The 123,122-nt window shown below is 43.6% G+C and overlaps 7 protein-coding genes across 9 annotated transcripts; 3 read left to right on the plus strand and 4 right to left on the minus strand.

The window, feature by feature from the left end:
- Positions 1-5,586: 5,586 nt before the first annotated feature.
- Positions 5,587-16,506, minus strand: mtnr1bb (melatonin receptor 1Bb). 2 transcript variants are annotated; one of them, XM_077018329.1, is made up of 3 exons: positions 16,271-16,506; positions 15,757-16,018; positions 5,587-6,478 (listed from the first exon to the last, which is right to left on the minus strand). In XM_077018329.1, exons 2-3 carry the CDS (start codon positions 16,007-16,009, stop codon positions 5,631-5,633), a joined length of 1,101 nt encoding a protein of 366 aa, XP_076874444.1. In that variant the 5' UTR covers positions 16,010-16,018; positions 16,271-16,506; the 3' UTR covers positions 5,587-5,630. The 2 variants fall into 2 exon arrangements, with proteins under 2 accessions (XP_076874444.1, XP_076874445.1); XM_077018330.1 differs by having other exon boundaries at positions 16,198-16,506.
- Positions 16,507-25,500: 8,994 nt separating this feature from the next.
- Positions 25,501-71,770, minus strand: fat3b (FAT atypical cadherin 3b). The gene is made up of 30 exons (XM_077020826.1): positions 71,335-71,770; positions 67,219-70,514; positions 61,868-62,185; positions 58,297-58,358; positions 55,091-55,405; positions 54,261-54,471; positions 53,911-53,994; positions 53,212-53,345; positions 52,400-52,675; positions 51,676-51,886; positions 47,169-51,254; positions 46,304-46,500; positions 45,902-46,055; positions 45,434-45,667; positions 43,571-43,963; positions 42,529-42,743; positions 42,180-42,317; positions 41,729-41,872; positions 41,335-41,532; positions 40,632-40,909; positions 39,931-40,445; positions 39,613-39,744; positions 39,219-39,376; positions 37,237-37,723; positions 36,978-37,131; positions 35,286-36,046; positions 33,968-34,060; positions 29,827-29,886; positions 29,243-29,257; positions 25,501-28,537 (listed from the first exon to the last, which is right to left on the minus strand). Exons 2-30 carry the CDS (start codon positions 70,466-70,468, stop codon positions 27,972-27,974), a joined length of 13,839 nt encoding a protein of 4,612 aa, XP_076876941.1. The 5' UTR covers positions 70,469-70,514; positions 71,335-71,770; the 3' UTR covers positions 25,501-27,971.
- Positions 71,771-71,863: 93 nt separating this feature from the next.
- chordc1b (cysteine and histidine-rich domain (CHORD) containing 1b) lies at positions 71,864-75,109 on the plus strand. Its single transcript, XM_077020100.1, has 11 exons — positions 71,864-72,073; positions 72,496-72,545; positions 72,653-72,709; positions 72,811-72,968; positions 73,183-73,283; positions 73,430-73,488; positions 73,606-73,676; positions 73,791-73,896; positions 74,429-74,548; positions 74,659-74,721; positions 74,798-75,109. Exons 1-11 carry the CDS (start codon positions 72,010-72,012, stop codon positions 74,954-74,956), a joined length of 1,008 nt encoding a protein of 335 aa, XP_076876215.1. The 5' UTR covers positions 71,864-72,009; the 3' UTR covers positions 74,957-75,109.
- Positions 75,110-75,551: 442 nt separating this feature from the next.
- kpna7 (karyopherin alpha 7 (importin alpha 8)) lies at positions 75,552-78,271 on the minus strand. Its single transcript, XM_077020099.1, has 10 exons — positions 78,116-78,271; positions 77,893-78,033; positions 77,712-77,797; positions 77,362-77,630; positions 77,163-77,245; positions 76,805-77,068; positions 76,435-76,668; positions 76,134-76,316; positions 75,781-75,927; positions 75,552-75,696 (listed from the first exon to the last, which is right to left on the minus strand). The coding sequence occupies exons 1-10, from the start codon at positions 78,179-78,181 to the stop codon at positions 75,607-75,609; spliced, it is 1,563 nt and encodes a 520-aa protein (XP_076876214.1). The 5' UTR covers positions 78,182-78,271; the 3' UTR covers positions 75,552-75,606.
- Positions 78,272-78,743: 472 nt separating this feature from the next.
- LOC143525785 (tyrosinase-like) lies at positions 78,744-81,748 on the minus strand. Its single transcript, XM_077020098.1, has 5 exons — positions 80,833-81,748; positions 80,356-80,572; positions 79,776-79,923; positions 79,427-79,608; positions 78,744-79,182 (listed from the first exon to the last, which is right to left on the minus strand). Exons 1-5 carry the CDS (start codon positions 81,652-81,654, stop codon positions 78,941-78,943), a joined length of 1,611 nt encoding a protein of 536 aa, XP_076876213.1. The 5' UTR covers positions 81,655-81,748; the 3' UTR covers positions 78,744-78,940.
- Positions 81,749-82,112: 364 nt separating this feature from the next.
- grm5a (glutamate receptor, metabotropic 5a) lies at positions 82,113-109,770 on the plus strand. 2 transcript variants are annotated; one of them, XM_077020096.1, is made up of 9 exons: positions 82,113-82,758; positions 83,357-84,088; positions 87,207-87,456; positions 96,555-96,790; positions 97,061-97,307; positions 97,453-97,621; positions 97,832-97,958; positions 101,094-102,033; positions 104,289-109,770. In XM_077020096.1, the coding sequence occupies exons 2-9, from the start codon at positions 83,404-83,406 to the stop codon at positions 105,151-105,153; spliced, it is 3,519 nt and encodes a 1,172-aa protein (XP_076876211.1). In that variant the 5' UTR covers positions 82,113-82,758; positions 83,357-83,403; the 3' UTR covers positions 105,154-109,770. The 2 variants fall into 2 exon arrangements, with proteins under 2 accessions (XP_076876211.1, XP_076876212.1); XM_077020097.1 differs by having other exon boundaries at positions 82,113-82,749.
- Positions 109,771-110,079: 309 nt separating this feature from the next.
- On the plus strand, positions 110,080-116,443 carry rab38b (RAB38b, member of RAS oncogene family). Its single transcript, XM_077020101.1, has 3 exons — positions 110,080-110,358; positions 111,916-112,196; positions 114,046-116,443. Exons 1-3 carry the CDS (start codon positions 110,160-110,162, stop codon positions 114,196-114,198), a joined length of 633 nt encoding a protein of 210 aa, XP_076876216.1. The 5' UTR covers positions 110,080-110,159; the 3' UTR covers positions 114,199-116,443.
- Positions 116,444-123,122: the final 6,679 nt, after the last annotated feature.

Genomic DNA, 123,122 nt, shown 5'->3' on the forward strand with positions numbered 1-123,122 from the left:
ACTATGTAAAGGACCCCAGTGAATATGGGGACCACATGAAGGACCCCAATGAATATGAGGACCGTGTGGAGGACTCCAGTGAATATGGAGACCATGTAGAGGACCCCAGTGAATATGGGAATCTGTGGAGGACCCCAGTGAATATGGGGACCATGTGGAGAACCCCAGTGAATATGGGGCCGTGTGGAGGACCCCAGTGAATATGGGGACCATGTAGAGGACCCCAGTGAATATGGGACCATGTAGAGGACCCCAGTGAATATGGGGACCATGTGGAGAACCCCAGTGAATCTGGGGATCTGTGGAGGACCCCAGTGAATATGGGGACCATGTGGAGAACCCCAGTGAATATGGGGCCGTGTGGAGGTCCCCAGTGAATATGGGGTCATTTCTTGTAACCAAGATGACATTCTCAAAACAACATGGACAAGTCTGGAAACCCCTTGGCAATTGTTCACAACAGAATAGCATTTTTCATTGGTTTAGTCAAACTGCAAATGTCTTTGTACATGTCTCAAATATCCCAGTGAATATTTGCAAATGATTTAGTACAAGTAGCCTACAGTTAGCACAGTTAGCCTACATTTAGCACAATTTCCTAGTAATTTGATCACGGTGATCTAAACTGATTAGCTGATTTTCAGTCAAATGGCTGTTCTCTCCAAAATATGTCATACATATTTCATTGTATAAGCCATTGCATGCACAACAATCTGTTCAATTGTCAAAATTAGTCAACATTATACCATATATATTACATAGCATTATACCATGAATACCACATACCAACCTCTTGATACATTTGGTAATTTCATGACTATAATTGAATATCTGAAACTAGAACCTTACTAACGAAGGAGGAGGTTCACACATCTCAGATAACCAATCAAATAAATACTTTATTACATATTTTTCCTTTTCTTTCTCTTCTTTCTGTCTAAATTGTTGTTGTTGTTGTCATGGTGACCGGTGTCGGCCAGAGGAGGATGGGTTCCCCCCCTGAGTCTTGGTTCCTCTCAAGGTTTCTTCCTCATGCAAAAAAACTAGGGAGTTTTTCCTTGCCACTGTCGCCCTTGGCTTGCTCACTGGGGGCTAGGACTCGGCACTTGTAAAGCTGCTTTGTGACAACAACTGTTGTAAAATGCGCTATATAAATAAAATTTGATTGATTGATTGATTGATACTTGACAGGTGCTGTCCATGCTTGTGAATGCTATCAATCATGTACATAGAGAGCTTGACTAGGACCAATACAATTTCTGAACATGGAGGCAACTAGCCCAACACAAGCAAGAAGGCAACTTCCTGCTTGAGGAAGAGGTGGAAGAAGAAGATGATGAAGAGGAGGAGTGAGGGTACGTGGTGGTGGGACAGGGGGAAGAAGAAGATGATGAAGAGGAGGAGTGAGGGTACGTGGTGGTGGGACAGGGGGAAGAAGATGATGAAGAGGAGGAGTGAGGGTACGTGGTGGTGGGACAGGGGGAAGAAGAAGATGAGGAAGAGGGGGAGTGAGGGTACGTGGTGGTGGGACAGGGGGAAGAAGAAGATGAGGAAGAGGAGGAGTGAGGGTACGTGGTGGTGGGACAGGGGGAAGAAGAAGATGAGGAAGAGGAGGAGTGAGGGTACGTGGTGGTGGGACAGGGGGAAGAAGAAGATGAGGAAGAGGGGGAGTGAGGGTACGTGGTGGTGGGACAGGGGGAAGAGATCGAGGAGCACGATCACACATGAAATGTGGGCGACGCTCATTGACCATGTTATACTGTAAACCAGGGCTATTCAACTATATTTTTCCTCCATCATCATTGGCCAATGGGCCACACTGGATGTCCCAGGACAGCGAGGGGGCAATCTGACTATGTGTGCTGCCATTTCTGAGAATGGTGTGGCCACCCATATCCCCAGTCTTGGCCTGGGGATTACTAGGAAATTGTGCTAAATGTAGGCTAACTGTGCTAACTGTAGGCTACTTGTACTAAAGCATTTGCAAAGATGCATTGATATATTTGAGACATGTACTAAGACATTTGCAATTTGACTAAACCAATGAGAAATGCTATTCTGTTGTGAACAATTGCCAAGGGGTTTCCAGACTTGTCCATGTTGTTTTGAGAATGTCATCTCGGTTTCAAGAAATGAGCCAAACTGGGGTAAAGATAGGGTGTTGATCATAAAAGTGCCCTTAGGTGTGAGAAAGATGCTATAAAAGTGTAAATAATAATACTTAATTACTTGCCTGCTAGAAAGTATATTTATGTGTGTGTGTTTCACTGGTGTTCCTGTTAAAGAGTTGAAAGAGAGGAAATTCCGTCTCAGTCTTGTCTCGCTTGGCCTATGAACGGGAAGGCGGAAGTAGCACAGCGACAGGCCCAGGTTGCTCAAGCAATGCACAGTGGGCAATGGTGGGACCTGTGGGTTTATAAAGGGTGCAGCAGTGATATGGAACAGGTGTAGTTAAGTGGAGCTGGTTAAGTGGAGTGATCAGTAGGCGGGTGATTGTGAGTGTGGGAGTGTGTGATCAATCAATCAATCAATCAAAGTTTATTTGTATAGCGCTTTTCACAACACGTTGTCACAAAGCGCTTTACAGGATTTAAAAGGTTAACAATACTATGGGTCCAGAACCCTAATGAGCAAGCCAAAGGCGACAGTGGCGAGGAAAAACTCCCTATGATGGTGGGGAATAGGAAGAAACCTCGGGAGAACCAAGACTCAAAAGGGAACCCATCCTCCATTGGGCGGCCCGTTAACACACAAATTACACAAAATACAGACAAATACACAAGTCACACACAAATCACACAATCAAACTAAGTAAAGGTAAAAATGAAAGTTCTGGGTTATGATATTGTCTGTTGATGAACGCCAGGCTTTCATTCCGTGTCGGAGCAGCGATGCTGGTATTGTAGGCTCCGACTGCAATGTTACTCTCCAGGTGAATCTCGGAGAAAAGATATGAGATGTAGTAAATATGTAACAGATTATTCAAAGGCCAAACTAAACAGATGAGTCTTTAATCGAGTTTTAAACATTGAGACTGTGTCTGAGTCCCGAATAGAGGCAGGAAGATTATTCCACAATTGTGGAGCTTTAAAAGAAAAGGCTCTTCCACCTGCTGTGTTCTTTTTGATCCTAGGAACAGTTAATAACCCTGCGTCCTGCGAGCGAAGTGAACGCGCTGGGTTATATTGTTCAATAAGTTCACTAAGATAGTCTGGAGCTAAGCCATGCAGCGTTTAATATGTTAATAAAAGTATTTTATAGTCAATACGGAATCTAATTGGCAGCCAGTGTAATGACGATAGTACAGGACTAATGTGTGATTGGTGTTGCATGATGAAGTGGGTGTCTCCCCTGCAGAGCCGGTCCGGCCTACCGTGACACTGTGCGGTACAGTCCTGCTAAAGTCAAAAGTAAAAGTAGATGATGTAGTATGATATAGTATGGGTCTTAATCAGTGTTGCGAATAACGCCGTTAAAAGTAACGTCGTCATTTTGTCAGTAACGGGATAATATAATTAGTTACTTTTCCGGTCGTTACAACGCCGTTTGCGTTACTGGTCATTAAAAGTGGTGCGTTACTATATATTGATATACTAATGCGAGCGGACCGCTGCCCAGGCTAGTGAGGAGTAACAGATCCCGATAGGTCACAGTTCTCGGTGTAACACGTGTTTAACTTAACAAGTCAGTAAGCGATTGGCTATGATAGCCAATCAGAGCCAGTGTTTTTACATGCGCGCCGAAGCACGCGAGTGACACGACACAAACGGAGAAGAGGCCGAAATGGCGTCAGGTGCAAGCCGAAGAAAACTAGAACTTTCAAGGCGAAATAAACATTATTTAAGAAAATACTTGAAGTTCCTGAATGTCTACCAGACTGGGTATTAGATTTATTTAATTAAGAATAGAGGTTTTATTCTGCTGTAAACAAACCAGTTGTAGATGTAAATGCACTTTATATAGTGTAACTGTTTACTTTTGCTTTTTTTTTTTTTCCAAAGATTTAGGAAAGGATAAAGGATTTTATCCTGCACTGGTCTGTGGATGTGCAATAAATATAAAAAGTTAAACAATTTTCTGATCTACTCATTTCAACTGACTGTGAAAACTGCTTAAAAAAAACTTAATTAATTGGCATATAACCTTTTTTTAACTGTAACGCAAATAGTTACTTTCCCTGGTAATTAGTTACTTTTATTATAGAGTAATTCAGTTACTAACTCAGTTACTTTTTTGAACAAGTAGTGAGTAACTATAACTAATTACTTTTTTAAAGTACCGTTCCCAACACTGGTCTTAATGAGCTTTATGGGGTGAATGAAACTTCTGGCAAGGTGTGTATGTGTGTAAGAAAGACAACACTCATGGTGGAATAAAATGGTAGGAGTCTGACCCTACTGATGGACTGGATGTTCAGACCTGAATTTGTGTTTGTGTGTTCCCTTTAATAAAAGAGAAAGATTTGACCAGACAGAGAAAAGGCAGTTCCATCTCTGACATCATGATTATTACATTACCATAGAAATGGCCCAGAGTTTGGGTTATCAGTTCCACGGATGCTGTCCAGATCCCTCCAAATCTGCTGCCGTAAGGCCCGGTGCTCTTCTCTGGCTCTGATGAGTGACCTGATGCCTTCATCATCATGCTGCATAGACAGCACAAGGATCCTCCCAGTACTGAGGTCAGCAGTGATGTATGATTTTTACATCACAGATTCTTGGTCTTCCATTGTGCAGTGATGCCAGATCTTACCACTTTTTTCAGTAACGAGTAATATAATGAGTTACTATTTCCAGTCCAGTAATCAGATTAAAGTTACTTATCCAAGTAACTGTGCCTTACTTTTTTTATTTTTAATATTTAACGTAACTAAGTTACTTTTTAAAGGAGTAATCAGTAATCAATAATCGTATTACTTTTTCAAGGTAACTAAGCCATCACTGCCATTGTGTCACGGTGGATTTAATCTTACACTGCCATACCAAGTCTCATTGAAGTGCATAAACATATTCCAACGATTTCCTGACACAACTGAAGGAACGCAGCCCCATGACCTCATACTGCTTCAAACACTTAAAGAATGAAAGACATGACCACAGAGTGCAGGAGGTGAAACTCTTCACCTTCACCCTGTGTGTTTATAATGGTTACACAAATCCTCAAGAGAAAGAGATGGGAATGTATATTTCATCACTGCCTTTTTGTGACCTGAAAGCTTCATTGTCAAAATGCACTTCAGTATAAATATGTTAGTTTAAATTTTTAACATTTATTTTAAATAAACCTTTCATGTATGTAGTATAATTGATCATGTTTTGACAGTTTATACAGATCAAACAACAGTTCAAATATCTTTTTCAAATGAAACACTTGCACAAAAGTCACAAAATTATCTGTCACCAGTAAAATTAAAGGATACACTTTGGAATATACATGGTTTCATTACAAATTATAAAATACAATCCAGTCCTTTGAAATGGATTTCTCCACGACAGCAGAAATGACAGGTACCCTGAGCTGAGCATAAAGACTATGATCAAAGTTTTCATTAAAAAGCCAGACATGGGAAACTACCTTTCTCACGAATCTCTTTTGAGGGGAGCAAAAATGACCACTGGCAAGGATGTCATTTACTCATTGTTGATGACGACTGGCGAGGGCTTGCTCCGCACACCATCGGTCGCCGCCCGAGACGTCTCTGTCACAAAGAGCCGTGGCATCCAGACAGACGTCACGATGCGTTTGTACTCCTTGCGGAAGTTCCGGTTGAGCAGGCCGTAGATGACGGCGTTGAGGCAGCTGTTGAAGTAGGCCATGAAGTAGCTCATAACAAAGAGCCACTCTGGGATGCGTGGTGCCATGACCTCGGGGTCAGAGGCCACCACCAGGCCAATGAGGTTGAGCGGCGCCCAGCACAAGGCGAACAGCACGAACACCACAAACATGGTGAGGAAGTTGCGCAGGTCGCTGGGACGCACCCGCTGCTGCTCTCCGCTCTTGGCCTTGTGTCGCACACGGATGACCAGCGCCCAGATGCGCAGGTAGCAGAAGGTCACCACGGTGATGGGAACCAGGAAGTGCACAACCACCACGGCCACAGTGTAGGTGCTGCTGACCGTCTGCGTGAAGGTGCAGGAGTAGACGCGTGGATCGTAGCTCAGAGAGCCCACGAACAGGTTGGGCAAGATGGCCAGCACGGTCAGCGTCCAGATGAGGGCCACCAGCAGCAGCGTGTTGCGGGAGCTGTACAGGCGCCCGTAGGAGAAGCTGTGGCAGATGTAGCAGTAACGGTTCACGGCGATTCCCGTGATGTTGAACACGGAGCCGATCACACTCAGGCCCATGAGGAAGCCGCTCACCTTGCACTGCGTGTCACCCAGCGACCAGCCATCATGGAAGAGGGCGTACAGCACCAGTGGGTATGGGTAAAAGGCCACCACCAAGTCAGCGAAGGCCAGGCTGACCACAAACACGTTACCTGGGAGAGTGGGATAGAGTGGGGGGGGGGAGAGAGTGATTGAGAGAGTGGGGGAGCCACAGAGAAGAAAATAGAGAGAGAAAAAGAAGGAACTGTAGGATGTCAGAATTAATTTGTTCAAGATGTCCAAGTCTTTTGATTACCATAACTGCATCATAATAGTGGTTAACACTTGACACTGCAAGACATGCTTCCATTTACTGCTCAAAAGCAAGTAAGTCCTTGCATACATTACCTACATTTATCAGTCATATTATTTCAGCCTGTCCATCTAGATGGTTAGTCATCTTGCTGGCACTTTAAATCGTCCCAATGGCAAGGAAACACTTTTAGATGATTAATGCAATTAGGCTCCAGCTGAAGGACCTTGGTGGTAAGTGAGCCATACTTTGTCACTCAGTGTTGGGCCCCATTCCATGAATTTACACAGGCAAATAAATCAGTGAATTTAGGTCCTTTGTTCTGTGCCATATGAAATCTTGGAGCCAGAGAGCTTAACTAAAAGGAACACACATACTTGGATCAGCACTGTCAGTGGGTGACCCAAACACTCATCTCCCTCATTACTAGTCTCATTACTCACTACGTACCTAATGTGACATCATTCCTTCTGATAGCTACAATGGTCATCTATCGAGAGAGAGAGAGAGAGAGAGAGAGAGAGAGAAGGCTTGAACAAAAGAGAACAGCAGAACCAACATGGCAGAGCTGTGAGGAACACGCCCTTATTCACCCCTACACAGACAAACTAGCCATTCAGCTGCAGACTCTGGCCACATATACAAGAAGGTGAATGACAAGGCAAGACTGACTCTCCCTCCATTACCTTCATGGAGTTTAATAACCTTTAAAAGGGAATAGAATCCACAATGCCCTGCTGTGCTTGGGTAACAGGCAACTTCTGTCATGCACGTCTAATGGAATTTCTAATAGATTGGAACTGTGCCATGTGGTTATTCAGTCTGGGAAGAGTAAATCTAGCTGGTAGAGAGGGTTAAAATGAATGGTTTCATAGCTTAACATCATGGACAGGATAACCGTCAAGCATAGTCAGTCATAACAGTGGATGAATGCGGTACAGTATTTGCCTTGTCATAACATCCTGACACTTTAAATACATACATTATATATATATATATATTATGACAGTGAGGATTTAGTCGTTTTCTCCACTGAAGAACATAACATATGGTGAAGTCTCACATGGACACCCGCAGTGCTAAACCATGGCGGTGAAGTTTGTGTGTACATAACTGTTTAAAGCACAATATTTGGAAGCTATTTTTTCCAGACTGGTGTCTCTGAGCTCGAGCACATCATGTGCTGCACACTTTAGGGTTTGAGGGTGTTGCTGTCCGTGGTGCTGAAATTATTTTTACCATGAGAGTAATTTAATCTCTTGTTTAGTTACTCTTATTCTATAACCACTAAGTTTGGTTAATACTATTTCATGCACCACAGGGCTGTTTTAGAAATATACTGAAAAGTATAGCAATTACACAAGATGATAGTAGTTATGGATTTATAGGATAATAAGATTTTCCACATATTGCACTTCCACCCTTCGTTCGTGCCGCCTACGCTGTATGTCTAGTCATGTAGTAAATGACGTCTGCCTTATTGGCTGTGGTAGATTTCTGTCCAGGAACACGTAGACCACTTCAGGCTCCGCACGCAAGTGTGCACTGACCATTGCCACAGTTGCTAGGACACATGCTAAAGCAGTAAATCTTACTTTAAAGGCTTGTTTAAACATTCTCAGACTCCATTATGACATGATACTCCTTTTTAAGACATTAAAAATAACTACAGGCTGGTCCTTCAGGGATATTCTGATGGCACATCTTTCAGTGAGGCCAGTCAAGCACTGCATGCCGTCTGCTCTGAACTAAACTTCACATTGCTCCTGTTGCGGGAGTAACGTACGACTTCTAAGGGAGTGAAGTGACATTATGCTGAACGACATGTCCGATGTCAACACCAGTTAAGTGCAGCTTCTCTCTTCATCAGAAATGCAGGAAAGAGACCATCTTCCCTTTCCCATCTCATAAATTGTGACCTTGAAAAGTTAGTTTGTTCTCTGTTGAACATATGCAGCCAAGCTGGACTGAATATGGTGCCCATCTTCATATGGCTGTTCCCATAGCATTATTTGTCACCTAGCAGTCATAATATTTTCTAATCAAATAGCTCACAGATTTAACTGAAATCATCAAACATCAATTACACAAGCACATTATGCTAATAATTTCATGGATATAAATCCTGGGTTACAGCACATCCAAATAGGCATATAATGTACCTACAAATTCTCTACAAATGTAACTTCTGATTCATCATCTGCAATGATAAAATACACAGCAGTTTATCCATGGGTTGACACTAAAGTGTGAGAACACTTGTAAAGGCCTTCATAACACCTTCAGTCTCACTACTGCTTGCTCACAGCTCGATATGAAAACACAATTATGGAAAATTTGCTGGTTTTTGGACTCATTAGAACTTGGGAGTAGCACATCACACCTGCCATGAGCAAGAATGAAGAGCCACCCGATGGAATACCCGTCAAGACGATTCATTTAACTAGCATTAGGGCTGCTGGTTCTGTACCATCAAGCAAATGTGCAGCAATGGTTTGGGTGACCCACCCTCTCAAAAACCTCCTCCTCCCCCTAAAAGGTAAGGAAGCTTCTATTTTTGAGCAGAACTTAGAATATAACTAAATGTAATGTCTTTTTTATGTATTCACATGCTACAAGTCGTCCAACTGTATATTTATTCCTATTAGGTCTCTGCCCTTGTCAGTGTTCCCATTTCTGCATGTACTGATTTTCAGACCTCGACTTCAATAAGAAATCTCCACATGCCTGTGTAGCCACCCCAAAACGCTCCCATCTTTCTCAGGTTACATTCATCCAACTAGCTGGCTCATTTGGTCTTCGTTAAAATGGGTCAAATGTCTCAGGACAGTGCGATGATGATGGCTCATTATGTAATCTCTGTCTCCTGTACTGATCCTTGAAGATTATGCTGCAAATGTGAACACTAGCATGACTGAAATGTCTGCAGTGTTGACAAGCCACACTCTTCCTTTGATGTTGCATATAGGTGTCAGCATACACCTTTATGTATGTTCAGTTATATAACTGAAGTAAATCCTGAGTTTGGGTTTATTTTTTTTTGCTCACAGAATGCTATTGGATTCAGTGTTTAAATCAGCCCAAGGTCTGGCTTCATTAAATTCATATTCTGAGCATTAGCCCATAATTCACAACAGTTTAATGATCTGGTACGGAACACTACATCCTCATCACTTTATGTGGGATTTCATTAAACCACTTTGATGCACTTTGAATCCTGCCTGATGCTCTTTAGTACATTGGTATGCATCCATTTGCATGATTCAGATTTGTAAGATAAGTTTTGCTGGACACTCCAGATTGTAGAAAAAGCAATCACTATGAAAGGTCCGACTGTGGCAGTCTTCATTCAGTCTACTCAGACTTGATGATCCTGATGTCATGATTTCCACAACAAACCCGGATTTAGTGATTGATTAAATGGCTCAGTTTCTAGAATGAGTATTACAATGTCCATTTACAGGTGTGGTGGGTTCAAGTCACATGACTATAGTCAAGTCATTCATTTGTTCACCTGTACTTGTGACACGCTACATTGATTTGAAAATGCAGTCACAACTTTGACTAGTGTCAGGATGGTGACTCTGTTTGACTTGCCTGGTGCCTTGCACGAGTTAACTGGGAGACGTGTTTATATATATTTACACATATATTCACCTCCTCACACATCTGGTCATTTCTATCTAACTGGAATTATACAAACACTGCGAGTGTTGAATCAAGCCAGCTGACATGACAGGTGTTAATCAAGTGACTTTTGCAAGTGCTAGATATGTTTATATGAAAAACAAAAGAACGTTCAGTATTCTTACGAGTGAAATTTATATGCTAATATACTATTCATGAATATGCCAATAGACTATATGGTTCGATGAAGCAGGGACAAAAATATGAAAGATCTCTAAAGAGTGGAAATATAAGATTAGCAGTAAAAACCTGACTTTTCAAATTCAAATATTAAGCAACAGCACTTCTTGCAGGAGTGTCTCAAGGGTGCACGCGTGCTTCAGTGCAGTTCTGAGGGCATTACCCTCTGATGCTCATGAAAACATCGAATGGTGTTATCAGTGTCAGAATAACAGCAGGTGGGCAGGCTGCTCTCTCACCGTCTCTCTCAAACGTCGCATCCAGTACGATGCACATCAAAAGCTCTACCTCTGCTCCTGCCCCCCTCCCCTCACAAACCACCACCTGGGGTGCTGGAAAGCACCTACATAAGCCTCTGCTGCATATTATCACAAAAAGCATTTATAAGAGATATGGAAGGTGCTTTGAATAATTATATTTGATGAAAAGTAATCCATAGATAGAAGTGGGTCAGATGCTTTGAAGTTTAAGACGCCTCTTTTCTTTGTTTGAGAATGTGTGTGTATGCACATAAAGACAGCAGCAGACAGGAGTGCTGAACATTTTTACATTCGATCAGCACCCTGCTGACACTCAGGGACACAAGGACAAGGGTTCAGACCTGTGTGTGTTGGGAGAAGCACAGACACGGCGTGGCCAATGATGGTATGATGATGGTGGTGGTATGATGGTGATGTAATTCTATCAGTAGAGTCAGCTTAATGCAGTAGACACACAGTCACCAAAGATAATAGTTATGGATAAAGAGTTATGGATCACTTCACATAAGACCTTCTCCCTGTACCACCAGACTTATAAGGAATGCAGGAACTCGGCTAGTTTTCAACCTCTGCTCTTCTCTGTGCTGGCACCCTGCAGCTGGAATAAACTGCCCCTGTCTCTCTGTAAAGCAGACGCACTGGCTGATTTTGAATGATGTCAGAAGATTCATGTTGGTCTTATGCACAGAGTCATTAAGTACATCAATATTCTCTCCAGCTAGGGTTTGGACCTTAAAATATTCTCCACACCGACCTCTCACAGGAGGATAATATTTGACAGAGACTGCTACAAAGGACTTCTGCAAGACCTACAACTAGACAAATACATATACATCCTACAACCATCATTACCTGACCATTCACTGCAGTCAGTTACTGAAGAGCATGTCTGATGTCTGCAACATATGTCTCCTGCATGTGGCTATGTGGATGTTATATATCAATCATCTCTATTATGTATATTATCTCTATAATAAGATATTTTTTTATGTTGCGACTCAAAGAAGTAATGCATGAAGTATAAGAAAGCCAGAGGAACTGAATGTCCAGACCGCAGAAGTTTCCATGTTAACACTGCTGCCCGTCTCCTCCATCTGAATCATATGTGCAAATAGTGAGATCTCACTACTTGAAGGCACAACACAGTTCAGTAACAATCGTACCCTTTCAACCAAACCACGCAACGGTGAAAGGGTTCACCAGCAATCGGCACAGTGGGTGTGTTATTGTGGGGAATCCGAGTCTCTATTCCGCCTTGATTTTGATTGGTTTTGCTCACTGCCTACCTGCAAGAGCAGTACTGACTGCTGGTCATATCTGACACATCAGTAATGTTGGGACGCATGTCAGTAATGTCGGGACGGTGAAAGGTGAATGAATAAATATCCCTCCATTCACCACAGAGCGGAGCTGTATGCTGACAGTGTTCCTGCCTTCGCCTAATGAGCTCATGAATGCCGACTCTGGGAGACAGAGCTGTGTCTATCAGAGGAAGGAGACGCAGACGCCTTTGAAACCCGACTGACAGGCAAGGGTCCTGCTTAACGCACACACGGCCTCCAGTTTGAAGTCCTGAACACCTGCTTGGCAGATGCAAAGACTACCAAGGGAGCAGACATCTCCCACAAACACACTGTTGTGCATAAATGTGCTCAGTGTGTGCCATACACTTGAAGCAATGCTAGTGTCAGCTCTAAATGATGCCAGTCTCAGAGATCTCACATTCTGTAAATGAGCCTAATTCACAGATTACTGAACACTGCGAATGTAAAGGGTAATTTCTCCTTCAACACCATAAAACAAATTAAGTACTTCATTAATATCAGTACTACATGCCAACATATTCCTGCCATAATACTACTTACATTTGTGACTTTCTTATCATTAAAATGTAATGTTAGTGTCTAAACTTGAGAACAGTCACTCAAAAACCAGTAATTCACATGAAATACTGCCAACACTTATTCAAAGAGTCCAGAAAGAGGAATGTCATATCAACATTAGCTTCACACTGCTGATATTTACAATATGGGTTAATTGGTTAATTGGTGACAACCTGTAACCAAGGCTTTCAAAAACACCTAACCTGCTGAAATTAGTATCTCCATCTTGCACCATTGGGAGGAAGACCCAGAACTGGTTCAGCCATCTTAATCTTTTGATCTGGTCAAAAGTGAAGAAATCTGGTCACATCTGAAGAAAACCAAACTTATATTCTGCTGTGAAGAACTGTTGAATAGGACAGTGGGTTTGGTTTACTTCCACACAGTACTCATTCTTCTCTAAAGAGAGATGTCAGCTCACCTTCTTAGTATTCATTTATTCATGTATTCATTCTTTACTGTGTCCACCCCCTCCACTTATGGTCCTTTATAGACATTTGAAGCATTCATCTTTGGATGGCAATAACAGCTCTTAGCAGACTGAATTGTTCATTGCAGGATAGATTTTCCAATCTTTCTTACGTTCAGGCACATATAAGGCTATGAAACAGAGTCTCGGCATGATTAGACACACGTCTGGAATTCTTATGTGGCTGTTGACGTTATCACAAACAGTATATGTATGTGCAGCTGGAACACTGCAGACATGACTGACACTGAACATGGTGAGATGTTTGAAGGAGGAGAAGTTTTGGTGGGTTCATGTTCAGCCTAATAACAGTGTGTGCAACAGCAGGAAATCAGTAGACTCCGAGCAGAGCTTGATGACATAAATACAGATTAGTAGACAAAACACGCAAACATAGCAATGCAGGGATTTCCAGTAGTGATTTGTCTCTCAAGATCCTGCACTGGTCATGTGGCTGAAACAACATAGGCTATATAAATAAGGGCTTGCTCAATGATTCAGGTCCTAAAAGTAGCTTAATAACCATTGGATGACAATGACCCTCTCTTAGACCGCTTTTGTGTTCGAAGTCATTGTACACAGATGGGCTCTAATGGCCCTTTAAGCACTCTTGCCAGGACCATGTGATAATATTAGCCAGTATTAAACAAGTTAGACTCTATTCATTTATTTCACAGCAGAGATTTGACATTTTACTGCTCAATATTGGCCCAGCTCTAAGCATGCTGCCAAGCACCACCTAGACAGTGGGTGTTAAGTGCTTTTGCCCAAGGGCACAGCTGAAGACATCATAATTAGGACCCTAGTACTGGCTGCCCTCTGGATCAAACCCCAGTACTGCCCTCTGGATCAAACCCCAGTACTGCCCTCTGGATCAAACCCCAGACACCAACCACTCCGGTCAGGTCAGGCATTCAGAGTGTTGGCCTTTCGGTTGTTGCCTGCTTCTTCCAAGACTAAGATAGTAATTTCCTCTTTATATTATTTGTTAAACAATATATTACAATGCATTGATGTAATAAAAGCACCTAAATAGTAAGTTTAATCCATACATCCATAAAAACAAAGTTACCATCAGAGCGCACACACTGATCAGTACTGCGTTTCTACGGTACCTACTTTTATGAGCTTCCTTTGTTCTGGAACTCCGATTTGTTTATTTTTAAAACTTTGACACCTGCTTTCTTTACCCACCTGTATTTTGAGACCTGCTGTGTGCTCTGATGTAGAGTCCTGTTCTGATCTTAATTAAAGTTCTCCTATATGTAGACATGCTCCCAGCCCAATGCCTGGGGTTCCACAAACTGCAGTAAAGTCTAAAGTCAATTTCCTGTATGTTGCATAATGAGATACCAGGAGAAATAAGAAATTAGAGAATTCTTTAATGTCACACAACTGTATCTTGATATTACTTTACAAACATTCAGTGAAGTGATTTAAACTCACACATTATTCCTCACAGCCCTTTGGATCATTTGTACCCTATAGTTTTCTTGTTTTTAAGAATGTGACATTTGTGAAACTTAATTGGTTTCAGGTTTTCTACAGTTCCACTGCCTGGAATAGAATCCACTTCTCAAAACAATTACGAGCTTTCAAAAGTGTAAACACCTTCAGGCAAAAATAAATAATAAATAAAATATTCACCACCACTCTCCAGACATGATCCATTTCAAACAAAACACTTCTAATTATATTTGCTGGAAACATCCTCAGTGCAAATATCATCATTTGCAAGTCACTCTGTAAAGCTTTAAAACTATAACTTATTATGATTATGCAGTTTAAATTATTTTATTTTAATATAAAAAGAAAACTTAAAATATATAATTATTTGCTCATTGGAGTGTTTAATATTTCAGCCAGCCTTTTCAGCCATAGTGAGCATCTGGACATCACTCCCCCCCCCCCCCCCCCCCCCCCCCCCAATTTGTCCCACACTCCTTTGTGTCAAGGCTTAATTAGGCTACTATTCACGAAAACTGTCTGTAAAAACACATTACATCACTCTCACACACAAACAAAAATAAATAATTGATGACTTAATTGTGTTTCCCCACACAGAACCAGAGTAGGATACCTTTGGCTGCTGGAACACACATTCTCATCTTCCCTGTGCGTCGTCTCTTATTGTCATCCATTTGTAGGCAGGGTCTTTCCGTTTATGTTCAGTTGACTAACTTATGCTTATGTGTCTGCTTAAATTAATTCAGCAGGACAGGTACAGACACAATAACGGCATTTAAATTACCTAGCAAATTCAGTTTTAATTATAAGGTGTTTGCAAGCCAGAAGCGGCGCTCAGCCACATTTCAAATGCAAACACGTCTATGTAATGAGACTATTAATCATCATTGGATAGTTAATTCACAATATTGATATTTAAAATGTGTAGGTAATTGGCACGTGAACAGCACAGCACGACGTCAATGACAAGCACGTGCGATATCAACCTCCACCATTGCATTCAGAACTACAGCGCACGGTATGTGCATGAACTTCAAACCATTCCACAAGTTCTGGAAGTAATTGTTGCTTATCGTCTGGGTTTCCAGATAGAGATCACATATGACTTTCGCACCTGAAGTTTTCAACCAAAATACAGAAGTGTGTCTTTGAAGAAAATGTATCAGAAAAAAATAGAAGAAATTATACACACCTGCATTTCTCAGTTTACGATTCCGGAAAACCGAAATGATCACCAACAAGTTCCCTAAAACATCGACCACGGTGGTGAAGATCAGTATGCTGGCTAGAATCGCTACCGCCCAGGTAGGGCGCGCACTCGAACCCAAAGCGCGTCCGACCGGTCCCAGGTCCGTCAGGTTCTTCAGAACAGGAATGTTTTCTGACATCCCGGAATAACCTAACGCGTCAACTCCTTTTCCAAGATCCGGAGTACAGCATCTCATTCGGGGGATCTGTAACAACAAAAACGGCAATAAATTATTTGAAATAACTGAGAAAAAGACTACACTATTAATATCCAAATTTAAGAAATAATAGACTTTCCCGCTTTCTCTAAATGACACGTGGATTAGATGGATTATGAAATAAAGCTATAAGAAGTGCTATAATTTTGTCCAGATTTGCAATGTACCAATCTGTTCGGTGTTAGAGGGGGAAACACGAATAGTTACATCCTCCTGACACCTATTCATTTCTGTGTGTACCTCGGCACCGGGTCGAGCACAGCTGGGTTTCCCGCTTTGCTCTTTACACTTGGAACTACCGAGGACGTACGAAAAACAGACCACGCGCCGTCATTCCCTATGGCGACGTTCTACTTGCTTTGAATTATTTTTAAGTAGCAGCAGCTATTCAGAATTGCAAATCCATCGTGCTGCCAGAGGAGGCTAGCCAGAGGGACTGGCGTTCGTTGAGAGAGTGGACAAACCACAAGCGGACTGTCGTTTGCCCTGTAAACAGCGCGTGTACATTTGGTCCTCGCGCGTGCTTTTATAACTTGCGGCGCGCGGTCGATTAGTCATTGCGCTCAACGTGGGTCGGAGTGGCGGGAAATGTTTCCGTCGACGAGAAACAAGTCGAACTTACTTGTTTCATTTAACCTGTTGAATTCTAATAGTTGATCGGTTTTTGAATTTCGACATCCATCGTCCCTTAATGCGAAAATGTAATATTTGACCAAAAAGCAGGACGATTTGCAGTGTTCACATCAGTAAAATGAGTTTATTTTCAGTATGTGAGCAGGAATTACCCTCTGCCGTGAGTTTGTACCTATTTTTTTCTGTCCATGTAAAGGCATTGGAGCTCAGTAATGATGCAGTTAACCCTTGTATGACCGTCACATAGCCACCCTGTCCCGAAACCCAACAGGTACAGCATTCATTGTTAACCTCCCAGAATCTCCAGGGACGTCAGGTGGATCTCTTCACCTTGCAATAAGCCCATCAGAGAGCGTTCTCAAGATCAGCTTCCCTGGAGAACTGTGCTGCACCTGTCTTTATGGAGTAGTGCTCTTGAGTATACTGAGTGGTTCATTTCTTTGACTTGTCATGATGTTTTGATTAGTTTCGTGTCAATTGACTCTGTTCTTAACATTGTCTCCTATTTGGATTTGTTTGCTATTTGCAATTTTGAATAGTGATTTTTAAAATTTGAATATTCTGGCCCTCACCTGGATGGGCTTTGACCCAGCTCCTGATGCTCCGATGCCTTGGTAATCCCTGTTTTTCCTCTGTTTTTGACTTTAGCCTGTTGTCTGACTACGCTTTTTGTTTTGGATTTACACTGGTCCTGCCTCATTACAGTGTAGAACTTCAACCAAGCAATGCAGTACTGGAAAGCATAACACACGGCAGTTATTAACTCATGAAATACGCACTTAGTGCTTATTGACTGTAAGTGAATGACAGGTGTCCTTGATGGCAGGTGTGCAGTGTTGCTTTTCATTTACACACTTGAACTTTTGAAATACATTTAGCATTTGGCCAATTGATTTGATGTGTGTGTTATAGTAATGAAAGCAGGGTGAGTGAATTGCACATCATTTTGCCTGCTTTTCATATGCATTTATTTGTTTTTGTCAATTGCACTGAGACGATACAAGCAATAAAACAAATTTCTTAAGCATTCAGGGCAAACTATAAGTTTCGTCTTTGTGTTGATACGGACTCTGAGTTTAAATAGTGAGTAGCCATAACATGAAGTGAATTAAATCCACCACCTTAAGTTTCTTGAAAATTGCTTATATTATGCAGTTCCTCAATAGGGTTGAGGCCAGGAAATTAGCTGAATACTTTTAAAATAACAATGATTTGACCATGTATATTTGTCTACATCGCTTTGCTGCATATAGAAGTAAATGTATAGTTTAATTGCATACCAGCTTATTGCTGTAGTGCAACAATTGTTACTTGCTAGTGCCCTTATGACTTTGCAAACCTGCAGCTGAGATCTTGAACAGTCAGCTCTTCCCAGGATGTTTCTTGTGTCTTCCATGCATCCTTCTGGCTTGTTGAAGGCAACTCACTGTGAGCACTGTGCTTGGATAAACACGAAATATCTGTGGGTTAATTGTCCTTTCTTAAATCTGAAAAAGAAAACCGTCCAAAACCTTAAAACTCTCATTATTTTGCTGTCAATCATGTATGTTCACAGCGCACCGGTACTTCACAGAGGTGATATTTTAATAGGCAGCGGTTCTTCTTTTGCCTTGTGGATGTGATGGACAGATAAACTTCACCGTGCTGAAGGATGTCTTTAGGTATGTATATTAGGTTGCAACAGGACTGACTGACAGAGGCGAAGGAGAGAGCCTCCTCCCACTCTGTTAGATAAGTCATATAGGATAGAAACTGTCTTAATTACTTTCCACTGATCTGAACCCACTTGAGTCCCTGGCGTAAGATGTTACCTTCAGGGTGTTTTTGTACCTTGCCTACTCCAACAAATCAATAAATGTAAATATATAAATAATAACAAGTAGATATATAAATAAATACAAATACAAGTGGTTGTAAATGTTCCCAACAGTACCAGTTTGAAAGCAGAAGCATGAAAAACCTGCTTTCAAATGTGAATGTGGGTCACGTCCTCTGTGTTGAATTTCAGTCAGAAAACCTTATGAAATGGAGTGCATATCAAAACTAAAATGCCTGCCAAACTTTGGTACTGCAGCTGTGCAGTTGATGGCAAAGCCTTGAGGGTTGAGACACCGTCTCAAGCGATGCAGGAACAAAGGACGTATTCTGCTGCAGAAGTCTCAACCAGGTCGGTTTCAGTAAAAGAACTGGATAAGGGAATGGGACAGGGCAGAGGGACTGGCTTGCAAAGGTCTCCAGTTAGCTGTACATGGCTCTATCTGTCTGTGGTGCAGTTAGCTGAGCGTGGCTCTATCAGTCTGGTGCAGTTAGCTGAGCGTGGCTCTATCAGTCTGGTGCAGTTAGCTGAGCGTGGCTCTATCACTCTGTGGTGCAGTTAGCTGAACGTGGCTCTATCAGTCTGTGGTGCAGTTAGCTGAGCGTGGCTCTATCACTCTGTGGTGCAGTTAGCTGAGCGTGGCTCTATCAGTCTGTGGTGCAGTTAGCTGAGCGTGGCTCTATCAGTCTGTGGTGCAGTTAGCTGAATATGGCTCTATCACTCTGTGGTGCAGTTAGCTGAGCGTGGCTCTATCACTCTGGTGCAGTTAGCTGAGCGTGGCTCTATTAGTCTGTGATGCAGTTAGCTGAGTGTGGCTCTATCAGTCTGTGGTGCAGTTAGCTGAGCGTGGCTCTATTAGTCTGTGATGCAGTTAGCTGAGCGTGGCTCTATCAGTCTGTGGTGCAGTTAGCTGAGTGTGGCTCTATCTGTCTGTGATGCAGTTAGCTGAGCGTGGCTCTATCAGTCTGTGGTGCAGTTAGCTGAGTGTGGCTCTATCAGTCTGTGGTGCAGTTAGCTGAGCGTGGCTCTATCAGTCTGTGGTGCAGTTAGCTGAGCGTGGCTCTTTAAGTCTGTGGTGCAGTTAGCTGAGCAAGGCTCTATCAGTCTGTGGTTCAGTTAGCTGAGCGTGGCTCTATTAGTCTGTGGTGCAGTTAGCTGAGCGTGGCTCTATCAGTCTGGTGCAGTTAGCTGAGCGTGGCTCTGTCAGTCTGTGGTGCAGTTAGTTGAGTGTATCTATATCAGTCTGGTGCAGTTAGCTGAGCGTGGCTCTATCAGTCTGTGGTGCAGTTAGTTGAGCATGGCTCTATCAGTCTGGTGCAGTTAGCTGAGCGTGGCTCTATTAGTCTGTGATGCAGTTAGCTGAGCGTGGCTCTATCAGTCTGTGGTGCAGTTAGCTGAGCGTGGCTCTATTAGTCTGTGATGCAGTTAGCTGAGCGTGGCTCTATCAGTCTGTGGTGCAGTTAGCTGAGCGTGGCTCTATTAGTCTGTGATGCAGTTAGCTGAGCGTGGCTCTTTAAGTCTGTGGTGCAGTTAGCTGAGCGTGGCTCTATCAGTCTGTGGTGCAGTTAGCTGAGCGTGGCTCTATTAGTCTGTGATGCAGTTAGCTGAGCGTGGCTCTATCAGTCTGTGGTGCAGTTAGCTGAGTGTGGCTCTATCAGTCTGTGATGCAGTTAGCTGAGAGTGGCTCTATCAGTCTGTGGTGCAGTTAGCTGAGCGTGGCTCTATCAGTCTGTGGTGCAGTTAGCTGAGCGTGGCTCTATAAGTCTGTGGTGCAGTTAGCTGAGCAAGGCTCTATCAGTCTGTGGTTCAGTTAGCTGAGCGTGGCTCTATTAGTCTGTGGTGCAGTTAGCTGAGCGTGGCTCTATCAGTCTGTGGTGCAGTTAGCTGAGCGTGGCTCTGTCAGTCTGTGGTGCAGTTAGTTGAGTGTATCTATATCAGTCTGGTGCAGTTAGCTGAGCGTGGCTCTATCAGTCTGTGGTGCAGTTAGTTGAGCATGGCTCTATCAGTCTGGTGCAGTTAGCTGAGCGTGGCTCTATCAGTCTCTGGTGCAGTTAGCTGAGCATGGCTTTATTAGTCTGTGATGCAGTTAGCTGAGCGTGGCTCTATCAGTCTGTGGTGCAGTTAGCTGAGCGTGGCTCTATTACTCTGTGATGCAGTTAGCTGAGTGTGGCTCTATCTGTCTGTGATGCAGTTAGCTGAGCGTGGCTCTATCAGTCTGTGGTGCAGTTAGCTGAGCATGGCTTTATTAGTCTGTGATGCAGTTAGCTGCGCGTGGCTCTATCACTCTGGTGCAGTTAGCTGAGCGTGGCTCTATTAGTCTGTGATGCAGTTAGCTGAGCGTGGCTCTATTAGTCTGTGATGCAGTTAGCTGAGCGTGGCTCTATCAGTCTGTGATGCAGTTAGCTGAGTGTGGCTCTATCACTCTGGTGCAGTTAGCTGAGCGTGGCTCTATCAGTCTGGTGCAGTTAGCTGAGCGTGGCTCTATTAGTCTGTGATGCAGTTAGCTGAGCGTGGCTCTATCAGTCTGTGGTGCAGTTAGCTGAGCGTGGCTCTATCAGTCTGTGGTGCAGTTAGCTGAGTGTGGCTCTATCTGTCTGTGATGCAGTTAGCTGAGCGTGGCTCTATCACTCTGGTGCAGTTAGCTGAGCGTGGCTCTATCAGTCTGGTGCAGTTAGTTGAGCGTAGCTCTATTAGTCTGTGATGCAGTTAGCTGAGCGTGGCTCTATCAGTCTGTGGTGCAGTTAGCTGAGCGTGGCTCTATTAGTCTGTGATGCAGTTAGCTGAGCGTGGTGTTGTGATTTGGGGTTTTTTGCTTAGCAATTAACACATGCTTTGTTTATTCTTTTAACATAATACAGTATTCTTATAACATAATACAGTATTCTTTTAACATAATACAGAAGTAAAATGTAACCACTGTTTAATATAGAAGTGAAATGTAACCACTGTCTAAGATGTGTCCGAGCTGTGAACCCTAGGGGGAGGATGTTGAGCAAACCACACTGTAGAGTGAGACCTAAAAAGCAGAAGGCGTAGGCCTGATTGTGCCGACGTTGAGGAAATATGAATTTACAGCATCTTCATGGATGGTGGCCTCTTTCCGGCCTATCAGTCCATCGGCAGGGACCATAAGTCTAATTAGGGAAAAGTGTTGGGGGTGCAGAAAGAAGAAGTGTGGTACGTGTGGATGACATTACCATGTAAGGTATAGAAGAGTGAACGGAGGGGTGGAGAAAACAGTATATAACGACTGCGTCTAATCATACTCTTTGAGAATTCTCTGATGCACAGGTAGTGTTGGTGTCTCTGAGATTCTCCCGAGATATATCTCTGTTTCAATTAAGGCCTTTTTGTTATTGCTATAATTTTGGTATGGTGGTTCCTGCTATCTCCTTCCCATCAAACGAACACGCTGGGCTAAGGTGGTAGGTAGAAGTTTAAAGCCCTCAACAGTGGCTCTATCAGTCTGTGGTGCAGTTAGCTGAGCGTGGCTCTATCAGTCTGTGGTGCAGTTAGCTGAGCGTGGCTCTATAAGTCTTTGGTGCAGTTAGCTGAGCAAGGCTCTATCAGTCTGTAGTTCAGTTAGCTGAGCGTGGCTCTATTAGTCTGTGGTGCAGTTAGCTGAGCGTGGCTCTATCAGTCTGTGGTGCAGTTAGCTGAGCGTGGCTCTGTCAGTCTGTGGTGCAGTTAGTTGAGTGTATCTATATCAGTCTGGTGCAGTTAGCTGAGCGTGGCTCTATCAGTCTGTGGTGCAGTTAGTTGAGCATGGCTCTATCAGTCTGGTGCAGTTAGCTGAGCGTGGCTCTATCAGTCTGTGGTGCAGTTAGCTGAGCATGGCTTTATTAGTCTGTGATGCAGTTAGCTAAGCGTGGTTCTATCAGTCTGTGGTGCAGTTAGCTGAGCGTGGCTCTATTAGTCTGTGATGCAGTTAGCTGAGCGTGGCTCTATCAGTCTGTGGTGCAGTTAGCTGAGTGTGGCTCTATCTGTCTGTGATGCAGTTAGCTGAGTGTGGCTCTATCAGTCTGTGGTGCAATTAGCTGAGCATGGCTTTATTAGTCTGTGATGCAGTTAGCTGAGCGTGGCTCTATCACTCTGGTGCAGTTAGCTGAGCATGGCTCTATTAGTCTGTGATGCAGTTAGCTAGGCGTGGCTCTATCAGTCTGTGGTGCAGTTAGCTGAGCGTGGCTCTATTAGTCTGTGATGCAGTTAGCTGAGCGTGGCTCTATTAGTCTGTGATGCAGTTAGCTAGGCATGGCTCTATCAGTCTGTGGTGCAGTTAGCTGAGCGTGGCTCTATTAATCTGTGATGCAGTTAGCTGAGCGTGGCTCTATCAGTCTGTGGTGCAGTTAGCTGAGTGTGGCTCTATCTGTCTGTGATGCAGTTAGCTGAGCGTGGCTCTATCAGTCTGTGGTGCAATTAGCTGAGCATGGCTTTATTAGTCTGTGATGCAGTTAGCTGAGCGTGGCTCTATCACTCTGGTGCAGTTAGCTGAGCGTGGCTCTATTAGTCTGTGATGCAGTTAGCTGAGCGTGGCTCTATCAGTCTGTGATGCAGTTAGCTGAGCGTGGCTCTATCACTCTGGTGCAGTTAGCTGAGCGTGGCTCTATCAGTCTGTGGTGCAGTTAGCTGAGTGTGGCTCTATCACTCTGGTGCAGTTAGCTGAGCGTGGCTCTATCAGTCTGTGGTGCAGATCTGCTGCTCAACACTTTCTGGTCTAGTCACTTCCTTTCTGCAGCGTCCGAAGTGGGTTTTTCCTGCATGTCACCTATCTGTAGTATAAGTATCTGGTTATGATCATAACTCTGCATTAGAATAAGAATAGATGGTGTAGGTAAAACAAATAATGTGCATGTTGTTGTGTGGGTATATATGCATACAAATACAGTTAAACTGAATAAATACCAAAAGGATATAGTCAAAAATACATCAGTATAGTCAAAGACATGTGGAGTGTGTGAGCTGAGAGTTGCAGTGAGCACTAGGACAGTCTAAGGAGAGTTTGAATGAGTTTGAATAGTCTGAATGAGCCCTATAGGGAGAGATCTACAGTCTTAGTGAGCCCTAGGAGAGATTGCCAGTCTTAGTGAGCCCTATGAGAGATCGCCAGTCTTAGTGCGCTTTGAGGGGGCATCCAAGTGAGACTTAGTCAACACTGGTATTCACTGCATATATTTATGAAAAAGTAAAGAAAAATATAAAGGTAATGCTGCAGATTTTTTTGTGTTTAAGCTAGATGTCTGATTATTGAGTAAACACATTTCAAACTAGTGTCTTGACTCTAGATAAAGCATTTGGATAGGTTATTTTGTATTACATATTTAAAAGCAGGTTCATTTGTAGTTTATGAAGGAAGTGCAACCTATTGACGGGGTAAAGATGACATACATACGCACTGGCATTATTTAACACAAAATTCTTTAAGCAAGGCAAGTTTATATAGCACCTTTCATACAAGCTGGCAATTCAAAGTGCTTTACACAAGAAAGACATTTAGGTATTTATTCAGTTCAAGTGTGCATTGTGTTTGTCTTCACATGACTACACTCACATTACTTGTTTTATCAACAGTTATCATCATAACTAGATCCTTATGAAGTACCACAGCATGGTAGACCTTCAGTACCACAGCATGGTAGACATTCAGTGCCACAGCGTGGTAGACCTTCAGACTCATCAATCATTCAATAATGAATGTACACTTCACTGATATGTTTTTCAGTGTAGTTATTCAGTCATTTGTATTACATCCTTGCTGCTCTGTAAAAATTGAATACTTTAATACACTTGGAAATACCAAATACAGCATTTCAATCACTGTTGCTGTATGACCATTGTCCATGAATATGTATCCAAAGGCAGACTTCAGTGAAGTAAACATTCTGAGAAAAAACTTTTTTTTTTTTAAACAATAATTCAGAAACATTTTTTGCCATTTTCTTCAACACTTTTTCAGAGCTTTTTGTTTACTGGTGACAACACAACATAACAATATTTTGCATTCACACCTTAACATCAAATAAATATAAAAATATTACAAAAAAGGTTTGATGCTCTGGGCAAACATATATGGGCATAAAAAACCAGGCATTCAATTGCCAACATGTTTGGGGCTTCAGATTGGAATGTGAGGAATAGCAAAGCATCGAACCGTAGCTGAGAACTGAAGGTTCTTACTACATATCTCTGCTTTATTGCATAAAGCTGCGTTTAGTATGTGCTTAGTATACATATGGATCTGAAAGAGGCATGCACAACCTGTCATATGTGTGTGTCTCTGTATTTCTGTGTGTGTGAGACATGGCAGAGGCAGATGTTTTTGTGTGAAGAGGAGAACAGGTCGGTGCATCTAATCGGGGCTTTATTATGTAAATCACGTGGGCGTCGTCACTCCCGTAGCTGTTGTCCTTAAGTGCAGATGGGAGCGCTGATCCTCTCCTCTGCCTTGTGCCTCTGATTCCCTCATTCAGAGAACTGCTCATCCCACTTCTCCACTGATCTCTCCTACTGGTTGCAAAGCAGAGAGACAAGTTACTAGCATGAATCAGGTTCTTCAGTGGGGCTCAGGCCTCCCAGCTGTCCTGTGATGGCCTGCACACCTATCTGGTTTCATTTAGCTTCCTAGTGTAGGGAGTTTGCTGGGTTCAGGCTTGGTGTCTTACTGTAGTTCTTGCTTTGCAGGTAATGTGGGACGACCTCACAATTCCGCTCAGTGTGTGTGTGTGTGTGTGTGTGTGTGTGTGTGTGTGTGTGTGTGTGTGTGTGTGTGTGTTTGTGTTTAAAGGGTCTATCAGCTATTACTTACCATTGAAATGACATCATTAGTAATACAGCAATGATGTTTAGCAGAGTAAGCAGAGCTCTCAACCAGAGGGTCTTTTTTAGTATGTTAAACATGAAAATGACAAATCTTTTACAAAGTACAAAATAATACAAAAATGTTAATTTGACTGGCAAATTCAAATAATATGATTACTTCTAAAGAAATGCAGGAGACATCTAGTAGGAAGTAATTTTTTAGATGAAAATACATTTCAAAATATGTATATGTGGATATTTCAAAAGTGATGACAAACAAGACCTTTGTTGGGGTTATACAATTCTGTAGAGAATGTTATTTATTTACAAATTTATTTGTAAGTGTCTTGTGGAATGCATTTTGAAAGCAGGTAAAGTCAAATGAACATCAACATCAATATCAATATATATAAAATTAATGTTATATGTATGTAATAATAACAATATACTCTTGACTCTGCCTGTCATTATTGTATTCACCTGTGTCTGATTTAGCTTGCTTGGGTTTCTGGTTTTCAGTTCTTGTTTTGCTGGTCATTATGTTTCCACGGCCCTGTCATTTTTTGTCTTTTTCTGAGCCCTTGTCTTTGCTTTTTGTGTAGCCCTGTGTTTCCCAGCCTAGAGTGTTTTCATTAGCCTATCGTTTGTACTTTTCTTTGATTAAATATGCAGTATTTCTTGTATTTTGTGTTTATTTATCATGACTCTATGTGTTGGCTATACGACCTTGGACCGTGCTGATTTTGGATTTGCAGCTAATAAATCTCACTCTTCAGTGTTTGCGTCTCACTATCACTCCACAATTCTTTTGGCATTACACAGATGATAATACCACTTAACTACCATTTACCTGAGCTGCTCCAGTCCACAGTGAGGCATCTCTACACCATACAACACAACATCCAGGAAATACACCCAACAAATAAAATAAAAGGAATCACATTTCAGTCGTAGACATTACTGGGAAGGGAAACCGTGTGGGTTCTTCTGCCATACCTCTCAAATGGTGCATCTACTTGAAGATGTTATTAAACCTCAAATAAATCTCTCTGGCTCGTGATCACTTTGCATTACACAAAAAACATCCTAGATGTTTATTAATTTATTAATTAAATTAACAATGCCTTATTAATAATACATTAATAATGCATATCAATATCAACTATATTTTTATCAATATTCTAATACATTTTTCTTTTGCAGACATGAACCTTACTATAGACATAATAGATCACACCAAAAGTGATTACATTTATCATGAAATGATCTCGAGAAATTATACCACTTTTACAAAGAGTGAGACAAACTTTAAAATGTTCTTACCAAAAATGTTCATTTTCTTGTATTTCATAATAATAAAAAAGCTCTGACATAGGCCTTTACACCAAGATGTTACATAAACCAGTACCACATACCTGAGAGTCCATGACGGATAACACAATCTAAGATGGGGCACATTTGTCATCGTGATGACATTCCTATGATTTATAGTAAACAACCAATAAAGACAATAAATAAAAATGCTAAAACATGCCTCAAGAAAGGCTATTTACAGAAAAGCCATTTACAGAAGCAGTTACAGTTGTGCAGTGCCTGTAAACATTCCCATTACTGACACATTCTACAGGTTCAGTGATGACCACATGGTCAGGTATGTGACTTATAATGACATTGGAATGAAAGTACATCTTATTAACAACTCAAACAGGAGGGCAGTTCTTTCAACATTTCTAACAAATTACTTCTAACTAACTTATTTACAACAGTAAGTATGTTTTCCTAGCCAGTGAAAGATGTTTAAAACTTCACTTATTTACAGGTCATACTTACTGATAATGAACCATGTAAATTATTATACTGGTGACTTCCATTTTCTTTTTTGGCAAGCAGAGTGGCGTTTTGGCGTTGTGCTGAGAAGAAACCGCACGGTGCAACAAGGGCCACCGCGCAGCTCCACAGCACAGCGGGTGGAGCCCATGCTGCTGGCACCACCCGCTCACCACCGTGCCTGCCTCTGTCTGTCTGTCTCTCTGACTGCCTGTCTCTCTGACTGGCTGTCTCTCTGACACTCATGTTATTTTTCATTTCTTTCTTGGAACTTACAGATTACAGATTACTGAACTGGAGTTGTTTGATCTGCAAAATGAGTCGGTTAAGTATTGTGACTTAAGTTGCCTCTTCGAAGGGTACTTTAAGTGCATTTTGTAAGTACTGACATAACTTCAGTGTGGTATTTGACTGCTTTTCCCGCCTTTTTAGTCATTGCACACGCACCTACCCGGACTATAGTTTACGGCTCCTTGAACAGCTATATACAATCCACATACTGTCCACTGCGCACAGTGCATGGGCTACTAGTTTTCAAACAATTCCAGGGCAATTCCAGTGCACACTGACACCAAGTCACTGTCATAAAGTTACATAGACTAGAACTATTCAATCTCTTCACAGCTCTTGTTTACCATATTTAATTCAGCCAAAAAGCATATTAAATCAGTAATGCACAGTATAAAGACTCCTTCATTCAGACAGGTACATGTGCAGTTACTGTGCATTCTGGCTTTGTCTGCTTGTTTTGTTTTGTTTTTTTGTTTTTTTACAGAAAAATTCATGCACGGCAATGATGTCAAGGCAGAGATGTGCAGTGCAGTGAGAAGCTCACGCCCGTCCCCATACGCTGTCCTGGAGCCTCTGTGGCTAGTCCCGGTCATCCTGGGCCCTAGCGAGCCTCAGTGGGCTGAGACGCGTCCCGCCCGAGTGCCCCTCGCTGGGTCTGCCGGCCTCCCCCATGCGGATGAAGGGAGATATCGCCCAGCCATGTGACCTCTCTTCCTGGGCCAGGAGTGGAGGGTGGGAGGGAGCACAGCCATGGGTGGAGCGGCAGCAGGTGGGTGTGGTCCTGCCCTCGTGTCTGTGGCCCTCACGGGGCAGAAGCAACAGGGGCCGGCTGGTGTGAAGTTCCTCGTCCTCTCTGCACATCTCGTAAACAGGGGAGGAGCGCTCACCCTGGGATGAAGCTGAGGAGAAGTCTCTCTGGCCCTCATACCCAGGCAGCGGGTATCCCGCCTGCACCGGGCGTGCTCCGCGCCAGAGACGGGTACAGCGGCCCGGCCGGGCGGGGCTGAGGGTGAGAGGAGGTGCTGGCGCAGGTAGAGGTGGAGGTGGTGGAATCGGGGGGAGGTCTCTGGCCTGGCACAAGCCTGCTGGTTCCAGGCCAGGCGTGTGTGGGTCAGGGATCCATTGTGTAGTCTCCCAGTGGTACGCTGTGGGACAGAGGCAGGGAGTTCAGCTTCAAAGTCTTTCATTACCTCTGTGTTCATTTCAACTCATGACTCTCTCAGGCATGCATGGCAGAACAATATGTTGGCTCCAGCTGGCCTCGGAGTACCTTTTCTAGATATTATTTTTAGTATTATGAAATACTTTTTAGTAGTCTTTAGTTTAGGAGATGACATACTCAGAACTACTACACATATCTTCTACTAGAAATCTACTAGATACTACAGAACACAACCTGAATTATCTCAGGTTTTAGTGGAAACTAAAGAAAAAATAAAACAACTTAGGATAGGATGATCTTTGCTGCACATTCTATATATTTGGCATAAATAACCACGCCGTCCTCCGGTCTAGCAACACCCCTCCTCCTGTTCACAGGCTGAGGTCTGCATGTAAAAGTTTGTTTACTATATATTGGCATGAAAACCTCAGACTATTGCTTTGGCTCAGAATGTGGTGCAATGATTGTATTCTGAAACACGAGGCATCTGCAATCAATATGAACAAAGAGGTCTGGTGCACGCAGGAAGTGTTTCTAATGTCCCGACTGCTGATTGGACAGCCACAAGAGGAGACGTCTCTGTAGAATTGTGACACCATGCTTTCAACTTCAGGTAGATAGTTTAATGTAGTTTATGTATCAAGCGAGAGATTGCCGGGCTTGAGTTAACAAAAAAACATTTTCTTACAATTCACAAAATGTTCTTTGATGTATTCAACACATATTTGATTCTCACAGTGAAGATAGGGATTTGCTGTAAATAAACACACACACACACACACAACACACACACACACACGCACACACACACAGATTCCACTAAACACAATTTTTAAAAATTATTTATTTATTTATTTATTTTGAGAAAATCTGTTTGACCATAAAGCATAATGAGAAAAGGTCTGGAGTTAATGAGATTTATTTATTATATAAATATCTGAAGAACACTCTATATGTATATATTTACACACACACACACACACACAAACACACACACACACACACACACACACACACACACACACACACACACACACACACACACACACTCTACTTTTTCATTTCTAAGCAGCACCTTACCATTCAACCTTTCAAAACCAAAATTATGTGGTATTTAGTTCTGTCAAAAAGTAATGTTGTACGGTCAAAACATGTTGTATTGTCAAAAACACACTCCTTTAAATGAATAATATTTACATGTTTTCATACATAAGCACTATTTTGCTCTCATTTTAAAATGAGTTAAACATCTTTAAAGCAACATTAGCATACCTTCATTTTCAATGCTGTCTACTGCGTTGTTCACCAGTTGTATCACCGTCACAATGGACGCTAATGAGGAAGAGAAGCAAAGAGGGGAACAGACTCAGGCAACACAAGAGCTGGATTATTACACTCACCAGCAGGATTATTACACCTGTCTGTCACGCAGCCCGGTGGAAGTGCAGGGTAGAGCCGCCGAGAGATCACACGTTCACTACACCATTATCTTGGCCAAAAGAATTCACCATAATATATAAATGCTACAGTGAGCAGAAGAACACTGTGTTTGCTACGTGCACAACCAGCAGGCTGTGCCAAATGTGCTATAGTGCACAGTAGTAATAATGACACACAGTGATATAATAATTCATGGGTAATATACGTGGTCAAAAGAAGCAGCCACTAATCCCGACCCTTTAGCTCAACCCCGCAGCTAACCCTCCCAGGGCTGCTAAGCCATATGTCTAAGAACTAGGACACACTAAGTGCCTTTATCTGTCACACATACACACACATGCAGTACAATGAAATGCCCACTTCCATTGCCTGCATTTCAGGCACATTCAGGCACCCACATCCAGTACACTAACCCCAGATAGAGTACACTAAACCCACACCCAGTACACTAACCCCACATAGAGTACACTAACCCCACACCCAGTACACTAACCCCAGATAGAGTACACTAAACCCATAGTCACTGCTCTTGCAAAGAAAATCTACCTGAAGCACTGGAACACCTGGAATTCCATAAATATTACATGCTGTAAAAAAAACCTATACTTACTGATAATGTTCAACAAAGCAGAGGGTGGGGTGTGTGTGTGAGGAAGACAGAGGGTGGGGTGTGTGTGAGGAAGACAGAGGGTGGGGTGTGTGAGGAAGACAGGGTGGGGTGTGTGTGTGAGGAAGACAGAGGGTGGGGTGTGTGTGAGGAAGACAGAGGGTGGGGTGTGTGTGTGAGGAAGACAGAGGGTGGGGTGTGTGTGAGGAAGACAGAGGGTGGGGTGTGTGTGAGGAAGACAGAGGGTGGGGTGTGTGTGAGGAAGACAGAGGGTGGGGTGTGTGTGTGAGGAAGACAGAGGGTGAGGTGTGTGTGAGGAAGACAGAGGGTGGGGTGTGTGTGAGGAAGACAGAGGGTGGGGTGTGTGTGAGGAAGACAGAGGGTGGGGTGTGTGTGAGGAAGACAGAGGGTGGGGTGTGTGTGTGAGGAAGACAGAGGGTGGGGTGTGTGTGTGAGGAAGACAGAGGGTGAGGTGTGTGTGAGGAAGACAGAGGGTGGGGTGTGTGTGAGGAAGACAGAGGGTGGGGTGTGTGAGGAAGACAGAGGGTGGGGTGTGTGTGAGGAAGACAGAGGGTGGGGTGTGTGTGTGAGGAAGACAGAGGGTGAGGTGTGTGTGAGGAAGACAGAGGGTGGGGTGTGTGTGAGGAAGACAGAGGGTGGGGTGTGTGTGTGAGGAAGACAGAGGGTGGGGTGTGTGTGAGGAAGACAGAGGGTGGGGTGTGTGTGAGGAAGACAGAGGGTGAGGTGTGTGTGAGGAAGACAGAGGGTGGGGTGTGTGTGAGGAAGACAGAGGGTGGGGTGTGTGTGAGGAAGACAGAGGGTGGGGTGTGTGTGAGGAAGACAGAGGGTGGGGTGTGTGTGTGAGGAAGACAGAGGGTGGGGTGTGTGTGTGAGGAAGACAGAGGGTGGGGTGTGTGTGAGGAAGACAGAGGGTGGGGTGTGTGTGAGGAAGACAGAGGGTGGGGTGTGTGTGTGAGGAACACAGAGGGTGGGGTGTGTGTGAGGAAGACAGAGGGTGGGGTGTGTGTGTGAGGAAGACAGAGGGTGGGGTGTGTGTGAGGAAGACAGAGGGTGGGGTGTGTGTGAGGAAGACAGAGGGTGGGGTGTGTGTGTGAGGAAGACAGAGGGTGAGGTGTGTGTGTGAGGAACACAGAGGGTGGGGTGTGTGAGGAACACAGAGGGTGGGGTGTGTGTGAGGAACACAGAGGGTGAGGTGTGTGTGAGGAAGACAGAGGGTGGGGTGTGTGTGAGGAAGACAGAGGGTGGGGTGTGTGTGAGGAAGACAGAGGGTGGGGTGTGTGTGAGGAAGACAGAGGGTGGGGTGTGTGTGTGAGGAAGACAGAGGGTGAGGTGTGTGTGAGGAAGACAGAGGGTGGGGTGTGTGTGAGGAAGACAGAGGGTGGGGTGTGTGTGAGGAACACAGAGGGTGAGGTGTGTGTGAGGAAGACAGAGGGTGGGGTGTGTGTGAGGAAGACAGAGGGTGGGGTGTGTGTGAGGAAGACAGAGGGTGGGGTGTGTGTGAGGAAGACAGAGGGTGAGGTGTGTGTGTGAGGAAGACAGAGGGTGAGGTGTGTGTGAGGAAGACAGAGGGTGGGGTGTGTGTGAGGAAGACAGAGGGTGGGGTGTGTGTGAGGAAGACAGAGGGTGGGGTGTGTGTGAGGAAGACAGAGGGTGGGGTGTGTGTGTGAGGAAGACAGAGGGTGGGGTGTGTGTGAGGAAGACAGAGGGTGGGGTGTGTGTGAGGAAGACAGAGGGTGGGGTGTGTGTGTGAGGAAGACAGAGGGTGGGGTGTGTGTGAGGAAGACAGAGGGTGGGGTGTGTGTGTGAGGAAGACAGAGGGTGGGGTGTGTGTGAGGAAGACAGAGGGTGGGGTGTGTGTGAGGAAGACAGAGGGTGGGGTGTGTGTGAGGAAGACAGAGGGTGAGGTGTGTGTGAGGAAGACAGAGGGTGGGGTGTGTGTGAGGAACACAGAGGGTGGGGTGTGTGTGAGGAAGACAGAGGGTGGGGTGTGTGTGTGAGGAAGACAGAGGGTGAGGTGTGTGTGAGGAAGACAGAGGGTGGGGTGTGTGTGAGGAAGACAGAGGGTGGGGTGTGTGTGAGGAAGACAGAGGGTGGGGTGTGTGTGTGAGGAAGACAGAGGGTGGGGTGTGTGTGAGGAAGACAGAGGGTGGGGTGTGTGTGAGGAAGACAGAGGGTGGGGTGTGTGTGTGAGGAAGACAGAGGGTGAGGTGTGTGTGAGGAAGACAGAGGGTGGGGTGTGTGTGTGTGAGGAAGACAGAGGGTGGGGTGTGTGTGAGGAAGACAGAGGGTGAGGTGTGTGTGAGGAAGACAGAGGGTGGGGTGTGTGTGTGAGGAAGACAGAGGGTGGGGTGTGTGTGAGGAAGACAGAGGGTGGGGTGTGTGTGAGGAAGACAGAGGGTGGGGTGTGTGTGAGGAAGACAGAGGGTGAGGTGTGTGTGAGGAAGACAGAGGGTGGGGTGTGTGTGTGAGGAAGACAGAGGGTGGGGTGTGTGTGAGGAAGACAGAGGGTGAGGTGTGTGTGAGGAAGACAGAGGGTGGGGTGTGTGTGTGAGGAAGACAGAGGGTGGGGTGTGTGTGTGAGGAAGACAGAGGGTGGGGTGTGTGAGGAAGACAGAGGGTGGGGTGTGTGTGAGGAAGACAGAGGGTGGGGTGTGTGTGAGGAAGACAGAGGGTGGGGTGTGTGTGAGGAAGACAGAGGGTGGGGTGTGTGTGTGAGGAAGACAGAGGGTGAGGTGTGTGTGAGGAAGACAGAGGGTGGGGTGTGTGTGAGGAAGACAGAGGGTGGGGTGTGTGTGAGGAAGACAGAGGGTGAGGTGTGTGTGAGGAAGACAGAGGGTGGGGTGTGTGTGTGAGGAAGTCAGAGGGTGGGGTGTGTGTGAGGAAGACAGAGGGTGGGGTGTGTGTGAGGAAGACAGAGGGTGGGGTGTGTGTGAGGAAGACAGAGGGTGGGGTGTGTGTGAGGAAGACAGAGGGTGGGGTGTGTGTGAGGAAGACAGAGGGTGAGGTGTGTGTGAGGAAGACAGAGGGTGGGGTGTGTGTGAGGAAGACAGAGGGTGAGGTGTGTGTGAGGAAGACAGAGGGTGGGGTGTGTGTGTGAGGAAGACAGAGGGTGGGGTGTGTGTGAGGAAGACAGAGGGTGAGGTGTGTGTGAGGAAGACAGAGGGTGGGGTGTGTGTGAAGAAAGCAGAGGGTGGGGTGTGTGTGAAGAAAGCAGAGGGTGGGGTGTGTGTGAGGAAGACAGAGGGTGGGGTGTGTGTGAGGAAGACAGAGGGTGAGGTGTGTGAGGAAGACAGAGGGTGGGGTGTGTGTGAAGAAAGCAGAGGGTGGGGTGTGTTTAGGCCTCACCACTGTCATCACAGGAGTCTGATCTGACTGAATGACCCTCACTGGCGCTGCTGTCTGAAAAACAGGTGCTCTGATCCACAGGAGTGCCAGGCTCTACACAACAGTAAAACAACAGTTTTACACACATATACTCTCTCACACACACACACACACACACACACACTCTCACACACATACTCAAACAAAACTCAAACTTAATACATACACAAAGACACCTGAGGAGCCTTGCAGGAGATTGCATTAACATCTATCTAATGAACAATATAATGTGTGTTAGGCTCACACCTGGATAACACTGTCACCTTGAACCCAGCATTCAGAACAGGTTTAATTTACTAATGTCATTAACTTGCACAAAGCTAGAAACCTAACCTGAAACTGGCAGTTAATCATCCTCATCCTCATCATCCCATCATTAACGTTAATCCTTCATTAACTATTCTAACATGTGCTTTAGCACATCCGCCCCAAGCTGTAATCCGTGCACAGGCTCTTGTTGTCATAACCTAGTCCTACCAGACCAAGCTCATCTTAAACAACGCCTGTGTCCAGCTGGGCCAGGGGGCGGGGCCTGGGGGGAGCAGGAGGTGTGGCCTCCCTGGCCGAAGCTCGTTAATATTTCACATGGAGGGGAAAGGCCCCTGTCCTGCAGCCTCACCGGCCACCGTGGCAGATGGCGCTCAGCCGTTGGAAACACTCTTCAAGGCTACGGTCAATTCAGAAGAGGACAGCAACGTTTCCGAGCAGGACAGCAGTGCATTGGCCGTGAAAAGGCAGGGCAAAGCAAGACCGTGCAAGATAAAACTATAAAACAGAAGCCCTCATTGGTCATTTGGAAATGTTTGCATGCTCTTGATGTTCAATACGATTTGTTTGTGTTTCTGATTCATTAGTGGTTGAGCATCTGGTTGTATGGATGGGCTTGCAGGTGTGGAGTTAGAAGCTTTCTTCTGTTATTACCTAGAAGAAGCTATCGAGTCGCTTTTTGTTGTCTCCATCATCATTTTGATGTATTGGTAATGTGCATTTTAGCAGTTATGAAAGGAGAACGGCATACATAATATCATGCATATAAACTGGCCATGGAGAAGTCCTTTGTGAGCTGCACTCACTGTGTTTTAACACAATCTGAGATGGGTTGGGGGTGTTTGTTTGTGTGTGTGTGTGTGTGTGTGTGTGTGTGTGTGTGTGTGTGTGTGTGTGTGTGTGTGTGTGTGTGTGTGTGTGTGTGTGTGTATGTGTGTGTGTGTGAGTGAGTTTGTGTGTGTGCGTGTATGTGTGTCTTTCCATTCCTCTCCGGCTGCCTGATAGCCCCTACCTTCCAGCTCTTCGCTCTCATTTTCATCATCTTCATCATCCTCCTCATCCTCCTCGTCCACCTCCCAGGGAGGTTTTCGAACAGGGCTGTGATCAGGGCAGGTAGTCAACGTTGAGGGCAGGTTGGGGGCCACGCTACACACAGCCACGCCCCTCCGGGTGGGACCCAGGATGTGCGGTGAGTCAACGTGGAAAGTGCTCATCAGAGGCGGGTCAGGCAGGCTGGCCAGAACCCCCCCCCTCGCCTCTGTTCCGCTGCTGCCCCCAGGGCTTCCCAGGTAGTGGGGGAAGGTGTAGGCAGTGGGCCGCACCACAATCTGTGGCGCTGGTCGCACACCCTCGCTAGCATAGAACGTCCCGCGCTGCTCACCGCCGTACCGTGCCGCTCCGAACTCCACACCGTCGGGACCTGCACAGACCCTGCGCAGCGGGAAGGCCGTCTCCGTGGTTACGGCCGACCCCTGGGCCCGGGTCCAGTCCTTGTGCAGGAGTTTCTTGCGGAAGGCCGTGAGCAGTGTGAGCAGCACGAGCACAGCCAGCAGCAGCACGCCGATACCGATCACCTCGCCCGGGCCCACGTAGGACAGAGAGTCAGCCTGCGCCTCCACGCCGTCCGACCCGTCCACCACAGCCAGCACCCGCTCACACAATGGACCCTCGAAGCCGGAGGTGCAGTTGCAGTAGAAGGTGCCGAATGTGTTCACGCACTCTCCACCGTTCTCACACTTTTCCTGCTCACACTCATTCACATCCTCACTGCATCTGCAAAGGGGGGGTGGGGGTATGTGAAGGTTGGAGGGGTTGGTGGGGCAGTTGGGGAGGTTGGTGGGGCAGTTGGGGAGGTTGGGGAATGGAGGGGTTGGTGGGGCAGTTGGGGAGGTTGGGGAATGGAGGGGTTGGTGGGGCAGTTGGGGAGGTTGGGGAATGGAGGGGTTGGTGGGGCAGTTGGGGAGGTTGGGGAATGGAGGGGTTGGTGGGGCAGTTGGGGAGGTTGGTGGGGCAGTTGGGGAGGTTGGGGAATGGAGGGGTTGGTGGGGCAGTTGGGGAGGTTGGTGGGGCAGTTGGGGAGGTTGGGGAATGGAGGGGTTGGTGGGGCAGTTGGGGAGGTTGGGGAATGGAGGGGTTGGTGGGGCAGTTGGGGAGGTTGGGGAATGGAGGGGGTTGGTGGAGTGGATGGATTATCAGGTGAGTTGAGGTTGTTCTTGATCCTTTTCTTTCATTAATGGCTACAAAGAGAGAGGCTAAATTGTATTTCTGCAAAAAAATTGTATTCATTTACGCTATAAAAATATTTTAATGCGACATATTGAAAGCTCCAGTACAACCTCGTTTATGTGTTCTTTTAGCTTGCTTTATTTATTCAGCAAAATGTCTCTCCTCCATAAGTTTGCAGGGATGTGCTGAACCCACTGCTATAGTGCCCTCTGATGGACAAAACCTGCTTTACATGCCCTAGAGTCTGTTGCTCATTATTATGGATCCAATCACTGAGCCCTAATTATTGCAATATCTTTCAGTAATTATTTCCAGCTATAATGACATTATAAGGGATTTAATTAAGAAAAAGACTCATTAAATAGACAATTAGTGTGTGTGTATGTGCATGTTTGTGTGTGTGTGTGTGTGTGTGTGTGTGTATGCATGTTTCTGTGATGGCTACAGGTGTCTGGTCAGAAGATGATAGCTGTCTCACGTGGATCCACTGAGTCCTCGGGGACAAACGCACAGAGTCGCACTGCCTGCGGCATTGCAGTCAGCACCTTTCGTGCAGGGTGTGGGGACGCAGGACGTGATGTCCACCTCACAGCGCATGCCCGTGTACTGTGGCGAGCACCCGCAGGCAAACGCTGCGAAGACACAAGCGTGACGAAGACACGGCGTTGGACGAGAGCTAGAGACAGACAGTGAGGAAGCAAAGCAAATATCAGCCTCACACACTACCGCACGCTTACCCCACATCTCACCTCCAGAAGGCAGGCTCACGCAGGCAGCCCCGTTACGACACGGCCGTGCCCAGCAGGGGTCAGGGTAGAGCACGCAGCCCAGCCCGACCTCGCGCAGGGTGGCCAGCTCGCCGTTAGCACTGCGCTTGTTCTGCAGGGGCAGAGCGTTGCTGTTCACCACCACGCCGTCCAGGCAGCCCTGGAAACCTTCCTGAGGACGCTGGGGTCCCCAGCCACCCCCCGCCGTGGGGCCGCGGGGCACGAGCGCCCCAAAGAACACCACGCAGTTGCCGGTCAGGGGCCAGAGGCGGGCGGGCGTCCAGGGAGCCTGTTGACGCTCAACGAAGCTGTCGTCCAGAGAGAGCAGCATGCGGTCGTGGGTCAGCTCCAGAGTCGCGGAGTGCCAGGAGCCGTCGTTGACGGGCCGGCCCGAGATGCACAGAATATCCAGGCTGTTGTTGCAGTCGGGCTGGAAGCAGAGGTGGCCCTCCTTGTTCTGAGCACAGAGAAGATCAGGACGCTCGGAGTAAGAGGAACATCCATAACTACAGACACTTTTGATTTGTATTAAAATTAAATAAATACACCATTTATGCTGAATATATTTAATCCAGTGGTTCCCAAAGTGGGGGCACGACCCCTAGGTGGGGCGCGGAGCTATTGCAGGGGGGGCACGGAGCTTGGAAGTAAAACATGTGCACATGTGTCAATATGGGGGGGTGAGTGTAGGGGGGGCGCAAAAATATTCTCATCTACTAAAGGGTGGCACGGCAGAAAAAGTTTGGGAACCACTGATTTAATCCATGTTTTGGCAGGAATTAAAGTGTATATACATCTCTGAAAAAAATTCCAAGACCATTCTTGGCAGTAATCTGTGACTGGAAATCAAGATTATTCATCCAAACATTTCTTTTTACCTTTACATGAGTCTTGTTTAAAATTGAACATGAGCTTTGCAATATTTGGTGCCAGAAAATATAAACAAGAAAGACTGATGCCCTATCACTCCTCAAGCATAACTGGAGGATTGTCTGATGTCTGTTGTATTGTTATGTAATAAGCTTTCCATTACGGAAACCAAAAGACCATCAGAATTAAAGTTAAAGTTAATTTGTCATTTCCAGTGTTTCTAATGCTATTTGATAAATGCTAATGCATTAATAATCTGCTTGCGTTATTAATAATCTGCTTGCATTGCCAGCAGCTGCTATTGCAGCAATAAAATTATGATGCCCCTAGTAAAATAGCTGATCTTCACTCTTGGAACTTTTGAACTCCAAGGAACGAATGTTATGATTTAAACATCAACTTTTTAAAACATTAACTGTTTCCTCCAGGTACAACTTCTGAAGCTTCAGAACCTCTGTCCAAAATGGCCAGTTTCAGTGGGAACCTTCTGTACTTCACTGCAATTTTAAATACCTCTACATCTTTTACCACGATACACTGCAGTTACTCACCTGGAATCAAGATCAAGAGAGAGAGAGAGAGATGGGAGAGAGAGAGAGAGATGGGGGAGATTGAGAGAGAGATAGAGAGAGAGAGAGAGAGAGAGAGAGAGAGAGAGAGAGGAGAGATGGTGTAGTGTGGAGAGAATCGTGCTTAGAGAGAAGAAGAGGCAGAGTAATTCAGTTCCATTTTGGCTGTGTGTGCATCCTTGTTCTTGATGAGTGTCTCGTCCTACATTTTACTCCACTTTATTGATTGTTCCAGGCTCTGGAATTGCATTTTCTCAAACAATTTACAAAATAAAACCAATAAGCATGTTTCAGGCAGAAAGGGAGGGGGTGTTTATGTATGTATTTGAGAGAATTCCTGTGCTTGTGTATGTGGGCATGGGTATGCGTACAGGTGTGTGTGTGTGTGCATGTGTGTCTGTGTGTGTGTGTGTGTCTGTGCATGTGTTTGTGTGTGTATGTGGGCATGGATATGCGTACAGGTGTGTGTGTGTGTGTGTGTGTGTGTGTGTGTGTGTGTGTGCGCACATTCACCTTTAGTACAGTACAGGGCTCGGTGCGGGTGTACATTATAATTCCTCTGCTCTGCAGAGTTCTTATCCGGAGGCCAATCTTCAGGTTGCCGTCCATGCTGCTCTGGGTCAACCTGTACTTAATATAGCTGTTCCCCGCAAAACTCAGAGATGTCTGACCTAGCAGAACACAACACAGCCACACACACCCACACACACACATCCTGAATTCTACACTTATGCACAGGAAGGAAGCTTCATGTCATGAATAATATCAAATCTGTGGCAGGTGTAGAGAAATTATAGAGGTATCATCATTCAGAAGAAGATTGATCAGCTGTAAGTAATTGTGTTTGCTTCTTCAATATTATCACTTGTGTTACAAGCGAGAATAAAGTCCTGGATTTCACTCTCACCTGCACATTGGTCAAGGGTGCCAGGCAGACACTGGCAGACAGAGGGCGCCATTGGGCTGCTGCGTACACACTGCATGTCAGAGGGACATGCCTGGCTTTCACACAGCTCCAAAGATAACGAACAAAGTCCACCTGTCAGAAAGAACAGGAGCTGGAAATATTTTCAGGGAAGAAAAAGATCAAAGGACAAAGATTTTTGCTGAAAACTATTGAAGTCCTTAGTGCGTAGGGGGTTTCGGCATGCAGCTAGCATGTGTATGTGGTGTATGAAGCATGTGAGGAGTGAGACGTGTGGTGTGAGGCGGACGAAGTCGCTACCCGGGCAGGTGCAGCTCTCCGTGTGGCTGAAGTGTGGCGAGGTGAAGCTCGCGCTGGGGGTGCTGTAGGTGAGCAGGGTGCTGGACTCCAGCTTCACGCTCCGTTCACACACACCTTCTCCACAGTCCAGCTCTCCTGAGCAGCTTTGATCCACCACATCCACCATCTGCAGCCCCAGAACCAGCTCAGCCGGGCTCACGTACCCTCCGTCCTGGGCCTCCGCCACCAGGAGCACCTCCAGCTCCGAAGAGCGTCCCACCTGTTGTACGCCCAGGACAAGCAGCTGGCCCACACTCTGGGCTTCTCCAGGTCCAGGATAAGCTCTGGCCAGCGTGGCCTGCAGTGTCTTCTGCAGGTCTTGGAGGTAAAGGGACACAAAGTCCTCAGCGGAGAGGTTGTGGAAGCGTAGCATGACGGCGTTCTGCACCTGCTCCTCAGTGGCCTGCTGCACCCGCACCGTCACACCAACCGTCTCTGAAAAGTGTCCATCACTGACTGTGACATTTATGACATACCTAGAAAACATGGTCATGAAGAAATAACAAGGACAAGTTAAATGAATGAAAAGTAAACCACAGAATGTCTGAATGAACCTAAAAATATAGATACAAAATATATATAAATAAATAATAAATATATAGAGGGAGATATAGTTGCACATTAAGGTGCAGAGGTTGGGCCCTAATTGTCCACATGGCTACCTGCCAGGTGCAAGACTGCTGAGGGCCGTGACCGAGCCATCCTGTCGGTTGATCGTAAACGAGCTCGACGTCTGCGGCCTCTGGATAAAGGACAGGACGTCATTTCCGTCACGGTCGGAGGCGTAGATCCTGCCGATGAGGCCGCCCGGAAAGGCATCAGGCGCCATTACCACGGCGATCTCCAAGGGCAAGACCAGCGGCCGGAAGAGGTTGTCTCCGATCACCCGCACGGACACAAAGGAGGAGGAAGACAGGCGCGGCTCGCCCGAGTCCCAGGCCTTCCTCGTGATGCAACCACGTGGGGAAACAGCCGGTGTGAGGGTTATGAATCTCAGAATCAGTAACAGCTGGAGGTATTCTTGCACTTGGTCAGTCTTGCATATAGTCACAGTCATTTTCCATTACTGCATGTCCCTGAAGGCTTTAAGAGACCCAAGGTGGGATTCACACCTTCATTCCTCCCTCTCATTACCACATCCCTTTCATATTAGTGTCCTTGTTGTTACCGACTATTTCCTAGTAGTTTCTTAATATTATGCCTCAAGATTAACCACTGAATAATAAATCAGGAGTAAAAAAGAATTCGCTGAAAATATTTTGGACAATTTCAAATAAAAATTGCATGTATAACTGAATTATTTAATGGCACAGGATGAAATTATTATCATTTCAATGTATCCCTCTGAGGATGCTGTGAACATACCTGTATCTCTAGCATGTACTCCCGCAGGTCATGTGACCTGAACACTTTGTTGGAGCGCAGCTCTCCGTTCTGGCCCAGGCTAAACGCATTGGCCTCATTCCCAGACACAATGCGGAACTCAAAAGGACCCGCGTTTCGTGGGGAGTCGTTATCGGAGACGGACAGCGTCAGCACAGTGGTCCCTGCAGGCTTGCTCAGCTGTAAAATTAACGTTCTTGTTAAAAAATTTATACCGATTCAAATTATTCATCACTGTCAGAACATAAACTTCCTGTGAAGATTCTAAAGTACAGATGTAGTCGATGTCATGATTGCCAAAAAGTCATGCCATGACAAAAAACTACAATAAATGACAGCCCTAACCCACTGCAATTAGGCTACGTCCTTAGCATACCTGAATGACTGCTGAGGTGTTCACAGGTGAGAAGACCGGTGTGTTGTCATTGACATCGGCAATCTCTATGTTTACGATTACTGCTGTGGACAGGGCAGGAGACCCACTGTCAAAAGCCTGGACTGTCAGGATGTAGCTGGAGACCTTAGGGGAGGAAGACAGGGAAGACGGATGAAGAGCGCATGCTGAGGAAGGAGAGGGACGATCAAAGCGGCTGAACCGTGTGTGTCTAGCTTTTCAATGTTTCCACAGGCAAGTGTTCCATATATCAATTCCAGTTCACCTACAGAATCACAAGCTTATTAACCGAAGGCTTTGTGGTTGGTTTGAAAATAATTGAGAATATATAATAAATGTCTTGGGGCAAGGACACAATTAAGACCCTAAGCGGCAAGTAATTTAATGTCAAGTGTGGTTAGTCAAAATCATCAGGCTTGTTTAACACTCTAACCGTCTCTCTGTCGAGTGCTTTGTTGACCTTCAGGACGCCAGTGACGGGGTCGAGCCAGAACTCATTCCTCCTGTCCCCCCTCAGGATGGAGTAACTGATACGCCCGTTTGCTTGGCTATCCACGTCTTCTGCTAATAGCTTCACATCACACGCCCACAGTCAATCCACATAAACACAATCAGTTGGCATGATTACGGCAAATGCGCATAATGCACATAATTTTAAATTAGCAGAATGTTCATTAAAGATGCACGGGAGTGATGAATATCATTAGGATGTGGGTATAAAAATGTGATATGTAGCGCCAGTTAAGCACTAGAGGAGCGGTGTAAACACACGAGAGCACTACCCTGGTCACTGTTTGTCCAACGGCAGCATCTTCACTGATCAAAACGTTGTAAACATCCTCGCCGAAGGACGGCGCGTTATCATTCACGTCCATCACGTTGATGCCTACGATGGTGGATGTTTTCAGAGGAGGAGTTCCACCATCCACAGCCTCGACTTTGATGAAGAAGTCTTTGCAAACCTCATAGTCCAGCTCACCAGCTACGTAGATGGTGCCTGGGGTAATGAGAACAACACCAGACCAGCCTCCTCCTGTGCCCTAATCAGTCACCTAATCACTGCAAACATTAATATGTATATTTGGATCTATGTGTAAAAATGTACTTCAGCTATTCATTTGCTATGTCCCTTTAAAAGCATCGATTTTCTGTATCTCTTGCACTAATTCGATATGTGCCAGCTTCGGTTTAGGAGGAACACCAGCACTGAACAATTTTGTCTTCCCTGTTCTAACACACCTGAGCTATCTTTAGCTTAACATCAAATCCATGAGTCAAAACTGTAGTGCTTGAACAGAGAAAACTTAAAAGCAGGGTCTCCAGTACTGCTAACGTCACTCCAACAGTACAGAAACACTTGCTACAGCAGCACACACACTAAAATAAGAAACATTAACTATATGTACTATTATAGTTGCTGCTTCAGGTTATGGTCCATGCATAATTCATTTCTTAAACCACCGCACTCAAGTGCTCTGTCCTCGGCTAAACTGCAGTCCCCAGAATTATTCTCCACTGTTAACATTCTTCTGATGCTTGTGTCCCTTCGTTCATGCAGAAGACAAAAATAAGTTAAGCGGGGCAGGTCAAAATCAGTACGACCATGGACGCCATCGAAGGTGTGGCGGAGAGCAGCGCCTAGCAGGAAATTACATCCGCGTGCATATTGCACTCGCTCTATGGTGACTTTGAAGTGTCCTAGAGAAAATGACTTTGGGAAAGACACTTTGTGCCTGATTGACTGATGTGGTTTAGGGACCATTTGAGTAAATGAGATCATCCCTCCAATTTAAAGTTCCCAAACAGCACCACAACTTATCTCACCTGTATCTTCTTCAATGGAAAACTGGCCCAATTCATTCCCTGTACTGATAGTGTAGTGGATCTCAGCATTGAGCCCGATGTCTTCACTGGTTGCAAAGACCCTCAGCACCTCTGATCCCACAGCAACATCTTCAGGCACTGTGACAGAGTAGTCCTGCTTCTGGAAGACTGGTGGGTTATCGTTTACGTCCAGAACCAGGACTGTGAGGTCCACCTGGGTAGAGAGGGAGCCGGCTTCCCCAACTTGGTCTGAAGCCTGAACCCTCACCCGGTATGAGTCCTGGAGCTCACGATCCAGAGGCTTCTCCAGAATCACCACCCCAGAAAACGGGTCAACAGAGAATACTCCATCAGCAGAGTCCACCAGCGAGTACATAAGTCTTCTGTTCATGCCTGGCCCAAGCACACAAGAAAGAAGTTCATATAGAAATCATTGCAATGACACAGCTACCCCATTACAGGGGTTGCTAACACACTTAATTCTGGAAAGTTGAATAGGGTGCCACTTTCAACCCAGCAGTGACACTGAGACATACAAACTCTGTGTATATATGTACATCTGAAGAGGACTGCAGGTGAGTATTATAATTATAATATTATTATTATATTATTATAATAAGTATAATTTCATGAATAAAAAAAAGTTTGTTGAAAATCTTATGACTATCAAAATTAAGGATTGGTTGTTTCCAACTGATCTACACTCTTGGAAGATTAGAACACCATGGAATTAATGTTTTTTAAATACAAACTGGCTCCAATTCCTATTTTTATACATATTTATAGGAACTGGTTCCTACTCCTTTCTCTCTCTCTCTCTCTCTCTCTCTCTCTCTCTCTCTCTCTCTCTCTCTCTCTCTCTCTCTCTCTCTCTCTCTCTCTCTCTCTCTCTATACACTCAGCAGCCATTTTATTAGGTACACCTGTCCAACTGTTCATTAACGCAAATGTCGAATCAGCCAATCACAAGGCAGCAACTCATTGCATGTAGGAATGTAGACATGGCTAAGACGATCTGCTGCATTTCAAACCGAGCATTAGAATGGGGAAGAAAAGTGATTTAAGTGACTTTGAACGTAGCAAAGTCGGTTGGTGCTGGTCTGAGTATTTTAGAAACTGCTGATCTACTGGGATTTTCATGCACAACCATGTCAAGGGTTTACAGAGAATGGTCCGAAAAAGAAAATATCCAGTGAGCGGCAGTTCTGTGGCCGCAAATGCCTTGTTGATGCCAGAGGTCAGAGGAGAATGGCCAGACTGGTTCGAGCAGATAAAACGGCAAAAGTAACTCAAATAACCAGTCGGTACAACCGAGGCATGCAGAAGAGCATCTCTAAATGCACAACTTGTCGAACCTTGAGGCGGACCACGAGTGCCACTCCTGTCAGCTAAGAACAGGAAACTGAGGCTACAATTCGAACAGGCTCACCAAAATTGGAAAATAAAAGATTTAAAATACGTTGCGTGGTCTGATGAGTCTCGATATCTGGTGCAACATTCCTGATTGTAGGGTCAGAATTTGTAGGGTGATGGTAGGGTCAGATATTTTCCTGTCACACTTTGGGCACATTACCAAATGAGCATTATGTCAACGCCACAGCCTATCTGAGTATTGTTGTTGACCATGTCAATCCCTTTATGACCACAGTGTATCCAGGATTATCAGCAGGATAATAAGCCATGTTATAAAGCGCAAATCATCTCACACTGGTTCCTTCCTATATATACACACACACACACACACACACACACACACACACACACACACACACACACACACACACACACACACACTTACACTTACACTGTATAGTATGTGTATGCATGTATGTATGTAAAGAGCACTAATACACCAATACACACCCTGGTCAGGGTCGCTGGCCTGCAGACGTGTTACTGGGGTTTTACATGCAGCACTCTCAAACACAGTGGCTAGAAACTCAGTGAAAAAAAAAGATGGAGCATTATCATTCACATCCAGAACAGTGAGGGAAATCTCAGAGCGACAGAGCAGACCGCCGCCGTCTGTAGCCTGGGCTATTAGTTTATAGCCTGCAGTCTTCTCTCTGTCTATCAGAGCAGCTGTCTTCAGCTCCCCTAAAACATTTAGAAAAAAGAAAAACAACACAAATTTTCTTGCAGGACCTCACACTACTTATCTTTTCAGTAGATGTATCATTGCTTTGTGACAAATACTCCTAACTCAAAGATCAGTATGAATTTTTTAAACATTAAATTTAAGGCAAAGGGAGGACAATGCTAAAATCAATATGATCATGCTACAAAACTGGCCAAATATCTGCAAAAAAATAATAAAACGTCATCTTATACCAGTTTTTGAATCGATGTAGAAGTCTTCAACTCCTATGCCATATAAAGAGTACTGAATCTCTGAATTTGAGCCTATATCAAAGTCTGCAGCCCCAATACTCAGAATGATGCTATTAATGGCAATATCCTCTGGAAATGAGGTTTCATACAGAGTCTGGGGAAAAGATGAAAAAGTGGACAAAAATGTAGCACCTGCACATATATGATTAGAGTTAAATAAATTGAATAAGACTTATCGAAACCATAAAGCTTAAATCTGCGCAAGCTCATACACAGTAATTTCGTTCATATTAATACTTAAATTGTAAAACTGAGGCTGGATCACCCATAAAGTATACACTAGAGAATATAATGGCACTCTAGATATTAAAGTGAATGCAGGAAATTTGACAGGATCCAGACCTGGTTACATATAGGACTGTTGTCATTGGCATCCATGACAGTGACCTCCACAATCACGTATGTGATAAAAAGGCCGTCGGTGGCAGAGATATTGAGCAGGTATCGATCCTGGTTCTCCCGGTCCAGTGGCTGTTTTACAAACACCTTCCACTCTCCATGCACGGCAGCTAGTGCAAACACGCCTGCAGGGTCTCCACCTACGTCAGGGAGGACAATAGAAAAACAAGAAAACATTTTTGTCTCCAAATGTTCCGTAATTGTAAACATTACTGTGTCTACATTAGTCTGGAAGCGTCACCATTAAGACTGGACTGGCAGGGAGGTAGATGGAAGGGTGCCAGTTCAAACCCCACAACCACCAAGTTGATTTAGTCTGATCAATGCCCTTGACCTTCACTTATTAAAACTGTATTCAGTTATAAGATGTTTAGGATAAAATTGTCACCTAAATATTTGAAATGTATATAATAACCCTTAGGGTTGATTTTATTTCCTCCAATAGTACACTATGTCCAGAACATCCACCAATACATAAAAACCAAAATGTGAGTGTTTTTCCACCATGCACATGGACTGACGCGCACAACATGAGTAACACATCAGAAAGCAAACCTACGGTACTCAGTGTTCCTAGAAAGCTGAGCAATACACCGAGCTTAATTCTGACTGCTCAGGGATGTCAATGTGCTCACCTCACTGGATGGACATTAAACAAAGGATAAGGCACATTAAATGACTTTTCCACTCACGGTGTGTCTGCTCCTTTTATTCGTTAAATTGAATCATTTCAATATATGGTTATCTTTTCCAAACAAAGGCTCTGGCATTTATAAATCATACCACAATTGCATTGTTTAATACGCACCTGTGATATGGATGTTGACGAGTCTATTCTGATCTGAAGTGTCCAAGTCTTGAATGCTTAGCACAGACACCACTTCTCCTGTTGAGTCACTCTCCCGCACATAACCCCTGTAAAAGGACCTCTCAAAAGTAGGAGGGTTGTCATTAATGTCGGCAATGGCAACAGTAACCACTGCAGTTGAAGAGAGAGACACCGCCTCCCCTAGATCGGATGCAGTCACACTGAAGGTGTAAGATGGGCATGTCTCATGGTCCATGTCTCCAAGAGTGGAGATCCATCCGGTCTTGCTATCAATTTCAAACTGGGCAGCAGTGGCAGAGGTCTGGTCCTTCTCCTGGTTCAGTGTTGGTCCAAGGGTATATGTGACCTGTCCATTTGAGCCCCAATCAGGGTCCAGTGCATGCACCTGCATGACTCTTGTTCCTACTGGTATACCCTCCATAACCATCGCCACATATGAGCTAGTCTCAAAGAACGGAGGATTGTCATTCACATCCAACACTTTCACCTCCAGATCCACTCCATACATGGATTCCACCAGAGCTTGTCTCATGGTAGCAGAAACTTTGAAATGATAGATGCTCACCAGTTCATAGTCTAGTGCTTTTGCAAGCCTGAGAAGCCCAGTGTCTCTTTCCACAATAAACGTTCCACCTTGGTTGCTCTCCATCGTCTCCCCGTTTATCAAAGCAAAGGCTCCTGTCTGGCCCGGACTCAAGTACACAGAACCCAAAGCTGTCCCCACGGGTGTGTCTTCTGGCACAGTGAAAGAGTACTGAGGCTGAGTGAAGGTTGGTATGTTGGCATCAGATGGCAGGACATGGATAAATGCAGACACCAGTGAGTGTTTAGCAGGGACTCCCCCATCAGTTGCTTTGACAAAGAAGGACAGAACGGTTCCTCGTAAATGAGCTACGCTTGCCTTTGTGACCATCCAGCCACTGTCAGGGTCAATCTCTAATACATCCACTAGAGGGAGCCGTGCCTCGCTGTACAAAGAGTAACTTACCCTTCCATTTTCCCCATCATCTGGATCCGAAGCCTGGATCTGAGTAACTACAGAACCTATAGCTATATTAGCCTTAATGCTAACCCTGTACTCTGTGGCCCTGAAACATGGTGCATTATCATTCTCATCTGGTACCATTATTCTAACAGTACAGAAGCATGCCCGTCCTCCTCCATCCAGAGCCATTACCTTTAACACAATGTCCCTGTTCATAAGATTCTCTCTGTCTAACGCTTGGACAGTAGTGATCACTCCATCTGCTCCAATGCCAAACTGAGCTTTTGCAAGGTCACTGATGAACGAATACACGATCTGACCGAAAAACCCATAGTCATCGTCTGTAGCCTGCACCTGAATTACCTTGGTTCCTGCAGGTGCATTCTCTCGCACCTCAGCCACATAAAATCTTTGGTTGAAGACAGGGCTGTAAAAGTTGGACCCCAAGATCCGAACGTTCACCTGTGCTGTGGTGCTAAACACCCCATCTGATACGGACACGTTGAGGATGTATGGAGAACGCATGCCTTCCCTGAACTGGCTGGACAAGGAGATGACTCCTGTCTCAGAGTCTATAGAAAAAGTCATCTTCTCATCTCCAGAGAGTATACTGTACCTTAGCCTGTCAGCATCTGAAATGTCAGCATCAGAGGCTTTGATGCAGGTCACAAAGTGTCCTCTGGGAGCAAGATCACTGACAAAAGCCTCGTAGTATGGTTGGTTGAAGGATGGAGGATTGTCATTTGTGTCATTTACCAACACTGTGACTGTAACTTCACTGCTCTGCTCTGGAGAGCCGTAGTCTACTGCCCGGACAATAAATCTGTGTTTCTGGATAAATTCATAGTCCAAATGTTGTGCTGTCAAGACAAGACCAGTTTCGCTTTCAATGTAGAAGTAGTCAGTACTATTGATATCATCTGAGAGAATCTGATAGACAATGATACCATTTTTTTCTGAGTCCTTGTCTATTGCCAAGAGCTGCACTACCGTCGACCCAATTATCGAGTCTTCAGCCATCGTGGCTAAATAACATGTTTTCTCAAATACAGGCGCGTTGTCATTGACATCAGCCACAATAATATCAACGTCCACTTCTGATCTAGCTCCAGTGAGTGTGTCTGTGGCCCTGACTGTTAGCTTGTAAACCGAAATAGTCTCATAGTCTAAGGGGTAACTGACGCTAATCACACCATTGTCAAAATCGATGTCAAACTGAAGAAAGGGATCCCCATCAACAATGGTGTAGATGATGATGTGTCCTTCAGAACTCATGGCATTGATGCTTACAATAGGAGTCGACACCTCTATATCCTCTCTAACAGAAATACTATAATAGGGCTTGTCAAAAATGGGCATGGCTTTGTTAATTACAGTCACTAGAAGCTCCACTGCACTGAAGAGGGATGGATAGCCTGCATCACGTGCGACAATGATCACGTGGTATTCAGCACTAGACAGGTTTGCTTCAAAGGCTTTTTTAAGAGTGAGTTCACCCGTCTGACTATTTATGTCAAAATGTGTGTACTTCTCTTTAAGCTCATAGGAAACCTCCCCATTCATCCCTTTGTCCAAATCTGTGGCCGATGCCTGAAAAATGGATGAATCAGGCTGGGCATCAACCATCACAGCCGCATAGTACGGGAGGCCAACAAACTCAGGAGCATTATCGTTGATATCTTCCACTTGCACTCGTACGGTAACCCTGGCAACCCTCAGTTGATCACACTCTCGGCTCACCTCTACCACCAGCTCATAAACCTCCTGCTGCTCCCGATCAAATGGGACTCCCGTGGTCCGCACGACCCCACACGTGGGACTGACAGAGAAGTGCGTCCATGCGTTTAGCAGACGGTACTTAAGTGGCTCGTTCGGGTGGTTCCCAATGGCACTCACCACCACCACGGTGGATATGCTTGAGCTGTTCTCCAGTACAGAGGAGTATGAGGACTCCCTGAGGAGGAGGCCACTGTCCAGAGCCTCTCGCACTAGCACGGTCACAAGAGCTGTGCAGGAGTATCGTCCATCTGATGCTTTTACGGTGAAGCGGTAGTGATCTTGTGACAGTTTGTTGTTTTTCACTGTGAGGATGCCACTGTTGGGCTCAATGGCAAAGATCGCCATGTTGCTATCAGCCAGAGAATAGACCAGATCAGTACTCGTGCTCACGTCAGGGTCAAACGCCTCCACTCTCAATGCCTCTGCACCAACATAGGTCGGCAGCAACAAGACACTTTCATAAGCATCCTGGGAAAACTTTGGAGGAGAGTCGTTGATGTTCAACACCTTGATTACAACCTCAGCTAGACTTTCTGCAGATAACGGGGGATTTCCGCTGTCACTTACATTGACATGGAAGTAAAACTCTTTAAAAGTCTCATAATCTAGATTGGCAATAGTCCTTATGGATCCAGTACTAGAGTCCACAGTGAAGAACAACCTAGGCATATCTTCTACAATCTGAAAGACTAAAAGGGCATTCTGGCTCCTATCAGCATCAGTGACTTGAATCACCAAGGGACTTCCATCCTCATCCAAAACTACGCTGTTAAAAGGTGCTGCCTCACTGACACTCCCAGAGTAGCATAGCTGCTTTAACATGGGTGGGTTGTCATTCTCATCCATCACTTGAATGTTAACTGTAGCATTGGAAACGACCCCTGCCATGTTGACAGCCTGCACGACCAGCGCATATGATGCAGTGGCTTCGAAGTCAAAGGACCTCTGTGTTGTGATCGCGCCAGTGTAACAGTTGATTCCAAACCTCTTCTCGGTGTTCCCTTGCATGATGTCATAAATGAGCAGTGACCGACTCATGGCTCTGATGACGGTGACAAAGGTACCAACGGGCGCGTTCTCAGAGATCTCCGCCCGATACTCCAGCTGAGTGAACTTGGGCCTGGAGAAGTCTGAGAGAGAGATGGTGATTCTGGCAGTAGCTGTAGCACTTAGCGCTGGAGTGCCTCCATCCATGGCACGCACAGTAAGGACATAATGACCAGCAGATGTGAGATCCAGCTCTCTTGCCACTGAAATAATGCCCGACAGTGAGTCGATTCCAAACAGCCCTCCTGTATTGCCTGAGTGAATACGGGACACCAAAGAAAACAGGTCATTTGTAACAGTGAACACATAAGCTGTTCTTTAATGTACTCCTGATAGCCTTTTACAGAATAAACATATAATAATTGACATAAAACAAGCATTTCATATTGTTGAATGACAATAGAAGAGCAATCAGAGAGAGAGAGAGATAGAAAAAGAGAGGGAGAGAGAGAAGGGGGGGAGAAAGCCAGATAGAAGGAGCGAGATGGAGATGGAAGGAGAGGGAGAGAGAGGGAGTAAGAGAGGTGAGAGAGAAAGACAAATGGGGAGAGATAGGGGGAGGGGGAGAGGGAGAGAGATAGAGAGAGAGGGAGGGAGAGAGAGAGAAAGAAAGACAGAAGGTGCGAGAGACAGAAAAAGAGAGAAGCAGATAAATTTAATATTTTAGAAACTCGCCTGCTTCAAGTGAATAAACTAGGTCCCCATTCCTCCCTGTGTCTCTGTCCAAGGCAGTGACCTGGACAACAGGTGTCCCAAGGGCAGCTGACTCAGTCACTGCCCCATCATACACGGTGTGTGTGAAAAAGGGAATCTGATCATTCGCATCTTCTACATTCACAATGATCCGTGCCAGATCTCTGTAATAAGGAAACTCTTGGTCTTTTACCTAAAAAAAAAGAGAGATACAGATTCACAGATATACCAACCAATTTACTGGTATACCACAGATATACTCTCATGTATCTCGTGTGTATGTATGTATCACAAAGATGTACTGAGTCAATGAAGAAATGTTGCCTATTAATTGCCTATTACATTAATCTGTGTATACTCATAAGGTGTATCAATAAGGTAGGTGTTTCAAATCACGTGGTCAGTGGGTGTAGATAAATCCTGTAACAGAAAATGTCAGTGTGAAAAACATTGTTACAAAAAAACAAGAGAACAGGAAGAGAGAAAGGAGCTCTAAAGCAGATAATGAAGGCTGTAAAGTGTGGCCTGTTCCCTTAGCATTATTTCTGTCTGACATTTAATGTCCATAAAATCCATCATGATGCTCCTAATTACAAATTACATTTTCTTCACACACCAGTGAGGTCATTTGATTCTAACTTGATTATAATATTTCAGCTGGTGGAATAATGAGGGATAACACTAAGATTTTAGTTTTACGTCTCACCATGATAGTTAGAATATGCTGGGCAAGTGCTTCGTGGTCCAAGCGAGCGGCTGTGTACACGACACCAGAGCCTGGATGGATCCGGAACAGGCGCATGCTGGCTGGATCAACACTGCCATGGATGGAGTAGGTCAGCTTGGCTCCTTCATCTTTGTCCGTGGCTTTGAGATGCAAAACCTCAGTGTCTGCTGGTGTGTCTTCTGAAACCGAGACCACGTCTACGGACCGGAGGAAACCCGGAGAGTTGTCGTTGTTGTCCAAAAGTTTTATGAAAACCTGGAAAGAGAGGCAGTGGAGAAGCTGAATTGACTAACTCAAAGCACGTAACGGCCATGAAGAGGAGGTGCAGAAGGAGGATCTGTGAATCTGGGTCGGATCTCTCCATGCGTGTGTTGTCATTTGTGTAAGAGTGGTCAAGCCCATGTGGTCAATACCATGTGGTCAAGCACATGTGGTCAAGCCCATGTGGTCAAGCCCATGTGGTCAAGCACATGTGGTCAAGCCCATGTGGTCAATACCATGTGGTCAAGCCCATGTGGTCAAGCACATGTGGTCAAGCCCATGTGGTCAAGACATTGTGGGGTACTGCAAGTAACACGGATATTACACTCAGAAAGAAAAACAATGCTCTAGACATTAATAAACAACCAGGTTTTGAAATAGCAGACTTCTTGAACACAGGGGAAAACATGCTAACCTTGTGAAACAGGTAGAATGCTAAGGTAATGCACTCGAAGCAGGACCTTGTTTTAACGGTGCTAATAATAGAACCTTTATAATAAAGGTCTTTCATAGTAAAAATGTAGAGGTACCTGTGTGGATGCTGTATTTGTGCCATCGGTCACCCGGACGGTCATGTTGTACACGGATTGGCTCTCTGCATCCAGAGGCCTTGCCACTACTATAGTTCCCCTTCCTCTAAGGATGTCCTTACTTCCATTGCTTCCTAACACAATAAATAAGCAAAGGCAAATGAAAGACATATTTTTTTAAGCCAAATAAATTCTTGCAGGTGTCATATTTATCATGCTGCTGTAATGTTGCGTTTTAGCTGATCAACACGATCTCTTCCCCGCTGCCCTGAGACACGCGATCATCAAATGTTATGCTGTGCATCATCAAAGTCTGTGGAATTGCACAGTGTCTTTAAACGCCGTCTTTCTCCTCCGCTCCTCCTGCCACAAACACCTGCTGCAGGTTCGGGCCTCTCTGCCACGGTTCATCAAATCATTCATTCCGGTCCATGCGGAAGGATGAGGGCAAACTCTCGGGGCGTTTTTAGTATTCATGGCAAGTATCTTATCCAATTCCACTCAATTTCCACAGCACTTAACAGAGATGAGAGGCCCCAGACCCTGGCAGGTGACTGGATATTCACTATTTACTGTAACAAGAGCTGCACTTTTGCCCTCAGCAAGATTAGTTCTTAAAGCAAGTATTAGACAGTGGGATACCCCTTAGGATAAATTGGGTAAAGCAAAATGTAAACAAAATAAAAAATTTTGTCCTACCTGCGTCTGCTGTGCAGTTTCTAGGACAGGAGCTCTGAGGAACGTTCTGAGGAATGTAAAACTTCTCCCGTGATGTCCTTCCCCCTTGACAAACAAAGGAAGATAGAAGCAGCATATTGATCAAAGCTGCCCCACTGCACCAATTTACAATTTATCTTGAAAAAAATGGGCAAAAGAGAAAAATCTAGAAATGATTAGTTCAGGCAAATGTCTTCTTTACAATGATCAATAAATCTGAATATGAATAAATAAAAAAACAAATAAGATTTGGCTGCAATACAACTTGGTACAACCACGCATCCAAGCTCATAACCCTGCGGTCAACCAAACCATGTCTTCCTGCAGCTCACCAATGATTTCAAACCAGAGTGGTGTTTCTGCCTGCAGGACAGAGACGACTCCCACGCTTTCTAACACTTTGGAGCTCTCTGCCACGGCGAAGTTATAGCCAGGAGCAGTGAAACGCAGCGGCCGCATCGAGGGCAAAGGCTTTGGGATCCACATGATATGGAGCTGTGTGGTCGTCCACCTCTGAGGGCTGCCATTGTCCACTGCCTTTATCTACAGTGCACGGAAAGTATATAATGAGTTGGACACACAGGCACACCATAGACCAAGGAGCACACCATAGACCAAGGGGCACACCATAGACCAAGGGACACACCATGGACCAAGGGGTACACCATGGACCAAGGGGCACACCATGGACCAAGGGGCACACCATGGACCAAGGGAGACACCATGGAGCAAGGGACCGACCATGGACCAAGGGACACACCATGGACCAAGGGACACACCATAGACCAAGGGACACACCATAGACCAAGGGGCACACCATAGACCAAGGAGCACACCATAGACCAAGGGACACACCATGGACCAAGGGGTACACCATGGACCAAGGGGCACACCATGGACCAAGGGGCACACCATGGACCAAGGGAGACACCATGGAGCAAGGGAGACACCATGGAGCAAGGGACCGACCATGGACCAAGGGACAGACCATGGACCAAGGGACACACCATGGACCAAGGGACACACCATAGACCAAGGGGCACACCATGGACCAACGGACAGACCATGCAACAGATAAATTAATAAATAAAGAGGTCAAGACTGAGCATAAGGAAAAAAGTGTCCAGGGGAAGACTGTTCCCGTGTCTGCTGAGTGTTGTACCGTCAGGTTATTGCAGCTCCCCTCTGTCATCATCCTCCTGGACAATACTACGGCTGTCTTGGCATCGATGGAGAACCTGTTGTCCTCATTGCCGTCCACTATGCTGTAAGTGAGCTGTGCGTTGGGCCCTTCATCAGGGTCATGTGCGAAGACTCTGTAGATGGGCTGTCCACGCTTGCTCCAGTCTCGCTCCGGGAGACTGATGCAGTGGACCGGCTGGGGGAACTGGGGCTCGTTGTCATTCTCATCCTGTACGTGTACTATCACCCACACGGTGGAGCGCCTGGGGACACCACTGCCATCTGTAATTGTCACCTGCATGTGAATCCATCCAGGCAATGGTTCAAAACAAACCAGAGGATATGCATTTGTGGAGATCAATTCAGAAGGTTCAGAAAGCCTTGAAATGGGATCACTGCCCTAAAGCAGTGGTGTCAAACTGGATTTGTTAAGGGCTACAGCACAGCAGACTTGAGTACTTTACATCTGGTTCAGTTAATTTAGCAGAACTTACAACTCCAACCTGCTTTACTGAAAACAGGAGAATACTGAACTGGGAGGTGCTGTGACCTTTCAGAGGCCTATTTGACGTACATAAACATCTTGAAGTTCCCAAATATACAATGTATGAAACTCACAAAGGCCTTATTGTCTAGTTCATAAGTTGGGAAAGGTCAAATAAATGATTAGTTAAAATAGTTATTTATACAGAATTTATAAACAATTTAAAATGTAATAACACATTAAAATACATCTGTATTATTTTCAAAAATTAAGTGAAAGCAAAGTAAAATAATTTTTGTGTTATACTGTAATGTATTTTGATAAATTTCTATTTGATACATACCTATAGAATATACAAATACAAAACTATTTTCAGCATATAATGTCATGTATGTTATGCAGCTTTGATGTTAGAATGCACTGTATACTGTATTGCATATTTATAATTTTATAGAGCTTTTACATATTAGCAAAATTGGAACTAAAATGAATACTTTGTGATTTTGTCCAGAACAAACAAATGTAATGCAGAAATCCATGGAAAGTAGAGATCCAATAAGTAATACATATGAGAACAATATGTATTAGATGTGCAGGCCTTTAATCTTGTATTGACTAGGCATGATCTATACACTTTACATTTTCTAGGACTTGTTAATATCATCATGTTTGATGTCTCAGCAGAACCAATGCCTTTATTTAACCTAACAGAACTGCATCAGTGTTCGATTCACATTGCTAGCGCTGGCATCGCTGTTACTCATACCCCCATATGTCTGTTCTTCTGAGTCTGTACATATACAATTAAAATAAAAATGTAGAATACAATATGATGATGTTCTGTATGTGACAATAACCAGACAGGGTGTATTCTAATGTACATCTTGTTGTGTTTCAATGTAACACAGACCTGATCAAAAAACTTTACCCATAAACAACCAACAGAACAAATTACACCTATACATCAACACAGCAAGATCTACATCGGGGATATAAGATTCATGATCTCACACATGGGAAGTAAATGTCACAAAATAATTAGTGATCAAGGGATAATGGACAACTTGAGCTACACAAAAAAAACCTCTAAAAACTTTCCATGATGTGTATGGAAGCATTACCCATGGACCTGACATTACCCATGGACCTGACATTACCCATGGACCTGACATTACCCATGGACCTGACATTACACATGGACCTGACATTACCCATGGACCTGACATTACCCATGGACCTGACATTACCCATGGACCTGACATTACCCATGGACCTGACATTACCCATGGACCTGACATTACACATGGACCTGACATTACACATGGACCTGACATTACACATGGACCTGACATTACCCATGGACCTGACATTACCCATGGACCTGACATTACACATGGACCTGACATTACCCATGGACCTGACATTAACCATGGACCTGACATTACACATGGACCTGACATTACCCATGGACCTGACATTACACATGGACCTGACATTACCCATGGACCTGACATTACCCATGGACCTGACATTACACATGGACCTGACATTACACATGGACCTGACATTACCCATGGACCTGACATTACCCATGGACCTGACATTACCCATGGACCTGACATTACACATGGACCTGACATTACCCATGGACCTGACATTACCCATGGACCTGACATTACCCATGGACCTGACATTACCCATGGACCTGACATTACACATGGACCTGACATTACCCATGGACCTGACATTACCCATGGACCTGACATTACCCATGGACCTGACATTACACATGGACCTGACATTACCCATGGACCTGACATTACCCATGGACCTGACATTACCCATGGACCTGAAAACCGAAAATACAAGCTTTGTTCCTGCACATTTGACATAATCGTTCGATTAAAGTGACAAGCCCTGAGCCACAACGATTAACATGCTGGCGTGTGGTGGATGCCTCATAATCCCGCCCATTGGGGGTGGGGTTAGCAGAAGAGTTCAGAACCATCCCACATCCCATCCCGCATGTAGCCTCGGGACAAAGAAAACCGGTGGATCTACTTGCAGACCACACTTATGGCCCAGGGATCACGTCCAATCACGCCATCGATCTGCCCTGGTGTACAGCCTCCAGCAGGGGATCAATGAGCACAGGATTACCATCTCCTATCAGAATGTGAACAGTGACACACATGTGCTGTAATGGGATATGCATGAGTGGAGGCTCCGCCCACAGTCTGTCCTCCCAGCAGCTGTGGGGCCCGGCCCCCTGGGAGCCACACTGCTGTGTGGCGTTCTCATCGAGACCTTCATTACACAATCATTAAGAGTTGTGCAGAGTTGTGTTGGGGCCCCTAATGTACCCTGTGTGCACTTTATCTTACTTCAAACAATCAATAACCTCTGGTCCTCTCCTTCTCCTTTGTGTTGCTACTAAAATGTATAGTTTAGCAATATAATATGAAGCTTGAACTGTTTGATACAGTATACGACCAACTGAGTTCACTTATGTGGTTTGAGGATATGTTTTATGTTTTAGTCTTATTCCATCTAATTATTTTTACCACGTGTGTGACATACACTGATAAATTGTGTAGAGAAATCATGTTCGATTGAGTGTTGAGAGAGCTCACTCAGTGTTATGGTAACCTTTGGCGTTGAGGGAGGTGGACTGTTGTGCGTGTGGCTCGGAAACTCTGTACCTCCAAGAAATGTTCTACTTGTTGCTCTCTGTCCAGTTTCCTTGACGTTGTGGCGATGAGACCTAAAGAAAAACAACATAATAATCTAAGTGCAGTATAATACGAAATATTTAAATACCATAAAAGCACTATAAGAAGCTTTCATGTCATGAACTAAATAAATGGCTCACAAAAGATATTCAGAGCAAATATTGTGCCTGTACAGAGATGTGGAGAGGGCCGGCGTCGTCATAGCCTGTGTGTGTCGGGGAGCGAGACCGGGCAGCAGTTCTGAACACTCAGGGGGTTCTGCTCTGTCGTAACGCAGATGGCGTGAAGTGCATTCACCAAGCTGTTGTTGTTTTGTTTTGTTGCTGTTTGTTTGTTTGTTAGCGAAGCCCCCTGTGGCCTCCCTAAAGCTGTCAAACCTCTATGAGACCCAGATCCAGCCAAGGAACATGTTCTAGTATTCGAACCTGGAGCATTTGGTTGGGGGCTGTGGTTAAATAACAGAATGGGTCAAACAGTTGGACCTAAATTCTAACTGTGGATGCAGATAAAAACATTGCAAAATGGTTGCATAAAGAAACAGTAAATGAGAAGCTTCTACTCAGTGAACAGGCAGAACTCTGGAAGACCAGAGAGTGATTATCTCTACTTTATAGTAGAATTTGCACTGCACTCTCCTGGTATTCGTTAATATCTAAATGCCTTTCCCCATAACTGACTGCATTTCACATGCCTTTTCCATCATGATAGTGTACTGCAGAGATGGCCTAGAGTATAAATCATAACGGCCTCCCCCACATCCTCCATTCTTGGGCCATTTTGTCAAAGTGTCCTGTTACCGAGGCAACAAGGGATGGAAGGGCACAGCTGTGCTGGCGGCTATTCCCATATGAGAGACACCCTGATCCAGAGAGACTCAATTAAACAAATTAAAACAGCTGCGAACTATCGCCACAACACATGCATCAGAGTGGCTTCAGAGTGAAGAAAAAAAAACAAAGAGAAACTAAGGAAGAGAGAGAGAGATAGTGAGTAGGAAGAGAGTTAGAGAGAGATATAGAGATAAAGAGAGAGAGATACAGAGAGAGAGAGGAAAACAGGTAGAGTGAGAGAGAACTAAAACATGAGGTGAAGTCGCCTGTGACTGCAAAGTACAACATGAGCGTGTAATTCAGAGTACACTACTGAAATAAAAAAGATGCTTACCACATAAAAACATTTAAAATCATGCACCATGTAACCCAAATGTGCTGAAATGGCAACATTAATGAGAGGATTAAATTAAAGAATAACCCTATGGATGAACCTTGTACTGATCCAAGACTCACGCTAAACCAAAGTTACTGAACCCTATGGATGAACCTTGGATTGATCCATGACTCACTAAACTAAAGGTACTGAACCCTACAGATGAACCTTGGACTGATCCATGACTCACACTAAACTAAAGGTACTGAACCCTACAGATGAACCTTGGACTGATCCATGACTCACACTAAACTAAAAGTACTGAACCCTACAGATGAACCTTGGACTGATCCAAGACTCACACTAAACCAAAGATACTGACCATGAAAGATAATTTATGGAAGATTCAGTAAATAACTGCACTTCTTTATATCAAACAACAGCACAAAACTTATTTAAACACTCTTGCACAGTTAGGCCTAAATACATTTCTGCAAAACCAAACTAACTAATCAAAGTAAGTCCCAAATGAAACAGCTCTATTATTTCAAATCAATCTTCATAGACGACAAACACACTGAATTAATGCGTTTTGTACTAAATCTCCTTTATTAACTATTTATTCACCTTTCTTTTTTCATTCTTTTGCTCTTTGGGCTTCAGAACTGCTGTGCTGTTCTTCTCTGGTTTATGAACTATGTTGAGCTCTCCCCTGTTTACAGCAGAAACTCCAAGCTAATTCTTTCTCCATTTTATACTTGACGCTCTGGAGCGATCTCAACACATAACATGAAAAAGATATGATGTGTGCAGCAGAATGTAGTTTTGTGTAAACGCCACCGAAAAAGACCAAAGTCCAAAGGCATACACACACACACACACACACACACACACACACACACACACACACACACACACACACACACACACACACACACACACACACACACACACACACACACACACACACACACACACTCATGCCTACAATCACACAACCTCAAGTTTATTTAAGAGAAATGCATGAAAAACCTTGGCATGCCTGTGAAACTACGTGGCCCAAGCCCAGCGTATTTGCTGACTCCTTCAAGGTTTCCCGGCAGAACCAACCAACCAAATTAATTACTTCATTAGCTTGCATGCACTTATCACTCATGACTCAAGACTGTCACCGTCAGAGAGTCGGACGATCCGTTTACAGCAGGAGGAGCAGATTGGATTCCAGCCCTGTAGGTGAGTATGTGTCTGTGTGTCAGACGAGTAGTTAGGAGTTGATCAGAGAATGTCCTGACACACAACGTGATTACTAGTCAGCCGGCGAAGGCGTGCAGAGGCTGTGGATCAATACCTGTTACCCCCCATCTCCGAGTGGACTTCCATTCACCACGTTCAACTTCCCAAGGAAGTAATGCACTTACAAGTACTTCACAGCAGGTAATAATATACAGCAGCCATTCTTGATATGACAACCAATGTGAAGGCTAATTCATTATCAAATATTAAAAAATTGTTTCACCACTTTGCAGTAAGAGTCTTGTTTTAATGGGCCTTTTAAACAGAATTATTCACTTAATCACTGGTGAAAAATATAGTTCATTAGCTTGAGCTATGGGCTTGATTTCCTAAATCCCAACTCTTTGCAGGTACAGAATAAGTAAACAGGCATGGGTCACATTTCGCATTGGTCATTCTAGGCTTCACCATACACCAGACTGTCTATGGCTGCGTAATATCTCCTGAATCTGAGAAATCATGGATACTTTGATGAATCGCAGCTAAACAGAAAGTCGACAGCATGCAGGCTGACGTGTTTGCACCACTGGATAGGTGGAGTAAATGAGGTGGCTCGCAGTAGACAGAACCAGTGGCTGCTTTGACGAATTCAGCCATTTATCTCTGCTTTAAGCATCCAGAATTCATCAAGCAGCCTGAATACATTCATTATCCAAAGCCCTAACCAGCTACTGCTACAGATGGTTGCCCATATTTTATTATAGCAACAGAATTTCACTTTACCATAAAATTCAGTTTGTCCTACGTATTATATAAATGTGTGTGATTATATATATATATATATATATATATATATATATATATATATATATATATATATATATATATATATATAGAGAGAGAGAGAGAGAGAGAGAGAGAGAGAGAATATATATATATATATATATATATATATATATATATATATATATATATATATATATATATATATATATTCTCTCTCTCTCTCTAGAGATATATATCTCTATCTATATATATATATATATATATATATATATATATATATATATATATATATATATATATATATATAGAGAGAGAGAGAGAGAGAGAGAGAGAGAGAGAGAGAGAGAGAGAGAGCGAGAGAGATAACATAAGTCACCTGTTTTGGAATTGATGGTGAAGAAGTTCTGTGGGTTTCCAGCCGTGATGCGGTACGTGAGACGGTCAGCAGAGGAAGTGACATCAGGGTCCTGTGCTTGGATCTGGACCACTGAGACCCCCCTGGGCGAGTTCTCCATGACGTATGGATGATATATAGGGTTAGTGGTCAAGGGAGCGTTATCGTTGACATCCTCCACCTGGATAAACACCTCAATCGAGGCAGACAGTGACACCACGCCTTGGTCGGTGGCACAAACAGTGAGCCAAAATGACTCCTGCAGCTCACAGTCCAGAACACTGCTGGTGGTGATCACTCCTGTCACAGAAGAACAGAGTATTCATCTCAACAATCAGCAGTTAAAGCGTCTGGGCAGTGTCAGACATACAATGGCACAGTACATTCTCAGCAGACTTGTTATCTGCTTCATTGTATTGTGACATTCTTTTCCCCTAACTGTTTCCATTTCCTTCAAACATATCAACAATTTACTTTAGAGAGCAAACTGAGGACTTTTGAATAATTAAAAGAAAATAGCATAACATGCGTCTTCTGTTTACAGATTGCCAAACCTTTGTTTACATTTAATCACATTTAAAGAGTACATCCTCCTGAATGCTTTTTAACAGCACTTTAGTTTGCATTCAAAATGTAAGATTTCTGTTATTGTTTTGGGGAGTATTAGCATGTAAAATGAAACAACACTCACGTTGGTGCCGCAGTACTGTCAAAGGGGGTCTGCCTTGTGGCACCCCACACCATTAACTGATTAGCTCACACTGTGTCAGGCTGTGTGTTTGCACGTCATGCTCATTATCCCTCACACCTATGAACAAGATTAGTCAAGCAGTCACGTTCCTCATGTTCCTCACGCTCCTCCTTCTGTTCTTTGTGAAGTCTTTATGATGTACTATGCATTTCTGAATACTCCTTCCTTCCTGTGTTCTTTCGTTTACTCTAGTTTCCAAGTTTGTGTTCTTTTTGGATTTGACCTTTTTGCTGTGTGTTTATCATTATGGATCTGCCTGCTCTAACCCGTCCTGCTCGTGTTCTAACCCTGCTGCCTGACCTGACTCCTGGATGAACCATAAGAAAGTATGAAATTGGATGCTACGTTTATTAAGAAACACTTTTTGTAAAACAAGCCGTTACAGCTGGCATAGGGTTTCATTACAAGTACTCTACTGGCTAGTACTAAAGTGAAATTTTGCTGAACTCTTTCTCTGGGGAAATTTACCAATCTACCCCGACAACAGAAAACAACCTCCAGCAGTGAGAAGAAAATTGCTCATTTTAACTCTTAACATCTGATTAGTACTCTCACTCTACTGCTGAGTTCATGCAAAGCATAAAAACTGAATAAAACTGGCAAATTCTAATAAATTGTAATAGGATGATTTAGGATAATCGATCACATTGAAAAGTGTATGCCTGCGCAAGAAATTTTATTTATTTATGTCAAACATTTGTTCTGAAGGGGTGATACTGTGCCAGAAATTCAAGTGCTGTATGAACAACTGTATGAACCCCTTCTGAAAGCGTTGGACAGTCCAAACTGATGTACTGAACATTGCACAGCCAGTCACGCTGCTGCGTTCAGAGGCGATCAGCTGGCACTGTTACTACACTTCCCTGCAGGGCCCCTGTGACCTTCAGGTCTTCAGCACAGAATGTCTAATCGTTCCTGACCAAAGTGCAGTCTCTGTGTTTCTGTGGTCGAGAGCCTTGGACATTGCCTGTGACACTAATTCACATAAATACAGTCGCAGCTGGGGTGGGTAAGCTGCTAACGTTGACCCAGTTCACAGCACCTGCACAATACGTCTGCTCAATCAGATGCCCATCCCCAAATTCCCACACTGTCCATACCCACACGCGTCCACACGCCTCCACATGCCTCCACACGCCTCCCCATGCCTCCCCACGCCTCCCCACTCCTCCCTACCCTTAGCCCAGGACATGGGCTTTGTGCTCAGGTAAAAAGTGCAGAGTCAGGCACAGCACGAGCAGAGAAACAACCCCCACTCCTGCACAGTAGTCACACACCACACTGCTAGACTGCCACTAAAAACCTAAGCACTAGGTGTGAACCAGAAGATATAAATACACACACATACATACACATAACCACACACTCACACCCACACCCACCCACACACACACACACACACACACACACACACACACTCACACTCACACTCACACCCACACACACACACACACACACACACACACACACACACACACACACACACACAGAGGAATGTGTGCAGAGAACACAAAAAAGGACAAAATTCAACAGTGACACATGAGGCTAACAACAGCGTAGCAAAAAGCGACATGTTGCAGGTCAGATCACACTAGGAACAGCAGTGATTGGCCATAACACCTTTAACAGACAGACGTTCTCAGTCCACTGGATTTGGAGATGGAAAGAGAACACTAACAAAAACCACCAAAAACCAATTATAACTTAACCAACTCAACCTGCCGCCTGCACTCAGCACTGGAGTATAGGTTCATCCCCTACTCATGTCTGTATTCTGTAATGTCCTGTATCCAGTAATCCTGTCTGTATCCTGTAATGTCCTGCAATACTGTAACTGAATGTCTCATCTTATTGTTTCTAAGTTACCTAAATATACTCACAACACCTAAGGTGGTTTAAAGTCAATTAACATTAACAAACAACCATCAGCTGATCATCTTGGTAATGCAGAGTTCATTGGATTATTCACCTAATTATATATTTTTAGAAAATGCCATTTAAACAAAAAATCAGCATGCACTACATTTATTTTAAAATATCCACATATTATAGAAATGTAATGTTTCTTAAAGCCGTTGTCAGCTAAATTAAATGTCATTCAGAGGCTGCGGCCTCCTCACAACCCAACTAACCAGGGCTCCCCAACTGAACACTATAACAACATAGCAATAAATGGACTTATACAGTTCTGCCTTTCATGACTTTTAATTAGCTTTGCTGGTGTGTTGCACTGGGCAACTGAAAAAATTTAAATTCCTCACCAATTACAGGTTGGGAAAGCTGAAATGTTCTGTTAAGCGCACACACACACACACACACACACACACACACACACACACACACACACACACACACACACACACACATACACATATATATCTGAAGATTTCACATAAGTAAATGAAAGTAAAATAGAGATATAAAAAATTTTACTGAATCACACAAAGTTTCCAGAGAAACAGGTCGATATGGTATATACATATATACACACACACACACACACACACACACACCACACACACACACACACACACACACACACACACACACAGAATGCATCCTGCATATTTACATTTTTTCTATTTGTTTGTTTATAAATAGTTATAGTAACTTATTTGCCTGCTATTTCCACAAACATCACATCACTATGAAATTTCTTTATTTTGTCACTTGATTATTACCAATTTGTTCTTCAGCATTTAATTTGCATTTCATCATGTTTATGTACACACTGAGAAAATGGAGGCTTTTGCAAATTTTAAGTGATGTTGAAATAATTTCACCCTTCATTTCAGCAAACACGATCAACAACTTCCTTTTAGCCTTCTTCACAATGTACAAGCGCTCGTCACAACAACAACACCTTATATATCCTAAAAAATCTTCTTTTTAGACTGCCATTCTATGCCAGATCAGCACCTCTGTTGGAACACTTTGCTCCAAATCCACATTTCAAATACACATCATTGCGAGACCTACAGCTGTCCAAACCGAATTATAATTGAGGTTCAAACATTCAGAAGGAGATTGCAGCTAGTGATAATGATTCTCTGCTCCCTTGGTTTCAGCAAAACATGAAACAGGTTCGATGAAATGAGGTTATTTTGATTCCCTCCATGAGGACGTGCAATGCTTATGGTCTTTCTGTATGAAAGATTTTGATATAGAGGCTTTAACCTGCCCCTGGAGTAAAAAGAGCCAGGGCTCACAGTTGAATTAGAGCTGAACCTTTTTCTCGGGAGCAATCTGAGTGAGAATGCGCTTTGATTTATTTCTCAAAGTCCCGGCGAGAATACCAATGGCTTCTCAAAGCAGGGATGCGGAGCACCCATAAGTCCTGTATAAATCCCCTCCATCTTTTCTGTTCATGGTGCCACTTGATCAGGAGGAGTTCCTTTGATTCCACACGTGTTTAATGAACAACATTTAATTCCCCTCTTTCCAAAGCTCACAAGCTGCACCTCTCTCCAGTGTTCACTGGTCATTCTGCCGCTTAGTGCAACAGCTAAACAGATACTTTTGGACAGATGTACAGTGGGTGACCACTGACACTGCCTTCCTCGTCTGACAGAGAGCAGCTGCTCGGCTGACAGAGATCAACTTTAAAGATAAATGAAACCCCTGGCATGTCTGCCTCGTCTCCCTTACAACTCACCCACGTCTGGCAACAGGGCATCAGATTCTCTGTAGAAAATCCATCTTCATCTACAGCTCTGACATGACCAGCCACGCTCACTGAAGCCTAAACCACTGTATGATTAACACACTCAACCTAATTAGTTGACACATGAATTCAGGACCTCACCCGTGTGCCACTGCGGTGTTCCGGTCATCAGATCAATAGTAATTAGGTGTAATTAATGGTCAGGTCGCTGCTCCTCATGTCAGACCAATAAATGTGGATCGTTTTTCCTTTCTTTTTTTTTTTTTACCCCCCTCCTCCCAAAACACCCACAGTATTCTGCTGAACCTGCATTCTACAGGGCAGATTAAACTTCACACAAACAGTTGCAAACACAAACTCAGAAAGCCACAAAGAAAGATCTTTTAAGAACACTTTTTCAAACAACACTCAGAATAAATCTTGCTGTCTAGGTTAATAGTCTCCCTGATATCTCACCGAGGCAGTTACATCTAATGAAGCTCAAATTTTCTGCCAAGACTAATAATACAACAACAAATTGCCTAATATTGAGCTGGTGAACTGTTGCTAGCACAGACAGATCGTCTTCTTATAACAAGATGAAAAAAGATGACGATTTAATCATGCTGGCTATACTTTGCTGTTAATGAACTCATGTGAAGCTGAAAATATGAACTCATGTGAAGCTGAACTTCCAACAGGACAACAATTTAATTGAGTGCCCATACACCAGTGCCTGTATCTATATTCTAGTTAAAAACGTGAATGGGGAATGCGTATAAGAATGCATAAAATATTGCTATTATCTGCTATATAATACAAATATTAGAACCAATCTATCATATTAGTTACTAATGGCCTACATCCTACATCATGCGAATGAAGCATGGGGTGTGCAGTCTTCACTTATGAGTTTGAAAGTAATGATTAAATACATACCGGTCTCTTCATCAACAGAAAACCAGCCAAGACCACTTCCAGATTTGATGGCGTATCTTATTACACCATCCCTGCCCTTGTCTTCATCTTTAGCCGTGACTTGAACTACACTTGTTCCTAGACGTGCATTCTCCAAGACTGTGGCTCGTATCGCAAATTCAGAGAAATATGGCTCGTTGAGATTTTCGTTAACATCGACCACGTCCACCTCCACGAAAGAGTAGGAGGAATGCTGGATGGTGTAGCCACAGTCCTCAGCAATGACAGAGAGGTTGTAGTACTGTTGCTTCTCAAAGTCCAGATCCTTGGTCAACCTGATGGCCCCAGTCTCCATATTAACTGCAAAAGTCCCATTGAAGTCATTGACCAGAGCGTATTTCACTCTCCCGCCTGCCCCAGAGTCAGGGTCTTGGGTTTGCAGCCAGGTGATGACAGTGCCGACAGGAAGATCCTCTAGAACACGACAGGTGTAGGCCTTGGGAATGAACATCGGAGGGCAGTCGTTTACATCCTCCAAATAAACTTTTAAGGTCGTCACTGAGGATTTTTGATTTCTCTCTGCCTTGTCTCTGGCTTCAACTTTGAGGGCAACATCTGGATTTGACTCTCTGTCTAGCTGACCAGAGACATACACCCACCCTGAGGCACTGTCAATGCTGAAGAGAGACGTGCCTGTCAACAAAGTGTAGGAGACTTCACCGTTCTGATCCAGGTCGTTGTCTGTGGCTGTGACCTGAATGACTGCTGTACCAATGCCTGTGTTCTCCGGCACTACGGCAGAGTAGCTCTCCATGGAGAACTGAGGACTATTATCATTCACATCTTCAATGTTAACAGTCAAAAACCTCCAGCTGGACCTTGGCGGGAGACCCATGTCATATATGGTTATATTTAGGAGGTACCGGTCTGACCTCTCACGGTCCAAAGGCTGATAAACATATATGTGACCACTTTCCATATGAATATTGAAACAGCTGTCAGTATTTCCATCCGATATAACATGGAGAATGTGACCATTAAAACCTGGGTCACCATCATTGGCGTTTACTTTAATGACAGTTGACCCCACAGGTAGATCTTCACTAACTAGTATGTCAGAGGGAAATGATTCAAACTGAGGGGTGTGTCTGTTGACAGAATACAGGTCAGTGTAATCCTCTTCAGGCTTTGATTTGCCAATGGCACTGGCTTTGTTAAGAAGTTTTTCAGCTAATGTTTGAGCAACTTTCGTGTCTTTACAGTTAAAATTCTTCAAGGGTGATCCTTCTCTCACAAGTGTTACATTGACAAAGGTGGGCTCAGAGAAAATCTCTCCATCTGTCGCTGCAATTTTCAAGCTGAACAGTACATTTTCAAGATTAACTCCTGAAAGAGACCTCCTCAGTGACAACATCCCAGAGTCTGGATTAAGATTAAAGAGGTCCTGTTCATTTCCACTCAATATCTTATATTTCACTAACCCAAACTCATCTATATCAATGGCAGACATAGTGATTATCGTCTGCCCTATGGGAAAATCACGAGCAATTGTTCCCTTACACGACACACGTTCAAAATGAGGCGGGTTGTCATTCACATTTAGAATTCGCACTGTAACATTTACTTCACTCTCTCGTCGATAAGGAGAGCCCCAGTCAGACGCCCGGACAAAGAAAACATACGTGTCTGCAGATGACTCAAAATCCAGCTCCTTGGTTGTCTTAAGTTCCCCGGTGTTCTGGTCAATTGTGAAGGGCAGAGGCTGAAGGCTTGTTATACTGAATGATATGCATCCATTTTCCCCTTTGTCGTCATCCACGGCTGATATCATAAGAATAACAGTGCCGCTCGGAGCACCTTCACTGACGGTAGACTGGTAGGATGCTTGAGTAAATGTTGGGACATTATCATTAGCATCCTCCACGGTGATTTGCACTGTGACTCTCAGACCACTCACAGCCTCTGTCACCTCTAGTTCACAAAGCTGTTGATCCAGCTTGGTCAGCTGTCTGGCTGTCGAGATGACACCAGTAAAACTGTTAATGTTGAAGTAAATGGAATCTGAGGTCAGGCTTAAGCCGTAACTGACAGACCGTGGCTTGGGAGAAATTGTAACAGCCTCTATGATGGTCCCAGGAGGAGCTATCTCATTAACTGAAGCTTTGTAAATGTCTTTCTCAAATCTTGCCTGTACAGGCGGTGGCTTTTTAATGAGAAGATGAAGTACCTGAGTATTTGAAAACCTTGGAGGTATACCTCTGTCTTTAGCCTGGAACGTGAGATTCCACCCGTTTGGAAATTGATTCCAGTCAATAGGTTCTGATGTTTTTAGCATGTATTCATTGACAAGTGGTGCTCTGTTCAAAACAAACTGTTCCAGTGGGTCACCTGCGATTATTGAAACCCACTCTATCTGTCCGCTCGGCCCTTCGTCCAGATCTTCCACTGTGACCACAGCGTACACCGGCTCTTTATCTGACAAAGATGGAATAAGTGCCATTGCATTCAGTGTGGGTGAATATTCATTAACACGTGTAATGGTGATTAATACTTTTGCTGTACTGCTTACACCATTGTTCCCATAAACTCTCTTTCCACGGTCAGTTGCCAGCACCTCCAGGTCAAATTTTTTATTCTCATCTGCGTTGAGTTTGTCTGTGAGAGATATAACCCCACTTGTTGGATGCACACCAAAACATTCCACTAATTCCCTAAAGAAATAATAGAATTCACCATTGGAGCCTATGTCAGCATCGGTGGCAGTGACCTGCACAATACTTGCTCCCGATGGCGTGCTCTCAGGTACCGTGATGGTATAGCTGGTGGGTGAGAATAAAGGTCGAAGGTCATTCATGTCCATGATTTGCACATTTACTGTAGCAGATGCTTCCAGTCCGTCGTCAGTCACAGCTTTTACGCTTAATGTATAATTGTCCCGTACTTCACGGTTCAAAGTGGCAGAGTCTCTGCTGTTTGTGCGTATGCGTAGAAAACAGAAGTCTCCCAGGAGAAACTCCTCCGCCTGGAACAGCCCCTCATCATTCCCAGACTCAATAGAGAATCTGATATCCCAGGAGCTGGACCGTGTTAGAACGATACCCATTTTGCCCTCATTCCTAACATAGGACCGAACAGGAGAGTTCTCGTAAATAGTGGCATTGTAGATGGAGCTAGTGAACTGAAATAGTGAGGGTCCAGGCACCTGAAGCTGCCCCCAACAGGTGATCAGGGGAAGGAGGAAGAGGGAGAAGCTGAGAAGATGTGTGTCCATACTGACCCCAGGAACCCGCTTATAGCCAAGTCATCATCCAGTAGACCTGGAAATACCACATTATATGCTTTAATATACGAACATACAAGGTGATCAGTTCACAAATGCATTTAAGATGGATTCCCATATAGCAACTTGGCTCATGCTGATCTTTCACCCAGCTCACTTATTGCCATAGAATGACAGAAATTACGTCTTCATCTGGGGGCAGGAACACAGCACAGGTTGCTTTTGGGGCAAGTGGTGTCCCACAGCACTCTTTCCATTACCATAACTGAGCTGTAAATAGCTGTTAATGGACCAGATTTGGCCCAGATTCATCTGCTGTTTGGAATCTTTGAAATTAACTTCTAACATACAAATTCATGAGTTTTGAAGAGAGTAAATAAAATAAGACTTTGATCACAAGGGTAGGGTAATCAAAATGTTTGACTTTATAATTCTACAAATATAAAAGTAACCTCACAGTGGAAAATACACTCAAAACATAAACTAATGACAGCAACTCGGCAGAAATAAGGAATACGAAAATGTTAATTACACAATACATAAACTATTTATTGTATAGGTTTATTTGACTTTTAATGCATATAAGCTCAACGACGTCCCATATTAAAAGTGTTAACATAGTTAAAGCCTCTTCACTAGAATTGTTTTTTTTTTATTTTGCGTTCTTACTTAAAACACGAGCACCATCCACCATTCAAAGCTGTCTCGCTTTTCGCTTTTCGTGCACTAATCAAGGGGAACTTTCAGCATCTCTGTAGCGCTTGAGCTCAGAATCAAACAGATGCTATTACAAACTAAACCCACCCCGTTTATTCATAACTGGAACAAAGTAAACATGTCTAGAAGAGATACCTTACCTCCAGGTGAGAGAAAGAAAAGAATCCAGAACCGTAAAGCAAAACTGAACCGTTTTGTACATGCTCCACACACTCTGGGTACCGACTGTGCCTCCAGCCACTGTTGACTAAGCGCCGCATGCCGCTCACGAGTCAACATGAATGCGCCAACGAGACTGGCGTTGTGCTGATGGCGTTTCAGCAACAAATATCACGCTTTAATATAGGCGTAAACGCTCCTGAGAAGAACACGGCAGAAGGATGCAATAGTATTTATCTTACGTTAATGTTATCTGTAGCGTGCATATTTTGTTATTTTTTATGTTTATGAAAAGTTAATATTGTGAAGCGGTCCTTCTCAGTTGTGAGTGCTGTCACGTTTTGTCGATAATGCCTCATGCTGTTTAATGGACAATATGCGCTTAACCACTGCTCTTTATATATATACTGTACACTGAAGAAACAACCCGGCGTCAAAAAATTATTCCAGTAATGGGATAGTCTAGAAAAAAGGGGGCGGGCCGATTGTTTACGAACATTCACGGAACTCAACGAACGATTCCGGAAGAGGAAAGCAGGGACCGTCTTGTAGCTAGTCAGAGAGGTTAGCTGGGAAGCTAACCTAGCTACATCTGTCGAGCAAGCTCGGCGTTCAGTCGGACGACGTAAGGTGTATTGATAGCCATAGCTATAAAAATGTCTGTACTTTGTTATAATAAAGGTTGTGGGCAGCGCTTTGACCCCGAGAAGAATTCTGATGGTGAGTCAGTCGGCTAGCTAGCTAGCTAGTCCTTATGCTTATAGTTAGATAATACCATCAAACGATATACTGGTCGCTCTCAAACCAGAAAACTAGATAATTTTGTGGTTAACATGTATTAGTTAGTTAGTCGAGTACCAGGCAGGTAGCACGAATGTAATAGTCTTTTTCTAAAAATGCCTACGTGGGTTGCCAGGTCCATCGTTCAAGCGAGATAACTAGCTAGTTAACTTGGTGATTAACTTCATGCCACTTCACTGTTGGTTGGCACAACCCGGTGAATACGCTAGCTAGCCAGTCATACGTGTAGCTAACTGGTTAGTTAGAACAAGTTGTCCTCTAAACAGATAGTTTGTACTAGCTGGCCAGTTACATGTCTCCTGCCTGGCTTTAACTAACGACTGATTACTCTCTTTTCAAAGATGCGTGTACGCATCATCCTGGAGTCCCAGTTTTCCATGATGCACTGAAGGTAGTTTTTGTAACTGGTGTTTATGTACTTATTTATTTAATATATGGGGGCATGTTGCCTTTACAGTGCCTTTTTTATAGACATGCTGTTTTGTCCTTTCTCACTAGGGTTGGTCCTGCTGTAAGAGACGAACAACTGATTTTTCAGATTTCCTAAGTATTGCTGTGAGTATAACTTGCACTCATTTGGAATGAGAAAATAATGTTTTAAAACATTGTCTTTGAAGACAAATTCTGAAAGTTGGTGCCCCATGTTTCTTAATCAGGGTTGCACAAAGGGACCTCATAACCAAGAGAAGCCACCTGAACCTGTGAAACCTGAGGTGAAGACATCTGGAGAAAAGAAGGATATCGATGGTCTTAAACCAAAGTTTGAGTCTATTATCCAGGCGCCAAAACCCGTTGAATCTATTCAGCGGCCAAGGTAAAAATAGTTTCCCATGCTTTAATTACAGGTGGAGTAAAATACTTTAAACTTAAAAGTTTAAATCAGACTGTGCTGGTCATAGTGGAGATCACCTGTGTGTAGTGGTACTGTGAGGGTGCTTTGGGAAGAGGTTGTTCTGAAGTTGAAATTCAAGGGTTGCATGTTTGTTAGTACAAGCGTATGACACAAACTCATTTTGTTCTCCATGCAGTGCCGATGAACCATTTTCAAGGTTACAGAAAAAAGTCTCTGCTTCACTCAAACAGGCTTTAGAAAAGCTCAAATTGTCTGACAATGCACCTGATGGAAATGGTGAGATGATTTTTTTTATAGCCTGCAACCACATCTCCCCACGCCACCCAGCACCTCAGAGTTAAGGGGCGTGTGTGTCACGCACACACACACGAAACATTTCCTGCCATTCATGCCTTAGTAAACAACATTGATTCTTTTTACAGAGGATGAAGGAGATGACATAAAAGTTGGAACATCTTGTAAGAACAGAGGCTGCACTAAGGTACTGTGTCCAGTGGGTGAACTTTCTCCACATCAACTGTTTTGCTCTTTTCTGAACTGACAGTAAATTTAAATCTGATTCATTCTGTAACTTTGTTTTGACCGTTCCATTTCCCAGACCTTCTGTGGACCAGAGAGCAATGAAGAAGTTTGCTTGTATCATGTTGGTTTCCCAATATTCCATGAGGGGTAAAACAGTTTTTCAGTATCTTCAAGATTGTGTTGGTCAAGATCAGAAATACTCTGGAGGCATTCGTATTTTATGGTTTTAATGTTTTATAATTTTTTTTGTCAACCCCTAAGAATGAAATACTGGAGCTGCTGCAGAAGGAAAACGTCAGACTTTGACACCTTCCTGTCTCAGGAAGGCTGCTCCAAGGGGACCCATCTGTGGCGTAAGGAGGACACGGTGTGTGTGTGTCCATCTGGAGTAATGTCTTTTAGTGCTGCAATGAGGCTGCTTGCTTTTGTGTTTGGTTTGGCCTGGCCTGTAGTTAACTCCAGTTACCCTTCAATGGACTGTCATGAGTTCTGATTAGTGCTGTCAATTCCAGGTGCCGCGATTAAAAGTCCTCACCAGGATTTTGCTCAGGCTTCCTGGATTGTGTTGATTCCACTAATTTTACCTGGATTGCTAATTAGAAAATCTAGCGGCACCTGGAATTGACAGCACTAGTTCTGATGCATATTACTTTTATATTTAGTTGTATGTGTGGGGATTTATTATTTCATGCTTCACTTTCAACAAGATCAGTAGTGTTTACATGGTACCAGAAGTTTTCAGTTGAGTGCACAAATATATATATAATAAAGACTAATTAAATAATGTACAATAAAAATGATGGACTTGTCCAAATTAAGCTTTTGAAATTGGTGCCTCATGCAAATTTTATTTTTAGTGGTATGATCCTAATGCAAATGTGGCCAAAATGTGTGTGCAGGGTAATAAGGTGGTTCCTTGCAGATCTGATTGGCACCAGACTGGAAGTCAGGTCACCATAACTGTTTATGCCAAAAACTCCATTCCTGAGCTGAGCTACGTAGAAGGCAACAGTACCATGGTATGCTGTGACCCCTATACACAGTTAAACATCCTATACAGATGTCATAGTGTGGTTACCAAAAGTACCAGTCCTCATTACATTCATCCTCAAACAAATCCCTCTTTCAGCTGGATATCCATGTAATATTTGATGGAGATAAGGAGTTTGCACAGAAAATCATCCTGTGGGGTGTAAGTAATCTAAAATTAATGGTTGACCTGTTGTAATAAGTATGCATTAGTTTGATATTTGGTTTTCCTGTCATAGGTCGTCGACACAAGTAAAAGCATGGTTAACATGATGGCAGCCAAGATTGAGATTGTATTGAAGAAGGCAGAGCCAATGTCCTGGGCCAGGCTGGACTTTCCACCTGTGGTGGCTTCACCTGAAGAGCAAGAAAAGAAGAGTGAGAGCGATGAAGACTAGACGAGGGTGCTGCACGTGGAGTACTGTATGAAGACTTCAACCTGACCCTTTGACAAGACTTGATGCATGACTTTCTGTAAAACTGTGTCCTTATTTCACTGTAATTTACATGACCCTCCCATTCCAAAGAATACATAAAAATGACTAATAGTATTTGGTTGCTCGTGCCTCTCCTACTTCAATCAAAATTCAGTGCCATTCACTGCTTGAGAGTTTGTATTTCAAAGTACAGGGCTGGTGCCATTCAAGTACTGGCAGCTCTGGCTATGAAGAGATTGTACATGGTTTTAACCAGTGACCACTCACCCCATACCACAGCCTTGAGATTCTAGGTTCAAGTCTGATGCAGTAATCAGACTTTCAGCTACTAAATCACCACATGTTCTGTCAATCAGCCCCATCTTTAAAGTTTATCAATGAACTTTGAGCCAGCTGAAAGTCACTCCTACCCTTGACCCAATTCAGGACATTGAGGTAATGCTGATGGCACAAGTACAATTAATCCCTCCCTTCCCCTTTGATCCGTGGAGTTGATGGCGTGTTGCCCAAAGATGGGGAGGGTTGGTTGGGAGGAAAAAGCCACATGACAACACAATTATCCTGCAAAAATTTATTTTATTTATTTCATACAAAAGGCATAAAAAGCTTTATCAAAAGTTAAATCTCTTCTGAACACCAGCAGGGCCAAAAACAAAGTCTGTTTCAGTGGCTTGGGTCTTGAGACATTCATCTTCACCATCCTAAAGTTCAGAGGGGGGGGGGACCAAATTGTACATCAATGAGCCAATTAAACCAAAACTGCCAAATATGTCAGCTGAACCCACCTCACTGAAGTACTTGTCTATGAGTCCTTGAGCAGCACGATAAACAGCATTGTTTTCATGGTTCTGGAGGAGCTCAATGCGATCCAGACCACCCAGCTCCTCAACCAGGAGACAAAGCTTTCCGACCTCTCCTAGCTTCTCAGCAGCCTAACATAGCCCAAAGCAGCAGACATCTTGGATTCAATTTGCATGATATTCCTAGGCTGCACAGTTGGTATATGGCCATTAGTAAGGAAAGTTTATATAGCATATTTCATATATACCAACAATTGAAAATTAATGTTAGACATTCAGTACCAGAGTTCAACTTGAGAACCCCAGTGCAAGGCCTTATGCAAATATAGCATTCTTACCAAGAAAATGTTATTGATGGCATCCAGGATGACCAGGACAGTCTTCGCATCTTTGACATGCAGCAAGTTCAAGATGGCCTCCAGGCCACCACACCTGACAAGCTGCACCACCTGCTCCACCGTGCCACCACTGGTGTAGTTGGTGATTGCCCACACTGCTTCTCGTTGGGCTTTAAAGTCTCCCTGAAATTATATCCAGTAGTGTCAAGCCAGAGCAGCTACACAGGGTCAGACCCGATAACATGAAGTCAACAGCAACCCAATGAGATGCTAGACTTGGGACGTTTGTTTTTCCACTTACGTTCTTCAGGAGCTCTACAAGGGGAGGCAGTAGACCACATGTGATGAGTTGCTGGATCTGCTGGCATGGTCCCGCAGCAATGTTGGACACGGCCCAGGCTGCCTCCTTCTGCACGCTGGGTTTAGGGTGCCGCATCAGCTTGGGGAGAGCATCCAGTACACCTGCGTCAATGGCCATCTGGGTCTGCAGGTCGGAACCACTCACAATGTTGCCAATGGAGCGTAGCGCTGGAGTCTGGTTTAAACAAAACAAAAAAGGCAAATCACAACCAAAATGACAGACTTCTCAAAGCAGTTCTACAAGGCAGCATATCCTGCGACGTCCCTAGAAATCAAATCCTGGAACACATGCAAAAGAACTCTTCACTTGCCACCACCGCAAGGTCCTCAAAGCCCAGAAGCTCCACCAGCCGTGGTAGCACTCCAGTCTTGACCACAATTTCAATCCGCTCATTGGGCCCATCTGTGAGGTAGGAGATGGCCCAACTTGCATCGGACAGGACAGATTTGTCATTGTGGTGAAGCAGCTGTATAATGGAGGGCAGCATCTGCTGGACAGCCAAGAAGCGGGGAAAAGGATTCTTGTTCCTACACAGGTTTGAGAGCGTCCACGTTAGGTTGCGGAGGTAGCCCACCTGAAGAGAACATAAGGCCATTTCTCAACCTCTGTGCTTAAGTATTCCACTGGTAGAAGGTATAGAGATTATGGAAAAGTAGAAACTGGATTACCGGGGCATCTGGAGTTAGACGGGCTAGTAAAGCAGGGATCACGTTGCATTCAATAAGTGCATCTCGATATGATGGGCCATCACCTGAGGGCAGAAACATGCATAGAGTCAACACGAGTCTTGAAAAGGGCCAGCACCAAGTTATTTAATTAACTAACAGTTCATGACCTTTCAGGCAATCAACTGACTCAACAGGTTACCTGCAATGTTTCCCAGGGCCCAGACAGCCTGTTCACTGATGTTGAGCATAGGGGATGCCAGCAAGGCGACAAATGCAGGAATGGCTCCATGTTCAACCACCTGCTGCGTGTGCCATGAGGTGCCTGATGCCACATTGGTGAGGGACCAGGCAGCCTCAAACTGCAGAGAGGGGTCATCATTCCTACCCAGGAACTCCACAAAGCGAGCCAACAGCCCTGCCTCCACAACCTGCTTCAGTGGAGGGTTCCTTTCCCTAGAAAGTAGCTTCCTATAGGGACAGAGCAGGACTATGAAAATGGTTGTGTTTCAAGACAAGGATTCATAAAATCTGCATGCATAACTGCAGTACCTGGCTGTTAGACACCCTTGTAGCTGGTTCTCTGGGCAGTCGCTATTAACATTTGCAATGATCTCTTGAATTGTTGCAGATATCGCCTGTTAGTGGAGTACATCAATAAAGAAACAATACTGAGGAGTAGTACAGGAATGCACTGCTGGTCATCGCATAATCGGACGAATGGGCATCCAACCGTTTGATCGTCAGTGTTGTACTCTGGCGACAGAGGCTCTTCGTCAGGCCGAGATGAAATGTTCCTCTTCTTCATAATACTTTCCACCCTCTGCGCTTTACGAAGTTCAACGCACTCGGCAACTCTGCGTTCGCGCATTTTCTTGAAAAGCGAAGAACAATGACCTAACTAGATATTCCACGTGAACGGATGGACTCAACTGACATGACGTTATGAAACTTACCGTCGGTTCTTTGCCTTTGTTTTTGAATTTGGACATGCGCTTATCGGTTACATTTTCAGTGGGCATTCTGAATATTAACGTGTGTGTGCCTCAAATTGTGTAAAAACTTCGAATCCTATTTCCAGATACAAAGCTACAGCTCCCTGTCGAAAATATTTAACTGTTAAGCTAAATTATAATCAGGTGCCTCTAATCGCCAGCAACGGCGTGTCAAATCCTCAAACGGAAATCAAGTTTAGTCGTACAACGTTCCGGTAGATACTCTACAGAGCAGTATTGTCTACTTGTCTATATAACTGAATGTGTTACTCCCATAACGCCATGAATTCAACCTTCTGAGATATTAATAAGTGTTGTTTTAAACCATTAATTCTTATTGTATAAAATGTTCTTGGACTATATACAACAAGTATAAGTAGCACAATTTTTCAGCAACTTTATTAGAAGCATTATTATAGGCTAATAATTGGACTCGACAGCCCATGCCATGTTTGTATTGGCCATTGAAGTTAGTCATTACAAGTACTCCGTTTCTTAACGAGTTTTAACAAAATTAATGGATAGGAAACGTTGATGGATTTTAAACCAAACGTTTATTTAAGAAGAAACGTAATGAATAAAAAGCGTATCGAGGCACGAATTAACCAAATACAGGCTCAGAAATAAATCAAAACCAGTTGATTTCATCGGGACGCATTCTGACTACTATCACGAGTAGGTTACGTGCATTATGCTCTACATCTCTAAATAATAACTAAGGCAGCGTGCGCGAATGTTGACGGATGAGATTTATGGACGATGTCGCCACCTAGTGCCGACGACCATTCATGACATCATGGCGCTGTAAGATGAGGAAGAGCCTTCGGTGTCGGTGCTTATTATGAGGGGCTGCTTCTCAGAGTCCAGTGGCCTTCTCCTCCGCCGTAATAAACACATGCGGACTGCAGCCAGCCCCACAGCCAGAACGCCAGTGCAGAGGGCCCCCAGGACCGCTGCTCCCAGAAGCCAGATCCAGAGTACTCTCACCTCCTCTAGATATGATGCCACGTTGTCTATGAACCGTTGACCTGCAGCGGTACAAGCAAGAAATTGTGTAAGAAATTAGGAAGCAAATCAGAAGTCAACACAATGTACTTGTGTTCATACATGAAGACAGTGACTCTTTGATAACATTAAACATATTAAACCTATTAAACTGAGCTGCTTGACCTCTCGAGATTCCCAGAGCTTAAAAGAGTTTAGTCGCCTCGTGATCAAAAAAAAAAAAAGTAGTACTGATAAGGCTATAAAAATATGCAATTGTGCATTCACCAGGATCTTGGAGGTAGGCGTACTCATAGCCCATGTCTTTGCTGGAGAGGAAGTAGTCTCCGTTTCTGTACAAGGGGATGAAGGGCGCCATGTAGTATTCACTGTTGTGTCCAATGGGTGCGTTGGCTGAAGGATAATGAGATCTATCAGGCTGGTGTCTCCTCAACCACTGCTCATAGATACTGGGGAAAGGGGACATGGGTTCAAACTCAGCCTGTCACCTTGTTGTAAATACTTGTTAGATCGACAATATTATGATGTTAAAAAGCAAGTATGTAAATCACTGTGTGGGCAAGTGGGAATATGGAACTGTGAAGGCTGTGTTCCACGTCTCCCCACCACGTGTTACCTGTCCACGAAGGCGTGGTGCAGGATGAAGATGGGGTCGTTGGCAGAGCCCTGCACCGAAGACATGGAGCCGTTCATGAAGACGTGCACGGAGGCGTGCATCCCCATCTTGGGACTGCTCCCCAGGCCGGTCTGAGGGTCTCCAAACCCTGCGAAGGGGAAACACACCACAGGAAGCATGGGGCAGACTCTAGACTGTACGCCCTGGAGATAGTCCAAGGTGGTGAAGGTGAAATTAAGGGTTTTAAGGATGTAGCTATGTAGCAGTTCAGGGTAATTCCAACAGAACAATGATCGGATAGGTATTATAATTAGATGATTATACATTCATTAGCTTTACTAAGAACACCTTGAACAAGAAAGCTTTGTTAAGACATTAAACTACAGTTCTCATTTGAAAGTGACTTCAGAGGCGCAACATTAACTACAGTTCAGAGTTAAAAACCTGTGCTGAACTGACTTAGTGTTCTAAACGAATACAGCAAGTGTTCATTCAGCAGGTGATTTCACAGCATATCCTTATCATTAAAAGTGGAAGTCTCCATTGTGGTCATGAAATGTAGTGTGTTGTGGTATTGAACCTTCGAGAGTGTTCCTGAAGCTCATGTTGGCTGTGACGTCCATGTCTCCAGTGTCGTACTGGGCCAGGTTGAGCGTGAATTCCACGTTAGCGGCCGTGGGCAGTCCGTCTGCCACGTTCCGGTCGTGCTTACCGGGGTTCCGTAATAAAGGACCTTCCTCCCTGCCGTCGCACAGCACACCTCTCATACTGTACTCTGGTGCTCTGGAACAAATCACCTGTAGAGGGCGCTATAATACTCAGTCTTGGGCAACCGCAACTGAACCAACCATATCATCCATAGATAGGTCTCAATATGAATCGGTGGTATCTTAAATGTCATTTAAAACATGTGGTGGTCTATAGTGGTCTATATCAGAAACGGTATTTAGTTAGCACCTAAGTATTTGTTAAAATCTTGATACAGTTCATTTTTCTTTTTAGTTTCTAATATGAGTTTATATTACTTAATTTTGTAAATATAAAGTTTTTAAATTACCTTCCAGGAGGAGAACACAGATGATGGACTGATGAGGTTCGGGTTAAGACGACTCTGACTCCCCATGAGATCGTCGGTGCACACGTCGCAGTCTCGTGCGTCTCTCCAGTCCCAGTAAGGGACGGTGAAACTGAAGTCTCCCGTTAATTTCCTAATCTCGTGTTCCCAACGCAGTAAGTACACTCTGTGCCATGGCGGGAAAGCGGGAGCCCAGTGCCCAAAATCCACCTGCCTCCACACGTTATTAGTCCCACCAAGCATTGCGTTTCGGGAAACATAATAGTGCATCCAAACGAAGAGGTCGTAGATAGAGACGTTCAGAAACATCGGGGTGGTGCTATTGATAATTTCATTGTATGTTCCGGTGGCAATCACATAATCTTGGCTTACTGTGTTCTTGGCGAGATTAAGGTAAGCGATAAAGTTCTGCCTTTCTGTGGCTGACAGCTGGAAAATGTTTTTGCGAACAGACTCGCGTCTCTCCGCGCAGTTTGGCCCAAAGTAGCCGAAACTGCAATCGCCGCAGTTATGACCCATAAAGTTTTGCAGGCACCGGCATGTACGGTTGAAAAACACAGTTGGCCATCTCTCTCTATCGTCAATACCTTTAAAAGGGTATTGCGGGCCGTCTGGCTGCTCGGATACTACCACATCCTCACAGACACCTCGACCTGATCGCGTCCCACAGGGTGATCCATCTTCCCAAACGGGGCAACATTCCTTAGAGCCGAGAACATCTCTGCTAATACACTGCCGAGGAAATTGTTCGTACGTTGATTTAAAAAGTTGGAGGAAAAATGTAATTAGACTTAGCGACCTCATCCTGTCTACGACGATTGTTCTGTGACTTTGAGGTTAATTATTTTACATGGTTGTTGAACGGTTTTCTACGCCCACTGTCCGCTGATTTTCGTCACATGTCTCTCAGCCCCAGGGGTCATTTCAGTGTAAAAATTCTTTCAGTGAAATCCGCCCACTGCTGGCACTTAAGGCTCATCTCTTGTTTTAACGTTGCGTTTTTCATGAAAAAGTGACTGCGATTGTTAAATGTTGTAAGACTTGATAGGTTTTCATTGTCACAGACTTGACAACGTCGTTCAAAGACAGATGTGCCCGCCATGTGTGTCTAGTTGCAAATTTTGCTTCAGTACTTGGAAGTACATGAAATTCCGAGTTCGATGTACAGTACACGGTTTAACCAGATGATGGCGCTGCGTACAAATAACAAAATTAGGGTAAGAGTGCCACTTAAGCAAACTCGAGTAAAAAAAGAGTTTTATTCGCATTCAGGATGGCACTGTACAGGTAGCTAGGAGACAAATTATTATCTTCAATATAAATATAATTTTAAGTAGAGTAGTACAAACACCTCTTTAGCTAATCTCTTCTCATCGGGCAGTAGCTAATTTTGTGCATAGGAATGACGGATATAGCTACAAATGGTGTTTTTAATGCTAGTTAGGTCACTGAGCATATTACGCAGGTTAGAGACTTATGACGTTCATCAAAAATGTAAAACAAAAATACATATGGGCTGGTAATCAATTTCAGTTTTTGTTTGCTATTGAATGATAACTAGCTACTAGGAGAAACGAAACTTCCGGTGAATCCAAACAGAACAAACCAGCCTACGCTTAAAATTGAATTGGGCGCTTTACAGTGGTCGATCATCGGTTCGGTCATTGCGCAGAATGCAACTGTGAGCTTAGAAGGAAAGTCGCAGATTACTTATTTTTTCTCATTTAGGCGTAAAAATACCTGCACTAACCGCATTTTTAAAGCATATGGTGATTTGGGCAAAATGCCATGTGACGAAGGAGAGCTGACACATCGGCAATTAAGTGAAGGTTTTTCGTGAGCACACATAGACTCGAGGAAAAGCAGATTGTCAGGACACAAGCAGTGGCGCGAACTAAGGTGAGAACGGTAAGCACGTTATTCCTTATTTTGAGATATTACAAGTTTAGCGGTTCGTTAGATTGGTTTGCTTTAGGTACGTGTGCGAATTCTGAGATGTTGCAATTTCGCGTGCCTGACATGCATAGATTGTTAGCTGTCGTCATGTGTCGATATAAATCTACAGCTGCATCTTAACAGACTTGTGACTTGAGTATTCAGCACCACGGACAGCTCCTTATAGTTACGGACGCATTTCTTTCGGAGGGAGAGATTATAGTTTAGGAGTCGTAAGTTTACAGAACTTTAAACATGTTAAGGCGATGTTATTGATTCTCGTTGCAGTGAAGTTTGCTCGCCCTGTGTATACAAGCAGCCGTTCACGAAGGCATTGATATGATTAATGGTAATGAAATACTGACCGATGACTTCACAGGTTTCTCTGGATGCTGACAGAGCCCGCCTGCTCCCTCACAAACAAGATTAGTCATTTCCCAAGAGAGATGTTACTTGTTGAAGAGTCCTGTATTTGGACGAAAAACCGGGAGCAGTGATTTAGTGATTTGTTTAGTTGTGATTGTTAATAGATTAAGAGGAAAAGATGCGTTTGTCCCATTAACTGTTGCAGATGCCCTGAGCGATCCTGCTGCCTTTGGATCTGACAGACAGGAGGAGATGGGGGTTTTTCTTCTCTTACTCGTTGCTCTGCTTGGGCTGGATGGCGGACCAGCGAGGCCAGGCACGCTAGCGCTCGCCCAGTCCAACGAGCGGCGTGTCCTGGCCCACATCCCCGGCGACATCATCATCGGGGCGCTGTTCTCCGTGCACCACCAGCCGCCTGCGGACAAAGTGCACGAGCGCAAGTGTGGAGCCGTGCGCGAGCAGTACGGCATCCAGCGCGTGGAGGCCATGATGCACACGCTGGACCGCATCAACGCCGACCCGGCCATCCTGCCCAACGTCACGCTGGGCTGCGAGATCCGAGACTCCTGCTGGCACTCCGCCGTGGCTCTGGAGCAGAGCATCGAGTTCATCCGGGACACCCTGGTCTCCGCCGAGGAGGAGGAGGGTCTGTCCAAGTGCTCCGCCGAGGGGGGAGGAACACCCGTGAGAGGAAAGAAGCCCATTGTCGGCTTAATTGGACCTGGCTCCAGCTCCGTGGCCATCCAGGTGCAGAACCTCCTCCAGCTCTTCAACATCCCCCAAATCGCCTACTCCGCCACCAGCATGGATCTCAGCGATAAGTCCCTGTATAAGTACTTCATGAGGGTCGTGCCTTCAGACGCTCAGCAGGCCAGAGCAATGGTGGACATCGTCAAAAGATACAATTGGACCTACGTCTCAGCCATACACACTGAGGGTAAGGGGCACTGTGTTTGGTGGCATAGGTGTTTGGGGTTTAAACAGGTAAAACAAGATATTAGTTATTATAAATGATTATAAACGAATGTATCATTCACAAGTAGACACTGACTGAAACCGCAATCTGTCTGACAATCTGACAGCATCTAGGCTATGACTTATGACACCTCATGTGGTGTCCACTTGAAAGGTTTGCTTTGAATGATTCATGTGTTGTCTCTTCTGGTACAAAGTGTCATATCTTCCCTTTCAGTTTGTTAGGAGACAGCTTGTTCTGGGGGACGATACTTCACACAAACCTGAAGCAGCCACGCTCATACGAAACCTCAGCATTACTCTCCTCATAACTGAGGGCGTACATGTCAAATGATGTTTTCTAATGAGCAAAACAACAACTTGAATTCATATTATATCAAAAATACAACAAATGAGGATATTCATTTATATAAAGCAGATAAAACTATGTGCAGTGGAACGCAACCTTTCTGCCATTAATCAGAAGCTCCTTTCACACACCATGCATTACCTCTGACTGGTGCGTTTGAATAATGCCTCCCTGTCACATCGCTAACCCAAAGCAGCCCTTGTGGACATGAAGACCAATGACCTAGCAGAGTAATGTTAATTACAGCACTGGTTAAGTATGGAAGACTGCCCTTGGTAATCACCTCCATGCTGGGGTGAGAACATGAAACATGACCAGTGCTGCAAATACATTCTTGCAAAAGTAGCAGGACTAAAGTGCTTTATATGCTTATATGCCAGTAAATTTTTGTTTATCACTAAGTGCTGCAGCTAAAGCATTTAAGAATAAAGCAGTTTTTAAATGAGCTGATGAAGATACATTTTAGAAAATGACTCATGAAATTATCTGGAATAATCTCACTTACTGATAGTGATGCTATTATCTATGCCAGATAACTTCACATCAGGGCGTTGTTTTCTGAAATTCTTAATGTTTTATGTTTCTCACATCGAATGTAATTGCTTAAAAACTCCCCGACATTACTGCTGCCCTGTTTGCCTGTAAACAGTTGATGGGCATATTGAGACACAGTAGGACACCGTTACCATGGTTACAATGTAGGTGCCCCCCTTGTGTTTTGGTCTCTGTTTCTGTCATGACTGACCAAAGAATTGTGGAGCCCAGCTTGGATCTATTGCTGAGGGGCATCCATGATAACCATTTAAATGTTATTTTCTTCCCTACTAGTGGGGAAGTAAGTAGTTCCCCTAGCGAGTTGAGTCGTGTTCAGAGTCTGCTGGTCTTATGTCTCTGAACAAGGGCCACAAAGACCCTTCACATTAGACCAGAAGGCCCCTTCACCTCTTATATGTTCTCATGTAAATTCCACTCAGTGTTTGGTGCAGTCCTACCTAACGGAAGGACGGTGGCTGAAGTTTGAGCGCTTTTTCGTGCTGAGCCATATTTCTTGGATTCTCTCATCTCATAACAAAGTTAGCTAGTGCCATTTCAACATGCGCTGCACGCAGAACAAAGACGGAGAAGCAGACTTTGAACACTCTGCCCGCGAGAGGAGACAGGCATCGAAACGTGGAGGAGGAGATCTCCGACTTCTAATAGCTTGGAACCTTGGGGGGGGAAAACACTTGGTGAAACTTTTTGACATTTGACAGCATATAAAGGAGCATGTGCAAACCGTCTGATTTACATGCAGACGGCCTAAATAGATTTCTCATAACTGGTGAGATTCACTCTTTTTAAAAATGGCGGCTGCACATTTGATTCAAGGAAGTCTGGCTAAAAATGTGGTTGAAGGTGAGCTGAGTCCTGACAGAGGGCAGGCAGCCCACACTCCATGTCACTGTTCACCCGGAGCATGGACAGGAGAAGATGAGCGGATGGCCATGCAGGTCTGGTTCTTCTGGCTACGCCCGAGACCTCATGTTCACACAGCATTTCTAGAAGCATACATGGGAAGCACGCTTCGTGCACAAGACTCTCAGTATATTTGGCGCCTCCTTATTTATAGATTTGACCTTTATATGTGCTTCTTCTTTAGAAATGTTAAAAGCACTCTCCTTGCAAATAGTTGTCTAGCTTTATTTAGACTGTGGTGTTTGTGCTAGTCTTTCCTTACATCTGCCTCTGGGCGTAGTGTACATTAGAATGTAGTGTGTCCGAGAACTGCATTGAGAATGGGGTTAAATCCTCAGAGTTTTGATGGGATCTGTTTGGAATTTTTGGCTTTCGTATTTCACAGCACACCATGAATGTATTTTCAAATCAGCACTCTCGCAGAAACACTTGTAACGGCTCATATTGCAACCAGAAAGTAGGTGACCTGTTTTGTGGGATGGGGGAGTTTACCCCTGACACTGAGAAATCGGGGCAGGAGCAGAATGTTGTTCAGTAGTTTGTATCAGTATGAAGTGTGAAATGTGCCTGTGTGGATCCAACACATCTATCACATAATACACATAATAATAATAATTATTAGTATCACATAATAATACCTGGTGTAATCACTGTCTTAAAGAACCTATATAGATATTGAGAGTAGCAAATTCAGTAATGTGATTAAAATAGCAGTAGGGAGAACAGCTCATTTCAGTTCTCAGGTTTAAGTGGGTTATATCAGATACCCGCCACCCAGAATGCTTTACTGTATCTTCTCCTGCTTTGATGGAGCTGTATATCTGCCTTTAACAGTCCAGTGGAACTCATTTCCTCATACTGACTCCTACAAAGCATTCAGTGCTAAAGACAAAGTTGTAAACGTTACGACTCCCTGCCCTGTCTATATGGGGCAGTGTTTAGGACTGTCAAATGAACATCAGGTTACAGTGCAGGTTTTGGGTGTAGTTTTGTCCAACTTAGACAGTGCATCCCAGCAGGGCATTTGTTTTCTATTATAGACTTTCCTAATAGAGCATTACTGTGCTTCTTCTATTTTAAACTTTCCTAACAGTTCTTTAGTTTCTGCTATTTTAGACTTTCCTCAGAGAACATTAGTGTGTTTATTCTATTTTAGATTTTGCTAACAGAGCATTAGTGTTTCCACAACTTTCTTCCCACCACGTTAGACTTTCTTAACAGTGCATTATCAACCACACCAGCTGCTCACTAAAGTACTTTCAATCTACATTTTCAGGAAACTACGGAGAGAGTGGAATGGAGGCCTTTAAAGACATGGCGGCCAAGGAAGGGATCTGTATCGCACACTCAGATAAGATATACAGCAACGCTGGGGAGCACAACTTCGACCGGCTGCTGGATAAACTGCGCAGCCACCTGCCCAAAGCGCGTGTTGTGGCGTGCTTCTGCGAGGGTATGACCGTACGCGGCATCCTCATGGCCATGAGACGACGCCACCTGGTGGGCAAGTTCCTTTTGGTTGGCAGGTAAGTCTCACGAGTCGTCCACAAACAAGTGCACTGTACACTAGCGTGTCTGCATTAGCTCCTAACTAATATGAGACGTTCCTAGAACAGGATGACGGGACTATTTAAACTACCGGTAGCTGGTTAACATGTGTTCACCTTTTGGGTGCCTATAGCAGTTAGCTTCAATTTAATATGCATATCTGTGTGTCCAGGTTTGAGAAGAAACCTATTGAGAAATGACTAATCACAGCTACCTTTCCCATCCAGAAGAATCCCACACTGGATTGACTGTCATCATCACCACCATCATCACCATCATCATCACCATCATCTCATATGACCAGTTATTTATTCATTTTTGTAAAGACAGCTTGCAATACATAGCATTTAACAAAGAGCCAACAGGGACATTCCAATTAACGTGTACATGGCGAAACAAAGAGTCCAAGCACAACTTGATCATGGACCTTCATCTACAATACAATGTTTAGACTTTTCTCTGCCAAATGTGTCATTGTGTTTGTAGCAACGTCCTGACGTGGTCTGTGGTTCATTTTGTGTTTGTCCTATTCACAATCCAGTGGTTCTAATTCCTGAACACAAAAGAGTTGTGAGCCTTAAGTTAACACCACAGCTGTGTGTTCAGCACTGGGGATTTTACTCTGTGTGGTCACTACTTTAAGAGCTCAGGCTTTGTAAGCTTCTCTTGATCAAGTAAGTAATTATTTTAAATGCCAATGATCAATTCTTATTTTGAGTTGTTTTAATCAACACTAAACCACTGCTTTTAAAATTAAAATAATCTTGAACTAAAAAATTTACTGGCTAGGATACGTTCTATGAGTATATGACAGCACTTTTGCAAGTCGCACTGGATAAAAAAGAAATTTAATGTAAATGTAAAAGACCAGTAGTGTATTCTTTGTATCACTCAACATAATTAAAAAGCTTAAGTCTTGTTTGTGACTATTCATCTGCTTGATTAGTGACAAAAAGTGATCCTGTGACAGGATTATTTCCAGAATCTGCCCAGGAGCCTTCATCATGAAGAAAAAAAAATCTAAAAAAGATGAGCTATTTATAGTGTCATATAGGCCAAGAGATTATTCCTCACATTTTAATTTCCCCTCACTGTGACATCTAAATGACCTATTATGAGGTTCAGTACAATTTTAGTCTGGGCTGATCTAGTTGTAGGTATTAAGAGAAGAAATCATATGCTTGCTATCTCTGTTAAGAACTACTGATAAGATAGCTTATTGGCGTATTGCAGAATTGTAATGGTGAGGGAAAGTAGTTATTAAATAATTAACTAATTCTTAATTTAGCATTTAAAAAATATTTTTTAAGTAATTAAAATATCCCAATATGTTTTTGGCCCCTTCTCCTAAAACATTGTTACATTGATTCTGTATGATTTCTTACATGTTTTACATACATATGTGGTCATTTAAGTGGGATTTGATGAAGTGGGCGATTCATGCGTTGTACAATGTCCATTTATTCCTGGTCCTGCTATACTGACATCTGGGTCTGTAGTGCAGTCTGTAAGTGTCTGGTTCTGTAGTGCAGTCTGTAGTTTTTTGGTGGTGGTTTGTACTACAGCACAATAGATTCAAAATTAAACAAAGTCTATGAAATTGCAGTGCTAAATGTCAGCTTTAATTGTGTGTTTTTTTTAACATTTACAGAATAATGAATGAATCATGTATGAATCAAAGTTGTAATTTATCGTTATTCTGTTATTTTTGCGGTATTAGAGGTCTTTCTGAAACACTGCTGGATGGTTGCTTGTACCCGTGAGGAGTTAAAGAATTCCGTGAACACTCCAGACATCGGTGTAGAACATGCTTTCAGCACTGCTGGAGTCAGGGCATCTGGTGCCTTGCAAAGGTTTGCTCCCTGTGGAGTCCTGTATACTGTGGAGTCTCTGCCTCACTTGCAGTATCACCCTGTTGGGTTCACCCACAGTCCTGATGGCAATTTTCTTGTTTTGCCCTTCAAAACTGGCATATAAGATGCGAAGCTCATGAAGCACTTGTGGTGAACATGTTCTCAGGTTCCTTAGTAATCGGCCTTCAGACCGTACCACACACAGTCTGTGTCATAGTTGAGGTGCTGTAAAATAAGTTTATGTTTTCTTTGCCTGTCTGACGGTGCTCTCCAACACGTCACCCGGTGTTTTGTAGTTGTTTATTTCCATAATTGAATACCATTAAATTCAATCTGTCATGGAGTCTGTTACAGGTCCAGTTTATCCCTTTGTTTTTGACTGGGAAAGATGGAAATCTTCATCATAGCATTTGTATTATAGATTGTGTTTGTAACAATCTCTCTGAATTCATAATGTCTGTTGCTGGGTCTTTAAATAAATTCTAGTTACTAGACCCAGAGCAGACCAGATCTAGTCCTTCAGTTGGTTTGTTGTTGCCTCTATTTATTGAGGGGGTTTGTACAATTTGTTGTTGAGTTTACATTTTTTAGTGAATTGGTCACAGTTTCATGGCCAAAGTAACTAACAGGCATTGATCCAGTATTGTATCTGAACATCAGTGCAGGTCTGAGTGGCCTGTGCAGAACCTTCCACTTTTCGTTATATGAGGCGTTGTTGTGCAGCCTGGCACAGCACCATTCACTGAGATTGGTGGCATTTGGTTGGATATGAACAACTAAGCTGCTCCTGGTCTCTTCATCCTGGAGCTGCTGCTGTCATCAGCACTCACGTCATGGGTGAAGACCAGTGAGACATGCCACCCTGACAGAGTATCTGCCCTGCTTTACATCATGAGCAGTTGTCAGCAGGTTCCTCCGTCCCTCATCACTATAAAGGTTCAACTCTGTCTGTGTTTATTATGCATTCGAGCTAACTATAAACTAGCCATTTCATTCTTGCGGCGTTTTAGTGGTTTGTCTCATGATATCAGCGGAGGTCATACCAGAATAATCTCTTTGTTGTAGTATTTAACACATCTACATTCTGCAAATTGTAATTATTCAATTCAACAGTTTTTTTCTTTAAAAGCATAAAAGCATAGCCTGCTGTACTGGCATTGACACCTCTTTTGTCCTCATGTTAACTGAGAACAGTAACAGATTGTCCAGGCCTATTAATTTAAATGTGCTACAACTTTGTCAAACGCCGGCTGTTAAAAACCTGTCGATCTGTAAATTCTCATACTATTTGAAATTTCTCAGATGCTGATGTAAATCACTTTGTGACAAACGCTACCTTGGCAGCATCCCTTTAGCTGACAGCAGATGAATAAGTGTCAGTACCTTTCAGCCACCAATTAAAACTGCAAAAGAGCAAACGGTACTGACAAATTATTTCCCCAAAATGTTATCCAGAAATGACCACAGGCCTAAAGTGCAATAAGCTTAACTATGTATTAAGCTCACTAGAGCGGCATAGTGTGGTTGTGTTGTTTAAAACTTATCATGTTATATATCCTATCATGTGTATAATCTTCTACAGTGTGTACCTCCATTTTAATTAGTTCTACTCTCTACTGCCATTGTAGCCCCAGTGAAGCACACTACATCATGTCTTACCTGTTCATCTCCTAATAGAGATATTTGGTGCAATAGGGACTAGCATCTGATCTATTAGAAACAGCTGCTTCACTCTGGGCTCCATCCTGCAATACCCCAACTTCCTGAATCTCTCTGGATCTTGACACAGATGCTGAATTTATGGCTCATCTCAAAAGGCCAATTTCTTTATGACCCTCCAAATCATTCTGCTAGATTATTAAATCAACTAAGAGAGCTCTCACAATGTAAAGCTGAACCTTTTTACATAGTGGCAATGACCATTTTTATGGTGTGTTTTTTCAATCCTGAAGTTAGATTTTACATTCAAACCAATTTTGTTGTAAGGATGTTTTTTATCAACTCAACAATTTTCCGAAGTAAAAAAAAATCAATACATTGTTTCAGACAACTGTAATTCTCTGTATTCAGGATCAAATAAGACATTGTTAGCGTCAATCATTCCACAGTGTGAGAAAAGAAGAGAAAGAAAGGCGGCCATTACCCTGGCTCTACCATCTCTTCACTGCTTCCCTGTTCATAGCGGTACCCAGTTTAAGATTCTTTTATTTGGTTTTACATGTCTGTGTTGGCTCCTGCCTACGGTGTGTAGCCCTGCCCTACCCTGCTTTGAGATCTCTGAGGCTGTCAGAGTTACTTCTGCCTTTGCCTCTTGGGTGATGCTGAAGAGAGACTGTGCTTTTGACATTGCTGCACCAATTATGCTGTATTTTTTTATTATTTTAATGTTTTTTTGTTTTACTCTGTGTTCTTATATTTCACTATTATTTATATATCACACAAAATTGCTTTATGAATAAAACATACGTACAATCTAAGCAGGCTTAAAACATCACCTAAAATAGAGATCACATTAAGTGTTGTGCATTTCCTGTATGGTTCACTAGATATGGATGTGCAAATCTTCAAATAATAGCTGATGGTTTGCACTTTAACTCCAAGGTTATTGTTTAATTTCGAATCCAAAAAAGTTTGGAGCAAGCATTGTACCCCTGTGAGGTTATATCTGGACTACATGTCAGAGCCAGCCCGTTTGTTGACAGTAAGTTTGCTCTAAATCTTCCAAAGAGTCAAAGGGAAGCCATCTTCTCAGGGAGGACCTCGGTTGCTAGGTCAGGCCGTCCTTATATGGGCATGTGTTGTTATTTCAGTTGTTGCCGTGTGACACAGTGATCTACACACGTGTTCGTAAGGAGAGGAATGTGCATATCACCTTCAGCTTTTTATGTTTCAAAGGGGAAGAAACAGTGTGATGTCTCTAATCTCTGCTGGTCTTTAATGCCGTCAGGTCTCTTGTCTGCGTAACCAGCAGAGAATTGTTTTACAATCCTCAAAACGGTTAAATAGACTCTGAAACAGCAATAGATTTATTTAAATGATTCAGTCACTAAAAGTAGTGTGGGTTGTTTTCCTTAAATTACACTATACCACTTACATTCTTGAACTGGGGTTTTCATCCTTGGTGTCATATTTGAAAGGTAAAAAAAAGCTGTTTAATGCTGATGTTTAATGCCACATACTTAGCAGTCTCCTCAGAAATGACTCCATTGGCCATCAGGTGATTGCTGAAGGGGACCAAAGTGTCTGTGATGGTCCAGCACATTTTACTGAGCACTATAACTTCTTCATTTTAAGATCCTAAATAAAAAGGAGAGTGTCTGTTTATTCTGACACTAAAAACATGTACTTGATGGCAAGGATGGTCTCTGACATATGCATAGCAATGTGTCTTTGAACAGGTTGATGTAAATTGTACATATTGTATATGTTTGCAGGATAAGTTTAAAGGATGTCTATTTCGGAAAATGGTGTCATGGATGCCATGCTGAGCCTCTGGGCCTTCCAGACAGCTCAGTTGGTCTTTGTGTGTGTGTGTGTGTGTGTGTGTGTGTGTGTGTGTGTGTGTGTGTGTGTGTGTGTGTGTGTGTGTGTGTGTGTGTGTGTAATGGGGGCACCAGGCAAATACCGGGCTGGCAGGTTCTTCTGTGAGTGATCGCAGGGAACACAGGCGTCTGAACTTCTGCCCTCATTTCTCCCAGCCTGCTGGGACGAGAGGAAGTGGGCGAGGTGTAAATCATGGCCGCAGAGCACCTGCAGGACGAGCCAGCGCTCCCTCCTAAGGGCGCGAGCTCTCCCGCTGGCCTGCACACTAGCAGCGTCGTGCCCTGTGGTAGGGGATTCCTCACTCACGCTTATCTAGTAGCTCATTATTAAGCCTAATTTCTTAGCCGATTTTCGGCAGATCTGTCTGCACTGTTTGCTGAATACCAATGCAGTCACAGTGGAACTCTTATTTAGTGAGGAAAAAAATCAAATGATTATCTCTTTAAAAATAGTCTCAATTGAAGTTGTGATACTCATAGTCTCAAACGAGTGTGTGAGCATGCCCAAAACGAGTGTGTGAGCATGATTTGCCAAGTTCGGCTCTCTCTGCATCAATGGTGGACCACTAAAACAAAACAAAAACGTTGTCATGACAAAGAGCCCAAGCTGCACAATTTTACAACTCAGTGGATCTCAATTATTCAGTAATGAGCAGTTGACTTCCGCTGTCATGTTTGCGGCCATCTGTCTATGGTGAATCAGGGAGGAAACACTGCATTGTATTGCCAGATATGCAGAGAGGAGCTATGGGGAATCTGAGGATAGACCAGCACACAGTCTAATTCTTAATGCTTCATTACTCTATATTGCTTAACAAACACACTTGTTTGGTTGTTCAGATCCTGTAAGCTTGTGTGTGAGTTGGTGAACTGAAAACCGATCACTGATCATCCAAATCTCTAAGATCTCAAAGAGCCATATATGACATAAAAAATGACTCAGCATACCTGTAAAATGTTTACATTTAAAAAAACCTGTTAGACATGGCTGAACATGCCAAAGTTGCTGGTCGCCCGCGCAGGGTCTTTTTATAACGGCATCGGTAGCAGTGGGGCGTTACGGAGAAGGGCAACACGATGGGGTCACTGTGTGGGCTTCTCAGAGCTCTCCAGCCCGCTGTGTTGCAGATATCCAAACTCCAGAGAACACTGCCCTCACTGCTTTCTCTCCCATCGCTTTCGGCTCCAAGGACGAGTTATGAAACCCTCTCCTTCCCTACTGACAGAACAGAAAAGATACAAAGACCTCCCACGCGCCACATTGTGTAACCAGCACTGCAAGGTTAGGAAGTGTTCAAACACGCAGAATAAGCTCTAAATAGTTGTGTGTGTGTGTGTGTGTGTGTGTGTGAAAGAGAGAGAGAGAGGGAGAGAGAGAGAGAGTAAGGGAGAGAGAGAAAGAGAGAGGGGGGGGAGTGAGAGAGCGAGATATCCACAGTATCCAGCTTCAGGAATACCTTCACAGTGTGTGCAGTGCAGCCAGGGTACATTTTGTACCAAACTCTTTCTTTCAGAAGTGGGGGGAAGGGGTTGGGTGTGCGCTGCATGTCTTAACACAGACTATTGGTTAGTGTACTTAACACAGGCTATTGGTTAGTGTACTTAACACAGACTATTGGTTAGTGTACTTAACACAGACTATTGGTTAGTGTACTTAACACAGGCTATTGGTTAGTGTACTTAACACAGACTATTGGTTAGTGTACTTAACACAGGCTATTGGTTAGTGTACTTAACACAGGCTATTGGTTAGTGTACTTAACACAGACTATTGGTTAGTGTACTTAACACAGGCTATTGGTTAGTGTACTTAACACAGACTATTGGTTAGTGTACTTAACACAGACTATTGGTTAGTGTACTTAACACAGACTATTGGTTAGTGTACTTAACACAGGCTATTGGTTAGTGTACTTAACACAGGCTATTGGTTAGTGTACTTAACACAGGCTATTGGTTAGTGTACTTAACACAGACTATTGGTTAGTGTACTTAACACAGACTATTGGTTAGTGTACTTAACACAGGCTATTGGTTAGTGTACTTAACACAGACTATTGGTTAGTGTACTTAACACAGACTATTGGTTAGTGTACTTAACACAGACTATTGGTTAGTGTACTTAACACAGGCTATTGGTTAGTGTACTTAACACAGACTATTGGTTAGTGTACTTAACACAGGCTATTGGTTAGTGTACTTAACACAGGCTATTGGTTAGTGTACTTAACACAGACTATTGGTTAGTGTACTTAACACAGGCTATTGGTTAGTGTACTTAACACAGACTATTGGTTAGTGTACTTAACACAGACTATTGGTTAGTGTACTTAACACAGGCTATTGGTTAGTGTACTTAACACAGACTATTGGTTAGTGTACTTAACACAGGCTATTGGTTAGTGTACTTAACACAGACTATTGGTTAGCGTACTTAACACAGACTATTGGTTAGCGTACTTAACACTGGCCATTGGTTAGTGTATTTTAGGGTGACCAGATTTGGGTTTCTGAAAAGGTGGACACCTTTTACAAATTTATTTTTTATTGGCATGCGTGTGGCGATTGTTTTGACCGGGGGGGGGGGGGGGTCTCAAAAGTAGGACATGTCCGGGAAAAAGAGTACGTCTGGTCACCCTAGTGTATTTAATGCAGGCTGATGGTTAGTGTATGTCAGTAGCGAACCGTGACCATTAAACCTGGGCCCGCAAACTGTAAGTAGATAAAATAAAATTAGATAAATTATATTATATATTTATGTTTTAAGAATATTTTTAGGCCCTCTGAGAGGGTGTAGAGGGCCCTGACGGTTCCCCACTGGTGTATGTAATGCAGGTTATTGGTTAGTGTATGTAATGCAGGTTATTGGTTAGTGTACTAGATGCCAAGAGGCATCTATCTTGGCACCTCTATTGCATACATTGACATCATTGGCACCATTTAGAAAGTGGGGGCTATCAGTTAATTCAGGCTAGCTGTAGTGTACTTTGATAAGCTCGCGCTGTGGTGTTCTCTTAACTCATTGTGAAATGAACAGATCCTCTCTGGTTTATTGATGACGTGTGTAAATTGGGTGTCTATGAGATTGGATAGAAGATTGCGATATAGGGTGGAAATGAATTCTTACATGTTCACCTTCAAAGCTTCAAGTTTTCTGCAGTGTTGTTGAGTTCTATTGCAGCTCAGGAGTGATGTGTCTTGCACCACGTCTACATCAGCGTGCAGAGGCGGTCTTTGCATAGATGCGTGGCTAGGCAACTGCCTTGGGCCCCTCCCACTGCAGCCCACTGTAGGGCCCCCCTGACTAGCTAAATTATTTCTCGCATATTAATGTTGATGGGCCCCCTAGCTAAATTCACCTTGAGCCCCCAAATTGCTAAGTCCGCCACTGTCAGCGTGGATTATCGGGATGGATTATTATATGAAGGCAGTGTTCCCAATGCCAGGCGGGAAGGCACACTAGCTTCCTTCAGAGCCGTTACTTCAGGCTGCCGTGTCTACTACTACTGTTAGCTAGAAATTTCTTCTATGCTCAAGCTAGTTTTAAGCACTTGAACAACAGGGGCTTGTTACCCTTAATGACAGTGCAGGACTGTAACAGCCGCTCCTGGTCTTAATCCATTAACGTACCTCCATCCCTCCCATCCTCTCAGTTCTTCTCTCCCCCCTCTCCCTGTGCAGCGACGGCTGGGCCGACCGCTACGACGTGACCGACGGCTACCAGAAGGAGGCTGCCGGTGGCATCACCATCAAGCTGCAGTCGGCGTACGTCACCTGGTTCGACGACTACTACCTGAACCTGCAGCCCGACACCAACCAGCGCAACCCCTGGTTCACCGAGTTCTGGCAGCATCGCTTCCAGTGTCGGATCAGGGGCCATGCGCAGGAGAACAATAAATACAACCGCACCTGCACCAGTGAGTTTCATCCTACATCCCGGCCCAGTGGCTGCCTATCATGTTCGAAGCTACCCTGTATACAAACATCTGTGCCAGCAGCGCTTGTGTGTCAGTTGTTGAGCAGGTATTGTAATAAATGAACTACAATTCAATACTTCATAAACATCTCAGATTGATTAAATGATCATCTGTCCATTGATCCCATTGTATATAGTTTATGAAGCAGGTCTTTGATTTTTACATGTTTAAATAATACCTGAAATGTTTTTCTAACTTTTCTGTCATCAGAAAAGGAGTCCCTCCGACTACACTATGCTCAGGATACTAAGATGGGCTTTGTCATCAATGCTATCTACAGCATGGCCTATGGCCTGCACGCCATGCAGAAAGCCCTCTGTCCAGGATTCCTGGGTCTGTGTGATGCCATGAGACCCATTGATGGGCGAAAGCTCCTGGAATTCCTCATGAGGACCAATTTTAGTGGCGTTTCAGGAGAGGTGGTGCTCTTTGATGAGAACGGAGATTCCCCCGGCAGGTAAGACTGAGAGGAATTCATGCATGGAAAATTTTGTGCAGTAGAGTACATCTTATATACATTGTGTGTGTGTGTGTGTGTGTGTGTGTGTGTGTGTGTGTGTGTGTGTGTGTGTGTGTGTGTGTGTGTGTGTGTGCATGCTCAGATATGAGATCATGAACTTCAAGCAGATGAGCGAGGAAGACTACAGCTATGTGCACGTAGGCAGCTGGGACAGCCATGGGCTTAAGATGGATGACGATGAGATCTGGCCCAACAGCAGCTCCCTCATCCGCTCTGTCTGCAGTGAGCCCTGTGAAAAAGCTCAGATTAAGGTTAGAAACCACAGGGAGGCTGTGAAAGAAAGAGGTCATACATGGCTTCCTTCCTATACGTTATAGTTCTTGGAGATTCACTGGGACAATGTCAGTTCCATAGCCCACATCCCTGATAATCCTTCTTCACAAAGTCAGCCTTTCAAGCATGTCATTAAAATGAAGCCCAGTTTAGGTTTGACGTCCTACTGTTTCCTCCTCTCGCCCAAGGTGATCCGGAAAGGGGAGGTGAGTTGTTGCTGGACTTGCACTCCCTGTAAGGAGAATGAGTTCGTGTTTGACGAGTACACCTGTCGCGCCTGCGAGCTGGGATCCTGGCCCACAGATGACCTCACAGGTGAGTCCGCATCGCGCTCCAGTTTAAAGGGGCTGTTTCATTGTAGCGATGAAGACTTGACTTGGTCTAAGACCCCTGATTCAAGCAACAGGGTTTCATCATCTCATATATTGAATGATGCAATGTTCATGGATAAAGCAGTTTTATTTAAGCACAGAATTAAAAGTCCTTTATCATGAAGAATATAGAATCTCTTAAAATCACTCTGAGCAGGCTTGCTCTCCACAAGACGTCTTTTTTATTTATAGCATGCGAGATAAGTCTGTGTTATTAATTCTCTACCTAATCAAAAATTATATTAAGCGCCAATGATACTAAAACAAATAGAACTAATAACAAACAGAGTTGGGAGTGAACATGAAGGCAACAACACTCCAGGATGTTGGAGAAGAGGAGGACATGGGCCCGACGCCAAAACACAAGAGTGAAAGTTCTGTCTATGATGAACAGACTTATGGCCTTCTTAAAGAGAGATCATTCATCACCAGAACACACAGACCTACTGCTGTTGCTAATTGCAGCAACAGCAGAGCAAAGTACTTGAAAACATGTTTTTGAAAGGGTGGTAGGAAGAAAACTGATAATTGAACTACAGGAACTACAAAGAACCCAAATTTAGTGGCTCTATTGTGAACCACGTTTGGTAAGATTATCATTTGGTAGAAGGTTTAAATCAGGAGTAGACTTACATGGACTCGTATGTGGGTCAGAGAAACTCACAGAAGAGTCATTTCTCATTCATTGCTGTATTTTGAGACCAACCCATCTACTTGCCAGAATAAGAGATTTGGACTTGGCAGGGCGTCTAGTGACAGTGTTCCAGAGAGGCTGTGGTGGCTGAACCCTAAAGCTGCGTCCTCTCAGGGGCTGCAGCTCACGGGGGGCTAGAGTAACTCTTCTGCCCACGAAGAGCCTCACTCACACTGTCCCAAAATCTCAGTTACAGCCGTCATGTCCTCTGCTTTGATCTGATGGGTTTCTTCAGGACGAATGTATTCCGACTTATTCCAGTCTAGCTCATAGCATGGAAATGCTTACCATAGGCACAAGTTCCAGTTCAAGTCAAGTCAAGTCAAATGTGTGGTTAGTAGACAGAAGTGTTTCCTATATGAACAGTGATGCCAGAACACTGCAAATAAAAATAAATAATCATAAATCATTTTTTTACTTGATTTTTTAAATATAGTTGTTAAATTATATTTTTAAAGATTGACTGGTATCACTAAGGCATTAAGTAAGTTTACGACATGTGTTTGAAGACACAGTTCAATGGCCAGGTAATGGCCTGCATGGTATCATGTCAGGTTCGTGGTATCAGGTCCAGTTATGCTAATTTTAAAAAATGGTCAGTGTTACAACTTCTCAGTTCAATAATCTACTGACAGTAAACTGAATTACTGTTCGGTGTACTGTAGTGTTGTAGTATTATACAAAAAACATCTTTATTATCAAAAACAGCTAGTGCTCTGATAATGTCACAGATGCCCATGGAGATGATATGAGTACAGAATATATATGTATGTATAGAATATATTTATTTTAACTTCAAGCAAGCTTGCTAAATCTATGCATAATTGGTAGATTTTTTTTCAGCTTTTGTCAAGCCCTCATCAGCAACTTAACAAGCATGCATACCTGTCCTCCACCAATCACAGCTCACAATCACTTCCCAGCCCCAATCACAGTTCACAATCACTTCCCAGTCCGACCTGTAACCTCTTTCACTTTCCCCTATTTTTCCCCCAGGATCCTCTGATGTTGTCCATTAGCATACACTAAGACTATTGTGTTTTATTCCTGGGACAGCCTCTCTGCTTTGTTCAGAAAGCTGCTGACTGTTGTTATTGTTAAAAGTTTTCTGACTCCTGCCCTTTTATGTCATTTTTTAATCATTTACAGCTAATTTTCTGTGAAGGCTTTTCATATTTGGGGCTGTTTTTGCATTGTGTTGAATAATATGCAAGTAAAAAATACAAAATCTAAAAATGCTGTTTGAAGAAACAGGAGTAATTGCCCTAGGAGCTGTGCCTTCTGGAGGTGTGGAAGAGTTTTGGCTGGATTTGGGAAGGCAAGCCAGCGTCTTAGGCAGCATTATCAACTTATCACAAACAAATTCCTTAACTTTTATTCAGTGGTTTATGGCTTTTGCACTCAGCAGATTACTGCAGGTTTTTACACCTCGTGTGGCATTTGTGCAGTGCTAACCAGGTTCATGAAACCAGCACAAAGTTATTAAGGGGATTAAGGAGAGGACGAAAGTGGTGTTTTACAGGCACTCTTAGATGTTTCTTTTCAGTACTTCTGGAACACAATGTGATATTAAAAGGCAAAATTATTTGCACAACTCAAACAGCAGCACAAGGCGTTTGACGCTCTTATTACACACACACAGGATGAAAAAAAGCCCATAGTAAATGAAAAAACATGTTACATTTAGCATGACAAAAGACTGTCCTTCACTTTTGCCCTGTCATTTCTTGCTTTGTATTAAATTTTTTAAATCAAAGCCGTATTACTTTTCTTACCAAGTGGCGCTGACGTTTCCTGCATCTGCTGTGTGGTTATTTTTCTTCCCACACCGTAAGGGCGGCTCTCTGTTTGATTCTGGGTGGGTGGTCCCTGAGGCCTGCTCTAAACCCAGCTCTCCTCCTCCTGTCCTGCACAGACCAAGCTGGGCTCTCTTCCAGACTGTCTCAGCTTCCTCAGCTTCTTGGGTCCACAGAAGCAGAGCCACAATGCCATGCCTTTTTTGTTTGCTGTCTGCTGATGCAAATCACCATGCTAAATATACCTTCACTAGTTTATGCAAGTATGTGATGCATAATGCATGGCGCTGGTTTACTTCTCCGTTAATGAGGCACTGGGTACTCAGAATTCCAATGCAATTTTGATGTGAATTGTGAAATACAATGTGTGATAAATGTCTTATGTGCAGTTTTCATAGCCACAGATCAGGGCATTCTAGTAATTTACAAACATTTACTTATTTACATTTCTGATTGATACCGTTGTTTCTGGTGGTTGACCCATTAATAGCATAACTGTAAATCCAGAGGTGAAACCATGCAAAGCCAATTGAAAATAAAGTGCCACTGGTGTAATGTGTATGTCTGACTGACCTCTCCTGGCCCTCAGGATGTGAGCCCATCCCAGTGCAGTTCCTGCAGTGGGGAGATCCTGAGCCCATCGCCGCCGTGGTCTTCGCTTGCCTCGGCCTCCTGGCCACCATCTTCGTGACGCTGGTCTTCGTCCGATTTCACGACACACCTGTGGTGAAGTCCTCCAGCAGAGAGCTTTGTTTCATCATTCTGGCAGGCATCTGCATGGGCTACCTGTGCACATTCTGTCTCATAGCCAAGCCCCACGTGGCCTACTGCTATCTACAGAGGTTGGGCATCGGCCTCTCCCCGGCCATGAGCTACTCCGCCCTGGTCACCAAGACCAACCGCATTGCCCGCATCCTGGCCGGCAGCAAGAAGAAGATTTGTACCAAGAAGCCACGCTTCATGAGTGCCTGTGCCCAGCTTGTCATAGCCTTCATCCTCATCTTCCTCCAGCTGGGCATCATCGTGGCACTCTTCGTCATGGAGCCGCCGCAAGTGATCTATGACTACCCGTCCATCCGTGAGGTGCACCTCATCTGCAACACCACCACCCTGGGCGTGGTAGCGCCGCTGGGCTATAACGGCCTGCTCATCCTCAGCTGCACCTTCTACGCCTTCAAGACGCGCAACGTGCCGGCCAACTTCAACGAGGCCAAGTACATCGCCTTCACCATGTACACCACCTGCATCATCTGGCTGGCCTTCGTGCCCATCTACTTCGGCTCCAACTACAAGATCATCACCATGTGCTTCTCGGTGAGCCTCAGCGCCACGGTGGCGCTGGGCTGCATGTTCGCGCCCAAGGTCTACATCATGCTCGCCAAGCCGGAGCGTAACGTGCGAAGCGCCTTCACCACCTCCACCGTGGTGAGGATGCACGTGGGAGATGGCAAGTCCGCCTCGGCCGCCAGCCGCTCCAGCAGCCTGGCTAACCTGTGGAGACGCCGTGGCTCCGGAACAGATAACGTCAGGTCAGTTGTTGTGCTAAAGTTTATCGTTTGCTCATGTGAATTGTGACATAGTCTCACAGGTTTTTTTCCTTTTCACTGACAAATCACAATTCCAATCAAGACAAGTGTGAAATATTAGTTTTAATTCAAGGGTATGTAGACCTGTATCATGCCGACCATATTGGAATCTCAGTTGAGTTTGTTCATAGTAGTGCTCCATTTCAGGGCTCCTTTTGCAACTGGTCAAAGTAACATAGTTCTATGTAAAATGATCGATAAACCCTTGGTAGCAAGGCGTCTCCAGCTGATGACATCACTAGATGCTTGGAATCTTCAGTGGTAATGATCTTGGCCTGGCAACATTTTCATTTCCATTTAGGAGCTTTCAGCCTTCAGTCTTGGCTTCAGTAAGGTTGGGTTCAGTGGGGTTCAGGTCGGGTGACTCCCTTGGCTTGGCTTGGACATCAATTTGTTCATAATAAATCCTGCTGCATCTCTCTGCAGTCGTATCATCAGTACAGACTAGTGACCCAGATTTAGCCATGTATCACTACAGAGGAGCTGGTATGTTTTGAATCATAAGCTTTATTCCCTAATTTTCATCATTCCATCACTGGAGTACATGTTAAAGATTCTCTTATATCTGTCAGACCTTGTTCCACGCTGGTGCCTTCAGAAACCAAGTGAGGGTATATATAAGATGGTTTACTTTTACCGTTGTTGTAGGATTTAACATCTACTGAACTATCCATGTTTTTCTTTATTACTGAAGCTTTTCTTGGTAATCCATTACTATAGTCTTTAATTTTTTTTTTTTATGATGTTTCAGCACACAATGGCCGCATCAGAGCAGCAGATTCTGGATGAGAATCCCCTGTATACAAATGTCTGTTTGAGGAAAAGAAACACAGAGAAAGGGTAGATGTGTCCTTCCTTGAGGTTCATTCTTATAGTGTATACATACAAAGCAGGGAACAAACACAGTGGGCAAGAGAAACCAAACAGAAAACAGCAAACGAATGAAATGCACAAAAGCGCATACTGGGGACTTGCAGGAGGACATGCTAATAAACACAGGCAGCCCAGCGAGTATAAAACAGGTTAAACATTTAGGCCTGCATTTTTATACTAATATGACTTCATCTTAAATTGGAAATATAATTAAATTATAATTTTCAGGATATTGCACATTGTCCTTTGTCTTATAGAGTACCAGTCTATAAGTACAATTCTTATAGAGTATTTGTCTTATAGAGTACCAGTCTTAAAGAAGCAATTCACAGGTATACAGTTCCACTGCAGTCGCTCTCTGAATATGCAGCTGTCCACATTCCTCCACAATCATCCCTCGTTAGGTTCTGATCACAGAATCACTGTTGATCGGAGATGTTTTTGTGTGGCACAAACACAGTTTGTGAAAAGTTGACATTTACATTGCCATGGTATGTGGTGAGCGGGTATAAATGTGTTAAACTCAGCAGTCGTATTGGGATCTGACATGCAAAAATATCCAAAAAGTGATAACAGATGGTCTTTAGACTAACCATATATCTCATATAGTGTTTCATAAATCCACATTTCTGATCAAGTGGGTGGTGAGTTGGTACTGATGATATCATTTTAATGTTAGACAATAAAAAAATAGATAACACAAATAGATAACTAAATACATGATAAATTCTGTTTACCTCTCACTATTGTCTGCTGACATTTTAGAACGAAAAATAAATATTCCTGTCTAAAGGAATATTTTCTAGGACACAGCAAAAAAGGCAATAAAGAGTAAACACACAAGAAGCAAAACAAAACCAAACAAAAACTCCTTAAAGAGCTAAACCAATAACACTTCCTAAGTGTGATTCCTAGCTGGAGACCTGCGAGCAGAACAGCCTGATGAATCAGAGACCATCCATGTGGACTGATGCCCCCCAGGGAGCAGAGGAACATTGGAGTTGTTTTATTTAAAGGAGTCAGAAATGGTGATAATGAGGTTTGCGGTACTGACTAGACTCACTCTGCTATTCAAAAGGCAATTTTTTATGGTATTTTTTTTTTACAATGCATAAGTCACTGATGTAGCTCTCTGTTCTATTTTGGGTGCAGAGATGCTTTTGTATGGTACTGACAGTGGCCTGGAATTACTGTGTAATGTGCAAAGACCAGCGTAATTTGCATCTCATGCAGTAAGAAAAGGGCTTAAAGTTATAATTACATGTGTTTTGGCAACTGACTCCATGGAGTGGAAGGACATGATGCATTATGATTTCTCCCCACAGCTCTAATGGCAAAACGGTGACCTGGGCTCAAAATGAGCGAGGATACCGGCCCAACTTGTGGAAGCGAATCTCCATCCACATCAAGAAGAAGGAGGAGACCAATCAGACGGCCATCATTAAGCCCTTCTCCAAGGGTTGCGACGCGCCTCCGAGTTCGGCAGTGAAGGTCTCATACGAGAGGCCTCCACGCTACCCTGTGACGTACCGCCCGCGCACACCTTCGCCGCTGCCCACGGTCTGCCAGCGGGGTTCTGTGCAGCACTGCTGCGAGGAAGAGGAGATGGTGAGGGAGAGGCCAACTCCACCAGTGGTGGCGCTGCCGTCTTACCTGACGGAGCACTCGGTGCGTGGCGCCCCGCCACAGACCTCCATCATGGACCAGATCAGCAGCGTGGTGAACCGCTTCGCAGCGAACATCAGCGAGCTAAACAGCATGATGCTGCCGGCGGGCTCGGCTCCGCCCCCGGCCCCTCCCACGCACCCCGCTGGATCCCGCCCACTGCTCCAACGTGAGAGCGCACGACCCTCGACGACGGTGACCACCTATGCGGAGGTTGTGGCTGCGGCCAACGCCACCCCTCGCTCGGCGGTGGGCATCGCGGGAGGCGTGGTCACCGGCGGGAGCAGCAGGGCGTCCCCGGCCAGCCTCTGCAGCACCTATGACTCCTTGTCCGTGGTCAGGACCACCGAGCTGGAGGATTTGGCTGTTCTCGCACCCCCTTCCCCATTCAGGGACTCTTCGATGGGCTCAGCCAGCAACTCCCCCACCTCTCCGGGCTCGGAGCTGGCCCTGTGTGAGTCCAACTCCCCAAAGTATGACCGGCTGATGCTACGTAACTACAGCCAAAGCTCCTCCTCGCTATGAACAGCCTTGATTCCCAGTCGGGTCCCATTCCACCTAACTGGCATTGGCACTACCCTTAAAGGGCAGGTCTGAGGGCATTTCAAACACTAATCTGAAATTTCTCCCACTTCACACTGTTAAACATTACAAGTTGGATCATTGTTAGATCATATCATTGTAGAAACCACAATCAAGGCCGTACTAAGAAACGGTTCAGGGATGAAACCCTGCGGCAGAGAAACCGCAAGAAACCAGTTTTAAAGGTTGTCTCAATGGCCAGACCACAGCTTTAGGTGTGAACTACAAATACAAGTAAGGGAAGTCTCCTCAAAACACTCACGAGACTGAATACGTGGTGCTTCGGGTCTTACCTGTCCTCATTTGGTTCAGCGCTGAGGAAGAGTGCACAAGGTGTTGCAAGATTTACTTACTGAGAGGATTAGAAATGTTGTTCATGGGCTCGAAGTGACATTTCTTGTGAACACCTCTGTGTGGAGCATATAGAATGTGATGGTGATAGGGGCAACTGGGCATGCTCTGTGGACCTGTGTATGGCAACCAGACCACATTCCAAAACATAAGACCTGTAAGATATGACCACAGTGTGCGTGATATAATAGGGCATTGTTATATATGTTATTTGTGTGTAAAGCTGGACACTTACAGCCGTGAGTCGTGAGTTTTACACAATGGCAAATAACACAGTAGGAGACTAAATGTACTCTCACTGGCATCTGTTGTTTTAGAACAATTTAGAACAACTTTTCAAAACTTTTATTTTGCTAGTCCTATAAAAATATCATCTTGTTTTTAAACTTTACATTTAAATGTACTTAGGTAAAAAAATCAAGAGTCTCTCACATTTGAGAATAAATTATAGAAGCTGCAAGATAGAAAAACACACTTTATTGCAATTAGGCTAATATTTTATTAATATGATCAGACTAAATCTGATTAAATTTAACTTCAAAATTGAGACTTCTGAGACACTCCCATCCCAATGTTGCTTTCAACTGCAGTTATATTTTAATTTTTTTGTTCAGATTTCAGATGTTTGGTTCAAGACAGCATATGAAGATGGTATTGTTAATTGTTTTCAGTGAACAGACTATATGTGAACATGTTCCAGCTCATGTAACAGAGAAGTAAGACATTAAGGGCCAAATTCATAAAGCCTACGACCAGCTTTAATGTGACATTAACAGCAAAGTGTCCTGCAGAAAAAGGTTTCCTCCTTCGTAAATACCGATCGCCTGCATATTTTATAGATGCTTCTGCAATTTCACCACATTTGCGTATGACGTTAGTGATTCAAAACAGAACACCTTTCTGTACAAAAATAACCCTTGAACCCACCTGATGGATAATGTCCCAGTAAGAAGCCCACGTGGACAATGTTTGGTCACATATACAAGTCATTATCACAATTCTTCATATGCACCCATTTAGCTAATTGACTAATTTGTTTACGGGGCGCATTTTTGATCCGTGCGACTGTGGTAGTGACTTGCTAAAACTGACTAGCTTAAGCAGGATCTCAGAATGCCACAAACCTTTGCAAAAAGAAATGCAAATTTAGGTGTTACAGAGGGATAAACTATAAAAAGATATGGATTGAGAAGAGAAACAATTCAACTGCTCTGCCATGATTTAGAAGCACTGAAGTCATCAGTTCAGCAACCAGGGGTGTTTCTACTATTTGTAAACATCCAGGTGTCCTCCCACACAGTAGGATTCGTTTTATAGACCTATATAAATTTCTTAATTCACAAGCTATCTGGAAATCACTGTTTAAGACCTTAGCTTAACACGTCTTGCTTAACAAATTTGATTAGCTACCTATTAATTAGAACTACTTTCATTCATCTGCACTTGTCAGGTACAGGAATTTGCTTTGGTAAGATGAAATCTGTATCAGGCTACACCCCTGATAGGTTTCAGTAGTGATTACACTGATAGGAGGGGTTTCAATTGTGATTACATAGATAGGAGGGGCTTCAATAGTGGTTACACTGATAGGAGGGGCTTCAGGAGTTATTACAATGATAAGAGGGGCTTCAATAGTGATTTCACTGATAGGAAGGGCTTCAGTGGTGATTGCACTGATAGGAGGGGCTTCAATAGTGATTACACTGATAGGAGGGGTTTCAGTAGATTACAATGATAAGAGGGGCTTCAATAGTGATTACACTGTTAGGAGGGGCTTCAATAGTGATTACACTGAAAGGAAGGGCTTCAGTAGTGATTACACTGATAGAAGGGGCTTCAATAGTGATTACACTGATAGGAGAGACTTCAGGAGTGACTACACTGATAGTAGGGGCTTCGGGAGTGACTGCACTGGTTTTCTGCTTGATTGCTAACCATAATCTCACATTATGAAAATACATTTTTTTTGTATTTTTTCTTTTGTATAACTATATTCTTAATTAAATTAATACTTAGGTTCTACAATAGTGAATTTCAATAGTGAAGCAGCACGACATATAAAAGTCTTCAGTAGAACATTTGTGTTAACGAGGAATATTATACCAGTGGAATGTTTTAATCATGGTTTAAATAATCTTCATAATCAGCTCAACAATTTCTCCTTACTGGATGAATAACAACATTCATTGACTTAGTAAGCCAAGTTGTGGCAAGCTTATCTGTGACATGAAAAAACGGCCCACCCAACTAACTCAGATATTTTGTATAAAATTAAGTAGGATTGTTCACTTTCCAGTTTTAGGCTATTTGCCCCCTCGAGTCTGACTACTGTTTTTTTAAAGGGGTGCATTTTATACTTACCTTAAAGCAAGTTGACAGTTTGCTGGAGTTTTACTGAATGTCTGTGACATTCTTTTTGTTAAAATACCAAAAGGATCAATGACTACAGCACCATTGTTTCTCTGTGTTGAGCACTGCCAGTGTAAGTGCCTACTCAGGGGCAGTCATGGCCTGGCGGTTAGGGAACTGGACTTGTGACCGGAGGGTCGTGGGTTCGATTCCCAGACAGGCCATGACTGAGGTGCCCTTGAGCAAGGCACCTAACCCCAACTGCTCCCCGGGCGCCGGGCTAGGGCTGCCCACCGCTCTGGGCACGTGTGATCCACAGCCCCTAGTAATCACTAGTGTGTGTGTGTGTTCTGACTGCACAGATGGGTTAAAAGCGGAGGACAAATTTCGATTGGGGTGTAAAAATCACAATTGACAAAATATGGCACATTTCATTTCATTTTACTCCTTTAAATGATAATGAGCCTCGTGAACACAGCACAGCTGGACCCATACAGCATACATCTTAACCAGAGTACCACCTTGAGTTTGCTGTGATGTCAGGCTCAGCTCATTCTAGCAGTGACACACACTTACATACCTACACTGCAAAACGGGCCAGTTTGCCAATGACAGGACAAACGTAAAGCATATTTTTACATAGAAAATCATGTTAATTTGGTAATGCTAATGACTCCTTTTGGCGAGCCAAATCTGAAGGGCTTATGTTGGCTCATGTTATCTGACGTATTAGACCATAAAACCTGTCTGAGTACTGAGTAGGCACTCAATACACTAAAATATATCTGCACAAACACTGAAAAGTTAATTTTCTATACTACTTAATTATGTATAATAATAGTTTTCCACTATACTTTTAAAACATTAAATCAATAACCACTGATAATGTTATTAGAAACCAGGTCTAGGGTTCTCCTTGAAGAAAAAAACAGTCAATCATTCTTCTGTGACGTTGATGCGGTGATTTCCTATTTATGAATATCAATGAAGCACTACACAGGGTGGGGAGCAGATACCGCTGGGTTTTATGAATCTGGCCCCATGTAGGCTAAAATATTAATGATGTTCTGAAGCAGTTAGACTGATTATGTGATGTTTGATATTAAGGAAGCAATACTTAGGAATGTAGGGCCTAATGAATTAATGCACATGCTTAGCATCTTATAGTCCTTCGGGAAATGCATTTATGAAGCCATTTTTGTTTATATTGTTCTTTTCAGAAATTATGTGTTTTTGAATGTGGGTCAGTCTGATTACCTCTTGTGTCAACTATAAAACATGACATGGTTATTTTTAAACATAATTTGGACCAAACCAGATTATCCTTTAACAGGATACTTTTTGTATCAGATTTCAATCAGTGCTCAGTTTTTTACTAATGGAGTGCACTGTGTATACCTTCGACCTCTAGTCTAACCAATAATGTGCAGTCTTGTTATTGAATGGATGTACTGTAATGAGGATTTACGTCTGCATGCAGAACAGTACCAGTAGCTGAATCTGTAAGTGCTACAACTTCTCGCCACAACTTTTGTACATTTTCTAAAAGTCTTTTGCATCTTTTGCTGTTTTTTCCAAGAACGTAGATAATGGCTGTAGGTGTTCTGTATTTTTCTACTAAATATTTGTGTTTAGTAACATGATTGTAATATAATATTGATCATTGGTTTATTATTAGGCTTTGTGACTGTGAGATGAATGTAGTTTGTAATGCCATTTCCAGTAGTTTAAGGAGTTTAAATTTATTGTGATTTTTTTATTCTGATGCAGTTATAGGCCTATTGTATCGCTCAGTGTCATTTAAAACCGACTTAAATGCAACGGAGCGTCGTATTAGGAAGATAAACGGTAATTGAGATGCTCACTCGGTCAGTTTCCTTTTTCACTGCGTGATCCTCACAACACAGACACAAACACACGCACATACGACCCTGCGCTTGTGCGTAAACCTCTTGACCATGACCCAAAGGTAAAAATGCAGAAGAAACATAAGAACCATCGAAACATTTTAGGGAGGAATGACATATTTGCCTGACTGCACGCCCACGCGCTCGCGCGCTCACGCGCACAGCTGGCGTTACTCACCGACACCAGGGACGGGAGCGAATGAGCGGCTGCCAGTCACACGTTTGACAAGCCCACGCCTTGGGTGTCGTTGACGGGGTAAGTGGCTGGTGGCTCACGCAGCACACATTTTCACAGAACTACAAGGGGCATGACCACATAACAGCTTGCCGATTTCAACAGCCATGCAGAACAACCAGAAAGAGCATTTGTACAAAATTCTCGTTATCGGAGATTTAGGAGTGGGTAAAACCAGCATAATAAAGCGTTACGTTCACCAGACGTACTCGGCGAATTACAGAGCCACGATAGGGGTAGACTTCGCTCTGAAAGTTCTCAACTGGGACTCAGAAACCGTCCGATTGCAACTATGGGACATAGCAGGTAGGCATGTCTGGAGGAAAGTCACGTCGCACGGAATTACGGCAACGTTTGCAATTTTGCAAAGGTCGGTGGTGGAGGTGCCATCATGCTTAAGGAGCAGGATAGTAATAGGACTACAACATGTCAGTTGTGTCCAAGAGTTGTAGTTAAGAACATTGATATGAGCTGATTGGTAACAAAAAGTGGACCATTTACCTCCACTTCAGGCCTACCTTTTCGCCTCCAATTAGACATATTTGTGTTATATCATTTATTTATAGTAAGAGTATTGAAAAGGTGTTTCCATTTGGAATTCAGAATTTGAGGTCAAGCTAGGTAAAGCTAGGCCCTCGGCCTCCAAATGCATCCTTCCTTCAGAAAGCAATATTTTAATCATCCATCTTGAACTGTATGTGCCATCCAATGCAGTCGCTCGTCTCTTTCTGTCTTTCACTCCTTCTGTCGAACTTCTTCAATTGAAGGTATGTGTGCTGTGAGTATTCATCTTATGTGAGTTTGAGTTAGAGGTCAATCACAGGGCAGTCTTCATGGTAAAATATCTGTAAATCAAACCACAAAAGATAACACATAAAAGATTAGCAGAAGTAGAGTAATTTATGTAGTGATCTATATATACATCTATATATAGTTATCTACATATTTCGGTGTTCTGTTTAGCTTCTAATTTTACAATAAACGCATTAATTGCTTACTGCTTTTAATTGCATATTAAAATAGTTTATGGAAGATACACTATTGTATTAAATCTGAATACTCTATGCCAATGGATGTTTTTCAATTGAAATTGTACTCTTGAGATCCCTGTGGTCTCCACTTACACACAGGCATCTCAGGAACAACAAGATTCTCTCAGTAATCACCTGATGCTGTCCCTCATGTATGTAACAAGCTGTGTGCATTCTGAAATCTCCTGTTGATCGCTTAATAATGCTGAGCTTTGTGCTTGGATGTGCATACCATTCTGAACCTCCAGAACCAAATTGATTTAGTTAGTCAAGACATCAGTGTTTTGGCACTGGGGTTCCCAGCCGTGAGACTACACCACCGACTTGTGATGACATTTCTCATATTGTCACACCCTCTTTTTAATGAGTTACATATTAAGCCTAATGAATAAATGTGTAAAGATATGTACACAGTTGCAATGTAAAACAGCAAAATCATAATAACTTTGATCTGTATTTAATGAATGAAAACATTTAGATAATGAAACTCCTAAAAACCAGGCCATAATGTGACATGACACATACTTACTTTCCCGATTGTTCCAGCCTACATGTGTAAGTGAGGAAGATGAGCATGTCGTATTTCAAGTTCCAAACACAGTCTCTGGGACAATTAATGAAAATCCCCCTGACAGTAAAGGGAACTGAGTATCTACCTGAAAGACTTAAAGAGAGGGAGAGGGAGGGAGAGAGAGAGAGAGAGAGAGAGAGTGCGAGCGAGCAAGCAAGCAAGCAAGCAAAAGGGCTGGAGAATTATAATGGAGTCAGAGGTTTTTAACGAATGCACGGGCTGACACGCTCTGTTTCTCTGTCTCTCATGCCGCTGGAGAAGGCCAAGAACGCTTTGGGAACATGACGCGTGTTTACTACAGAGAGGCCGTGGGAGCCTTCATCGTATTCGATGTCACCAGGCCCGCAACATTCGAAGCAGTCACCAAATGGAAGGAGGATCTAGACTCCAAGTTGACGCTGGCCAATGGCAGAAGTATTGCCACGGTTCTCCTAGCTAACAAGTGTGATCAAAGCAGACACATGCTGATCGATAGTGACCTCAAGGTGGACCAGTTTTGCAGAGAGAATGGATTTGTGGGATGGTTTGAAACATCAGCTAAGGTAAGGGATAATAATAACGCAGCTCACTGGGAATGTTGTACATTGTCTGTGTTTTATTTGTGTACTTGAAAAGGGAAATGTGGAAAGTGGGACAAGTTTACATCTAAAGTTCAACAGGATATTGCTGTCACACATATTCGCTGCTACTGTCTTCAAACTATACACTTAAGTTCACATAACATACTACCTTCCCTTGACAGTAAAGAAGGCAATCAACATAAGTTATACATAAACTGACTCACTATGACCTTTATTGAGTCACATGTACAACAGATTATGTGCCAAAGGTTAGTCAGAACTTTATACTTTTTATAAACTGTAATTTATAATACTTATGGAATAAATTGAGACTAGAATAATGGTCACGTGGTCTTGGCAGAGCTACTTGCATACAGACATCCAATATATTTGAAACATTTCTGTATTGCATATCTGTTGCTACACTGTGATGTGTTAACCTTCCTCCAATTTTTCCGAAATGGTGATTTTCTGATTAATCCACTTTTAAATGGATGTTTTTGGTGTGTAACAATTCTTGCTTGATAAACTCACAGCAGTTGCATTGTCTCTATGGTTGCATTGTCAGAAACCACCCACTGATGAACACAGGGGTTGCAGAACGTAACTGTGCAGTTGTATATTTTAAAAGCTCTTCTAAGACACGTGTCCTTATTTAAGGTGGTTAGTGAGTGTAGATGCAAGTTAGTGATGAATGTGTAACACTGACGCTACATATGAAGAGTCAAGTTTATTCCCCTCCCTGAACTACTATAACTACATACATAATTTATTTTAAAAAACAGCTGAATAAGATCCTATAGATCAGGTACCTCAAAATGAAAGGTCTTATGGACTTTTAAATAGGAGGAAGGTTTATCTTCAACCCTCCAAGCTTAATGGACCTCAAAAAGCCAGCTTAGTATTGAAGGGGGTGCCAAGTGTCCAGAACCAGAAAGTGAGCACGTTAAGAAAAGTGAACCACATGAACAAAGCTAATAAAGGTCATGAATATTCAAGTGCTCATTTCACCTGACCATCACAGCAAGCCGTGACTGAGGGACCTGGAATTATCTGTGATCTTAATGATCTTAGTCTCTCATTAAGACTATTTATGACATCGGAAGGGTATTTGTTTATCTAAACACAGGATCCATTTTCCATTCATCCGAAGAGCTAGTCTGAAAATGTTTCAAACTAGCCATCTTGTATAACTTGATGTCTGTTAATAAATCACAATGACTACATTCTGGGAGAGCTGAGATCATTGAGGCACTATCTAAAGATCAGACGTGCTGGAAACAGTGAGTTGCAGGTTGTGTGAGTAAAACCTTATACAATCTTTTTTGTTCCTCTTTTTCGACTCCTGCATCTTGCACCCAATCACTTAGAATGACTTCTTTCTAGATTCCACGCCGTACAGTTCCACTGGATTATGGGAAGTAATATTATACCATAATACAGTATAATTGGTGAAATTTGGCAGTTGAGGATGGTTTTATGAGAGTACTCAGCATGGTAACCATGTTCTGTGCTAACTTTATATCTAGTGCTGCTTATGATATGCTCAGCAGTGCAGTGCAAAAAATGTTGAATTAACACCCACAGTGTTTATGTAAGTCTAGCTGACCTTATATAAACATTGTAGGTGTTCATTCAATACTTGTGTGTGTGTGTGTGTGTGTGTGTGCGCCAGAAAGTTTTCTGTGCACTTAGCAGAAATAATTAATAGAGGTAGTAAGGTTTTTTTGGTCTCACGTTGTCGCTAAATAATCAATGCCACCATCGCTAATATACAAAAAAGGCAACCAAAAAATAGACTTCCTGAAAAACAATTCTCTCATTGTTGCAGGAAAACATCAACATCAACGAAGCCGCAAACCTCCTGGTCAAACACATCATTGCCAGGGAGAGTGACATCCTCAGATCTGTGGTCCCCGACACCATCTCACCCCAGCTGACTTCAGCCAATGAGATGAGCTGTTCTGGGTGTTTCAAATCCTAACAGAGGGACAGGCCTCAGAGACGAGTCCCTTTCAGTCTCTGCAGACAAGTGAGGAGGAGCAGACGAGACAGTCACCTCAGTGTCCCCTTTACACAAGTGTTTCTTTCCAACTTTCCAGACGGATGAGTATGCATATTTGTGTGTGTGTGTGTGTGAGTGAATGGAACTAAACATAGGAACCCAGTTATATATGTAGAGTTACTTTGGGAGATTTCAGTGTTCTTTGGTTATTTTTATTCAACAAAAGTGTAAAGTTGGCACATGTTGGAATATTCTTAGCTGCACCAAGAGACAACCTCTGATACCATATTCATTCTGGCTTCAGAAAACCATTTTGAAATGGTTTGAAATGTAAATAAGTCGTTTAGTCAATTGGTTACTAAAAATTAAACCATTTGTGCAAGATCCATCCAAGCTCCTGCAGAAGGTTAGAAAAGGTTTTATTCTGATGAAAGCTGCTGACAGAGTAAATGGGGCTAAGCTAGTCCCTAACTAAACTGGTGACATAATGTGAGCACATGTGGCTAAGCTAGTCCCTAACTAAACTGGTGACATAGTGAGTACACTTGGCTAAGCTAGTCTCTAACTAAACTGGTGACATAGTGAGTACATGTGGCTAAGCTAGTCCTAAACTAAACTGGTGACATAATGTGAGCACATGTGGCTAAGCTAGTCCTTAACTAAACTGGTGACATAGTGAGTACATGTGGCTAAGCTAGTCTCTAACTAAACTGATGACATAGTGAGTACATGTGGCTAAGCTAGTCTCTAACTAAACTGATGACATAGTGAGTACTTGTGGCTAAGCTAGTCCCTAACTAAACTGGTGACATAGTGAGTACATGTGGCTAAGCTAGTCTCTAACTAAACTGGTGACATAGTGAGTACATGTGGCTAAGCTAGTCTCTAACTAAACTGGTGGCCTAAAGTGAGCACATGTGGCTAAGCTAGTCCCTAACTAAACTGGTGGCATAAAGTGAGCACATGTGGCTAAGCTAGTCCCTAACTAAACTGGTGACATAGTGAGTACATGTGGCTAAGCTAGTCCCTAACTAAACTGGTGACATAGTGAGTACATGTGGCTAAGCTAGTCCCTAACTAAACTGGTGACATAGTGAGTACATGTGGCTAAGCTAGTCTCTAACTAAACTGGTGACATAGTGAGTACATGTGGCTAAGCTAGTCCCTAACTAAACTGGTGGCATAAAGTGAGCACATGTGGCTAAGCTAGTCCCTAACTAAACTGGTGGCATAAAGTGAGCACATGTGGCTAAGCTAGTCCCTAACTAAACTGGTGACATAGTGAGTACATGTGGCTAAGCTAGTCCCTAACTAAACTGGTGGCATAAAGTGAGCACATGTGGCTATGCTAGTCCCTAACTAAACTGGTGACATAGTGAGTACATGTGGCTAAGCTAGCCTCTAACTAAACTGGTGACATAGTGAGTACTTGTGGCTAAGCTAGTCCCTAACTAAACTGGTGACATAGCGAGTACATGTGGCTAAGCTAGTCCCTAACTAAACTGGTGGCATAAAGTGAGCACATGTGGCTAAGCTAGTCCCTAACTAAACTGGTGGCATAAAGTGAGCACATGTGGCTAAGCTAGTCCCTAACTAAACTGGTGACATAAAGTGAGCACATGTGGCTAAGCGAGTCCCTAACCTGTCACCACCGCTCTTTTCCCACCACGTCATCCCTCTCTCCTCTCTTCCTTCACCCATCTTCTCCTGCTCTCTCTATCTCGTCATTCTCCACCCTCTGCAGTGATTCACTGCTTGACTCACCAAAATTATATAAATCTCCCATGCATCCTCTCTCAAGCACTTACTTTGTTCAGACATTTTAACACTGATATTGATCTAAGTTCCTTTTTTGGAGATGCCCGGGTGCTTTTATTTCACATCCACCTGTTGTTGTCTGTGGGGGAGGTGTTATATAATTAGGAATCACATTATGCCAAGTGTCCTGCAGAAAATTGTTGGGCAAAAGCAAATAAACTGTGTAACATGGCTGTAAAAGTGAAGAGAAATGTTGTAAAGTATAAATGTTGTAAAATATAAAGTGTGTTTGGATGTTTTTGGCTCACTGACCCATGCTGCCCTGGCAGAATTAACTGAACATTTTTATCATTTAAAAAATACACCATTTATTAATATTGCATATTTGTAATGTGTGGTTTTGCTGTTTGAACCCAATAATTAAGCAGTTTATTAAATAAAAACATGGCTCCGATCTTTTATTCTAGTATCTGTGCAACTGTGTTACTTCTTGTTATTGACATTGCGGGAGAGCTTTTCACATCTCATCTAGAGCATTTGAGATTGTGTGGAGTGGCACATTGTACTATGTACTAGACATAGTTCAGGATGGCCCTTAGTCCACAATTGTGTCTTTTGAGTTGCTGTCTTTTCCCACTCTACAGCCCTTCACTACACTGCACACTATACTACACATACACTGATAATGGAGAACCCTGCCAATTGTCACATAGCTTTGCAAACCGCTAGATGTGAAGTATGGGATTGTGCAGCAGTGGAGCATTGTGTGTGTTTGTGTGTGTGTGTGTGTGTGTGTGTGTGTGTGTGTGTGTGTCAGGACTGCTCTGGCGGGAAGGAGAGCTTACGTGCGTGTCTGGGAGAAGAGTAAACACGATATTGGTGGACTCGAGCAGCATTTTAGCATATTACTCATATTCAGACCAAGTCGTCTGGTATCTCCATGACAACTGCTGAGCAGAGAAGTACAAAACCTTGTTTCTATAAAAGTTGCAGCTTTGGTCTTTTGTCGAGCTGCGCATGCTTCTCATCCTTGATGTCGCTGAGCCCCTGAACTAAAACAGACTACACTGTCTGCCCTGAGAGAGTTTGGCTAAGTTACAATGAACCATCGCTAGCATCGATCACAAAGGTGCAGGCAGTGACTGTACTGAATCATAATGGCACTTGATTTGCAGCAACCAATAAGATAGTGATACAGTGATGATTTTGAATGGAATAGACATGTTGTGAAGTCTGAATGGTCTCCAGACTCTATGGCTGCAGTTAACCTGCTTCGAGCTCCCCTGCGTCACATTACTGTCCACATAGCTCATTTAATTTCTCTTTCAGGAGAGAAGAAATGCAGATTTAGTTTTGGCGAGCAGGTTGCCGGTTAACAGCTTGTCCTGCATCTGCTGCCAGCCTCATGGAGCCCACAGGGGGGGTTGCGGAGGCACGTAACACAGGACAGGCACACGAGCGCATGGATGTGAAAACTACCAAACATGGTGCAAAAAGCCCCAAACCTTAGCGTTTACAAGCCTGTTTTCAATATTAAGAGGATCGTTTCATTTCTATATTTGAAGGCTCAGTGATGAAATTACTGCGGGAGAGATGACAGTGAGAGTACCCAGCATGCACAAGGCTGTCCTGATTTATGACTTCTGACGGGAGACACGCTAAGCACATTCCAACACTGTTGCATCAGCATCACAAGGACAACAAATAAAATGTTTGTTAAAAGCTCCCAAACCAAGAGGACAAATCCTGTTCATATTGCAGACAAAAACATTTTTCTGCAGAACTATCTTATAACAGATTCAGGGACAGACACAATGAAAATGTTTCGTCATTGAATCTGTGGATGACAGTGAGGGTGTTAGCTACTACTTGCATCATACTGAGAAGTGTGGGACCTTAGAGCAGAGGGGAGTCTGGGAAATGTAGTGAAAAGCTTCTATGTTTTGAGATTCTATGGTTTTTTCATTATGATTTTTTTCCTCGTTGCTGGAATGACTAGATTATGTGTTTATTTGCATGCAGCTATTCAGGCTTAATTGCACAATAGCCAGTTCCCCATCTGGGCTGTAACAGAAAACGTGTGTATTGACGGAGAGACATGTTGAGACCTGCACAGGTACATATGTTGCAGAAAACAAATCTTGATGTGCTTCTCTTCAGCTCCCCTTAACACTTCGCATTAGCTTTGCTAGAGAGTACCACCCACACAGAAGCACCCACACTGCCTGCCACAGAAAGACATCTTACACACACACAGACGGAACTGATCACATCCACCTACACTGCTGCTCTTCACACTGTACACAGATATAGAGGCACAGAAATATTCTCTAGCCTCTCATTCTCTCTCTTTCTCTTACCCTCTCTCTCACTTCCACACAGACACACACACACACACCTCTTCCACCTCTTCATCCACTGCTACAAAATAGCATACTGATTTTGGTACTCTCCTCTCTGTGGCCTCAGTGTAGGGTGTTGCTAGACCATAGAACTGTATTGTATATTAGATCAACCAATGTTTGTTATGTAGCAAACTAGTGCACTAAAACCACAGCATGCTTTAAATATCCATACACACACACACACACAATTTGAATATCATCTGTCAGTTCTGCACATGCTAAATATTCCCACATTACAATCAGATACACACTCCTCCTGTTTCAAATACTCTTTGTGAATTTCCACTAGCGCTAGTGCCCCATAGCTGCAGGCCAATAAATGAGCTGGAAATGCAATGCAGAAATGCACAGAAATGGCAAATTAGTGACAGAAGATGAATCCTGCATCAGTGGAAGAAATGGTTTGTCACCACAGCTTATGCTGAGAGCCATTAAAGGCAGCAGACACCTCTACCACCAAAGACAGGAAAGTGACTCATGCCATCAGGAGCCTGTGTAACCAACAGGTAAAAAATAATAAGAAAGTGATCTTTCTTTTCTTTCCAAGTGCTATGTGAAATGCTACACACTTAAGTACAGAGTACACATAACACAGTAAGAATGCCATAAAACACAACCTTTGACCTCAGACTCTTAGAAAGTCTGAGTGATCCAGAGACAGTGTTCTGGGCCATGACACTCATACCGAAAGATGTAGTGAGGGCTCAAGAAAGGATACTGAGCAACTCAACTGCAGGTTGGACAAGTGTTTTAAGCACAAATCACAATATAGCTTCCATTAACGTCCTGTCAGTAGGTTAAAATCCACACTGCTCCGTCCTCCAGCCAAGAGTGAAGAACTGAACTGAACTGTACTGAGAGTGGGTGATTCACAGGGGTTTGCCTTTGAAAGATATGTTTGGCATATCTTTTTTTTTTCAACCCATACCTCCTTAAAACTGTTGATTACAGTGATTTAGGTAGCGAGGTGTAGTCTGACCTCACTGAGAGTTTAACATTATACTACAGCTTCTCAGTGAAACCCATTCCAGTTGGGAAATCATTTAAGATTTTCACCCCTTTTAAGCTTTTCACCTCCCCCCCCCCCCCCCCCCCCCCCCCCCCCCCCCAGTAAATCTCTTTTCAGTAATATGGGAAAGTTACTATATCGTTACACATCAATGTTTTCATGTCTATTCAGAACAGGTCTTGAATGCTTTGAAAAGACTTTCATTGGGATTTTTTGAATGATTTCCCCACTTGTCTGCATTTAAGCCCAGTGAAAATCTGTACTACAGCAGTAAAGTCTATTAGAGGCTGTGTTTTGCATATTTGCAGCTTTATTCTTTGCCATTTCAACAGTCGCATGTTTTGAATATGTTGCCAAATGATCTTGCTCTCATTAATATCACAGTCGAGAGAGAGAGCGAGAAAGAGAGAGAGAGAGAGAGAGAGAGAGAGAGAGACAGAGACACGCATATGACACCCGCCCAAAGCTTTTGAAACAGTTTCCAATTCTAGAACACAGCTTCGAGGCATGTGACTGGTTTAAGGTTCAGGATATATTCAGAGCGTTCCATTGGCTTTCATACAGTTTGCTTTGGATTCTCTTGAAGCTTCGCTGACAACACATTGCCTTTGAGTAAAAAAAAAAGGAGATTAGGTGTTGGGCTAAGGGTTGTGACTGGCTTAGACTGGCTGTGCACAGCCAAAGTTGTGGATTAGTGCAGCTCCCAGCTGGATTTCACACTCCAGTAAGAACACTTGGCACTGTGGTCAAGGGCTGCTAATACTAATGTGGACTGATTTCAACAAATTCACCAGCATAATGCATGAAACACTGGGTGTGATCGCGAGCCATGTACAGTAATTAGTTACTACATCCAAAATAAAATCAAAGCTTATGATTGATTGTTTAATGCTGATGCATCAATTGAGAATAAATGGAGTGAATGGAATCACTAAGCAGTGAAGCAATAAAAAGCCTAACCAGTCAAATATTAGCATATTGAGATTAGCATATATTTATTATTTGACTAGCATATATTAGCATACTGACACTGGTTTTAAACTAAAAAGATATCAGTACATCATGTCCATAAGTATCATGACAATTTTAATGTAAAAAAAGCAAACTCTTCACCTTTGAAAAGTTAGTTTGGTGCCTTTTACAGGAGGCTAATGAGTTTTTTTTTCCTATTGCGTCCATAAGTGGGGCATTAGAAATAGACATGTGAGTGGTCTCTCAATGGACTCCGCTTAATCAAGAGCAGCGACAGCTCAATGTAGACTCAGTTTTAGGTGGGAAAGAGCATTTATATGCTCATCCACACTCAGTACCACGACAAGAACTCTGATCACTGCAGAGACTGAAAAGTGTGAAAGTTTTCAGTGAAAAAAAAATGCCCTGAAAAGACTTTGGTTAACACAGTTCTCAGAGAGACAAGTTCATTTCAACTGAACAATGTCAAGTTTATTTCAGGGTGGAAAACTGTATGATAGATACCCATTTCCTAAAAATACTGTGAAAATAGTCATAAAAGAAAGAGCATGGTTATGAGCTCTCTGCTGTTTTGTGTCGGTCTTCTGATGGAAAAGAGGAAGATCCCAGTTCATCACAGCAGTAGCTGCTATTTTAGTCAGTGACACCGACTGTGTGTAAGAGCAGAACATTTTTACTCATTTTTTTAAATTTCGAATAAAAAAGCAATTGAGTGCATCATCAACCTTGCACAGTATTGTCAGCTAGGATGGCACCTTAGCATTTTAACCCTGCTATGTTCTAACTCACCCACCCCACACCCCCACTGATATATGGCAGTTGGGCAAAAAAAAAAAAAGGTTTGCGGACATGACCAAAGTGTTCGGAGGAAGTGCTGCTCATTATAATGGACACAACAGCAGAGTCATGGCCTGAAATAATGGCTTCAGTATAGCAATGCAGGGTGAATCATTGTCTCCAGTAAGGTCATTGTGGGTAGGCTGAGAGCACTCTCCCATGACCCTCTGCCCTGGAGCTTATGGCCTATCTCCAGGTTATGGACACCATTCAAAGGTAAACTACAATGTGCAGTCCTGATCATGCAGTTCCCCACATCCTTGGAAAACCGACCTGTGATCAGCAAGATGAGGTGGAATTTGTTTTTAAAAAAAAAACCCCTTTAGAAGCAGTAATGGTGCTGTAATGCCATTTTGGTCTGTAATTAAAAAGTAGACTCGTTCTCACATGAGAGCGAGAGGAAATGAGAGAGACAAGCGCCCTGTTCCACACCACGCTCCTGGGCCTTGCCCTCCAGACACATCTGGTGTGAAGACACCTTAATTAAAAGCTAGAAAGGAAAATGAATTCACCTTCAAGACTGGGAGAAGGAAGTGTGCAGGAGCTCAGTTTGACCTTTAGTCAGGAGGATCTCCTCCGCAGAAAGATTTGCTGGGTTGGATTTTTAGGGAAATAAATTGCTCCCCCGAGGAGAAGCAGGTGAACACCTAACCCCAGGTTTCCCAGTTTTACTTGATGCATCTCCAAATTGGCATTAGACCTCCCTTTCAACTTGTTAGTCTGCATAACAAACCATATATCTTCAAGGTGGTGACTCTAAATCCATAAACAGACATTGAGCCATCAGTCAAACATTTTTCAAAATGCCAATTACACTGGACCCTGTTCCAAAGTGAATCATTGCAGCTCTCACTTTTAGGCATGAACCTAATACATACCACTCAGGTAACTAGAGTGACTGAACAACTTTTCAGGTATTCTTGTTCGTTTATAACACGGGAATCTGCAGACATCTGTTCCAGTAAGTTTGAAAGCAAAGAAAGCAGCGTGGCTTGCTGGAGTTAAGGAATCTAAGAATAAAACGTGCTAATGGAAGGATTAAATGATAATAAATGTTGTGATTAAAATTAATCTTCCCCAAAGCCGGAAAGACTCTGCAGTTAACGTCTACCACACTTCCATTAAATTAAGCCCATGTACTTCTCCTGTCCTTCATGCAACAGCACTAAAATGGGTCAACATGGATTATGTATAACAGTTATTACGGAGAGGAGTGGGGGGATGAGGGTCCTCACAATAATTAAGCCAAAGTGTGATGGCAAAGCCTGCTTGGAGATGCACTGATACCCAAGAAAACCATAATCTACCAAGGATACCATCAAACATACCGTGAAGCTTTGAGTGTGAGAGTGTTTGTGTCCTCATTCTGCCAAAGACACATGACAACCCAACAGTGGAGAAAAGAAAGGACACTGTGTCTTCAGGATCAGATTGTGTCTTCAGAGGGCAACACACACACACACACACACACACTTTTCCCACTAGGCATGACAGGCTGACATTTGCCCATGTTCCAGACTCCTCACAATCATTGAGAGACTCTGCACTGATTCTGTAGAACCTGAGCAGGAAAGGAAAAGAATGTGAAATGCAAAGTACTTAGAAAAAAAAACATGATATGTGGCATGGAACAACTGTACAATGGCAGCAACTGAAAACCCGAGGTCCTGCAAGTCTGTAAGCACAGTAGGCCTGACTAGACACTCGCTCGAGCGCGTGCACGCATGTGCGCGGACACGCGCTCTTAAAGGCTGAAGATGTGATTTATCGAGCTCCGTTGCCACGGCGACAAGCAGAAGTGATTGACTGGCCCACACCTGAGAAGTGTTGGCAGAAACCTCTGGAGTCATTATTTTTATGGGGCTCGTGGGAAAGTCGGGCCGGGGGGTGGGGGTGGGGGGGGTGTGGGAGGGGGACTGTGT

This window comes from Brachyhypopomus gauderio, chromosome 10 (assembly GCF_052324685.1).
Source record: "Brachyhypopomus gauderio isolate BG-103 chromosome 10, BGAUD_0.2, whole genome shotgun sequence".
NCBI classification, from domain to species: Eukaryota; Metazoa; Chordata; class Actinopteri; order Gymnotiformes; family Hypopomidae; genus Brachyhypopomus; species Brachyhypopomus gauderio.

What these genes read in the sequence shown, in the direction of transcription:
- mtnr1bb (XM_077018329.1), bottom strand. Translation starts at nt 16,009, where the DNA reads ATGAGATGCTGTACTCCGGATCTTGGAAAAGGAGTTGACGCGTTAGGT. An exon ending in TCGTAAACTGAGAAATGCAG is followed by an intron (nt 6,479 to 15,756) that starts GTGTGTATAATT and finishes CCACTCTCCCAG; the next exon opens with GTAACGTGTTTGTGGTCAGC.
- fat3b (XM_077020826.1), bottom strand. Translation starts at nt 70,468, where the DNA reads ATGGACACACATCTTCTCAGCTTCTCCCTCTTCCTCCTTCCCCTGATC. An exon ending in AGCATATTCTAACTATCATG is followed by an intron (nt 51,887 to 52,399) that starts GTGAGACGTAAA and finishes CTTTTTTTTTAG; the next exon opens with GTAAAAGACCAAGAGTTTCC. An exon ending in CGTCAACATCCATATCACAG is followed by an intron (nt 46,501 to 47,168) that starts GTGCGTATTAAA and finishes TCCCTGACGTAG; the next exon opens with GTGGAGACCCTGCAGGCGTG.
- chordc1b (XM_077020100.1), top strand. Translation starts at nt 72,010, where the DNA reads ATGTCTGTACTTTGTTATAATAAAGGTTGTGGGCAGCGCTTTGACCCC. An exon ending in AGAACAGAGGCTGCACTAAG is followed by an intron (nt 73,489 to 73,605) that starts GTACTGTGTCCA and finishes TCCATTTCCCAG; the next exon opens with ACCTTCTGTGGACCAGAGAG. An exon ending in TAGAAGGCAACAGTACCATG is followed by an intron (nt 74,549 to 74,658) that starts GTATGCTGTGAC and finishes TCCCTCTTTCAG; the next exon opens with CTGGATATCCATGTAATATT.
- kpna7 (XM_077020099.1), bottom strand. Translation starts at nt 78,181, where the DNA reads ATGCCCACTGAAAATGTAACCGATAAGCGCATGTCCAAATTCAAAAAC. An exon ending in TTGTAGAGCTCCTGAAGAAC is followed by an intron (nt 76,317 to 76,434) that starts GTAAGTGGAAAA and finishes ATATAATTTCAG; the next exon opens with GGAGACTTTAAAGCCCAACG. An exon ending in TAGACAAGTACTTCAGTGAG is followed by an intron (nt 75,697 to 75,780) that starts GTGGGTTCAGCT and finishes TCTGAACTTTAG; the next exon opens with GATGGTGAAGATGAATGTCT.
- LOC143525785 (XM_077020098.1), bottom strand. Translation starts at nt 81,654, where the DNA reads ATGAGGTCGCTAAGTCTAATTACATTTTTCCTCCAACTTTTTAAATCA. An exon ending in CTGTGTTCTCCTCCTGGAAG is followed by an intron (nt 80,573 to 80,832) that starts GTAATTTAAAAA and finishes CGCCCTCTACAG; the next exon opens with GTGATTTGTTCCAGAGCACC. An exon ending in CTTCAGGAACACTCTCGAAG is followed by an intron (nt 79,924 to 80,355) that starts GTTCAATACCAC and finishes TCCCCTTCGCAG; the next exon opens with GGTTTGGAGACCCTCAGACC.
- grm5a (XM_077020096.1), top strand. Translation starts at nt 83,404, where the DNA reads ATGGGGGTTTTTCTTCTCTTACTCGTTGCTCTGCTTGGGCTGGATGGC. An exon ending in ATACAACCGCACCTGCACCA is followed by an intron (nt 96,791 to 97,060) that starts GTGAGTTTCATC and finishes TTCTGTCATCAG; the next exon opens with AAAAGGAGTCCCTCCGACTA. An exon ending in TCCGGAACAGATAACGTCAG is followed by an intron (nt 102,034 to 104,288) that starts GTCAGTTGTTGT and finishes TTCTCCCCACAG; the next exon opens with CTCTAATGGCAAAACGGTGA.
- rab38b (XM_077020101.1), top strand. Translation starts at nt 110,160, where the DNA reads ATGCAGAACAACCAGAAAGAGCATTTGTACAAAATTCTCGTTATCGGA. An exon ending in GCAACTATGGGACATAGCAG is followed by an intron (nt 110,359 to 111,915) that starts GTAGGCATGTCT and finishes CCGCTGGAGAAG; the next exon opens with GCCAAGAACGCTTTGGGAAC. An exon ending in GGTTTGAAACATCAGCTAAG is followed by an intron (nt 112,197 to 114,045) that starts GTAAGGGATAAT and finishes TCATTGTTGCAG; the next exon opens with GAAAACATCAACATCAACGA.